At 40.5% G+C, this 128,525-nt stretch overlaps 2 protein-coding genes and 1 pseudogene across 13 annotated transcripts; 2 read left to right on the top strand and 1 right to left on the bottom strand.

The window, feature by feature from the left end:
- Nucleotides 1–291: 291 nt before the first annotated feature.
- On the bottom strand, nucleotides 292–38,546 carry ZC3H14 (zinc finger CCCH-type containing 14; the record flags this gene model as incomplete). Of its 10 annotated transcripts, none has more annotated exons than XM_082648057.1 (17): nucleotides 38,411–38,546; nucleotides 37,886–37,928; nucleotides 32,831–32,945; nucleotides 30,328–30,368; nucleotides 29,657–29,852; nucleotides 28,873–29,302; nucleotides 28,173–28,333; nucleotides 27,676–27,776; nucleotides 26,288–26,443; nucleotides 13,247–13,321; nucleotides 8,419–8,578; nucleotides 7,218–7,450; nucleotides 3,636–3,756; nucleotides 2,595–2,731; nucleotides 1,981–2,069; nucleotides 1,053–1,159; nucleotides 292–566 (listed from the first exon to the last, which is right to left on the bottom strand). In XM_082648057.1, exons 1-17 carry the CDS (start codon nucleotides 38,444–38,446, stop codon nucleotides 560–562), a joined length of 2,208 nt encoding a protein of 735 aa, XP_082504183.1. In that variant the 5' UTR covers nucleotides 38,447–38,546. The 10 variants fall into 10 exon arrangements, with proteins under 10 accessions (XP_082504183.1, XP_082504181.1, XP_082504186.1 ...); XM_082648055.1 differs by having other exon boundaries at nucleotides 1,981–2,072; XM_082648060.1 differs by lacking the exon at nucleotides 13,247–13,321.
- Nucleotides 38,547–48,626: 10,080 nt separating this feature from the next.
- Nucleotides 48,627–115,498, top strand: PTPN21 (protein tyrosine phosphatase non-receptor type 21). Of its 2 annotated transcripts, XR_014296291.1 has the most exons (19): nucleotides 48,627–48,914; nucleotides 73,523–73,692; nucleotides 77,131–77,228; nucleotides 78,480–78,547; nucleotides 79,346–79,416; nucleotides 81,440–81,527; nucleotides 81,917–82,005; nucleotides 83,746–83,833; nucleotides 84,584–84,663; nucleotides 90,278–90,338; nucleotides 92,842–92,926; nucleotides 97,130–98,553; nucleotides 103,752–103,889; nucleotides 104,758–104,979; nucleotides 107,686–107,814; nucleotides 108,004–108,238; nucleotides 108,683–108,843; nucleotides 109,060–109,307; nucleotides 110,115–115,498. XR_014296291.1 is itself a non-coding variant. In XM_082647324.1 (18 exons), the coding sequence occupies exons 1-18, from the start codon at nucleotides 48,735–48,737 to the stop codon at nucleotides 109,186–109,188; spliced, it is 3,516 nt and encodes a 1,171-aa protein (XP_082503450.1). In that variant the 5' UTR covers nucleotides 48,627–48,734; the 3' UTR covers nucleotides 109,189–115,498. The 2 variants fall into 2 exon arrangements, 1 of the variants encoding a protein (XP_082503450.1); XM_082647324.1 differs by having other exon boundaries at nucleotides 109,060–115,498.
- Nucleotides 55,780–56,276, top strand: LOC309817988 (HIG1 domain family member 1A, mitochondrial-like; annotated as a pseudogene). The gene has a single exon. The product of its transcript is annotated as an HIG1 domain family member 1A, mitochondrial-like (transcript).
- Nucleotides 115,499–128,525: the final 13,027 nt, after the last annotated feature.

Genomic DNA, 128,525 nt, shown 5'->3' on the forward strand with positions numbered 1-128,525 from the left:
GCAGTCAACCCAAGAAGCTTGTGTTGTTATCATGTTTGTTTTTCATACTAAATTCACTTTAAAAGTCAGGCTGAATAACTGTCTTAAGCCACCTCAACACTTTGGGCCACTCCTGTTTTCAGAGTCAAAGAAAACAGCAATCCAACTTTTGGAAGAAGGACAATGCCCTCATACATCTCTCTCTCTACACACATAGCAACGCTGTAGCCTGAAACTGGATTATCAGTACTAACAATGATATCACCAACACTGTAAACGCTGATACTTGAACACAGCAGTTTCACACACAAACATGCCTCAAATGTTTTAATAGAATTCATCTTCTCCTGAAACTATCTTTCCATAGTCAAAACAAAACAACAAAAAAAACACCCAATGTTAAAATCACTTAATAAACGTACAAACTTGAAAAATTAGACACTTCAGATAGGCAATAAACTTCATTATTATGAAAGCAATATATTCCAAGTTTCAAAGATTTGACAAATTCTGTAGAATGTCTTTCATCAGTAATGGAAACTTTCAAACTGCACAGTCTTCTGCCAAGTAGGACTGGGTGTCATTCACTGAATAAAAAAAACCAAAAATTTTTTCAATTAACTGCTTTAATTAACATCAGTTAAGAGAAGTTGTGTTTTTTCAGACAATGAATATTTGGTTCTAATACTAACATATGCATTTAAATTTACAGGCCACAGTAAAAATATTTTGAAATTTACTTTCAATGTTTTACAATTACTAATGTCTAAGAAAACTGATGTGAGATTTGTAAGCAGTATAACTCTTGAAGGCCTTAAGTTTATGTTCACATAGTATGTTCAGAAGTTAAAGAAAAATCTGATGTGGAGATGATCTAGGTAAACAAGCAACTGCTGAATGAAACAAAATTTGGTTTATGTAGTAGATTATTTTTCCAAAGGACCCTTAATTGAACAGCAGAGAAAAACCAAAGTGATTAAGTTTCCCCCAAATTTGTATGCTTATAAATTTAAGAAACTAGATACTAGAAAAGCATTTGAAATGACATTAGAAAAACTGATGTTAACCTTTACCTGGTTTGAGGTCGAATCCATTTCAAGGCATGTCGTGGTGGTACAGTAATGGTGGGATGATAAAATGTGCAGTCAGGTCTTGTACACTGAGTGTTAAACCTACAGTGCTAGGAGAGAGAATAGTTTCAACATCTGCAAAGCTAATACAAAAACACACAGCAATCGGAGATGACAGTAACCAGCCCACCATAAGGTTAATGGGGCAGCGGAGATGATCTGCAACTTCCGCTTTAATATACCACTGAAGCCCTGAAAAATGGACCCCCACCAAGACACAAAATCCTAATGAAAGAATAACAGCAAGTTAAGTTTCAAAAGGGACTTTAGTATGTAATACAAACTGCCTCTAATCAATGTACTAACCACCTTGCACATACTGCCCAACATCCCTTATATTTTACCCCCATCTGTGCCCAACTGCAGTTGGGGAAGTAAAGGCCTTTCGTACGGTTTCCAGACTGCTATGCCAAAGAGAAGATGATTCATGCTGAGCAACTAAACAGCTGGAGACACATCAACCAATCTTTAGTACCCGGACAATTAAAACCATGGTAGAAGTATGGATGGTATCATTAAATACTACTGGATTTCATCATCTCAGTTCTGGCATGGGGGCTGCGGGAGGGGGAACACACACAGGGGCAAAGAAGAATGGAAAGTGACCGGCGAAAGTGAGCTTCATTCTCCTAAGAGATTAGGCTACTGACATTAAATCGGTTCAGACAGCTTGGCCTAATGGGCCAGACGCGGGCTCAGGGACAACTAAGGAATAACTTAAAGATCTTAAAAACCATAACATGAACTCTAACAAAAATGTTAAACGTTGGGGGCTGAGGGAAGGAAGACAGTATAGTTTGCTAGTGACCTTACAAGCTCAGAATTGAGAAGTTACCACTAAATTCATTTTTGGGAAAATTAAAGTTCTTACTTTTGGATGATAGAAGGGACATTCCATTTTCTTACAAGCAGGGAAGTAACGGCAGAGCTGACTACTAGAAGGTGGTGCTGGTGTTGTAACTGCTGACAAAAATAAGGACAAAGGTGAAATTTATTTGGCAAAATAATTTTTAATGCAGTCTGCTGATATTTTTATGGGACCCACTTTTAAGTTAAAACACAAGATTTATATATTCATTAGTTAAAATAAAATACTTTAGGGTTTCCCTGGTGGCACAGTGGTTGGGAGTCTGCCTGCCGATGCAGGGGACACAGGTTCGTGCCCCAGTCCGGGAAGATCCCACGTGCCGCAGAGTGGCTGGGCCCATGAGCCATGGCCGCTGAGCCTGCGCGTCCGGAGCCTGTGCTCCGCAACGGGAGAGGCCACAGCAGTGAGAGGCCCGCGTACCACAAAAAAAAAAAAAAAAACAAAAAAAAACTTTAGAATACTATAGGATGGGTACACTTGTTCTTTAAAGATTAGTTAGAATAACTGATTATGGCACAATGATTTCTGAAACTATTCCTTGTTTTTCTTTTTAATTCAGTTTATAGTCACAAAATGTCATTTTTCACCCAAATGTAGTAGGGCACAAAGTCACCAACCTGGTTTTGGAGGCAGTACTGGAATTCTTCTACTCATATGAGTGAAGGGACACTCTGGTTTAGTACATTTTGCATCATATTTACAATTTGGATGAACAAACAAACATTTTTCAGCGAATTTACAATTGGGGAAGGCTCTATAAAACAAAAAGACATATTACTCACATTTAATCTCCTCAATGCATTACTAGTTTTTTGTAGAGAGAGTCCATTATACTCCTAATTTCATCACTACTTGCTTTGAGAAACACAGAAGTAACAGAAAAAAAAGGAAACTCCATTTCTAAATGATGCCAGATATCAAAACAGGACACAACTGTCTATTCCAAAGCCTGGGGTAATTGGTAATTCAACTCAAGCCAATCCACCGTGAAAGGTAGAAGGGTTTTTTGTGATAATAAGAAACACCACTTACTCTCTAATTAAGGTCTATGTAACACTGTATGGAGTAAACTCAATTTATGTGAGCACAACATATATGCAAGGCACCATACTATGAGGAAAAAAAAAAATGAGACATCCTATGGTCTCCCTCTATATGCACATCCATAAAATTCTCACATCAAAATTTCCTTAAAGTTAAAACATGATGAGATTCCACCTACAGGACCAAAGAAAAAAAAAAATTCATCTCTCAAAGCTCACTCCACAGAACCAGCCAGCTAGCAAGCAAAAATTATACTGAAGTCCAGAATATTTTCTCATTACCTATTAACTAATTTTTTCCCCAAAGTCTTAAAATCTGTGTGTGAACACAATGCAAACTGGGGCGGTTACCATATACCCATCTCCTTAAGTGTACAGAATCCTCAAGGAAACCCAGGAATTTCAGTATCTCAAGGTATGAGGCCCAAAGAAGCCTCCTCCTATCTCTGCCACCAAATACACACAGACACAAGCGAATGCTGTCCTGCGAGCGCCGGAGTAAGTATCACTGCTGCATTTAGTTGTAGAACTCAAACTTGTCCACAGAAAAGAACAAACAAAAGTCAGCTGTATCTAGAATTAACCTGAAAACAGAATTAGTGCGCCGCTACTCACTTGCAAGGCGACACAGGATGATGGTAAGCACACTCATCCCCATTTTTACAGGCAGGCCAGTACTTGCAGCGCTCCAAAAGCTTTTCTGGTTTCTGTGCCACACTCAGTTCAGTCATCTCAGCTACAAAGGGAAACAAATTAAAAGGATCTCATTAATTCTGATCAATTCAGGGACATGGCACCTTTAATAAATTTCCCTCAAAACCCAGTCTTACAATCTTATGTTCTTCTACGTGTATAAGTTACACAAAATAAATGAGTCCAATTAATTTGATTAACACGGATATTAGAATCCTATAAAAGATTACTAGGAAGTAGACTACGGTTTTCACTGTGAAGAGTAAAGTGGACAGTGATGCTGCAACTAGAGCCAAGTTCTCACCGAAAAATTCTCTCAAAATTATTTCAGCTGAATTAAGTATAAAACAGGAAAGAATGTCAAATAGGGAGCCAATAAAATGAAATGAGAACTGAGCACACCAGGTGATAAAAAATGTGAACTAATTCTCATATTCAGGTTAAGATGATAAGTGTCTCAATACAAGTGTTCCCACTCGCTGAGGTATGTGCAGTTTTCTAAGTCCAGGTGATAACTTCACATCAATGTATAAAGGGAAGAAAAGATTTTTGCTTAAAATGAGTCACAAATGTCATAACCTACAGGGACCTGGCAGATCACCTAACAGAGTGAGGCTGGCTGGGTGTAAGGTGATCAAATGGCAGAAAGCCTCTTGGAGGAAACAGAGGTTCGGAAGAGCAGCCCAAAGAGCTGTGTGTGACCACCCATGGCGCTCACTGCCGCTCCACTCAGGAGGCCATGTCCCAGATACAATGTCAACTACTATGACGTGGGAAAATGGAACTAGTGTTGCCAGACTGCCTCCCAATTCAGGAAGCCAAAGACCTTTTTATATGATATCTAAATTTTATTTTATTTTTTGGCCAGGCTGTGCGGCATTCAGTATCTTAGCTCCCCAACCAGGGATCGAACCCATGCCCCCTGCAGTGGAAGTGCAGACTCCTAACCACTGGACTGCCAAGAAATTCCCCTATGAGATCTAAATTTTAAATGCTAGCAACTAATTGAAACTTAAAACACAGAATAAACCAAATAAAATTACACCTGAAGGCCATAAGCTGCCAGCTTCTGGCCCAAGACACCCTAGCCAAAAAAACAAAGAATCAAGGGTGTTACATATTATGGTTCGTATTCATGTTCATCAGAGCAAACAGCACTTCAAGCACATCACCTAGTCCTCCTGCAGCTGCAATTTGGCTCTGTCACTTACTGGCTGAACTAGACACTTTGGGCATGTGTTATCCAACATCTCTGAACTTCTGTTTCCTCATCTATACCAAGAGAAAATAATGTCTTCCTTAAGAGTTTCATGATTTAATGGAAAGAAGAATGTAAAACAGGCAACCAATCAAAACCAAACAACGCAACAGCCAGTATCAGGAGTACTCATTGTTGTAGTGACCCAACCTCGGTCTTCATGAAGGAGAACAAGGCACACAAATCCCGTCCTGAAGCCCAGCTAGGAGCATAATCAGACAGCTATCAGGACTGTGCCTGACAAATTTTCCATGCTACTTTAAGAACAGTAAAATTTATTATTTAGCTCCAGGATATAAAAGTATCCAATATGATAGTCTGGAAGGAGGAGTTTTCTCCACTTTTAAATTTTTTGTGTGTAACTCCTGCAGAGAAAATATGTTTTACCATCCCCTCCTAAAGAACATACTTTAAACCCATATACATGAGAATGCAGACCATGTGAAAGAAGTTAAGAGAATACCCAAGAGCAGGTTGGCTGGAAAATGGAGTAAAGTTGCTAGATCTCATGAGCAATATTAAAGAAGTTAAACACTTTACAAGGAAACTTTATCTTTCTGATGAAAAAATTACATCATATATACACAAAGGTCACAATGCTGGTTTTCCCTAACATTTACTTCATAAGCTATTAAAACTCTTCCTATTTAAGTTTTAAGAGGCAAATTCACTTTTTATTGCAAGCTATAAAATCTGTGCTGCCATAGAAGGCCAGTGGGAGCGGCTTAAAACATATGCTGCTGTTGGTGGCCTCCTTGAAACACTCAACAGAAAGCCACCAAAAGCAATTACCAAGTTTCAACCTCCCTACTTGGAGGTGGAGAGCAAGAGAGACCAGAGCCTCTTTGTGGAGTTTTTCCAGCCTCACTTATGTCCTAACTACCATTACAAAGCTTCATCTTTGAGCAGCCATGAAAAATTGAGAGTCCCAGATCAAAGCAATGGTAAAGAAGGCTCACCACTCATCACAGTTGTCTCCATAACGGCCACAGCACTTGTGTAATCCAGGCAAGAATTTCTACTAACATGTTATTTAGATTGTCACCGCTATGACACGTATACCAATAAAGCCTAACGTGGACATCTACATTTAAACAAAATTAGACCCTAACACACCAAAAATTAAACTACCAAACTGAAAACCAAAGTACTAAAAACACCAGAATCTTCTCTTATTTTAGACAAATATATACAGGATCAAGAAATCTGGACTGCCTGATTACTATAGTTCTTACCACCTTGGTTAACATGTACAACTTTTCTTCCTTTCAAAGAAAGGTCAAATATTTCAACTCCCTCCACCAATCAAAACCATGACACTACACTACTGACTCACAGCAGAAAAAGCCCTCAGTTAAAGATAACAGCACCATCTCCTTTGCTCAGTCATGATCTCCCCCTGAAGGCTATTTTTAGCGACTGAAAAAGGTATTTGGTACATTTTCGTATCTCTACCAAAAGAGGATTACTTTGCAAAAATATCAAAACCCATTATTGTTTTTTCTTTGATACTCTTCATATTTAAGATTCAGTAACTGTCTCCCCTGCCAATGAAGGTGTCCCTAAAATTTTTACAAGCTATGAGGAGCATGATTATCATTCTCTAACATGAATGAAAATGCTCAGTGGCACTGCACCTGCCACTGGTGTCCAGTGAGAGAAGCACTGATAAGAAATGCCTAAAAGCATGCTGCTATCTGAACTGAGTTCACCTGATTTCCAGTAACTACTATGCCTCTATATCAATTATTTAAACATAAGGTCTTTTCTAAACTTCCAAGAAGTATTTTGACAGATTAGGTGAGAAACTCCTTTCAAGGGAATTTCACTGAGGTAGAAACAGCATCGAAATCCAAATTGACTTTTCTGTCAAGCTAATTACGAGAGACTACTGCTGGTTCAAGTGGAAAGTAACAAGTATAGTTTCTAAATGGGAAAAAAAGGTAAACAAGGCACCAAGAACGATGGTTCATCCTTTAACAAGTATATTGAAGAGGTATTTTTTGGCTTCCATGGCTGAACTCCATTTTAGCACTGGAATAACAGCCCACTTATGGAACACATAAGGGACAAACAGTCTCAAATTTAACTGGTCATTTTGTCTGAGAGAAGGAAAAAGGCCACTACTGAATTATAAATAAAAGCAAGGCCTACAACCAATATTCATTCAAGGTTGAGAAACATGTCAAAGACATCCTTCACAATGACAGCACCCTGAGAAGGGAAAGTCTGAGCTCCCAACACACCGTTTGTAAAGCTACCATCTGGGTCCTCAAGCTGCCTGCTCAGCAAGTGCAACTGCTGTGGGTGGAGGAGACCCGCGAGTCCCTCGTGTGAGGCTGCAGTGTGGTGTGCGGGTCTCATTCCTTCAAAGCTCATGTCCTCCTCTTGATCTGACATGTATCCTGGGGGGCTGGGGACACCATCCAGCGTCACTATAAACTTGGGACTTGCAGGTTTATCTGGTTGTACAAGATCTCTGCCAGACAGATAGAAAATACCATAGAATTAGGGAAACACGCACAAAAAGCCAAGCCTCCTAGAGTGCTCTTCAACAGAATTATCAGTCCCTTCCTTGGTTTGCGGTTTCTTCATTAACAAAAAAGACTTGGTAGGACTTACAGGTACAGCATCAGTGGATTCCTGCTAACACACAATGACTACGGCCAATCACTGCAGCATCAACACCACCGACCCTTCAGGCTGCTCTCAGGGCAATCTCCCCTCAACCCTGACCCCTGCCATCCGTTTGACCTTCATAGGGTCAAATGGAAATAAACGGAGAAACCAGCATCTATGCTCAGAACACAGAGCCAGCAGTTCTATATTTACACTGATTTTATTAACTCTATGTTTGTTTCTTTACAGAACATTCAGTCCATTATCTAAGGAAATAATCACCCCAACCCAATCTGCTAACTCTCTGGTTAGACTTCCTGATTTTGATCACCTGGCTTTTTAAATTTCATTTCCTGAATGTGCATAAAGAAAAGAATCTCTTCAGATTCTTTTTTTTTTTTTTTTTTTTGTGCGGGCCTCTCACCGTCGCGGTATCTCCCGCTGAGGAGCACAGGCTCCAGACGCACAGGCTCCGCGGCATGTGGGATCTTCCCGGCCCGGGGCATGAACCCACGTCCCCTGCATTGGCAGGCGGATTCCCAACCACTGCGACACCAGGGAAGCCCCTCTTAAGATTCTTAAGGATCTCTTAAGAAAAGAGCTAAATCATATACTGACTTATTTGCGGGATAATGGATTTCTGAATAAGAAAGATGAACTGGAGTTTTTGAAAACTGGATGTGCCTTATGATACATGGCCTAACTACAGAATCAATAAAGCACTCTACACTGGGGGCTAGGATGGGGAGGGGGGAAGCTGGGAACTAAAGGTTAACCTCCACTTCTAATCAACACAAATTAGCTACACAAGAAAAAGAAACCATCTACCGTGTCTGCATAAGGTGTCCTGAAAGTACCCGAAGGGTATCTGCAGTCTTCATCCCCGACTCTTGGTTTGGTGCCACTACTATTTCCTCAGACAGCTTTGGCTTCTTCAGAATAAATGATCTTGTGTCTGCATGGACCATGGATTCCATGTCATAGTAATCTGAGCCAAAAAAATTGGCCACAAATGTTTACTTTTGAATATACCTTGCATTCCCAACATCACACACGTGAGAAGAATGTCAATCTTTTATATATTTGTAATTATTTTCAAAGGAAAATTACAATGGTTCTACTCAGGAATAAGGCTGCAATTCTATGCCAAACATCTTTTCAAAGAAGTCAAGTTTTCCTTTCCTCATACAGCATATTATCAAGGCATTCTAATGAACACTTCCTGCCTACAGTATAGAAAGGTTCTTCCATGAGGCATCTAATGGGATATTATTAACAATAAAACTTACTTAAGTACAACAATATTTTCTAAAAACATAAAGAATAGAGACTCTTAATGCACCCTAGAATGATACCAAGGCTGTTTTAAAAAAAACAATCTTTCTAAAATCTGTTTTGTTCATTTTGCACACTTACAGAGCAGAACATACCCTGATGAAAAGAATACAACTGGCATAATTTCTGCCTGGTTGTAGATGGACTACTTTGAAAGGGAATTCTAAGATGAACTGACATTGTTAAAAATATAGCAAGGAAAACTGACCTTTAATGTAAGCAGCCACAGATCACATCATCTACGATATGATTTTTAAGCTAAACTACTTTATACAATACACCAAGCCCTGGAGCCCAGGATGCAGTTGGTTGACCTATCAACAGGCAATCAACAGAATGAAGTTAGTAAGTCACAATTCTCTTAAAATTACCAGGGAAATAACAGAAACCAAAATTCACAGGATATTTATTCACGTTCATTCACTGAACAAACTGAACATGTGAGAGCACTGTGCTAGGTACACAAAGAAAAAATAGAAAAATAGATGTATACATAATTTCAGAACAGCATGCCCCAAAAGGTGATCCAAAAGAGGTATGAACAAAGTGTTGGGAGAATACAAAGTAACCTACTCCGGCTGGGAAATCAAGGAAAAGTTTACAGAGAAAAAAAAAAAAGCTTACAGAGGATGAACATTTGAAGCAGGTATTAAAGGAATGATCAGGAATAAACTAAGAGGGAGAGAGAACTGGAGAATAGAGCATTTCAGGTAGAGTCACTGGAGAAAGGCAGGGGCTCTCCTAGGGACACGGTGAGAAACGTGGTGTGACTGGAGGGGTATGTGGAGGGCTGAGTAGGTAAGTGGCAAGAAGGCTGAGGCGTAAAGGATCTTGTATGTGCCAATGAGTTTGGAATCTGGTCTAGAAGAAGTAAGTAATCCAGAGAGTTTTCTAAGTAGGGAAGTGACATGAGCAAGTTGGTTTTTGGAAAAACACAGTGGCAGGAATGGACTGGAGTCCCAGATCTCAGCTATGAGGCTTCTTCCCAAGAGAGACGGAGAGACTCCAAAATACCAGATTCTCACCCCTTGTCCTCTCCTCACACACGTCAGAGGAAGAGGAGACACATTCCACACTCGAATTGGCACTAGACTTCACAGCAGATGCATTTTCAACTACTGTCCCAGGAAGGAGGCAAACCTGCTTTCCCCTGCAAGGGCAGGAGAAACAGTAAGACAAGTGTAGGAGGAGAGGCTTGTCCTTGAAGCAGGACAGGAGAAAGAACAGTTTTAAAAGAGAGCAAAGATAAATTTCAATTTTAGATTTCTTTAGTTTGAGGATTTTGTGGGACACTCAGGTGTTTAGAAAGAAGTTGAAAATTCAGATTCGAGACTATCAGGAGGGGGAGAGAAGTAAGAGAAGCGGAGTCGAAGCTGAAGGTGAAATGAGGACATTTAATAAACTGCACATAGTTGGCGCTGCCGTCTTCTCACTGAATCCTCACAGGGAGCCTGGGAAGCAGGTTTTCCTCCATGTTACAGACGACCACTTTGCAATTCCAAGCTCTCAGATGGTTTACTGAGCTCTCAGAGCTATAGCAACAGGAGGGCCGCAGTTCAGTCCACGGGCTGCTGCCCCTTCTCACCGCCCTGTTCTTTCTGAGGCACAGCAGTTCTACTAGTCTGCATCTTGGGAGAATACAGTAGAGATGGAAATAATGCTGAGGGCACGACAAAGGATAAAGTTAACATTTTAAGGGGCAGTAGCGGAGAAGGGGAGTTGAAGGAGAATGAAAAGGAATTAGTAGAAAAACAGAGAGAGAGTGAAGTCCTGGAAGCCAAAGGATCAAAGATGGAAGAAAACATTGGAACTCAAGTGCCACACACCACAGAGTTTAGAGAACTGTGCACAGAAAACAGAGCTATACACTCCACACGAGCCACTGGTCACCTCTGCAAGACTCACGAGAGCAGCCTGGGTCAAGTAGGGCAGACAGATGGGAGAGTTAGTGACATCTTCTGGGTAAAGACCACAGGCTGAACCCACGCATTGTTTCCTCCTGAAACTCTAATAAAATGTCAATTAAAGGGTTAATTTTTTTAAAAACTCACAGAGAAAATAATTGTAAAAGAAGAGATAACCATATTTTGAAAGTAGAAAACTAACTTAGTAGATCTCGAAAAGCAGAATCGTAAGCCAATAATAAAGCAATCTAATGTGGATCCCAAGATTCTTCAAAGGCTAAGAAAGTGGCAGCACAGGGGACCCTGGGAAGGGGTTGGGAGAAAACAGGGTACAACAGAAGTGGGTTCAAGTGTCCATTTCTCTTTTATTTATCTGTTTTCTTCTTTTCTGATCCTTACCACACCTATTCCCCTAACCTTTATATTAAAGATACTTGGAATAATTGGAGATGTGCTTTCCCATCGATCATTGCTAGATAAGCTTATGATGAAGCATCATGGTCTCTGACAGAAAGGTGCCACAACAAAATTAACTAAAGGTATATACTATTAGTTTCAAAAATCAGTTTGATTTCCTGGTAACCTTTGACCACTTCTCTCTTAGAGAAAAGTGGAGCTTTAGACTCCTGAAAAGGTAAAAACAGAGAGGGTTTCTGGACCAATGAATGCCAGCCATGTTGAAAGAAGTACGATTCTGAAAACGTGTGGGTTAAGTAAACATTACATAGTAGTTAATGTTGAGGTGCGTCCCTCAGCCCCCTGTCCCCACTTAGCTCCCAGAACCCTGACAGCCATTCCATTTCTTGAAAGATCTTTCTTTGGAGAAGCTTACCAACCTGATAGAAAAGACCCAAAGACACAGACATCATGGTGTCCCCAAAGTAAACAGGCAAGACAAATCACTCTCCACTGCAGGATCTACATTCAAAAGTCAAAACCCCCTACCTCATCCCCCAATTAATGAACCCAAAACACCAACCAGCTTTTTAAGTGCCCCACTCTTAAATGTAAGTCAACCAAGGATCCTCAGACATCTGAGAACCTGTCATGAAATACAGTGATCAAAGCAAACAACCTGGAGAAAACAAGACCAAGGAGGGAGGGGAGGAAAATGTCCAAAACTGCCTTTAATATCTTCAGAGAAATAAGAGAAAGTATTGCATACATGAAATAAAATCAGTAGGTTAAAAAATAAATTAAAGGAATATGCAGAAACAAAAGGGCTCTCAGAAATAAAAAATGTGATAGGAGGTAAGCAAAGGATATACTAACTCATAAGCCTTGTAGAACTGCTTGATGCTTCAAATTGTACATGCATCATGGATAAAAATAAAGGAAACAAAAAAAGTTTAAGAGTTGATGACGCAAATACAACATACACAGACCTTAGCTGCCAAAAATTTTGAAAATACTCTTATGTAGAAAGCAGGATGGAATGTGGGGAGATGAGAGGGCAACATCAAGGATGAAGAAAACCTCAACACCTTTATAGACAGAAGGGAGAAGCCAGAAGAGGGTAGAGCCCAAAGCTACAGAAGTGTGGCGACACCAGGATGTTCGTCAACTGAGTAGGATCTGGCATCTGGGTAAAAGGTAACCCTTAGAGACAGTAAGCACACCTTTCTAAGACAGAGGCCAGGACGGGTCAGGGAATATAGTTGCTGACTGTGGAATCCTGAACACGGGTGAAGAAAATTCAGTTAGGAGCCAACAGGGAGGGGTCAAGGGACCACAGCTTCCAACACTGGGCAGGTTTAGAGGAAACAGATGCAGGAGAAAACAGGATCTGAATTAACGATTCCAGGGATCCAATGGCTCCTTTCATTTATTCAGCAGACAGTTATTAGGCACTTACACGCATCTGGCAGGGGCCAGGCACTGAGAACACAAAGATAAATAAGGCACTCACCCCAGTCCTGAGGTAGCCCATGGTATTTCTGTCTGTGTGCTGGGGGTCAGGGAGACAGGTAAACAAGTTACGGTGGCTCTAAGAATGGTAAGCTCTAGGTATAGCCCTGGCCATGAGATTCTAAAGTGAAGCACAAGTGAGGAGATAATGTTGAACATGCCAGAGGACACTAAAGCAGCTCAGGGCAATGGCAAAATTTGGACGGAGAGTAGGGTAGGGACTCAAGTGGTCCCTAAAGCAGGGGCATGAGCAGCCAACAGTTTGCAGGGATCTGGGTGAAATGGCATCAAAGGAAGAAAGTTTCTGCATGAGGTGAAAAATACAAACACCACATAGCATGAAGAAAATGCAGATCTTATCTCCTGGCCCTAAAATATTTTCACAGATCTTAATATGGAATCTTAGGGCAGGATCTAAGACATACAAGATACATTAAATGAGGTGTAAGGAATGGAAATAACAACTGAAAAATGCTAGATTACAAAGAAAATTTAAGATTATTACCAACCTTGACTGATCTGCAGAGTTTCTGCCATTACTGGGTCAATTTGCAGTCGGGATAACAATTGCCTCTGTTGAGTTCCTAGAATACAAATTTTAAAACTTCACTAAGCTTAAAAAACAAACAATACCAGCACGTGTGCTTCCCAGAAATTAATACCAAAATAATCTTTCTGGGTTCTTAATTGAAAGTCTTTAAAATAGTTTAAAGCTTCAACAATACAATTTAATAATATTTATAGACCAAAGGTCTGTAAGACAAAAATCTGTACTCAGGTTAAATAAAAAATGGCAATGGTTCTCCCTGTCTGGAAGCTGGTTTCCTTGGATTGGAGATAAAGCCTGGTGCTAAAGAAAAAGGGGGTGCAAAAGCGAGGGGGAGGTGCTGCAAGGACCCTCAGCTTGCGTCCTGGGAGACAGGCAACAGCCAACTGCAAGATCAACATGAGAAGTGTTTCTCTCAATCACTTAGGCTCTCACCATTATAAGTCAATCCCCCACCCACAAAAGTGCAAAACAACACCCCAGAGTTATCTGATCAGAGTTCCCAAAAGACAAACTACAGGCTTGGATGGATACAAAAAGAATAATGAACAAGTAAGTAGACACTCAGAGCTCTACAGCCCAGGTCCTAAACCAGCAAAGCATGTAAACAATCACTTGGATCTCCTGTAAGAAAAGATGCTCAGCTAGAGTATGTATTATTTCTTAAACACGTTCATAATTTCCTCATAGTTACACTGCAAAATGAAATAAAACAGAGACACAGAATTGATTTTTCTATCTTCAGTTTGAGTGATGGGAGAATATCATAACTTCTCCAAACCTCCCCAGCCCAGTGCTCAGCAGATACTAGGTACTCACTTGCTGATTTAGAACAGAAGTGTTACAGTACGGTGTACGAGGGAATGTAATTGATAGGGTTCCAAATACTGAAATATCAGTAAGACGCACGCATGCTAATTCTTAGTAAATCTATTACTGTCAGTTTCACAAGGACAGTCTGCTCACTCAGTGCCGACATGTAAGTTGGCAACTGTTTGCCAACTATCATGTTTCATTAAAATTCAACTTCAGTAAAAATTTTAAAACCTACCAAAGTTTTATCAGCTATTTTCTTTTAAAACATATTATATTATATTACATTTTAGTGGTGTGCAAAAAGAAAGTTAATTCCTTTCAAAATTATCATGGTTAAAAACACAGTAAATCCTGAGGAGCTGACCTAAAATACAGATATCATTTGGTCAAATTGTATTCCTGTAGGACAGCTTGGGAAACTGATGTGTAATTAGGTTACAGGAATTCAAATACTAACAACAGGTCTCTTTAGCATAAACAGTGAACAATGGAAGAATTATACATTTCCAAGTAATTTCACAAGACAGACACATGAAAGAGGACCATTCTCTGACATTTTAAGTTTTGCTTCATCTCTCTATACTCATCTACCTTTTCAAACCATCATTTTAGAGAGATCCACTAAAATGGACGGAATTCTAAAGTCTAGGCTTCTAAGTTAAATCATGTAGAAGAGTCTGATTTTGTCATTAAAGGTCCATGAAAAATTCAAGTTCTCTGTGCCTTGCTGCCTCCATATGAAAACTACTACACGATGATATCACATACTAGGAATTTACCTTTCTCAAGGTTTCTAAGGAAGCCAATTATTTTTACATCAGTAGTTCCTGACTGTGATTCAAAATCTACTACCTCTTGAAGATATTCAAACTGTCTGCTGCATTCAGATGTTAACATTGAATATTCATTCATTTTAACCTCCAAAGATGAAATTTTTGCTTCATTCTGTGACACTCTAACATTTAAATCAAGAAGATTTGCTTCCACTGTCAAAATTGCTGCTTTCATCCCTTTAATTTCACTGATATCAGTTGATATTTTCCTTAAAAGTTGGGAAATATTGTCTAGCTCACTCAGTGAACAAGAGGAACTTGTTACAGAACCTAAGTCAATTGGCCCAGGTGAAAAGAAAACTGGTAAAGATGGTGATGGAAACCTTGAAGACATTTTCATAAAATTCTCTTTCCTTCTTAGTATTTGGTAATTTTTCTTTCACAGCCCATTAAACTTTCATCAAAAATAAAAGCAATCACTAAGGCTGTTACTTTAAGAAGTATTAAAAGTAACATTTTAAAACCTATAAATTAAAAGATAGAGCTGTACATTTCTGGAGTCAGAGCTCCAAAGTAAATCTGAAAATGCTAAACAAACCAGACCAATGTTCTCTTTGCCACAACTAAGAAGCCCTAATATGCAGGGCCCTGTATCCTGTGAGTCTTACTTATAGCTCCTCTCTAAACAATAAACCCTATTATTACACACAAAATAATTCTGGCTTCTGATTGGCTGGAAGCAGACATGTGACACACAAAGAATTTTCTATTATTTACCTCATATGAGGAGCACTGAAGATCTGAAGCATAAACTAAGCAATAAAACAGCATGACATACTTCATACCTGAATATGATGTGAACTTAATGTACTTTTGCCCCTTCATCAATTACCCATAATTTTCAAGCTTCAGATTATTTTTAAATTGTTTTATCTAGTATCGAGTTTCATTTCCCCTTGAAAATAGTAATAGGACAGTACTTGACACTTCCTTTCTAGGGAGAGGATAGGGAGGGTAATTGGACCCATGATCACAGACAAATCTCTTTAAAAATATATGTGGTGGGCTTCCCTGGTGGCGCAGTGGTTGAGAGTCCGCCTGACGATGCAGGGGACACGGGTCCGTGCCCCGGTCCGGGAGGAACCCACATGCCTCGGAGAGGCTGGGCCCGTGAGCCATCGCTGCTGAGCCTGTGCGTCCAGAACCTGTGCTCTGCAACGGGAGAGGCCCACAACAGTGAGAGGCCCGCGTACCTCAAAAAAAAAAAAAAAATATATATATATATATATATATATATATATATATACGTGGTGATGGGACTTCCCTGGCTGTCCAGTGGTTAAGATTTCACCTTCCAAAGCAGGGGGTGTGGGTTCGATCCCTGGTCAGGGAGCTAAGATCCCACACGCCTCATGGCCAAAAAACCAAAATATAAAACAGAAGCAGTATTGTAACAAATTCAATAAAGACTTTAAAAATGGTCCACATCAAAAAAATCTTAAAAAAATGTATATATATATGTGTGGTAATAATGGAATTCAACTGTACTGATATAAGATATGGTGGAAATTTAAAGATAGGGAAAATGAGGACTTGGCCTTGGTTTGATACTAGATCATTATTAGATATGTGATTTTCTCCCATTCTGTGGGTTGTCTTCTCTTTTTCTTGATAGTATCTTTTGAAATACAAAAGTTTTTAACTTTGATGAAGTGCAAGTTAACTATTTTTTTCTTTGGTTTCTTGTGATTCTGGTGCCATAAGAAACCACTGCCTAATCCAAGCTCATTTAGAGTTATACCTATTTTTTCCTAAGAGTTTTATAATTTTAGTTCTTACATTTTGAGTTAATTTTTATATATGGTGTAAGGTAAGGGTCCAACTTCATTCTTTTGCAGGTGGATATCCAGGTGTCCAGCAACATTTTTTGAAAAGACTGCTCTTTCCCCAATGAATTGTCTTTGCATCCTTACTGAAATTCAAATTGATCATAAGAATACTGGTTCATTTCTGGATTCTCAATTTGATTCCATTGGTCTGTATGTATACCCTTATGCCAGTGCCAGTCTTGATTACTGTAGCTCTGTAGTAAGTTTTGAACTTGGGAAATATAAGTCTGCCAATTTTATTATTTTTCAATAGTTATGGCTATTCCAAGTCCTTTTCATTTTTATGTGAATTTTAAAATCAGCTTGCCAACTTCTACAAAAAAGCCAGCAAAGATTTTAACAAAGATTGAGTTGAATTCAAGATCTATTTGGGGAGTATCACCATCTTAACAATATTAAAGTCTTCCAATCCAAGATCACAGATGTCTCTCCACAGCTTTAGTTTGAGAAAGGTTGTTTTTACTTTGGTTTACTCACCAAGCCAACAAATAAGCTGTGCAAAATATAAGGATGCAAGACGGTAAACACAACTCCCCACAGCCTCTCTAAAAGAATTTGTATAAAGAACTGTAGCCTTTGACTTCCCAGTTAAATAGATGTCATTCACAGTTAGAGAACAGAGAAAAAGTGCTGAAATTTATACAAGAATCTTTATTCGTTTCTCCATTACATCTGTAAATTAACCTAAACTCTTCAAAATCTTTACACAGAAAATAATTTTCAAATTTTACAAGGCTTTAGAGTTGCATGGAATTTTTTTAAGAGCACTAGCTAACAGAGGACATGTATAGTCAATATTAGGAAGAGTGGCAAATCCCCAGCCAAGCACCACCTGCAAATCAGCTGGGCAGCAAACACAACTTCAGTGAGCAAAGTAGAAAAGTGCTCTAACAGGGGATGGGTCACAAAGAAACAAAGTGCCTAAAAAGAGGCCATTTGAGGCTTCAAAGCCTGGGCCCTTCAAAGTTGGGCCCAGCCCAACTTTAGAATGCAAAATAAGCAAAGATCCTTCCATAGATTCCAACGTCAATATCCATCAACAGAGGAAGTTCACATATTCTTGGGGAACCAGAGCACAGAAAGGTGAAGGTCAGCTAGTGAGTGGCAGAGCCGGGTTTGCCGCAAGCGGTCTCTCTCCCTGAGCCCGTATTCATAATCACTAGGTTATTATACTTCTATGATACATTAAATGGAACAAAACATGTTACAAAAAAAATCATGTGGTGTAATTCCTTTATACAGACATACATATGTACATATAAATATACAGATAATTCTACTCTATACAGAAAGGATGGACATGTACATACATATAAAAAAAATGCCAGGACTACAGACATACACCAGTCTGTAAATGCAGTGCTTACCTCTGAGGAAGGCAGTGGGCTGAACGAAGGGGGAATTTTCCTTGTTTTCTCTGAATACAAAAACTCCTCTTTACTAAGAGTCTTTCACAGTGATTCCAGTCCAACATGATATATTAAGTATATGCATTTACAGCCTCTCCTTCTGGAGAGTCCGTAAAAATGAAGTAAAGAACTTAAAAATGGCACAAATCCTTAACATAAAGCAATGGATTCCAAATTGGGTCTCTAAGAGGATAATCCACTTTGTTCTAACATACATATCAATAAGAGCATTTGAGTGTGTATATGTAAACTAAATACATACATTTAGCGTACACACTGAAAAATAATTTTAGAATACAAAAAACTGTATGGTCAGAAATCTGGAGATCCCTGATTTAGAGATGGGGGTTAGGAAGGGATCATAGCAGATGAGATTTCAACCACCTCTGGAAAATAGAAAATACATGCACAAATACTGACCAAGCAAAAAAGCCATAAATGAGACACTGGGAGAACCACAAGTAAGATGCAAGCAGGAGTGACACATTCATTAAGGCAACAAATATTTACTAAGCTCCTACCACATGCCAGGCACTGTTCTGGGTGCTCGATAACAGCAATGAAACACACACACACACACACACACCACCACCACCACCCCCCCCCAGTCAGAGAACTTATATTGTGGTGGTTGAGGGGAAGGAGATGAGCCTCTTTTTGAGCCTCAAAAAGAAACAAATAAAACACATTTTATGTTGATGATATTTAAAGCTCCAAGTCTAGATAAAAGTATCCAAACTATGAAAATATAAAATATGTATTAGATGGCAATAAGTGCTATGGAGAAAAATTAAGTTTTAGAAAAGGGGGCTGGGGGACTTCCCTGGCACTCCAGTGGTTAAGACTCCGTGCTTCCACAGCAGGGGGCACACGTTCTATCCCCGGTCTGGGAACTAAAAGCTCACATGCCACATACCGCGGCCAAAAAAAAAAGAAAAAGGAAAATTGTGGTAGGAAGTGTGTGGCTCGGGGGGCTAGGGAAGGCCTCACAGAGATGAGCAAGCTATGTGGACATCTGGAAGAAAACATTGTGTATAGGCACAAACATTTAAAAGATAAAATTTTTTAATTTTTAAAAAAATATTCTTTTCTAAATAAACTCAGCAAATGATATGGGGAGAATCTAGGCAGCTAGTGGGAGTGCTTAAGGGCCCCCCAGGGAAATTCCTCTGCAATTTCAAGACCAATAAAGCAGCTCCTTATCTGCTTTATTTAAAACAAAACCTGCCCACAGTAAAGCTTACAGCCCATGCCACAACACTAGGTACCGTCTTCGTACTACCTTTTCTTATACTAGTAACCACGTGTCCAGACTTCTTAAAAAGAGCCTGCAAATGAAAGTGCAAAAACACCAAACAACCACTGATAGAAAACTATCCATTAGGGGACAAAAGAGAATTCTCTAAAAAAAAATCCAAAAAAACCTCTTATTATGTTCTTCAGACAAATTTGAAATGATCCTGTATTCACAAGATACTATGAAAAACAGAACAAGAGAGAGCTTGTGGAAATTTTAAAATATGCCTGTCTTAAAAAAGAAAAAATAGGGGGACTGAAGATAAAGTCAAGAAAATATTCCAGAGTAGAACAAGATCAAGTTAAAATTGAGGAGAGAAAAGGGAGAAAAATCAAGGCAGGAAATTTATCATCCAACTAACAGAATTTCCAGAAGAAGAGAACAATGAAAAGAACAATTTTTTAATAGAAATAATATAAGAGAATTTCCCAGACTGAAAGCATGGGTTTTCAAATTAAAAGGGTGCCCAGGGTATCCAGCCCGTAAGTAACTAACTAGTACCTAGACTTATCACAGCAGATTTCAGACATCAAGAACACATAAGACTAATAACCTATAATGGAAAAGAATCTGAAGAGTATATGTGTGTGTGTGTGTGTATAAATCAATCACTTTGCTGTATACCTGAAACACTGTATATCAACTATACTTCCATTAAAAAAAAAAAAACAAAGACAAAAAAACAAACCACCACAGAGAAAATCCTAAATATCCCCAGAGGAAAAGCCCTAGTATTAATAATGGAATAAGAATCAGATGGGCTACCAACTTCTCAGCATAAACATTAGAAGCCTCAAGATAATGAAGTCACGCCTTCAAAGTTTTTGAGGATCAGAATTCTGTACCTAGTCGAAGTATCAAATACTTCCGATTTCTAAGGGCTCAAAAAATTTACCTCCCATATAAGTTTCTTCATGATGTGGTGACAAAACAGAAGACTATACTGAGAAGATAAAGTGGGATCCAGGAAATGCAGAGCAAACTCGGGGGAGGAGTAAATCCTGGGATGACAGCCTTGAACCAGACCTAGAGAGCAACCAGTGGGATGATCAGAAGAGGACAGAGGCTCTAGGAGGAAGGTACCTAAGAAAAAAGGGAAACCCAAAGATTTAATAGTATAAAATGATAGACCTTCAGACTATAATACAGGTAGGCAATGCAAGAAGGGGGAAAAAAAGAAGAATCAAAGAAAAACAAAACACTGTACATAAGGGGAAAAATGTAAACAACTCTAGGGAACCCCTAAATGAAGAACTCTAGAAGATGATGTAAACTTGGCCCTGAGAAGCATTTTGAGTCTTAATGATTTAAACACTGCTTACTGGTTCTCTACTTTTACAGTCAATCTACAAAGCATGGCAACTGTAACTAGAAAAACAGAACAAAATGTAAATTAGATCTTCAGCAATATAAAAGTACGGGTGACAGAATTTAGAAAGTGGGGGGATGAGAAAAGATGTATAAGAATTAAAGGACATAAATATCCTTATCTTTCAGGAGTCAAAATATACTGATACAGTTAATCAGACAAGAAATAGGTGTATTACTTAAAATTATAAAAGTAATCCGTAGATGAACTAAAAATAGTGAATTTACTACATGGGCTTGGAGGCAAGGAAAAGTGAGAGTTAGATACTGATATACTGTAGCAAGAAATCAAAACATAACACCTATAGTTGGTGAATTAAGAAACAGCGGTATAAGCATATTATTACAGACATGGAGAAAATGAAAGAAAGTCATAAACAGAAGCATTTAAAAGTGGTGGCCTCCAGGAGAACCAGTGTGGAAAATAATGAAGCAAAGAATGTTACTTGTTATTCTAAATTGTTCTATACTATTTGATTATTTTCTAATCTATCAGCAGGTATTGCAATGATTTGTTTTGTTTTTCCAAATTTTCTATGGTGAGCATATATTTCATAATGTACCGTATTTTACTTTAAATATAAAATTTTATTTAACATATACCAAATAGGAAAAATAAAAGGAAATCCATGCCTAGACACATTGTAGTGAAACTGCAGAACATCAAAGACAGACAGAAGATCCTGAAAGCAGCCAGAAAAAGGACAGATCACCTACAAAGGAACAACAGACAATTAGAATAACAGAAGTCCACTCAACAACCATGGAAGCCAGAAGACAATGGCATAATATAAACAAGGTGATGAGAGCAAATAACTCTTGTTAACCTAGATTTGTGTATGCAGTAAAGCTAGCTACTGCACAAGAACAAGGAGAAATGAACACTCTTGTAGGTGAACAGACTCTTGGGGAAATTTACCACCAACAGACCTGTTCCAAAGAAACTTCCAAAGAATACACTTCAAAATACTTTAAAATACTGGAAAATGACAATCCCCAAATAACATTCAAGTGATATGAGAAAAAAAAAAACAATAAATATATAGGTAAATGTGAACAAACACTGCCTGGGTAAAACAGTAATGGTGCCCAATTTATCCATTAAAAAAAGGGCCAAAATGGAAACACTGGAAACATAATGTAAAGTCTGAGGGGGTAAAACTGGAGCTAAGGTATTCTAAAATCTATTTACTGTTTGGGGATGGGGTCAGAATATTAACTTCTGGAATATTAAATCTGTATGGTAAAATTTCAGTGGTAACCAATAAAAGAACAGAAACAGAGTTTAAAACAGTACAAAATAAAGGAGAGCTGGGCAACCAACAACAATTACAATAGTGATTAATGAATCTTTAAAAAAGACAAAAAAGATCAAAAAATGAAAGCAGGCAAATACAAACCAAAAAAAGGTGACAGAAACTAGTCCAACTCCATCAATAATTCTCATATATGTGAATGGTTTAAACTCATATAAAAGCAAGCTCAGACTGAATTTTAAAACAGTAATCTAGCTTTATGATAGTTAAGAGATACGTATGCCTAACAAGGTCAGAGAAGACTGAAAAATGCATGAAGCACGTATATATGAAGCAAATACTAACTAAATAGCTATATTAATATCAGACAAAACTGAGTTGAAGATAAAAGCATCATTTAGTACATAAAGGATTATAGATACAGATAAAAGGTTCAATTCATCAGGAAGATGTACCTTCCTGATTCAATTCATCGGGATAATTTTAAGTATATGTGCACCTAGTTTAATAGCCACAAAGTAACTGAAACAAAATCTACCAAAAGTACAGAGAAATGAAGACAAATTTGTCATCCTGACAGGCAATTTCAAAACCCTCTCAATCACTGATAAGTAGACCGAAAACTCAGCAAGGTCAAGATCTGAACAATATTAACTGGATAGCTTTGTCTACTAAATGCAAAATTCTCAATTCAACACTTAGAGTCCACTTTCTTCCAAAATGCACATGAAAGACGTACAAAACTGACTGCCTTAAATCTTAACTATTTTCATAAGAGTATGTATTACACAGATCACATTATCGGACCACAGTACAACTAAGTCCATAGTATATAATTAAAAAGGTTAACAGACAAAACCCAAAACTTCCATATACTATGAATTAAAAACACTTTTAAATAACTTACAGGTCGAAGAAGATCATAATGGGAATTAAAGATAATTCAAATGATAATGAAAAATGTATATATCAAAATTTGTGAGGGCTTCCCTGGTGGCGCAGTGGTTGAGAATCTGCCTGCCGATGCAGGGGGACACGGGTTCGTGCCCCAGTCTGGGAAGATCCCACATGCCGCGGAGCGGCTAGGCCCGTGGTCCATGGCTGCTGAGCCTGCGCGTCCGGAGCCTGTGCTCCACAATGGGAGAGGCCAACAGTGAGAGGCCCGCATACCACAAAAAAAAAAAAAAAAATTGTGACATGCAGCAAAAATGGCACGTCAAGAGAATTTCATAGCTTAAATGTTTACATTTGCAAAATAAAAAGGACAGGCTAAGATAAATTAGTAAGAAAAATATAGATGGGTATATTAAAAATAAGAGCAGAAATCAATGAAATAGACAACACACCAAAAGAGAATCAATAAAGCCAGAATTGTTGTCATGATAAACCTTTGAAAAGACTGACAAAATACACTTCTAGTGACAGATTAATCCAAGACAAAAAGAGAAAAAGCAAAATATTTTGAGGTGGCTAGCCCAGTAAAACTACAGAGGTCAGAGAGATGAGAGAACACTATCAACAACTCATGCCAATACATGTGCATAGATTTTTAAAAACCTGTCACAGGGCTTCCCTGGTGGCGCAGTGGTTAAGAATCCTCCTGCCAATGCAGGGGACACAGGCTCGAGCGCTGGTCAGGGAAGATCCCACATGCCGCGGAGCAACCATGCCTGTGTGCCACAACTGCTAAGCCTGTGCTCTAGAGCCCGCAAGCCACAACTACTGAGCCTGCATGCCACAACTACTGAAGCCCGCGCGCCTAGAGCCTGTGCTCTGCACCAAGAGAAGCCACCACAGTGAGAAGCCCGCACACCGCAATGAAGAGTAGACCCCGCTCGCCGCAACTAGAGAAAGCCCGCACGCAGCAACAAAGACCCAACTCAGCCAAGATAAATACATAAATAAATTAAAAAAAAAAAAAAAAACCCTGTCACAGACAAAGCTACAAAACCGTGAGTAAGCACACTAATTAATGACTTCGCAGTGTGTCACTTCACGCTTGCAAACAAATGGTACCGGTAAGAGTAGTAACAGTCCTCATCAGTAGAGATACTTGATACCTTTTCAGTTTTTTAAACTTTTACTTTAAAACAAAACGATGATATAGAAAGCCATACAAAAGTAAGAGTTTAATGAGTTCTTATAAGGCAAAACACCCTTATAACCACCATTCAGATCAAGAAAACAGACTATGTAAGCTACCCCACAAGCCCCACTTCATGTACTCCAATATAATCAGTCCTATTCAAAAGTAACCACCATACGCCTTTTATAGTAATATCTACAGTTTGTGATTTTATCACACAAGTGTATGAACCTAGACACTATAGATTAATCTTACCCCTTTTGTCTTTTAAGTCTTTTAATCTAGAATTCTCAGGCTGTTTGACCTATACAGTGCCCCAGAGAGGGTACTTTGCCTGTTGCACACTCATGGTGCAGCAATTAACATATTCCTCTGGCCTCTGTACTTCCTGCAAGCTGACTGCTGCATCAGAGGCTTGATCACTCAGGTTCAAATCCTCTGGCAAGACTAAGGTAGTGTTTTATTCTTTCATTGGGAGGCACAAAATGGCTGATTTTCACTTTAAAAACCATTTTAGTAGCCATTATCAGTGCCTAGATTCATTAATTCACTGTTAGTTGGGAAAAACCACTAGAATTCTATCATTTTGTTTTCACTTCTTAGCTAGAATAATTTTAAAAGATGCTTCCTTCATCTACTATATCACAAGGGGTAGCAAACATTTTCTATTTTAAATTCTGTGGGCTTTATGGTCTGTTGCAACTATTCAACTCTGTGGTTGTAGTATAAAAGCAGCCACAGACAATACATAAACAAATGGGCATCGTTTACTTCCAATAAAACTTCACTTACAAAAACAAGTACTAACTCCTATACTACTTTGATACCCAGTGGTACCATCCTTAAAGGAAAGACAGCATAAATGCTCAATTATTTTATTTCTCTGGTTTCCAAGACAATGAATTAGTATCTATTATCCTCCAAAAGGACCGACTGTTTACTTAAAAATGCCATCATGAAATCACAGATTCAAAACCGTTTGACAGACTTCAATTCACTGGAAATCCTTACTAAAGCTCAAATCCCAGTTTCCAACTACTCTTCACAAATTGGCCCAGTTAGTACCTACTGGCTACTTTAAGGGTTTTCCCATTTTCAGGTCCATGATTTATTGGAACTGCACATAATGCTGACACAGCAAATTGCACACCATAGTCAAAGACTTCTTTAAAAAAAGAGAGAACAGACAAATATAAGATGGAATCCTTAAGGCTTCACAAAACAATTTGAGATGAACCTGGAACAATTTAAAGGACACAGCTGAGGAGGAATGAAAAAATGTATTCCAGCACTGTAAAAGTATTAAGTCATGACGAGCATACAGTTTTGGTGGGGTTTTTTAATCAGATCTCAGTAGAAGAGGAAAAGAACTAGACTCTTTCCTGATGGGAACAGAAGAAACAGGTTGGAGAGCAGTGCAGAAGGGCTGGGCAGGCCCAGGGACCAGAAGCTGCCTAAAGGCCAAGCTGATGACATCAGTCCTAGATAATGCTGATGACATCAGTCCTAGATAATATAGGAAGAGAAGCTATAAATGCTCTCACAGAAGAGTCACATGATCAGAGTCACACTTCAGACAGGAGAGTCTGTGCAAGAGTTGGGGGTGGGAGGTTGAGAGAAAGGAAGCAGAAAGATCAGCTGGAAGTATGTCAGGCACAAGGGGATAAAGTAGTATCACTGGGACAATAAGGCAGTTCTGGCAGGTCAGAGACAGGATGCTCAGAGAGGGGAGATTTAAAGATTTCAAGTTCAAGAGAAGAGGGGTAGGATTAACAAAAAGAAGAAAAGGAAGAATGTAGGTATCTATGTATCTTTAAGTAGAAGCTTTCTAAAGACTGGCAATTATTAATGCTAGGTGACTGGGTTCATGGGAATTCATTGCACTATTCTCTCCACTTCTGAGAACACTAAAAATTTCCCTAATGATAAGATTTAAATTCTAAAAAGTGTAGGTACAGACTTTCCTCATGGTCCCTTATTCTATTTGGGGGCCTATTAATAAGCCCTTTTCTCATAGTATAACCAACATTTCATAAATACCCACTGGAAAATACTTAATGCCTCATGAAAAAAGTGTAATAGGCAATGAAATATCATTTAAATTATTACCTTGACTTTTGTCTATATTATCTCCTTTTGTTTCCTCTTCTTTAATGGGGGAACTCATTCTGGGGGCCCTGCTTTGCCCCTGGACCATTTCTGCTAGCAATTCTTCTTGAGAAGTTCGAGTTCTGGGGGCAACTGGAAGTGTCTGTTTCTGTGAGACTTTTATATAAAAAGCAAAAAAGATGGAAATCCAAATGAAGTAATATTTCAAAACTCAACAGTGAATATCACATTAAATATAAATGCCTCCTTGGGTTTAGAATATGAGGAGTTAGAAACAATTCATAGACACCTCATTTTTCCTTATAATATTCTATGACTCAGTTACCCATACTTATGTAAACAACATTTATACATTTTAAACTACATGCCATAAGTACACTGCAGCACACATGTATTCATTTTTAACCAAATGTAGTCTGGGTTCTGCCTCATGGTTCTATAACAATTTCAAACTGTAATCTAGATAACCTAGGTGAAGAAAGAATTTCAATGCTATCTCTCAAAAAACTTGGAAAACTCTCCAATGACAAAAGCAGGAAATTAAGGTCACAGTGATAAGTCTGAATTTCTCATCATTGTAAACACTCAATATTGCTGACAGACCAAAAAAGAAAATGTAAACAGATGAACTGTTATGTCAAGTGTTGGCCTTTGCCTGATAATCCTTACCCTATAAGCCAAAAGCTGTTTATGTTCAGGGTTAAATTAGGGATGAGGAGAAGCAAGGGGACAGGTGACGATCAGGCTCAAAAGTTGCTAGCTTACAGTTTATTTCACTTCAGAAAGCGGTCATATAAAAAGATGCAAAGGAGAATAGAAAAGCAGAACAATGCGAAAAGAACAGTCATCAAATCCATAGCAAAAATAAAATTTAAAAATTTAGAGTGGGTAATCATCACAGATTAACAGAAAATTTTACAGATTGGCTATAGCACATGGGGCACAGAGTAATGGGTTCTACTGAGAGGAAAGAAACCAACCTGTTCATATACTAGACAAATTTTTCTAATTTCAGGCTCTTAATATTTTCAAATTTTGCTCCCTTTTAAATAACATAAGTTCATATCTAATGTTGACTCTAATGCTATAAATATGAAAAGTCTCATATTTATCAAAACTCCCTTTAAGATTTCCGTTATATATTTCACATACATTAGAAAGAGGGAGTAAAAGACATTAGAGTTGCTCAGAGAACTAAGTTCCACTGACAGTCGGGAAAGCTTCTCAAACTGGTCAAATCTCCTTTTAATCATTCTCTGAACCTCACCTTGGTCCTGACATCTGGCAGGCATCTGTATTTTATCACAACTTGAGGAGCAATCATCTATAGCTTACTCAAGACTTACAGAAATCTCTTACTTAATGTCAACATAATACATTTAAATTACCTGCAGAGTAGTTAGTTGTTTTTGTTACGGATTCTTGAGCTTCAGATATAGCCTTCAAAATTAGATTCTTGTTAGCTTGTTTGGAAGGTGGAAGTGAAGGTCTAAAATAGTTAAGAAAGGTATACTGATTAAATTTTAGATTTGAGTTCTTTACATGCTAGCCATCCATTATACCTTTACTACAGCCTTCTCTTAGGTTTGGAACAGACTAGCTGTAGTTTTTAGGAAATGCCAACTGGATGAGAAACTTATAACCTTATAACTTTTTAAAATAATGAATTTGGATCAACCTTCCTCCCACCCATATTACAGTTTTTAATATTCTTTGCAATCTTCTCCAATTTTAGGCAACTTCTCTTTCATTAATAGAAGTGTTGCTCAAAAACCAATGGAAAAGTCTTACATGGTATTAAATTTATATTTTCATGATACCCTCTTCAAGGAACCCAGAAGACTCCACCAGGCGATGAAAAATTAATGTAGACATATTCGGGTACCTCCGTTCAGGTTTCGCTGGCACTGACACACTGCTGGAGATGCTTCCTGTACGGGACCCACAATCATCATCTTCCTCCTCCTCTTCTCCATCATGATTGAATTTTTTTACTTTAACAACTGAACTTACCACAGGCAACTTTCTCTTCCGAAAGTTTTCTTCCTGCAATCAGATAAATTTCCACTTACCTAGTCTCAGAAAATAAAATTCTACTACAGAACACTTGCTTCTTTTCAAGAAAACGCCAAGCACATTAAGAATTCATGGGCTATTTCCCTGGTTTCTTATAAAAATACAAGTAATATCTCCAATAGCCAACCTTTAGCTAAAACAAAAACCAGTGCTTTAATTCATTTATAAACAGCAGCATATAGCACTGTTGAGGAAACCAATAAAATGGAGTTACTCAATTGTTTACTGGCAGTTGCTGTGAAGGATCTAATACTGACCTAAAATCCTCGCAAAATGATAAGGTAAGGTTAAAGCTATCTCAACTGTTAGCATCCAGGAAAGTAAACAAGATGTAAAGTATCTGTAGCCAGTTGTGGAGAGGAAAATCTGACTGATGTATTATGTTGAGCAGCACAGAAATCAGTTTAAAACAAACTTGCAGTATGTGTTTAGTTATTCCATGTACAATTTAGCATTAAGAACTGACAATTTTCAGCCTAATGAGTCAGAATTTAAAAGTATATACAAACCTCAATGCTCATCTTTTCTGAGCTGTTTCTGAAGAAGGGACTATAAGTCTCTTCTAAGCTGTTAAGCACTTCTGGTTCACACAAACGTCCTGTTTCATATATCCGGCTAGTCTGAATATCGAGTTGCTTGGCAGCATGAATACTGTTTTGCTGCTGTTGAAACTGCAACCTGTTTAAATGAGCACCACTGTCTGCATTTCGACTTGCAGGTGGTCGATAAATTTCAATAGAAGGGCGAGAAGAACCATACGTAAGTGTCACTGTAGGTTTTTTCTGAGATAAGGGATTCTCCTGCACAAAATTGAGATCTTCATCAATGAGATCATCTGGTTCTGGCTTAATATCAATCACATCTTCAGAGGGTGCTGGCTCCCTCAAAGGTTTCACTGTTGACATTAGTCGGGTTGCAGCTCCATCATCATAAGTCTGTCTGTTAAAAAGGAAAACAAAACCAAAAAGGGTGTGTTACCAATTTAGAGCAGTATCTTCAACTCTTCAAAGGATATTTAGATACATCGTAATGAAAAAGTATGGATAATCCCTTTACGTAGTCCATTAAAAACTACTTTGAAATTGCATTCTTTTTTTTAAACTTTGACTTACTACATTTTATATAAAAGGTAATCATACTTTGGACTTATCCTTCATTATTTTATTCAAAAAAACTGCTCATGACCACCTCATTTCCAAAAATTTCTGAAAACAGCAATTTAAAGACATATTAACTAATGTAAATGTCACATACACACACCCACCTGCCCACAGGTCTACACAAGACTCTTACCTGACATTAGTAGCCTTCTGCTCCTGTGAACTTGTAGAAACCCTAGATTCTCTTTTTTCAGGTCTAGTGCTAGAAACTGCAAGAGGTGGCACTGCAGCTTCATGCCTTCTCTCATCTCCTCGACTGAAACTGCTCTTGTTTGAAGGTACATTACTATCAAAGATGTTGGTATCGGAAGACTTTAGACTAGAGGGGTCTAGAACGAAAAACACACAGTCCCTTGAAGCTATTTTTATTACTTTGAACCTTCCCCTTCTTCACCACCAATTTTAAAGCAATAAATATGTGTTCTTCCACAACATTTTTAATGGGTGAATATTATTCCATACATAGTGATATAATAATATATCTAATTTATTATTACTGGACTTTTAATTTTCAATTATAAAACACTGAAATATCCTTGAAGCTAAATCATTGCACACATCCATAATTATTTCCTTAGAATAAATTGCATACTTTCCCTTCCCTTGTTCAAATCACCTTCGAATTATATTAAGTTTATTGCTTTTAAATTCATAAAAATGTGGGCTTCCTCAAAAACTTCAAATGAACTACCATTTTCAAATTTATGGTTTTTTTCCCCAAAGCAGTATAAGTGACTTCAGAAAAACGATCATATGCTATAGCAAATTCCAAAAACACTCACACATCATCTTTATGAACCTTACCAGTTGTTACAGAACGAAGTTTATCTAATACACCATGAAGCCTAAAAGAAAAAAACCAAAAAAGTTAAAGCTTCTGTTAATCAAGAAACATTGGATTTCAACTGTCACTCTAAATTTGATGACATTTTAGATCTAGTCTTCAGATAAACACTGACAGATGGTACTGAATGGAATTTAATGGATAAATAGTATTAAAATTAAGTTTTACATTTTTTTAAAAAGGCTGTACATGAATATTGTAGAATAATCAAAAATCTTATTTTTTCATCACTATTTTCAACACCTAGCCTCTGCAAAAATAAGGGCAATGATTATCATCTGACCACACAGCGCTGATCCACAAAGAATATCATTCTGTTTCAAAAGAACTAAAGATTCAAGGTAGATAAAAGGAGATAAAATACCATAAACGTAAAGTAACATTATTAAAATTGTTTTAAGCACAGTTTAAATTTATTTTTTATCTACTTAGATGGTTTCTGGAAGAACTTTATCCTGAGAGGTGAAAAAACTTTAAAAATAATCTCAAAATATACTATATCACTTCATTATAACTACTGTTTTCAAAACTAATGCTGTAAACAAGCCACAACCTTAATTATAATATAACCTATTTTAGTAGTTATGTACAAGGCAAAACTGTCTTACAATCCTTCCAGGAGGCCAGGCATCCTAAAAACACCAGAAATATCTCATTATAATAATGTTTCACCCAGAACCCAGTCACATGCCACTATCCCCTAGGATACAGTTATTGCAGGGCTCCAAAGAATGAGAATAGTCTGTTTGTGGCGGGTGTAAATGAACACTTAAGAAAGCAAAGTGTCAAAACAGAGACACCATCACTTTTATCAGTACATGGTGAAGAATAAAATTTATGGCAAGATGAAAGAGTTGAATTAATGTGATTTTAAATTCAAATTCAGTTGGCAGTCTGCTTATTAAGAAATTTGTCTAAAGCACTCCCTCAAGTTATCTGAGAAAGGATCTACTAGGTCAATGTCCCATATTACGTTACTGGGACTCAAAGTGATCCAAATGTTGAACCAAAAGTCTAGTCATAAAAAACGTACATGAAACAAAACAAGTACCTGGACCGCTGAAGCATTTTAAAAAAAAAAAAAAAAGCAGTACTCTTGATAATGGTAATTTCCCCAGTCAAAAGCACCATGATCTCTCTTCTTTTGGTAAACTCTGGGGACAAACCATAATAAGTGGGTTAGGTCACCCACACTGTAGGAGTGTATGTACCAAAACATTTAAGGAACAACCACTGCACTCAATGTTCTTCAAAAATGTGTAATATAAACCCAGAGAATTCTGTGTGGAATTTCAAGAAAGCTTCACCGGAGTTATAAAGGATACAGTTTCCCATTGGGGCCAAAATGCCTGTAAGACAAACTTTGGTTTAAAGGCAAGTTAACCAGTTTCATATCCCTCCTTATTGCCTATCTGGTCTCCCAGTCTCTTGCCATTCAAATTAAGCAGGCCACTGCTCATGCAACTTTTGCTCCATCTATCAACTTGTGCTGCAACTGGTGGTTCCCAGTGAGGACCTTTATATGATCCTTCCTGCTCTGTTCTCAGCCACATCGTTACCCTCCCCCAGCTCTCACTCTACCTCAAACCTGGTACCAGAACCTGGCCTGCCTTCATAAATTAAATCTCATGCTTTTAGTCAGTATTCTCAACCAAAGGAATATGTGGTTTGAAAAAGGACACTGGAAATTAAAATACTGATTTATATTTGAACACAAAGTTGCCTATTTCAAAATTCCAGACTTCAAAAAGCTCCAAACTGGGCTTCCCTGGTGGCGCAGTGGTTGAGAGTCCGCCTGCTGATGCAGGGGACACGGGTTCGTGCCCCGGTCCGGGAAGATCCCACATGCCGCAGAGTGGCTGGGCCCGTGAGCCATGGCCGCTGAGCCTGCGCGTCCGGAGACTGTGTTCCGCGACGGGAGAGGCCACAACAGTGAGAGGCCCGCGTACCGCCAAAAAAAAAAAAAAAAAAAGCTCCAAACTAAAAAATTGATTTGAAATTTTGTCAAAAAACCTTGCCTCCTAAGTTAGCTGACTGAAGAAAGCAATTCAGGAAGTCAACCCAGTCCAAAAAACATTTATAACTGGTTTTGGTGGAGGGAAAGGAATGATAACATGCTGAAGTTTACAAAAGAAACGTATTAACTACAGTCAACACATACTAAGGACTTGTTATGGGCCAGGCACAGCTGTGAGCACATTACATGTATTAGCTATTTAATTTTCACAACCACCCTATAAAGGTGATTTACGATACCCATTTTGCAGATGGAGAAACCAAGGAAAGAGGCAGATCCAGGATTCAACCTTGGCAGTCTGGCTCCAGAGGCTGTGCTCTCAACACTCACAACCTGCCTCACAACACTGAATCTGACTCTCCTCTCAAGAACCTCTTTTCAGACAGAACACCTACTCTTGACTTGAGCCAAACTTTGGTCTGAGGGGTAAATATTCAGAAACATACCATACGGTGAATCGAATTGTGTTGTTCCCTAGAAACAGGGACAGGTCCTCTGTCATTTGGTCCTGACTTTTCTTGTTGGCCACCATCACCATAATGTAATCAGGAAGTTCTTCATCTATTTAAAAGGAAAAGTATATAAAAACTTTTTATGCTTTCCTTAATATTTTCTTCTACTTGAAGCTGATGTGCTTGAAAATATAGATGTAGTTCTAAGAATGTCAGCTCTAGTGGAATTATGCTGGACAAAAAGTATAGCTTTCTTTCTCTTTATTCCATAAGTATTTCAATTACTAGAAGAACAGGAACTAGGAATAACTAATAAATATTTACATAACTAGATATTCTGAATTACGGTATCAAACTTGAGAGTGCATTCATTTCCTTTAATCTTTTTTAATAATGCTCATTAACTTCAGAAAAGCTTCCAGAAAGCATACTGGACATTTCTCAAGAATAATACTGAGTTTTGTTCAGTTTTGTGCGTGTTTGTTTCAAAATGACACTCATTTCTCAAGGAACACCTTTATCCTTGGTAAAGGCAGATTTTAATTAGGGTAACAAACTTGCAGCAACATCAAATAAACTAAAACCACCCCAAAATTATACATCATTTAAAAAATTTAATCTTAAGATTAGTTAAATGATTTCTACTCAACTCACTGTTTCATTCTTATATCCTCCTAACAGTGAATTATGAGGGTGAGGTCTAGGACCAAAAACAAACAAAAAAACCCCAAAGCAAAAGCAAAAGCTATTTATCAGGAACTTTGATCCCTACCAAAAAAAATTCCTTTAGATTCTTTAATACCTTAAATATTCACAACATTTCTATGTAGGCAGAAAGGTTCATTTCAGAACTACTATCAGACATTTGTTTCAAGAAGAAATATCAAAAATCCAGTTCAAGAAAAGCACAAATACACTAAAGCCCTATCTACAAATGGAAACAGAGAAATCAGAATACTTGCTAGAAGCATGCAATTCAACGTGAGGAGATAAAAGAACAAGTAGCCAGTCATTTGTTATTTTCTTTGTAAAGTATCAAAAGGCTCCACTGCTTTCTGGCAACTTTAGTAAATAAGCCTCACAGCTTATTTACACAAAGTGTCCCTACCATGGGCTGCCATTGGTAACCCAGGAAAGGAAAACAAAGTTGGGGTGCTTTGGCAGTCTTGACAGTTTTTCTCCCTCATAATGTCAGTAATGAAAACAAATAGGCTGTGCTTTCTGACACTATATATTAGTTTGCATTTTATAAAATTTTATGTAAATGAGGTCAGCAGTTGCTCTGGTACAGGGTGGGGACAAGGACAGACGGTAGGGAAGGATACAAAAGAGCCCCAGGAAAACCCAAAAGGAAACTTTTGGAAGTGATGGATATGTTCATTAGCTTGATTATGGTGTATACATATCAAGACATAGCGAACTGTAAATAGGTGGAGTTTATAACAATTATATTTCAACAAGGCTGTTAGAAATTCTAACATCGTTCTCTCAGTAGACACAAAATGAGAAATAAGAATCTAATGAAAACTAACGTGTTTCTGGGACTTCCTTGGCAGTCCAGTGGTTAGGACTCGGTGCTTCAATCCCTGGTTGGGAACTAAGATCCCGCAAGCCTTGTGGCACGGCCAAAAAATAAATAAAATAAAGTGTTCATGATACATTCCTACAGAATTCTAATAGCATTCTCAAGTTCATCTGAAATCTATGTACTGAAAAACAGTAAAATGTTGACAGTTCCTGCAAGTTCATACTTCCTAAAATGTGAATTTAAGACTGCTCTGAATTATAACTGCCATCTCACGAAAGTACTCCATTTTAAACAAACACAAATGAAGCCGTATCAACTCTTAACAAACAGCTGCTCATCTTTATATCCCACTCAATGCCTTGAAAATAGATATTCAAATATTTACTAAAGAATTGTTTCCATAAAAAGGTTTCCAGTACTTCAGCACAAAGAAAGGGATTAGAAAGTCACCCTTTTCAGAAGGACAATGATGCCTATACATTCAAATAATTAGGTAGCTAACTGTAAACAAATAATGTATATTTCAAATAGTCTAATGGTGATCCCTGTTTACCCACTTAATCAACATTTATGAAAATATCTGGTGCTCTGCTAGGCCACTGAGACACAACCAATATGAAGTCTCTGCCCTCAAGAAACTTCCAGTCAAGAAGTAGAGACAAACAAGTTGAGAAGCTGTGCTAATATGTTAACAGCTGGGACAGATGAGTTCAAGAGGAGCATACGGGAGTGACTCCTATCCTTCTGTTCACTCACCAAGTTTCTATTATGAAGCAACCATAATAGAAACATCAACGACCCAGAAGACCTGAGTTCTTGGGTCTTAAATCTGCTGCTGACCAGCTGTATTTAGCCCTCCCAAGACTCCATTTCTTTATTTGTAAAAAAGTAAATTACCTGCCATCCCCACTCCAGCATTGTGTTCAGGTACAAATAGAACTCTATGAAAATATTTTGAAAACTATAAAATACATGATATCTTTACTACAATTACACTTCCCATTGGACTTCGTCAAGCTTGTAACCAGGTTTTTAATATTAATAGGCTCAAAATTCTTGGTTTGAGGTTTCTGATAAATGATAGGAATCATCAGATTGAATTTAGACCCAAGTAATATGTGTTTATGTTTTCATGTGCTAGAATTACTAAAGTTCTCACTGTAGGTTTTCTGTGGATTTCTTTTTGACCCAAAACAAGTTCTTGGCACAAAGCTGGCATCCATTAAATGTTGAATGAATAAAAGAATAAACAATCCTGGTTCAGCTTCATCTTTAACCTGTGAGCCTCAATTTTCTTATCTGTTAGTCTTACAACAATCCTGACAACAAATAATTAGTATGTGGCAAACTACCATCTGGTCTCAGGCCCCCCTTTACACTACTGAAAATTACTGATGATCCCAAACAGCTTTTATTCATGTGCGTATAGCTACTGATATTTACCATACTAGAAACTGCAACTCAGAATTTTTAGATTTCTTAATTCGTTTAAAATAATACACCTATGCCATAAACAATAAACCTGTTTTACGTTGTTCTAAAAAAAGAATGTGAAGAAAATCTGGTCTCACACAGGTATGCAACGGGAAAAGGGGTATTTTAGTACCCTTTTCAGATAATGTGGATATTCTCCTGTGATACTACACCAAAACTCAACGAGTGGTAGTTTCTTGAAGGTAAGCAACAATACTGAATCTAAAAACTGTATCAATGACCTTTTTGTACTCTGTTACATGAAAATCCATTGATCCATCCTGCACTTTTAATGGATCTTTCTTATCCCTGTACAGTTTAAAAATATTCATGCATTGGTCATTTGAAAAATTACTGGTTCACTGAGCTAAACAAACCACTGGCATACGGATACATTTCATTATACAGTATAGAAGAACCATTTGCTAATATCACCACACTGTCAAATTTATGGAGGAAGACAAATTTTCCAAAATTCTGATTTTCATTTGAAAGCTCAACTTTGTCATTGGCAACAAACTTTACTAGTTCTTTACCTTTGCTCACTTTCAGGAAAATGTCTGCCAAAAATCCAAATTATGTAACTAGCCCGTTAGTCTTTCTTAGAAGTTAAAAATGATGTTCCAAAGGGTAAAAGGGGGGAGGGGGATGGATAAATTAGGAGTATGTGATTAACAGATAAATTACCATAATAAAACAGATATGCAACAAGGACTTACTGTATAGCAAAAGGAACTGTATTCAATATTTTTTAATAGCTTATTAACGGAAAACAATCTGAAAAAAGTACATATATATGTAAAACTGAATCACTTTGCTGTACACTTAAAACTAACACAATATTGTAAATCAACTAAACTTTAAAAAATAGTTCCAAAAAAAACAAAAGAAAAAAAAATTCCATGGAAAAGGTGGCTAGGTCACTTCTCACCTCAATCACACAAATTCTTTGCCTTAAGACAACCCATCATGCTTCAGTATGGCAGAAGTACTATGAGCACTTCCTATTTCCTAACACCACATATTAAAAAGATGTAGTCAAGGCCAGGGTTTAAAAAAATATCTTACTTCATCACTTACATTCATAAATGAAACTGGCCTCTTTTTTTTTTCTTTGTAATTGCAAGTGGAAGGGTGGTGAAGAATACGATAATTTCTTGTAAAGTTTGGTGTGAGATACTGATTCGGGCTAAGGTACCAGCAGTTTTACTCACCACTTTTGCACAGTCCAAATGTCAGCACGGTGAAAATGGCAAATACCCTGTCAGTATTAATATGAAAATAGTTTTGACTTCAGAGACCCTTGGGGTCTCCCACACCTGGAGAACCACTATCATAAGTGGTAGCTATTATTTTTACAGGAGGCACCAGCTTTGGAGCCAAACAGACGCAGGTCTCAATCCATAAAACCTTGCTCAAGCCAAGCACCCAAAGCCTGTTCCCCTGCTTGTACAACTGGGGATATTACCACTTACCTTCCAGTGTTCTCCTGGGGATTATCGTGACCTAATGCATATACGACAATAATTAAGCACAGTGCCTGGCCCAGAGTAAACACTCAAGTTATAATTTATAAAAAAATAAAAAGAAAAAAGACACATTACCATCGGGAGGTAAGAAAAAAAGGGGCAGGAAAAATAAAGAGATCTGAAAATAAAACTCACTGAACCACGAGAGAGGTAAATGCCAGACAGCATCATGCACATGCAAAATAATAATTCTGAAAAATGAAGTTCAAGAGGAAAGGAAAGAAAATAGGAAAAACAACAGAAATCAGACAAATATTAAGGAAAATATGACAGAGCCTCAACAGAGGAAGCTAAACGATTTCAAAACACCCTATTAGAAGGGGATCTGGGAAAAAAAACAATGTTGCATATAAAGCTTTCAATGGAAAGATAGTACGGAAAAGAAGTAACCAGGGAGTATCAGATTCGAAGGTAAAAGGGCGTCTCTCCAAAGTCAAAGGCATGATAGGAAAAATGCATTCCTAAAATTAAATTCGCTGCAAATTCTAAAGTCTATTAGGCTAACAACAGAAGACTTACCAACGTAAGCTCCTAGTTCTTGCAATTTCCCCTTAATGGCACTCTGAGGGAAGAAAAAAACCATCGTGCGCGTGAGAAAGGCGGCCCTGGGAAAACAGACCGACTGCAGCGCAGAGGCAACTTCGCGAGCGCGCACACCTCCTGCCCCCCGGGCGCCCGAGTGGGGGTGGGGAGACGCCTCGGGCACCCCAGTCCCACCCCGGAACCCCTCCTCCGCGGCGCCCCCCGCGGCGCCCCCTCCAGCTCCCCGCGCGGCTCTCGCCGGGACCCCAACGCCTCCCTCAGATTCCCGGCGGCTCCTTCTTCAGCCGCGAGCCCGCTCTCTGAGGCCGCGGGTGCGCCCAGGCCCAAGGCGGCCTGGCCGAGGAGGCGCTGCTCGCCGACCCCGCGGCCAGTCAAAAGCGTCGGCGACGAGCAGGCCGCGGCGCCCAGGCCGGGCCCCACACCCCCCGTTACTCCTGACAACCGCGCGCCCGCCCGCCCGCCGAGGCCCGGCTTCCCGCCCCCGCCCGACGCGGGCCTCACCCGGATCTTGCGGCTGATCTCGGTGCCGATCTCCATGGCTCCGGGGCCGGCGGTGGGCTCAGCACCGCGAAGGGTTCCGCTTACTGGGAGCCGGAGTCCAGCTGCCAGCCCGCAGCCTCACCGCCTCCACCACCGCCGCTCCCGGCCGCGCGCTCTGCGTGACCCGCCCCCACCGGCTCGAGCCAAGTCGAGCGCGCCTGCGCCTAAGCCTGCGCCTGCGCGCACTCGGGCCCGGGGAGCCGGCACTCTGGCGACCTCTACTGGCCGGGAGGAGAGCCGCGGTAAAACCTTAGAATCAAAGTAAGCGTAGAGAGAGGACTCCCCTCTCCCCATATCTGCTAATTCCTGAAGTGGTATCATTAGTTATTAATTGCTGCATAACAAATTACCGCACACATTTACCATCTTGTGGTTTCCATGGGTCTGGAATCTGAACACAGCTTAGCTGGATTCTCCGCTCAGGGTCTCATAAAGCTGCAGTTGAGGTGTCAGGAAGGCTGTGTTCTAGTCTGGAGGCTTCACCGAGGAAGAAGCCACCTTCAAGCTCATTTAGGTTGTAAGCGGAATTAATCTCCTTGCAGCTTTATGAGTGAGGGCCTCAGCTTTCTCCCGGCTGTTGTCTGGAGGCCACCCTCAGGTCAGAGATGTTGCTCACACTTCCTTGCCGAGGGCTTCACCAACATGGCTGCTCACTACATCAAGCCCGGGAAGAGAGGATCCCAGCCCAGTCCTTCTTTTAAAGGCTTTCATTTGATTAAGCCAGGGCCTCCCAGGGCCTGACCCCCAAATCAACTGATTTAGGGTCTTAATTACAAAATTAGATTGCAAAATCCTTCAACCATGCATATTCATTAGCTGCAAGCAAATCACAGGTGCTGCCTGCACTCAAGGGGAGGGGATTACAAAGGGTGTAAACAACAGCGGCAGAAATCTTGAGGCCACCTAGGGTCTGTCGGCCACACGGTCCTTCATCTCATAGAATCCTTTTTTTCTTCGGAATTACTATAACGTCTATGTGGGAGCTACTAGTATGACACTATCCTTTCTGTAATGTTCATCTCATTTGCGTGCATGTGTGTGTGCACATGTGCGTTTGTTCTCTCTAACAAAATTATAAACTCCTTGTAGGTCTGTATTTCTCCAGAATTTCTTTTGGGACGCTAGACACATAGTAAGCACTTATTAAATATTTGAAGGATAAAATTAATTAATGACCTACATTACAAAAGCATTCCTCACGGATAAATCCAATGATCATGCACTCATTCAACATTGATGAGAGGCAGCAGAGCAGAGTGACTGAGAACAGGGACCCTGGAGCCAGACTGTCTGGGTTTGAATCCCAGCTCTGCTACCCTCTCTGAGACCTTAGGCAAGTTGCTTATCCCCTCTACCTTAGTTTCCTCATCTGTGACATAAGTATGATAGCAGTTTCTCCTTCATAGAGTTATTATGAGGATGAGGTAAGTTCATAGTTGGGAAGTATTTTGAACTGTGCTTGGCTCATTGCAGTACTGTGGTTGTTGATTAAAAATTAAATGCCTACCCTGAGTCAGATGCTCTGCTACGAGCCAGAGCACAAAGATGAGTGAGACTGAGTTCCTGCATTAACAACATTCACAATCCAAAAGACAGGCACCTTATTTCTATCTCTTTACCCACCATTTCAGAACTAAGAATGCAAACACATGTTTTGCCATTACTGCATACAAAATCCTTAGTCAATATTTAGATAATAGTGAAAGAACATTTTATGAAAAATAGAGAATGTTTTCATTAAAATGTATTCAGAATAGGTAAAACTTTTTTTTAAAATGTATTCAAGAAAGAGTCAACTTTCAAGACAATCCATTTAAAACTGCAGAAGGAGACTCGCAGGCTGCTTAAGAACTTGCATATTTAGATCTCAGGAGTGTGTCTGGATCACAGAGGGGATGACCCCACTAAACCGATGGTGTTCAGTGGTCTGACATTGTTACAGGTGCTTCCCTGTAAGATGCATCTTCATAAACCACATTGCATCCAGAGGAAGATGATCATAATGATGCCTGAAAGAAACCATTAAAGGGACTAGTGGTATTCAACTTGAAAAAGACTAAGCAGGACAATGAGAATTATTTTCCGGCGTGGAAGTTCTCTCCAGTTCAGGAGGAATGACATATTTTGCTCTAGGAGACAATGAGGACTAGATTTCAATGAATCCCAGTTGAGGGCTCTGGGCTGTTTTTCAAAGAGAGAAGATTACTAAAAAGAGCATTGGTTTTGAAGTCAAAGAGGTCGAGTACTAACCCCAATTGCATGGAGTCCGTTGTCTTCTAACACTGGCCCCCTAGCATCTCCAGCCTCCTCTCAGGGCAGCATTCCAACTGGGTGCTGCACATCATTTGCAAGTGTCGGGGGAGAGGAGGACAGAAGAGAGGTGTTTGGGGGTGTCCTTCAGCCTGGAATGCTTTTCTCTTTTTTTCTTTGAATGCCTAATGAACTTTTTATTTGTCCTTCCAGACACAGCCAGAAGCTGATCATAGTGATAAACTGAATATCACTCCACTTAGAATATCTACCCATTAAGTGTATTTGCCTACTAGAATTATATATTCACCTGTTCCTCACATGGTGAGTCTTTGAGCACAGGGCCATACATCTTATTTATCTTTCTCTTTGCAGCATTTGGCTTCCAAGAGATGAGGTTTGAATAGACAAGTTTTTTCATTAGTGAATATCTCATGGCATGTCTACCCTTGGATCAAAAGCCCTTAAGTGTTGGGAATTCCAGTCACAGCAATTGCTTTTGCTATGGAAGCTGACATACTTTTCTTCATTTTCTTGTCCATTGAACAAATATATTGCCAGCATCATCATGGTAATTTATATAGTGAGAGATAGTGGGTACTCACCAAGTATCAAAGCAGATTAATTTCTTAACCCCTAAGGAAGTATCAGTCAGTGTACCACCAAAACCACAATTTCTTTCCCTTTATTGAACATCTTTTCACTGTAGAAATGTTTAAATCTTTACTTTGTTTTAAAGAGAATTACCTTCACAGGAAGAAGAATGTATATCACTTCTGGGTAGCAAGAGGAGGTAAAAATACAGACAGATATGTAATTGCTTATTTATCTACACACTCTCTGTAGACGGGTGCATAGTATCATGGTAACACCAGTTACCCCCAGGAGGAGTGCAGGAAAGTAAGAAGGAGACTTTTCCTTGCACCGTTTTGTATCTTTTGGGGTTGAACCATATAAATTATCTCACTTCCTTCCATACAAACAGAAGCCAATAATAATTTCATGCCGAACACTTTGAAGTCTTTGTTCAAGTGGCTTGTCATGGGGCTGTTACTGTCAAATTAACATGGTTGCAGGAAAATAGAGCTTAAGGACTTGGTCAGCAAGTGGCACTTGTGGACCGTGAGGGAGGAAGTTCAGCTCAGTGTATAACATCGCTTGGGTTTTACAATCATTTTCTATTTTTAAAATTCTTTTATTTTCTTCCCGATTCAATTAACAAGTTTTTATTTAGTGCCTACCCTCTGCCCAGTAGTGTCCTAGGAATTCTAGGAGATATAAAAGAAGCCTACATGAAACAGTTTTTAACGTTCTTGCCAAGTGTGGGGATCACTGTGGAATGGGGTGGCTAGCAAGTTGTGCTGGAAGCAGAGCCTTGAATTGACGCTTGGAGAGCAACAGAAGGCTTAGACAAAGGGAAGGGGGGGGCGGAGGTGCTCTGGGCCAGGAGAAACGGTTTGATGGGGGCAGTAGGGGAGAAGAGAGGAATAAGGATGGTCATAAGAGGCTGAGGCCGATTTAGAAAGGCCCTAAAAGGTCAGGCAGAACAGCTTAGCCTTAGGGGTCCATTGGGAGTGATAAACCTCAAGGAGACGTAAGCCTAGTATTCACATGGAAAGAAGAGAGAGCACAAACCAGAGGCATGGAGACCGCCCTTGTTGCAGTAAGTCAGATGTAAAATGATGAGGGATGAAGGTTTGGATTAGAATGGGGGGGGGAGGGGGGCATTCAGGAACAGAGAGGAAAGAAAGCATTCATGAGATGTTTCAAAGGAGGAAGTGGCAGGCCTTGATGTTAGGCTGGAGATGGAGAAGACTCACACGTAATTTCAGTTTTTCTATATTGGGAAACCAGAGAGCCACTCATTTTCTCTTTTCTTCGCACACGAATTGACCCCCTCATGGTGTCCAGTTGAAATTCAATTATAAGCAGAATTGATTGATTTTCTTCCATATAGAAACACATGTAATCCTATTTGCCTTGAGCTCCATTACCCAAGCTGAGTCCTGCCTAGGGTTTGTTCTTCCATCGCACTCCTACTTCCAGGATGGCGCTTTCCACTTAGGCCTTGTTTGTCATGCGTATGTGCGGTGTGTAGGTTTATTACCCACCAGACTAGAAGTCCTTTGTGAGCAGGGACCATGAGTAAGTACTCACTAAGTGTCTGTTAACTGTTGAAGAAAATGAGATCTAAATGAAATGTAACATAAGAAAGCTTTCCAGAAACATATTTTTTAAAAAAATCATTTAAATAAAATTTACATAATAAAAATTTCTCTGCTCCAATCACTCAAACCATATGCCAGGGAAAGGCGAAACACCCTATTGTGATGGTGTTAGGGACACAATTTTATTCCTTGGCTTAAGTGTTGCCATGCAGTAATAAAAATAATAATGCAGTGTAATAATACCATGTAATAATAAAAATTGCTAATAGGGCTTAGAATGAAACATTTCACACAAGTTACTGGATAGTGATTATTATTATTATTATTTTCGGTATGTGGGCTTCTCACTGCTGCGGCCTCTCCCGCCGCGGAGCACAGGCCCTGGACGCACAGGCCCAACGGCCATGGCTCACGGGCCCAGCCGCTCCGCGCCATGCGTGATCCTCCCGGACCAGGGCACGAACCCGCGTCCCCTGCACCGGCAGGCGGACCCCCAACCACTGCGCCACCAGGGAAGCCCAGATAGTGATGATTATTATTATCATTTTACAGGAGATGAGCAGGCACAGAAAGGTTAAGAAACTCGCACACGGCGACCCAGCTAAGTAAGCGTTGGCGCTGAGATTTGAACCCAGACAATTTTGACTCTGGAGTTCCCCATCCTTAAGAGCTTTACTTTGTACTGCATTAAGCACACAGCTCTTTTGAAGACCTACAGGTTATTTGAGGCATAACCTTTTTCAGGGGAAGGGGACTTTGGCACCCTGTACTACCAATCAGTGTTTTTCCTTTTTTTATGGGCTATATCCTTAGACGTAAGCATGGGAGGAAGAAATTGAATGTTTGAACTGTTTTCAGAAATGTATAAGAGTAAACGAACAACTCCAGCAATAATAGAATTTTACAGAACACCTAAGAACAACACGGGAATAAAACCCTTTACATGGCACCGAAATAATATCCCCCTCCTCTCATTTTTATTAAAAGCCTTGCTTTATTTGGAAACTCTTAAAATAAGTGGTCATAGGATTAAAAAAAGCCGCGGCGCGCCCCCTCCCCTGCGGCCGGGCGCAGCTGTCCGCGCCTCCCCCGCCCGCATTCCAACTCTCTGAGGTCACGGGCAGCCACCGCCTCCCCGGATCCGCCCGCCCGGCCCAGGGGGAGGGACGCCCGGCCCCGGCCGCTCCGCTGCTCCGGCCGCGCGTCCTGTGCCCGTCCGCCCGCCTTCCTGCTGCCCCGGCCCCCGGCCGGTTTCTTTGTGCGGCGCTGCCGGCCGGCGTGTCCCTTCTCCGGGCCTCTCCCCTCGCCGCGGCCGCCGCGGGACCCTGCGCGGGGGAATGCTCTGCGGGCCGAGTTCGGGGAGACAGGAAGTGAGGCGTGCGAGCCCCATGAGCGCGCCGCGGCGCGGGCTGGCGTGCGGGCGCGGCTGCGGCGGCCGCGCGGCGGGGCCCTGGGAGGCGGGCCGCTGAACTGGGCGCGCGGCCCCGAGGATGCGGGAGCGGGAGCAGGTGAGGGCGCGGGGCCCGGGCCGGCGGGCGGCGGGGGGCGGGCGGGCGGGCGCGGGGCCGAGCGCTGGCGTGTGTCCGCGAGCCGGGACCCCGGAGCGCGTCGGCCGGCCCCGGAGTCCTGGAGGATGGGTCCCAGCTCCCAGACCTAAGGCAGGAGCGTAACAAAGAAAAAAGTCTTCTTTTCCAGGTTCTCTCTGATCTACTTGAGTAATTTCTAAAGGGGTCTTCAACTTGTATTCTGAACTCCTCGGCTGATTGTAGCGGCTTAATTCTGGATCAGAGTTTTAAACGTTTTAGGCATATTTGTGCCTCTTAGAATATTAAGTGCGAGATTTGCTAGGTAACTTTGGCGAGAAGGCGAGTAGGGAAGGACTGTTTCGTGGTGATGACTTGTTTTGGTTTTGGAGTAAAGATTGTTTACTCTGGAAAAAAGAATTCTTGGGTCTGCAAATTCCGACTTGTGATTTCTGCAAATCCTGATTAGATTGGCCGCTCTTGGCATGCCCGTCTTAATTTTCTTTTTTGCTGAGAAAGCCTTATAATAATATGCTCGCAAACACGTTCAAAACACTCCGTGTGCTCCAGGTGACAAGCGCTGTATGCCTAATGGTTGCTGACAGATTTTTTTTTTTTTTCCTTCGGTACGCGGGCCTCTCACTGTTGTGGCCTCTCCCATTGCGGAGCACACGCGCCGGACGCTCAGGCTCAGCGGCCATGGCTCACGGGCTCAGCCGCTCCGCGGCATGTGGGATTTTCCCGGACCAGGGCACGAACCCGTGTCCCCTGCATCGGCAGGCGGACTCTCAACCACTGCGCCACCAGGGAAGCCCCAGATTTTTTTTTTTTAAGTTTGGGATATGATAGATTTTTACTCTGAAAGTAGTTGTCTGCTGTTCCTAGCACATTTTATTCTCGAGTTCTACGCATAAATGTTTTGTTCAGGAGAAACATGCGTTTGATTTAATGCTATAGATCTATATATTATTCTAAAAATGTCATATACTCATTTAGTGATTGTTTTATTTGAAAGCATCATTAGCAGAATTACGTGTAGTGAGGACTTTAGCAACAAGGCGGGAAACTACAGGATTCAGAATTAAACTGTATTTGAGGAACTTCTGAAAGGTGATGTAAAAACATTAAAATGAATTCACAAATATCGCGGACTGCCTTTTGAAGCCTTGAACAGAATTTAATATATACCTGTTTTTTATTTCATAACAAAGTGATTTTGTAGAGAAACAAAATATCTCCTAGTATTTTCCTTCAAAAGCTAATTATGAATTTTCTGTTTACTTTAGTAGTTAGATACGTTAGAATTCCAGATCCAACTACCTTTCAAATTGTTTCATATTATTTTACACCCGAAATAGACATCCCCCCAAAGCATCTTAAATTTCTACTCCTCTATCCAAACATTCATAACTTTATGACATCATTTGGTAGCAAATACTGCACATAACTGAAAATTAAATGTGTCAATTGTTAATTTTGTAAATTATTAAGCAGAACATTATTTTTGCACGTCTTAATAAACAAAAAGCAAGCTATTCTTATGGATAGATCTTGGGGAAAAAATGCATCTGATACACACACACACCCTTCAGCTTTTTCAATTACATTATAACATCTACCAAAATAAAAAAGAGAAAACATTGGCTTTTCTTTATCCTTGATGCAGTAAAACATTTCACACTCAGGGACAACTGAAAGTTTTACTCTGTTTGCTTCATCAGAGCTTAAGTTAATGATTAAGTTATATAGTGTAGTACCTACTGCCTACAAGGCATAGTTTTATATAGTGTAGTATCTACTGCCTTCAAGGCAGTGAAGAGAATACCATATTTGAACACCCCCCAATGCAAATTTTCATCTTTCCTCTGTACTTAATCTGTCCTCTTTCCAGTTATCACAATTTCTATGTAAAATTTAAATTCACCATCTAATCACTTGAAAGGGTATTTAGTATATATATGTATATATAATCTTTTAAAATTTATACAGACACTCATAACTTATCAGGCAATTTTCTAGTTGAAAGCTTATTATTTAAAGTTCTCATTTCTTGATTTTTTTTTTCTTTCATTTTGCCTCAGCTATCTATTTGGTTTATACCCTGACATAGAAAAGAGCATTGAAAACTGCAGGTGGAGCCCATGTCTTTTCTTAATATCTATTTTCTATTCCCCCCTTTAGTATGGTGCTTTTACCTTACAAAGGTACACAACAAATGTTAACACAATTCTTTATGTAGTTCTAGTTTTCTTTTTTTCCTCTGGCCTTCTTCCTCTATTCCTGGTTTTTAACTTTTATTTTTCTTACTATCTGGAGATAACCAGAGCTCAAAACCAAAACAAAATCCAAAAAACAAACAGAAAATCGTGGTTGGGTCCTTATTAGAGATACAGCCATGTATGTAATTATAGCATGCTTGTAATCTCCTTAAGAGCAAAGACGGCTTATTAGGACTCGTCTTAGATTTCTCTAAAGGGCCACTACACTGCCTTGTACTCAGAGACGCAATACACTTTTGTGGAATGGAATTATAAAATGTTAAGTTTGGCAAAGCCTAGTGTAATAGCTAAACTATATACTCTAGCTCTGCCACCCCCCAGCCCTGAGTGCCCATCACCTCTGGGGCTGACACGCAGTAGAAAAAGCAGAAAAGAGCAGAGGACTGGGAATGAGGAATCTGGGATCGGTTCCCAACTCAGCCCGTCCTAGTGTGAGGCTGAGAAAGCCACTTCTCCCGAGGCCTGGGTTCTGTGTCCGCCAGATGAGAGGGTTGGGGGCTGCCCTTGCCCCTCCGGGCGGTTCCCGGCCCAAGTTCAGGGTAACCAGCCGCGGCCGAGCCTTGCCAAACGATTCATCCTCGGGGGAAGCCTCTGTTCAGAAGATAACGGAGAGTGGGAACCGTCCCGGGATTCTGGAACTATCTGGGATTTTGTCGACTCGTTTAGGGGAACAAAAATCCAGCCAATGTAAAAGTTCCAAGCTGCCGCTCAAGGCCAGTTTGCTTCAGCCCAGGAGGTACCACCAACGGGTGTTGTTTAGAAAGTTTTAAGTCGCGTATTTTGGCGTAGGTCCTGAAGCTCCAAATCGGGATTCAAATGGACCCCACCCAAACCTCCCCCTCGCCTCTGGGGCTCTAGCCGGGTCCTTTAAGTGTTCCCTCCGGCATCAGCGGGAGCCTGTACTCTCCTAGAGCATCCGTCCGGAAACGCGGTCGCAGGCGGAGGGTTCCGGAGCCTCTGCGGCTGTGGGTTGCTCGGGCAACGTCGCCTGCTTTTCCGTGGGGGGGGAGGACGAGGGAGGAGCCGGAGCTATCCCTAGTCTTCTTGGCCTCACGGGCTTGTTGAGCAGCGTCCTCCCCGCATTAACTTGGGAGGGCGTTTAAGGGCCTTGCCCCCCTCCTCTTCTGGGCTGCGGCCCCGCTTAGGTGAAGGCGCACCGCCTCTTTAGGCGTCCCCATCCGGAAAGGGGCCGGGGCCAGGGCCACGCTTTTCAGAACTTCCACGCGTCTGGTAGTAATCCGATAACAAGAATTTGTAGGGTCTTTTATAATTTGTTTATAAATAAATCGATTTTGTGACGTAAATATTTATAAACCAGAGAGTTCTACAAATGCTTGTTAAGTGTTCACCTCGTTTGAACCTCACAGCTGCCCTGTGTTACAGGGGATTATTCCATTCGGGTTCAGGGTTAATTTGCCTAATTGGGACTGAGACTTGAACGTAGCTCTTTTGGAGGGTTTTTGCAATTATCTCACTTAAGGACTAAAGAACCCTAACATTTGGAGTATCGGGGAGCCAAAAAGAGTTAACTATGAAAAAACAAAACTTATGTAAAATAGAAAGAGGACCAGTAATGCTAGCTACTAAATTTGGCGTTTTAGTAGTGTCAGCCATTATCTCATTTAATCCTGAAGTTAGCCACACGTTGTCACTACTATCTGTGGGATTGAGTGAGGGGTGGAATCTGACCCAGGGCGTAACACAGCTCTGATGATAAACTTCCCCACTGCCTCCCAGATCCTGCTAATGCCTTATTTTTCCAGAAGAGAGGGAAAGCTTAGATATAGCTTTATTAATTTTTATTTTTGAAAACAAAGCCCAGATTTGCTATTGCCTATGTAACCGGTGTTCCTCTTTCCCCAGCACTGGCGTGCGTGCTCCCATCACCTGGTCTTTGGAGACTCAGTTGCTTTTTAATGGCGGCAGCAGCTGCTGGGTGAGCAGCCGGAGACTGTACAGTACTCCTCCCTTCAGGACAGGATTGCTTTCTCTCGCCATTACCACCACTGGATTGGTGGCGGTGCTTTTCCCTTTTCACCCCTCCAACTCTTGAAGGGAGAAGAAGATGCCACTGCCATTTGGATTGAAACTAAAACGCACCCGGCGCTACACGGTATCCAGCAAGAGCTGCCTGGTTGCCCGGATCCAGCTGCTCAACAATGAGTTTGTAGAGTTCACGCTGTCCGTGGAGAGCACTGGCCAGGAGAGCCTAGAGGCTGTGGCCCAGAGACTGGAGCTTCGGGAGGTAAGCCCCGGAAAAGGCTGCAGGCTTCTCTGGGCGGGCTTTGTTCCTTACTTTCCAGCTACTATCGTGCGCGCTGTCTTCTCAAAGTATGAGCCTGTAAGCCCTTCTCCCCACCAGGAAGGAATAATACAGAGCAAAGAGGTCTTTCCTTGGGTGTGCCCCGTAAGAGAATTACCAATGCCTGAGTTTTGAAAATGTTTATATGTTCCCCCAAAATGTTATCCAGAATGAGATAGGAATGCATTTTGGAATCTGAGTGAAGAAGCCATCTTGGAAATGGATCCTTTCAGCCCCCCCCCCCCCGCAGCCATCCAGCTGGCACTCAGCCAAGTCATTCCCAAATTCCTGACCCACAGAATTGTGAGCAAAATAAAATGGTTGTTTGAAGCCACGTTAAAAAAAAAAAGGAATGCATTTTGGATTATCCAAGTAGTTCTGGTCTTCTGGTGTAATGCCACATGGGTTGTCCTGATCTAGTACAGTTTACTGACTTCATTCATTCATTCAACATTCATTGATTGTTTTGCACAGGCCAAGCCAAAATTCGAGAGACATATTGCCCCGGTTTGAATTCTGGTTTCTTCATCAATTAGTTGTTTAACATTACGTGAGTTATGTGACCTGTCTGAGCTCTGGTTCCTTCATCTGAACCATGGGATAACAGTGGTGCCTGTGGTTGTGATTTAATGTGCATGTAAAGCCATAGCTCTAATAACTATAGTCTGTTACAGTAATCATAGGGAAGTTTGCCCTGGAAAACCCCTAATCCAGTCTGTAGGAAGTTGTGAAGTCCTCAAGTATCCATACAGTGTCTTAAATTCAAAATGCTGTGTAAGGCCTGTGAAGAAAGGAGCTCTAATTAAACCCAGGTCCCTTCCAGTCTTTGGCTGCCTGGTTCTGGGGTAAGAGAAAGATGAAAAAACGGGTTATTTCACTTAAATGCCTATGTTGTAGCCTTGACTGGAAATCCTGGTAATGGTGTAGTTCATAAAAAGTCAGGAATAGATAAGCTGTGCCCCTGGTGAACATCCATTCATTTGCTCGGTCTTTATTAAAGACTTATTAAGTGCCAAGCTCATACGTACTAGGAGCTCACCCTACTGTTGATACCAGTAAGAAAGCAGGCGTGATGCATGCGATGATGGGGGAAGTAGAGGGTGCTATAGACAGCAGGGAGAGGCAGCAAAGGGGAAAGCTTCCCAGGGCGAGTGATGTCTGAGCTGGGACCTGAAGGTGGGGCAGGGTGGGCCTCTCAAGGGCTGGAAAAGACTATGCCAACAAAGGAACTGCACAAGGCCCAAGACACAGGCAGAGGAAAGGTTGTAGAGCAGGGGCCACCTAATGCGGGGTTCTTGTTAAAGGGTTTGGGCTTGTCCTGAAAGTAGTGGGGAAGTTAGTGAAGAGTTTTTAAATAGGCGTGTGGTGTGATTGTTTTTATGAAGCGTGAATCCTTTGGAGAATGACTAGAAAGGAATAGAGTTGCGGTTCAGATGGTAGTCACTTGGGTTTGGATGGGGCTGGAGAGAAGTGAGTGGCATCTGGAGATATTCAGGACCTACCTATCAAGTAATGGGGAGGCACTCGCCGGGGTCCAGGTGGATCCTAAGGTTACCAGTAAATGGTGGGGACTATATAGCTGAGGGAAGACACACAAAAGGAAGAGCAGGTTTGAGGGGAGCTGGGAGAGGCGTGTGGTGAGTTCAGTTTCAGACGTACTGAGTTTGAGGTGCCAACTGGGGACGTTGAGCAGGTAGAGTATGTGCAGGTCTGGAGTGCAGGTGAGAGATCCAGGCTGGAGGAAAGAGATTTGGAGATCCTCAGCCTAGGCCAGTTAACCTGGGAGAGGGTATGAGAGAAGAAGACAATTTAGCATACTCCTTGGAGTTGAACAGAGGGAGAGCCTTAGAAGGAAACTAAAATGGAGCGGCCCAAGGAGAAAGTAAACCAGGAGCGCCGACCTCAGTGACTGGTCCTGCCTACTTGCATCCATTCCATCTTTTTTGCTTCCTTCACGCATTTTTCCTTTTTTCCTATTTTGGTTTCTTTTTCCTGTAATTTCTTCCTCATGCACCAGGTCTGCGTACAACCACTAGAGTCAACTGCTTGAGGAACTGTGGTTAATTTATTTTTGTACCCAAAGTACTACACGTGGAATGGGCTTAATAAATACAGGTTGAACTGAACCCACAGGCATTGCTTTGCTTCTCTGTTAGTCAAGAAGCCCAGAGAAATTGCCATCCCTTGTTTGAGGTTATCAGACTCAGGAACAAGCAGCTTCATACAGCTATGGGTATATAATGAGACGGATTTTTTTTTTTTTTTTTTTTTTTTTTTTTTTGCGGTACGCGGGCCTCTCACTGTTGTGGTCTCTCCCATTGCGGAGCACAGGCTCCGGACGCGCAGGCTCAGCGGCCATGGCTCACGGGCCCAGCCGCTCAGCGGCATGTGGGATCCTCCCGGACCAGGGCACGAACCCGCGTCCCCTGCATCGGCAGGCGGACCCGCAACCACTGCGCCACCAGGGAAGCCGAGACTGATTTTTAACAGAAGGGAAGAGTGCTCTAAATGGGAACAGGTGTGGTCTCTAGAAAATCTCTTGCCCCTGGACAGGCCGTCCCACTATTTCCAACATTTAAGGACAGTCATGGTTAGAAAGTTTGTATAGCAAACTTTTCAAAGCTCCAGAAGCTCTGCTCTTTAGCATGTAAACAGATGGCTTAGGCCCAGGCCTAATCTTGCCCAATGACTGTTTAGAAATCATCTGAGTCAGGGCAACACCTGTTCTTAGTTTGTGTCCATACATCACTTAGGAGATTCATACCAAGAGAGAGTGGTATGTTATCTTGCAGTGTTCTCCCGTCAAGAAAACTCAGAATTATCATAGCATGTAGATTTGGCTGCTAAGCTTTGCTATTGCCCAAATTTAAGCTGGGGGGAAAAATCTTTACTTTCCTTGCTTCGTTGAATAACATTTCACTTCTATTATGACAATTATAAGGGCCATACGATAATCCCATTGTAATGCTGTACCTGGCAGCTTCAACTATATGGGTAACATTTTATTGCTTAAGCTGAATGTGTGGTTAAATGAGGCTTGTCAGTCTTCATTGTTTTTTGACTGTGTGAGGTATTTTATAATACATTAAGGAACTACAAACAGAAAGGTTAATATATTTGTATCCAATATAGTTAACTTAGATTGTCAACTTTTTTCAAAACCCACCGTATTTGCACTGTGGAAAGTGGCTTTTAAAAATGGGGGGAAAAATGATTGCTGCAGGAAAATACTGCTGGTCATTACAGCACCGTCCTCTCAGAGCTGTTGAAGTTCCTTGCATATCATTCATTGAGTTTCATAACACTTTTTCAAGAGAAGCTATGGGAGTCTTTACAGAATTTAAGGGGAATTAGAAAACTTTCTAATTTTGAAAGTATATGTTAGAGAGGGTTGATGGAGGTGGTGAGAGAGGAGTGTATCAGCTGGGCATAACTACTCCCATGGGCGGTGTGTCCTTGAAAGAATATCACAATCTAGAATGAGGTGGTCAGCCTTAAGAACCTGTTTCAGAGAGTAAGACCTGCGTTACCCCAGCTCCTTGAGAATTTGTAAAACCAGGTTGCAAGTTCAGTAATTTACGATGAGATTTGGAACTACCAGGGGCCCCAAGAATGTGTGCCCTCTGGCCAGGCCATGATCTCCCTTCAGGCAGGCCATGTGGAAGCTGGAGCAAACCAGAAATTGCTTGGTGAGCCTGGAATCAGAGAAGGGAAATTGCCCAGAAAACCTTCCATATCTTCATAAGGGGAGTAGTACTGCCTCACGGACCAGACAAGTTCCTCTGTGTATCATTTCTGGGCTGTGCTAGGGTGGGCACTGCCTCTACTGGCCTCTTGAGAAGGCCGTTTAATAGAGTGGTTAAGACATTTGCCAGTTGGATTAGAAACACCTGGGTTTGGATCCCAGCTGCCACTTACCAGTTGTGTGACATTGGGCACCTTACTTAATTCCCCAAGTCCAATGGTTTTTCATCTGTAAATTGGGGATGATAATAATGTCTATTTGACAGTGGTTGTGAGGATACAATCTTAAATGTAAAACATTTAATAGAGGACCTAGTATTTAGGAAACTCAGTAAGTGTTATTCTTCAGCACTGCTATTGTTATTTGTGACTCCCATTTCCACATTGTGGTGACTGACCTCTTCAAATTAACTCTTTTCTTGCTTTTGTAAATATCTTTGTTTCTTCCTTTTACTAAGAGATGAATACATGCTTGTTTTATAAGACGTTCTTATAGTACAAATAAGTACAGCAGCCACTGGTAATTGCACTTCTTACATTGCTAAACTTAAATTTCTAGTATACCATTGTAATTTAGCAGTCATATTTGAACCTCTATTTTCATGCCAGCTGAAATTAATTTGTACAATGTCACTGCCTCATTGCCCTCAAATAGAGCTTCAGTAAGTTTTTACTTCTCTGATAGGTTTTACTTCTCTGTTTCTTCCCTCTTGCCCTCAACCTAACCCCTAGGATTTAAACAAAAAAAAATTTTTTAATGAGATTTTGGATTAAGGCTTATATCTTTTCTTTAGGGTACGTCTTTTTCAAGAATTCTTTTAAAATCTTATATTACATTTGATAATCACATTTTAATCATGCTGTCATGGGTTTTAATTAGATTCATTGCAAAATATTATTTCTTATATATCTTAATCTTTATCTTAATGTCCTTATTCGGCTTAAATTTACATTTGGTTGGAGTTTTTATTTTAAGTTTTAAAATCTTCAGTTAGGAAACAGGGACATTTTAAAAATCCTCAAACCTTTTGGGAAATTCCCTGACCATCCAGTGGTTAGGACTGGGCGCTTTCACTGCGGTGACCTGGGTTCGATCCCTGGTCGGGGAACTAAGATCCTGTAAGCCATGTGGTGTGGCCAAAAAAAAAAAAAATATCCTGGAAACCTTTTGAAGGTAACTTTATCGTGCTTCTGCTATGATATGATAACACACACATTATGTGTTAGTTTTATAACTTAAATTTTAGAGGGCAGTTTTCTTTCAGCTATTTCTGAGTGTTTTGTGTAGAGGGGAAGGAGGGTCCTTGTTGTCTGCATGTATGGCCTACATACATAACTTTTTCAAATAACAGGTTTGAAATTGAGATGGATCCTAAGCCACCCCTAAGATTACCTCCAAAGCATTTTTTTTTTTTTTTTGCTATACGCGGGCCTCTCACTGTTGTGGCCTCTCACCGTTGTGGCCTCTCCCCTCGCGGAGCACAGGCTCCGGACTCGCAGGCTCAGCGGCCATGGCTCACGGGCCCAGCCGCTCCGTGGCATGTGGGATCTTCCCAGACCGGGGCATGAACCCGTGTCCCCTGCATCGGCAGGCAGACTCTCAACCCCTGCGCCACCATGGAAGCCCCCTCCAAGGCATTTTGATGAATAAGTTGAAAAGTCTAACAAAACTTAGAAGTTCTTACTTTGGCCTCTCATTTTAAAATTCTAATTATAGGCTTTGATATTTGGTTACTCTGTTGTGGTTTATCACAGATATTCAGAAAATGTTTTTAAAATTGTATTTGAAGTGCATCACACATATGTCAAGTTTTTATCCTTTGGAATGTAAACTCCATCAGAGCGGGACTGTGGTATCACCAGTGTCTGGAATAGTGCCTTGTACCTCATAGTACATGGTTGCTGAATCAGTGCCTACTTAGTTTAAAAATTAAGGTTCTTGTTTTGAATTTAGACTGATAAGCACAGACTGCAGTTCAGTTAAGTCAGCCTTTATTTGCTGTATGATTTTATTTCCTGGAGAGAATTGAACATTTACCAACTTTGAACAGAGGTAGAAAAGAACCTTTCTTCGTTAGATTTTCTTTTTCATTTTGGGCCTTCTTCTCAAATACCTAGAAAAAGGGTTTTAGAGACTCTCTGAGGTTAGATTGCTCTATCAGGGGAGTGTCAACTTCTCTGCTGAACTTTGAACAGGTTCTTATGTTTTCTGACAAATTTTTTGGCTAAGGGATTTGTTGGAATAGAGAGGAATCATGCACTTAATACAAACCATTACTCTCAAGCACAACTTTAGAAAGTGTTCTTGGCCCTCAGAGTGTTTTATTTTAAATCAGTGTCTTAGGTATTCCAAATATCCACTGACCTATCTTGACTGTTATCTGAGCAGACCTCAAGAATTTCATGCACATTTCCTTCTGTACTAGCTGTTTTCATTTGGACTCTAAAAATAGCTGAAATATGTGTACGGTAAGAGTATAATACCTGCAAACTTTTTAACCTTTGGGCTGAGTAGTTATTCATTCAGGTATGTATGTTATAAAACAGGTAAGATTGACGTATAGACAAGGATCAGTAAATAGTTGAGTTAGATCTATTGGACCATCTGAAGCAAATGTAAATCTTAGATTGGCCTCTCTACCTAGATAAAGAAAGCTTTCCAAAGTCCAAACCTGATTATAAATGAGCAAGGATTTTTCTTGATTTTAGATTTTCTGTTATTTGTCTTACTTGGTCTAGATAATTAATAACTAGTCATATATATAAGTAGAGGGACTATACACATAAACATGGAGATATTATGCATTTTAGAATAATGTATTATCACACAAGTTATTATAGAATTTGGATACCTGTTTACTTAAAGAAATGGAATATTCAACCTTCACTTAATTTCTAATAAATTTAAGGGGTAATAGTCTGAGATGTTTTTCTCCCAGTGCTGGATTTTTCACCTAAGAGACATTGGAGATGTCCTTGAATCTCTGTCACCAATGATCTATCATAATAGTGTGGTCTCGAGAAGCCGGTAGGAGCCTGCGACGTTGTGCCGTTGTCTGAAGATTCTTCAATCACTATGTCAAGTGACACAGATGTTTCTCTTTCTTCATATGGTGAAGATTAGGGATCTAAATTTACCCTAAAAGCTAGAGAGGCACCATTTGTCCGCATTGGAATGGCAGGTTTTGCAGCAATCGTTGCATATGGATTATATAAATTGAAGAACAGGGGCAATACTAAAATGTCTGTTCACCTGATCCACATGCGTGTGGCAGCCCAAGGCTTTGTTGTGGGAGCAGTGACTCTTGGTATGGGCTATTCCATGTATCAAGAAATCTGGGCAGAACCTAAACCTTAGAAGAGGAGATGCTGTCTTGGTCTTGGTGGTGCTTGCTTTAGTTAGACATCTCATATTGAGGTTATATGTTTATGTTGAAAATAAATTCTGTGGGTCGGACAATAACATGGTAATTTGAATATTGGCTTCCTTTCTTGCAGGCTTGATTTGCCTAGTGGCTAGTTCACTAGCTAGGTCATTCAGGGGAGTCAGATGAGCACAAAAACATGTCACTTTTAAATGCACTTGATAGTGGTACAATGTCCACCTTCTTAAACTCTTCTGATAAAATTAGTTGTAAAGAGGACAACATGCCAAACCTGTAAATGCTCCCAGTTGCTGCAGACTGTCATATGCTTTTGATGTAATGTAGGAGTCCTATTTACCCCAGTTAATTTAACTCTTTCTGACTGCCTTGTGGACTGAGTACTGTTTTTAAGGTCTGGTTGGCTCTTGAAGAACCCTTTCAGAACAGTGCACGGAATACAACCTTATAAACCTCCCAGCAACTATGTGTGTGTTTTTAAACCAAACCTAAAGAGCTGGTAACAGCTGCTTTGAAGTAGTATCTGTTTCAGAATCATAGTTGTAAACATGAGAGTAACTTAACTGTAGATCCCCGTTTAGCTGTTTTGTAATTGCAGAATTATAGTTTGCTGCTGTTATAGTAGAATAATTTTGAAATGGGATTTTGAAATAGAAGTGTGTATTTTAAGTGCTAATGCAAAGGTAAATGAAAAATACTTTTTAAATGTGTGCAGTCTGTTTATTTTCTCTGAAAGAATCATAAATGTTAAACTAAATAAATTGCCTGTAATGGAAGTGATTTATGAGCAAGTTGGTTTGGTCAGACATTATACCAACTTTGGTATACTACAGAATGCTTTGTTGTACTTGTGAAATTCTCTTGTCTAACCTGAATTTACATTCCATGGTGATAACATGGTAAATGTAGTGTTATTAAAGTAAGTGAACACACACACAAAAATAAATAAATAAATAATAGTGTGGTCTCATGACCATATGGAATTGAGATGCATTTGCTCATATGGGGAGGTTTGTGAGTTGTTACAAAATGGCAGACATGGGGAACTGACGGTGTTTTAGGGGCTCTAAGTTCTGTCCATTGTTCTTGGCGTATATGGTTCCAGATCTAATTCCTTATAATGCTAGACGCTCTAAGCTTTCTGCTGTCCTCCTCGCGGGTGGATGAACATTGTCATGCTGGAAGCTTGACCTGCCTTATCTCATTTAATCCTCACGATGAGTTGGGCATTGTTTTTCCATTTTAAAAGGAGGAAACAGAAGTTCTGAAAAATTGGGTGATTTGCTGTGCAAATCTGGGCAATCATACAGCAGAAGAGCCAGAATTTAAGTTTGTATCTGTCACTTCTGCTTGAACTTGAACTTTTAAAATTATAAATGACATGGACTCCTTTGAGACTGTGATCAAAATGCAGAATTTTGCATACAACTTCACGTGGGTCTTGGATACACCCCTCTTTCAGTCGTCTGTGAGCTCAGGCTGTGGGTACAGTGGGTACAGTTGACTGTGGGTACAGTCGTCTATGAGCTCAGGCTTTGTACTCATGCAAGAGGCAATCTTTCCCCTTCTCTCGGCTTAACAGGATCTTCCCTAATCTTTCTTTTCTCCAGAGTGAAGGTGGTGGTAGGATGGAAGATTTGTGAAAAATTCAAGACCTTCATATTTTTAAGAAAATAATTTGCCTCTGAAGTATCACTCCTCCCCCACTTCCCCTGCAAATGCCTGTTTTTTTTTTGTTTTGGTTTTTTTTGCTGTATGTGGGCCTCTCACTGTTGTGGCCTCTCCCGTTGCGGAGCACAGGCTCCGGACGCGCAGGCCCAGCGGCTGTGGCTCACGGGCCCAGCCGCTCCGCGGCACGTGGGATCTCCCCGGACCAGGGCACAAACCCGTGTCCCCCGCATCGGCAGGCGGACTCTCAACCACTGCGCCACCAGGGAAGCCCCAAATGCCTGTTTTGAATGGCCTTTATCTTTAGATCTCAAAAAAGGCCATGTGGGGTATTCATTTCCTCACTTGGACAATTAATGTTAAGGAAAAAAAATCTCCCTTCAAGGAGGAAAGGGAGGAGGTTGTGAATGGTCGTTCCTTTATTGTACCTCTGATGGTAGATCCAATCTGTCTTCCCTACCAAACAGCACCTTTGTGCCCACCTAGGCAGTAGGTATGCGACAGTTCTCCAGTGAATGAACGGATGACTCATATTTCCTTCACGCATTAACCAATTCCCCCGGCCAGTTGTTGAGCGCTGTACTTCATTTGTCTTGTCAGACACACACCCTACCTGAACATGGCATTTTCTTTTCTGTTAACAAAGCCTTTGCTCATATCACTGCCTTAACAATATGTTGGTTTAGCAAATATTTTCCTATTTGGTTCTCCAAGCAGTTTGTTCATAAATAAATGTCACTTGGATTTATCTTTTAATGAACTGACAGGATACCCAGAGGCAATTTACATTCTTAAGAATCAGCTTAAGGGACTTCCCTGCTAGTGAAGTGGATAACACTCTGCGCTCCCAATGCAGGGGGCCCGGGTTCTATCCCTGGTCAGGGAACTAGATCCCACATGCATGCTGCAACCATGCCATACTAAGGAGCCCACGTGACACAACTGAGGAGCCCGCCTGCCACAACTAAGACCCAGTGCAACCAAATAAATAATAAATTAAAGAAAAAAAAAAAAAGAATCAGCTTAAGATGTTAATTTCAAAAAAAAAAGAAAAAGATGTTAATTTCACTAGAAGAAACACGCATGTCACAAATCCTATATGAGAAGTAGCAGCATGTTATAGAAATAACTTCTATCAAGGGTTTGTGCCACCTTATGTAGATCATCCAAATGAAATCACTAACAGGTGTGCAGAGTTTTTATTTATAAATAGGACAGAGTGTGTTATTTTGAACAAGCTTTAACTGAGCAGGCTAAGAAAATACACAAGTAATTTCATGCTGGGTGGAAACAGCTCATTTCCTTGTGAATATAAAAACAACTTGTCTTTGCTCAGTCATGTTACAATTATTTAGACGGCTCAGACTTTGACTTGACAAATTAATTTCGATATCAAGTGGATTTTTAGCAGATTGAACTTTGTACCATCAAATTCAACTGCAGTTGGCAAAGCACGGGGTTTTGTAGGCAACAAGGTGGAGTTTTGGTGTTAATTGAATATGGGTTCAAATCCCTGTATACTACCTGTGTGGCCCAAGGAAACCAACTTCTCTGGATTTTGTTTCTTTCATATATGATACGGGATAGTAACAGTAGCTTTCTGTTGGGTACTGACAAGGTGCCTAGCACTGTACTAGATGCTTTACGTATATTTAATTTAATCCTGAGTTAATTGACTTCCTTCCTCCTTCCACCATCTCAGAGATGGAGTGGACCAAAGATGGGCAGTGTCCACACCAAGGGGAGGTCCTGGTGCAGGTCACTTGTTGTAGTATAGAGTTATTTTTCTTTAGTCATTTCCGTTTTCTTTTGCATCATGTAGATTTGTTCGTTGGTTGGAATAATTTACTGAGAAAGATGGATTGGAGAAAAATGACTCAAGGTGTTGTCATTAAGTCAGCCAATTAAGTTCACAGCTATACCACTGAGAATAAAGATATTCCTTATAATACCCTTTCTCTTCTTCCCAGAGTTTGGAATGAATCATCTAGAAAATAACCTTAATTCTCACCCATATTTTGCAAATGCATATTTGTTTGTACTTTTATGTCTGGCACGTATTTTGAAGTCAGGTTTATGTTTGAATGGTGACTTAAGGAAAAGAACACTTCTACATTCTATGTTGCAGTAGGATAACAGAAAGAAAAGTGAAGCATGTTTAATAATGAAGACTACATCTGAAACTACATCTTATTATTTGTTCAATATCTGTGACCCATTGCTAGAGTGCAGACTTCACTGTCCATTACAGTACCCCCTGGGCCTGGCTGGGGCAACTAGTAAGTGACAGCCCCCAGCTAGAGTTCAGGTCTTTCAGCTGCAGGTTTAACACTTTTCCCTCAACGACGCTCTACTTTTCCTTTGAGCCATTGCCATTTTTCTAAAGAAAAGCAATCCAATTGTTGTATTTTTTTTAAATAATTTATTTTAAAAGGAAAGAAAGAGAAAAATTGCCAAAGAGAAAGCCCCATTAGTGAAGGAAGCATTTAAGTGTAGAATTTTCTATACTACAGTAGATGTAATATGAAATTTTATACTGTTTAAGGGGACTTAAACTCTGATAATAAGAGTTAATATTACTTGAGCACTTATTGCATATGAAACATTGTTTTAAGTGCTTTTAATGTTTTCGCTTATTTTGATCCCCAACAATCCTATGAGTGAGGTACTCATATCCATCTTAATTTTACAGATGGTGAACAGAGACAAAGAGTTGTTAAGTAACTTGCTCATGGTTATGTGGCAGAGACCACAACGGGACTAGTTCTTCTGCCTTCTTTTTTTTTTTCGGTACGCGGGCCTCTCACCGTTGTGGCCTCTCACCGTTGTGGCCTCTCTCGCTGCGGAGCGCAGGCTCCGGACGCGCAGGCTCAGCGGTCATGGCTCATGGGCCCAGCCGCTCCGTGGCATGTGGGATCCTCCCGGACCGGGGGACGAACCCGTGTCCCCTGCATCGGCAGGCAGACTCTCAACCACTGCGCCACCAGGGAAGCCCCTTCTTCTGCCTTCTTGATCAGCATCTTTCCTCCCGGTATGTGACCTTGGGCCAGTGACAGGTGGCCTGCCACGAAGCGTGTGCCCTTAAGGACAGCCTGGCACAGTGCAGCCTCCCAAATCTGATGGAGATTGTTTAAAGTACTCTTGAGATTTGTTATCTTTTATTTTAATTACTACTACAATTTATTTTGTTTAAAATATGTTTTTGAAGCCACATCAGGCAAAGGAAGATAAGTCTGAGAAGGAACATGAATCATGATTAGGCCGCAAGACACGGCTGGGAATGTCTGAAGTGCTGAGGGCAGAGCTGTTTGATAGGAAGCCTTTTGCGAGCTTGTTTCCTGGCAGAGTTGGAAGTAGCAGTCTGATGAAATACACCCCAGGAGAGTTCCCTGCTGAGACATTTTCCAAAGCAAGATCTGGTTGCACTGCTGTTGGATGAACTTGGGAGCTTCTAGAGTCAGAATCTGCATCCAGACAAGAAAAAGTGGTAGAACCGGTGAGCCTGTTGAAGCACTTGCTGCCTTTATTGATAGAACTGGATCACTGTGATTTAGCTGCTGTGCACACAGATATTATTTCCACCCGTTACGGCAGTTCACACCACCCAAGTGTTTCCGTTCTACCATCTGTGAATTATGAGCATGGGGACAGGGCCACTATAAATTGTTATTCCACTTTTAATTCCTCTTCTGCAAGTCATGATTCTATCATTTAACCTTTGCATCTGGTTTTTTTTAATTGAGACTTTTATCATTATATACCTTGAATATAGGGTAATTGGATATAGAATAATAGAGAATAATTCCTATTACCCTTGATAGCACATACATATTAATGGTAGTTCATCCTCTTCTACTTTTAAGTGTAATGAAAATATCTTATGTATTTTTAAGTAGAACTTCTAATAAAATGTAACTGGTGTTATGGTACTTAAACAATTAAAAAATATCGAATGTATGTTTCTGAGTTATGTACCTCCAACCCCCCACCCCGTTCCTTGATCCTCAATGAGGAACATATAAAAGCAAATCCATTAAAGCCTTAAGTGTGGCCTTTATTAGATGGAACTTTATATTACTGATAGAAAAGGGAAGTAACTTCTGTATGTTAAAAAGGGAAACAGTTTTACTCTTGGAGTATTGGAAGAAGTATTTGCTATAAGTAGATAACCACCTCGTAAATATGTGGGATAGAAAGTTATTTCTTGTATGATTAAACCATGATTTGCAAATTTTGGTTGATGAAGGAAAAACAAATACAGCTTTTAGTAACAGAAGTCTATGAGTTTCTTCATGTGTATCTGTTTAGGATTTTAACCACGAAAGTAATTTCCCTGATTTTATCATCCTCAGCTTTTTCATGGTAATACTATTGAGAACAGTGGAGCTGCTATACATATATTTTTTTTAAGGCAATGGAAAATATGTTGGGTAATATTCTTTTAGGCAATAGATATTAAATGTGACTAGATTCTTTCTTGAAATGTATAAGGCCCATATTCATTTATAGTTTTTGGGGGGGGTATAATTTTTTTTTTTTTGGCCACACTCTGCAGCATGTGTGGCCTGGGATCTTAGTTCCCCGACCAGGGATTGAACCTGTGCCCCCTGCAGTGGAAGTACGGAGTCCTAACCACTGGAGCACCAGGGAATTCCCCATAACCATTTCTGTATAACATAAAACAGCTATAATTTTAACCTGAGAAAAGTGAATGTCAGAAAAATAAGCAGCTATTCCTAAATATACCCATTTCAGCCCTTCTTTTCATTTTTATATTGTGTGGTTCCAACTTCTAAAAATATTGCTCACACTACTAACTGTCTATGGTGAGACAAGATAGAAGGAATAACTACGACTTGAGTTCAAGAAAACATGAAAAATATTTTTTTCCTGTGACTTAATTGAAATATAAAAACTGGAATATGGGCCAAATTAGACTGAGGTTATCTGTTTTTTTTCACTGTCCTCTCAATAAAAAGAGAAGAGCTACTATTTATTCATTGCCCTAAAACATAGGCATTTGTGAATTAAGCTAATAAGCAAGCCCCAAAAGGCCCAAATTTAGGAGATTTGAACAAAAAGAAATCTAACTAATTCATTTCTTGGAATGGCATATAAGACATGATCCTGCAATATAACAAACTAGTTAACTAAAATGATTGAAGAATGGAAGGCTCTGTTTTACCCTCAGTTTCGTGTGTCCTAAACAAAGTGACCTCGTATGTGGTAGTACAAATAGAGAACATCAACCTTTGATGTTGAAAGTGTGTGCAGTAACATCTGTTATTTCTGTCATTTTTGTGTAGTAAAATGTTATATGTACTAAATTTTCCTGTTTAATTCTAGCTTACTCTGTAAAAACATGTTTGACATTTTAATTTTATAATTGAATATCTTTCTTCATAGCATTTATCAGTATCTAACTTCTCAGATAATTTTGCTTGTCTTTCTCCTCCTACTGGAATGTAAGTTACTTGAGGGCAGGAATTGTGTTCTTTTGTTCAGTGCTGTATCCCTACCACCCTGAACAGTGTTTGACTCACAGTAGGTATTCAATCAATATTCATTGAATGAAAAGATGAATCCTTCTAAGACTTTAGTCCATTTTTCTTAGAAAGTATATTTTTTGAAGAGTGATCTTATTGTGTTTCAGGATCATTGTTTCTTCAAAGCATCTTACTGTCCAGGATGGTAAGTAGAAAAGCTGTGAGCAGTCCTCTGTGTAAATAGTGATCCCAATTCACGTCCTGGACTTTCAAGAAATTGGCTTACCGCTTTACTTTTTTCCTGGAAGTTAAATGCTCCAATAACAACAACAAAATCTGGTCATTTAAGGACTTCAGTTACTTGGGCTTCAGTGTAATAAGTTTCAGTATAATTTCAAGACTAAGATGTACTTTTGATTGTCATCTTCTTGAATCCTCGTATGTGTAGAGTACAGTGATATTGTATATTGTAACCTTGACTCTCAAATAGGTAATGTATTATTTAACCAATGATAGAAGAAAATGGATTGAGATTAAACAGAAAAGAAAAAAAAAATACTGTGTGCTTTGAGGCATTGTGACCATCACAGTATCTGTCAAAAGGAAGAAGTGCAGTGCTTCATTATTTATGGCACACACCGTGTAGAGGTAAGCTCTAGACTTGAATTAGGTTAATACTTGTTAACTGCCCTTGTTAGATGATCTCTGCCAGGGATAGGCTTTATCTAGTGCTGTCTCCTCTCATCTCCCTCCTGATGAAAAGTCTTCTGACTTCTGCCTAGTCTAAGAAAAGCATCAGGATAAAATTATAGTTGCAATTTTATATGGGATTAACTTTTATCAAACTCAGTGCATCAGTGGCTTAAAAAACCCTTTGGCTAATTTGTATGTCCCTCTACTTTAAAAATAGTACAACTAAAAAGACTCTTAAAATAATTAGACAAGAAATGACTTGGATTTGGAAAGGGTTTACATTCTGACAGGATTTGGACCTGCTTATAATAGCTGGTGTCTCTTTAAATGACTGTGATTTGGGGTACTGCACCTTTTATCCAAGCTCTAAAATTTGTAAACTGTCTTTTCATCTGAACAGAAAGCTGAATTATCAAAATCACCTTGTTTTCAGAGTAAATGTTAGTTCTTTTAAAGTAAGTCAACTATGTTGTGTCTGGAAAGAAGCCAAGTTTTGTAAGTGTGCAACTTTTGTTTTTATGGAAAAATCATTGAATAACTTTATGAAAACTCCTGATATGTTTGTTCAGAACAAAATAGGAAAGGGTGACTATAAACATGACAGTGAGGAAGTTTCACAAAAATTATTAAGTGATAATTGAGGATTGATCTAGAGGATGCTAGAAGACTCAGATATTGAGAGGCTTCAATTGGAATGAGTTTCCCCACAGGTCAAGTCAGCTTGATTTGGTCACAGTGGGAGTAGAGAGAGCTGTGAGAAAGAGAAGCCAAGTGGAGGTAAAGTTTCTTATTGGGAAAGGTACTGGGTAGTTAGGAGTGGTGGGAGGCATGAACCAAAAACCATTAAAAAGAATTATTTAAGTATTTATTCATTTATTTTAAATATTTATTTTAATATTTATATTACATATAAATATTATTAGTGTTTATCTTAAAATTTTTAAAAAAATATTTGTTTATTTTTGCTGGGTCTTAGTTGCGGCACGCGGGATCTTCGTTGCGGCATGTGAACTCTTAGTTGCGGCATGCATGTGGGATCTAGTTCCCCCACCAGGGATCGAACCTGGGACCCCTGCATTGGGAGCGTGGAGTCTTACCCACTGGACCACCAGGGACGTCCCCCAAAAGCCAATTATTAAAGGCTGGTTTATGGGGAAAATTTTTTTTTTTTTTTTTTTTTTGCGGTACGCGGGCCTCTCACTGTTGTGGCCTCTCCCGTTACGGAGCACAGGCTCTGGACGCACAGGTCCAGTGGCCATGGCTCACGGGCCCAGCCCCTCCGCGGCACGTGGGATCTTCCAAGACCGGGGCACGAACCCGTGTCTCCTGCATCGGCAGGCGGACTCTCAACCACTGCGCCACCAGGGAAGCCCCGCTATGGGGAAATTTTTATTACAATTAAACCAAGCCCATAAACAATACAGGATGTGCGTAACCCCAAAAATTTGGACTCAAGGAAGAGAAAACATGATTCTGAGGAAACATCTAGATCAAGTAATGACTGGTAATAGTTGAAATTTAAGGCACACAGGGGAGCCTGTCTGTACCAAAGTTTTTGTATTTAAAAAATAAATAAATAAAAGGTCCTGGTAACTTTAAATAAAAGGAAGACATTAGTTTGACGATTATTTGGACATTTTTATTTTCATGGAAGAAGCATAACTGACTCAAGTTTTGTTCTGCTTTCTCAGACACACCTAAAGAGATCCTATCTGCTAAATTTAATGTACTCATAGCAAATGTTCTGAGTGCTTTTAAGTTTATCAGCACAATTAAAACTTGCAAAGGTACTTTACCACAACGTTTTGAGGAAGGCAGAGTCCGTGTCATTTTCCCTATGGATAAGCTGAGACTCAGTGAGGAAGTGACTTGCTCAAGAGCTGGTCAGTGGTGGAGCCAGGATTCAGAAGCCGAAAGCCTTTGGACCGTCAGTCTGTGCTCTTGGCACTACACCGTGCTAGTGGCAGCTATGGGAATTGCAGTAGCCCCCGGGAGGAAACATCAATAGAAATAACAGCAGTTCCCCAAACAGCAAAAAACTGAAATATCTTTCATGGCTTTGGAAAATATGGTTGAACTTACAAGTGAAGTAATGAAACCACAGTTGGCTCAAGTACTGTAAAGCTGTATATAAAATAAGTTATTTTTCTAACTATATTTGGGAAATGAAATAATTAACTTTGCCTTTTAACTAAGGAGAACTATTTGGTCCAGACTTTTTTTTTTTTCTTAATTTATTTATTTTATTTTTCGCTGCAATGGGTCTTCATTGCCGTGCGCGGGCTTTCTCCAGTTGCGGTGCGCAGGGGCTACTCTTTGTTGCGGTGTGTGGGCTTCTCATTGCGGTGGCTTCTCTTGCTGCGGAGCATGGGCTCCAGGTGCACAGGCTTCAGTAGTTGTGGCTAGCGGGTTGTAGAGCGCAGGCTCAGTAGTTGTGGTACACGGCATGCTCCGCGGCATGTGGGAACCTTCCAGACCAGGGCTCGAACCCGTGTCCCCTGCGTTGGCAGGTGGATTCTTAACCACTGCGCCACCATGGAAGCCTCCTTTTTTAATAAATTTATTTATTTTATTTTTCAAACTATTTATAATGCCAATTTTTAGAAAACTTTATAAACTTCTCTACCCCTCAGTGTCTACAAAAGGACACTGACTAATTTTTAGCAACAATGGTTGTTATTAAATACATGACTAATTAATGTTTAGAGTTATTTGTTCCTTTGAAAAATAACTCCAGGCTACTTTGCCTTTGTAATTCTTTCTAACTTCCTTTGAAAGGGTTTTTGTTTGTATGTGTTCTCTCTTGGTGAAACAGTGTTATCCATCACTTCCTGCTGCTGCCAACATGCTACTTAACCAGTCTTTCCCCTTTATTTGTCTTTTTTTTTTTTTTTTTGTCTGCACTGCAGGCTTATGGGATCTTAGTTCCTCAACCAGGGATCGAACCCAGGCCCAGGGCAGTGAAAATACACAGAATCCTAAACACTGGACTGCCAGGGGATTTCAGTAATTTATCATCTTTTAATCTGCTTTTAATTGGATAACCAGATTACTAAACTCATTACAAGTATGTGTAAAATAAAATAAAAAAAAGTTCTGTAAAAGAGGAAGGAGAAATTTCTTCTTTGTCAAGGGCATATACTTTTATTGCTTTGATTTTGACAAATTTTTCATTACTCAAACACATTCTTGCTTATTCTGTGTTTTTCATTTATGTTCACATAGTTGAGTTTGCCAGGTATTTGTCAAACTGTACAAAGTCTTGACCTAAGTATAGATATTAGAAAGTAGAAAATATAATTAACCCGTAGCTAGGTTCATCTATTTCTGGTTCATTTTTTTCCCCTTAGACTTTTTCAAATACACTGAATATGATGTATTTAAACATCTAAAAATAAAGTTTTAAAATTGTGTATTTGATTTTGAGTGGTTCTGATCCTCAAAAATATCTTCTTTGAGATGAAATTCACACAACAGAAAGTTAACCATTTCAAAGTAAACAATTCAATGGCATTTAGTACATTCACAATACTACCTCTGTCTAGTTCCAAAACAATTTTATTACCCTAAATGAAAATCCTCTACCTATTAAGCAGTTACTCCCCATTCCTCCCTACTTCCACACCTCACAACCACCAGTCTACTTTCTGTCTCTATGGATCATCTATTCTGGATATTTCCTTTAAATGGAGTTATACAACATGTGACCTTTTGTGACTGTCTTCTTTCACTTAGCGTAATGTTTCTGAAGTCCATCCATGTTGTAACATGTGTCTGCTTTTTTAAAAAATGATTGAATAATGTTCCACTGTATGTATATTCCATAATTATCTTTTCATCTACTGATGGACATTTGGCTTGTTTCCACCTTTTGGCTACTGCAAACAGTCCTGCTATAAACATGTGTTTACATGTATTTGTTTGAGTGCCTGTTTTTAGTTCTTTCAGGAAAATATATAGGAGTGGAATTGCTGTGTCACATGGTAATTATATGTTTAATTTTTTGAGGAGCTGCTAAATTGTTTTCCATAGCAGCTGAACCACTTTACATTCTTACCAGCAATATACAAGGGTTCCAATTTCTCCACTTCCTCAGCAACACTTATTTTCTGTTTTAAGTTATAGCCATCCTAATGGGTGTGGAATGGTATCTCATTGTGGTTCTGGGTTGGTTTTCACTACTGGTGATTGAGCATTTTTTCATGTGTTTCTTGGCCATTTGTTTGTGTTCTTTGGAGAAATATCGAAGTCCTTTGCCTGTTTTTAAAAATGAGTTGTTTGTCTTTTTGTTGTTGTGTGAGTTCTTTATATATTCTAGATTCTAGACCCTTATCAAATATATGATTTGGAAATATTTTCTCCCATTCTGAAGGTTGTCTTTTTGCTTTCTTGATTTGGTTCTTTGATGCACACAGTTTTAAATTTTGATGAAGTCAAATATGTTTTTCCCTTTGTTTCTCATGCTTTTGGCATCATATCTAAGAATCTGTTTCCAAATTCAGGGTCATGAAAGTTTACTTCTATGTTTTCTTCTCAAGAGTTTTATGGTTTAGTCCTTACATTTAGGTCATTGATCCAGCTTGAGTTAATTTTTGTATATGGTGTGAGGTCAGGGTCTAGCTTCATGCTTTTGATTGCGGATCTTTAATTGTCCCAGAACCATTTGTTGAAGAGACTGTTTTTTTCTCCGTTGAATAGTCTTGGTACTCTTGTTGAAAATCAGTTGACCATAGATACATGGATTTATTTCTGGACTCAGTTCTATGTCACTGATCTAAACGTCTCTCCTTATACTGGTATCTCACTGTTTTGATTATGGTAGCTTAGTAGTAAGTTTTAAAATTAGAAAGTGTGAGTCTCCCAACTTTGTTCTTTTTTGATATTGTTTTGCCAATTTGGGTCCCCTTGCAGTTCACATGAATCTGAGGATTGGCTTTTCCATTTCTGTGAAAAAGGCTCTTGGAAGTTTGATACGGATTGCATTTGAATCTGTAGGTCACTTTGGGTAGTGTTGCCATCTTAACAATATTAAGTGTTCCAGTCTGTGAACACAGAATATCTTTCCATTTAATTTCTTTCAGCAATGTTTTGTATTGTTCAGTATACACATTTTTTCACCTCCTTGGTTAAATTTATTTCTAGGTATTTTATTCTCTTGGATGCTATTATAAATGGAATTGTTTTCTTAATTTCCTTTTTGAATTTTCCGTTGCTGGTATATGGAATCCATACTGATTTCTGCATGTTGATCTTGAACCTTGCAACTTTGCTGAGTTTATTGGCTCTAGTAGTTTTGTTGTTGTTGTTGTTTTTTTGGTAAGGGCTCTTTTGGGATTTTTAAAAATATATAGGATCATGTCATCTGTGCATGGAGATGGTTTTACTTCTTACTTTTCCAGTTTGGACGCTTTTATTTCGTTTTCTTAGCTAATTGCTTTGGCTAGAATTTCCAGTACAGTGTTGACTAGTGGTGTTGAATATGGGCATACTTGCCTTGTTCCTGATCTTAGGGCAAAAGCTTTCAATCTTTTACCATTCAGTGTGATGTTAGCTGGGGATTTTCATAAATGCTTTCAAGAAGTTCTCTTGTATTCCTTGTTTGAGTATTTTGATCATGAAAGAGTGTTGGGTTTTGTCAAATGCTTTTTCTGTGTCAATTGAGATGGTTGTTTTTTTCCCTTCATGTCAGTAATATGTCACATTGATTGATTGTTTTATGTTGTACTCCTGGGTTGAGTCCCACTTGGTCATGATGTATAATCTTTTCAGTATGCTGTTGGATTCAGTTTGCTAGTATTTTGTTGAGGATTTTTGCACCTATTGTTATAAGGGATATTGGTTTATAGATTTCTTTTATGGTGGTGTCTTTTGTCTGGCTTTGGTATCAGGATAATGCTGGCCTATAGAATGAGGAAGGAAATGTTCTCTACGTGTCTTTGATTCCCTCTCCCCTTTTGTTTTCTTTATGGATAGGTTTAAATTTTTTTGTGGGGGGAGAGAATTAATTATCCGGCTTCTCAAGGTTGTCATCCAAGACAAATACCCCAAAGTGGACTTATACAGAAAATTCTATGCCTGACGAAATTTAATCACAACATTTTATTGCTCAACCTCTACGTACTCATCTCAGAAACAAACCATATTATATTATAAAATCTCTGGAATCAGATGTTGTTATTTCAGTATGTATGTGTAGAAATTCTAAGAAAGCATTGAGTCCAAGGGTTATAATATTATGAGATTTTAGTTACTCATATGTATATAAACATTTCTTGGAGCAATTTTAGAAATATGATACCTCCTTGAAAGTATTTACAAGATATAAACTTTATTTTGGCTAGCCTGAACTACCACTTAAGAGAGAACTTGAACACAGGGACAGGTACCAAAGCAAATACTTTACTACAACATAAAGTGGGTTAGTGTTTAAATGTCTAAAATCTTAGACTTTCCTATGACTAAAATAGCTAATCAATAAATAATTTGCCAAATCTGTATTCAGCTGTTTGCACAAAGTTCTTGATACTCCTTTATAAGGTATATAATTTGTAAATAAAAAAGCTAATTATGATGCAATTTTACAAATGTACTTCTTGATTTTCTATCCATATGTGGCATAATAAATGCATTGCTATAATAAACAAACTTAGCAGATTTTTAAGAGTTTATTTCTTCTAGAATGTGCTTATTTTTAGAATGCCAGCAGATTATTCAGATATTTTTGTATATCATGATCAGTTCACAAAAGGTGCAGCCACAAATTATGTAATAAACCTATAGTTTTATAATTCTATTTAAATTTTTGTGTTTGGAGGATTCAGGCCCAACTAGATTTAAAGGGAAGAGTAATGTTTACAAAGAGTATTTTTAAGACCTTTTAATTTTGATTAAAAGTGATATACCGTTATGACCAAAACAGTTTTAGATTCTAAAGAATATCCAGTCTTCTGTGTTTATGGCAAAAAATAAATATTTATTGAATTAAGTGCATAGCAGTGGTATGTTTTATAGACCAAACATGGTACATGCAGCCTAGTTCTAAAGTAGAACACAAAACATAAATACAATGAACAGAAATGTATTGTGTTGTAATCAATCCAAATAAATGTAATTAGAAAAGTTTTTTTTTGTCAGGGTCTTTAATCGATTTTGTTGGTGTTTAGCAGAGTGGGTGAAACTAAATAATCTTTTATAAATATAGTGGTTTTCTAGTGGCAAAATGCATTCATATGTGTTTCACATTTAGGTCTCATGATGGAGTTATGAGGGAGGTATTACCTTATTTTACACTTGAGAAAACCGAATTGTACTGATTGACCTTTCCACTTCACAGTGAGCAAGTATTGGAAATTAAACCCAGGACTTTGGACTTTTAGCAACATCTTTCTGTTACCAGATTTTTCTTTTCTGTAAGTTGCAGTTCAGAAGAAAGAAGGAATAGGAATAGTACCTGTTTTCCAAAAATGTGATACTATTCTTTTCCTACAGGTAACATATAATTTATTTTATAAACATAATCATAACTTCAGAAAATAACAACAGTAGGACTCAGACTTTGTGCTGTATTACAGTGTGTTTGGATTTTCAAAAATAATGATCTCCACACAGCTTTTCAAGGATAGGTTGTTCATATGACTATCTCCTACATAACACTGGAGGGGGGCGGTGTGCTGTAGTGCAGTGATTTTCAAACTTTAAAGGGTACGAGAATTACTTGAGAGTTTAATAGCTCTGTAGGGCTCACTGCTCTCCAGGTAATTCTGGTAGAGGTGGTCCAAGGACAGCACTTGGAGAAACACTGGTTTTAGAGTTTAACACACACAACAAGTATCTATTTGATAAGGTAATGGGGGTGATTTAATCTATGATATTGTTGTAGTTCTTGGAACAGAACCTGATCCAACATAGTAGATGTCCAAAATATTCCATTCGTATGTGATGACTTGGGTGGCAACTGAGAAGCGGAGAACATTCATTCTTTCATTCAAAATTTACTGAATTCCTGCACTATTCTAGCTGTTTGTGTATAAAGGGAAAATGGATACATTCCTCACTCTTGTTGAGTTTCTTTGATTAATAGACTCATTTTAAAGGTATGGTTCTTTCTTTGTAAAAACTTGTAAGATGAAATTATTAATATTGAGGACATGTTTTGTTTTGTTTTGTTTTTTGCGGTACACGGGCCTCTCACTGTTGTGGCCTCTCCCGTTGCGGAGCACAGGCTCCAGACGTGCAGGCCCAGCGGCCGTGGCTCACAGGTCCAGCCGCTCCGCGGCATGTGGGATCTTCCCAGACCGGGGCACGAACCTGTGTCCCCTGCATCGGCAGGCGGACTCTCAACCACTGCACCACCAGGGAAGCCCCCTGAGGACATGTTTGAATATTGAGGTCACTTTTTCTCTGTAAATTAAAAACTCATTTTTTTGAGGATTACAGGTTAAAGAAATGGCCTGAGTGTTAGTTCTTGTTTTATTGTTGCTCTAAAGCTATATTATCCAGTATAATGGCCACTAGATGTTTGCGGTTATTTAAGTCAGTTAAAATTAAGTACCATTGGGGATTTGGTGCCTCAGCTGCACTAGCCACATTTCAAGTCCCCAGTAGCCACATGTGTGTTATACTGGAGAGTGCAGATACAGAGCAGTCCCATCATCGTAGGAAGTTCTATTTGACAGTGTTACTCTAAGAATCTAGAACAAAGCAGTGATTTTTCCATTGCCTTGATCTGTAAATGGATTTTTGAGGTAAATATTAGCAGTGGCCTGAGGCTGTCATTTCAACCCTTAAGTGCATTAGCACTTTTTCAGATGGACAAGGCCCAGGGTTAGGATTGATTTACTAGAACAGTTTATTACACAGCAACTAAGATTTGAATGCTCATATCTGGGCATTTTTCTTAAACCTCCGAGTAAGACACTTAAGTTATTTTACTGCTTTAGGTATATAGCTTTTCTCATGGGGTGTGTGTGTGTGTGTGTGTGTGTGTGTGTGTGTGTGTGTGTATTTACCTCCACAGCATTACAGTTGCTTAAATTGGTATCTAGTGAACTTTGCGGGGGGCAAAGAAAAGTTGCAATTACATCTTTATTACTAGAATTTTTGGTATTTACATGAAGTAATTTATTCATAGATGCCAAATTTGAGCGTAGTGCCAAGTTGGATTAACACTAGTCAGAATTCAACTAGGTCAAACCCCAGTTATGCTTATTATAAAATATTAATTACGGTAATGTAGTATTTTGATAATTTAAAAACTAAACATTTTACGTTTTTTTGTTGAACTTATGTAAAATCCTGTAGCACCTGCTGCATTCTGATGTCTAGACATTTTTCTATGCAGGGTTCAAGAAACAGTCTGCAAGCGTAACCGACTTTTCGCCTCTATTTCCTGAATGAGTATCTAGATAGAGATAGGTCTTGCCTCCTTTTTTTTTTCTCCCCCCCTTCGGCTTTTGCTGTGGTCCCTTTCTGAGAAGAGAAGCAATAGGAGACGGTCACTTGGTCCCAGGTCATGGATTAGAGCAATTAAATCCTTTTGTACATTTCTGCTTCCTTCAGTGATTCTCCCTCTTTCCAGATCACTTACTTCAGCCTCTGGTACTACAACAAGCAAAACCAGCGCCGGTGGGTAGATTTGGAAAAACCTCTAAAGAAGCAGCTGGATAAATATGCATTGGAACCTACCGTCTATTTTGGAGTGGTGTTTTATGTGCCTTCAGTTTCACAGCTGCAGCAGGAGATTACCAGGTAAGAAATAATGTGCTGTTTGTTTCTAGGAAATCCAGTGAAATTAAAAAGGTGAAATTAAGGTTGGAGTCAGGAGATAAGGCTAAACTTTGCCCTCTTGCCCCTGCATTTTTAGCCTCAGTATTACGTGGAGGTGCTGGTATGTGGTGTGTCACAGTGCTTTACTGCATGTTGCATGAGTTATGGGTTCACGGGTATGAAGGAATGATTCAAAGGAAAAATGATGTTTTTACCCTGGCTGTGAACTCTTCTTGTAGTGATGTCACCTTTAATGTTTTTGTTGAGTTTTTTCTGACCTTTGTAACAATGAAATGAGAGAGGAGATTTAAAAAAAATTGTCACAAAATCTGCGTTTACTCCTCAAGGAAATGTGTAGAAGGGTCCTTCTAATTCTGACACCAGCAGCCATAGTATTCTGTACATAGGTGTGGGGCAAAGGGGAGGTGGGGGAGGTGTTTGAGATCAGAAAAGTTTGGCCAATAAGTGCGCTTAAAAGGGACAAAGGCAGCAAGGGTAGAATGTATTAAGGAGTGGGATAGAGGAACTAAATGTTCTTTTTTTTCTTGGCAATAACAAAAGAAAAAACAAGGGATCAAATTTGGATTCTTTTTTTTAATTGAAGTACAGTTGATTTACAATGTTGTGTTAATTACTGCTGTACAGCAAAGTGATTCAGTTATATATACATATATATATATATGTGTATATATACACATTGTTTTTTTAATATTCTTTTCCGTTATGGTGTATCATAGGATATTGAATATAGTTTTCTGTGCTATACAGTAGGACCTTGTTGTTTATACCAAATATGGATTCTTGAGCCTGCCTTTCACATTCTTCAAAATCCACCATTACCTTATCTTTTTAACCCCATTTAACATTACTTTCGAGCCAAGCTGGACTACTTCTAGTGTGCTGAACATGCTGCATGCCTTTTCACCTTTGTGTCCAAGACCTTTCTTTCATAAATATGTACTGGAATCCTGTTCATCTGATTTTAGTTCAAAAGGCACCTCCTCCATAAAGCTTCTGTGGTCCCTCAGGGTGGAATGAGTCTTGCCTCCTCCAGACTATTCTAGAATTTGCTTGTACTTACGATGGCAGTTGTCACAGCCTTTCACTACAGTTATGTTTGTACGTGTCTTTTCCTTAGATTTTAAACCCATGTTTTCTTTAACTTTGCCTTTCGCATAATATCTAACACAATGCCTTGCAGATAGTAAGAACCTGGTACTGCCCTGTGTTTGTGGAATATTCTTTTTAAGTACTGAGTTCAGAGTTAATTTTTGGAAGAAGGTGGATAACCAAAGAAGCTAGAAACAGGTTGTAGGGATAAGCATGAACTGGCTATAAAACAGATCTGAGACATAAATATTGAAGAGAGAAGTAGAAGCCAGGAGGAATAAACAGTGACTGACCACTTTGGCTCATTTATTTAAACATTTATTGAAGATATAATATGGTATGTGAGAATTATATTGGTTACTGTGGGAGATGAATATATAAATGGATATACTTTACTCTTACTCTGGAGGAGTTGCTCACAATCTGGTAGAACTGACAGTCTATGTAAATGAACAATTATAGTATATTATGATAATACATGCTTTAATTAAAGCACTGGATTCCTAGGGGTGGGATGTGGGGAACATGAACAGGGTGTAAAGAAGTTGACTTTTCACTTGACTTTACAAGGAATTTTCTAGTTAGCGGGAGTAGCTTGTGCAAAGTAGGGGGATAGTAAAAGCAACTGATGTTTTCAGGAAATTTCAGACATTACTTCGAGGGGAGAACGGAGACTTGAAAAAAGGAATGTCCTAGTCATAAAGTCATAGATCAACAGGGGCAGACATTTTTGAATTTTAATGGATGGGAATGATGAAATGTGCATTTTACAAAGCACCCATCATGGAGGGTAGATTATAGGTGACAAGACTATAGGCAGGAGACCAGTTAGGAATGTATATGCCATAATCTAGGCATTAGTCTAGAGGGTGGACCTGCTTTCCAGTGATTTGATTTAAGGAAAGAACCAAGAATATTTAGAGTGGAATATGTGGACAGCATATTCAATAGATAGACTTCTTTAGGTGTTTGAAAGGAGCTGCCTGGGAGAATGTTTCAAGGTTTCTTCTTTGACAAGATCTCAGAGCTACCAGCATTCTATTTGCTGATTGAGGGAAGTCTGTGGGTTCTACTAGCAGGTGGAAGGGGATAAGTGGGATCTAAATCCTTGTTTAAAAGGATGGTGTTCTGGTCAAGCTTTTTGGTAACAAAGAATGGAAACCTCAAAGGTAGCTAAAATAGGATGATGTAAGGACATATGAAATGATTAAAAGGGTGGGCTCTCAGGGGAATTCAAATGTGAACTGTAACTGGGTTGAACCTCACAGATGTCAAACCTGGAAGAGATTCTGGATTCAAGATGGTTCTATAGACCGTATTGGCAGAGAGTTGCTGGATCTTCGTTCAGCACCGTATCCCCAGCATCTAGAACAATGCTTGATGCATAGTAGGCCCTAGTAATTACCTAAGTGAAAAAATAAGAGGAAAGCAGAATAAATCTTCACTATAGAGCTTATGGAAATGGAGAAGTGATACAGATGAAATACCGCTGGCTGGCTGGAAGTAGATGATTGCTGATAATAGTATCAGTTGTTTATTAAGTACCAGCTATGTTCTAGTATTATGCCGAGAGCTTTACATATATTCCTTGATATGTTCAGCCTTGTGAAGGGGTGACAGTGCCCTCATTTTACTAGAGATAACTTAAACCCACAGATTATGACTTGCCCAAGTTCATGCAAAATGCTAAATCAGAGATCTGGAATTTAACCTAGGTCTGCTTGACTAAAGCTTGTGCTGGTAACTAATACCCTATATATTGACAACATAAACAGAAGTAAACCCACATCCCAAGAATATTAAGAAAGCATTTTAGAAACTATTCTTTTTGGTATTTCATCAAAGAATATTTTAATATAAGGCTGGTCTGAAATGTCCGGAACCATTTTTTTTCTGGCTTTACTCTCCAGGGCTAGGAAAGTCTTACATCACCAAGTTACGAGTCAGTTTCTAAAGTAAAAATTGGCCATTGATTCTCTATGTCTCCAACGAAAAAGGACAAAACTTAGAGACTTTTACAGGGTATAAGACAGATGACCAGCTGTCTTCTCGATGGTTGTAGCTTTCAAATAACTACAATTAAGGATAAGTGACTCAATAAATTGATTATATTGTGTGTGTGTGTGTGTGTGTGTGTGTGTGTGTGGGTATAGATATGGTCAAGGATGTTCCTGTCGTTCTTTGAAATCGTCTGAGCTTAAGGTTTTGGCTAGTTTATGCTCCTCTACCAAATTATGATAAAATGCATTGTGTCTCAAGTGGAGGTAATACTGATATTGACTTTTAAAAATTGACCTTTTTTTTTAATAGGTATCAGTATTATCTGCAGCTGAAGAAGGATATCTTGGAAGGAAACATTCCTTGTACATTAGAACAAGCAATTCAGCTAGCAGGCTTGGCTGTTCAAGGTAAATAATGGCACTTGATCATATAATAAATCTATCAGATTAAAATGTATGTTAAACAGAAACAGCAAGGGATTCTTAAAGTAACTGACTTTATAGAAAATAACTACTATAAAGTAGTTTTTTATATTAGTGGAATATTCTGTTATCTAAGGGGCTTCCTTGTGGGGAAAAAAATGAGTTTGGATTACTTCAGTGAAATACGAGACTTCTGGAAGGTTAAGCATGTTACGTCAACAGAGCGCACAGACCAAAAATAGAGAGGAAATACACACATATGGACACACATGTATAGCATTTAATAAGCTGTGTATTCCTTTAGTTCAGGAACTTGATCTGCTGCTAGCTAATATTTTCAGAAGAAAGATCAATGTGGTTGATGAGGTTACGTTCGCTTATACTCTAAGTGTACGTCATTTGTTTGGTTTCTCAGTTGTCCTAGGTTATAGAACATCGTCAATCATAATAGATAGTTCTGCATTTCACAAGTATTTTTGAATTAACTGTCATTTTTCACATGTCTAATCTATATGTATTTACATGTATGTAATATACTTTGGAAAGACTTCTGATGGGGCATTATTTCAAATGATAACTGGCATTTACTCTTGGGAATTGAAATTTAATCAGAAGAATCATTAATAAAGTTCCATCAGATATTAGCAGGCATGGAGACATATGTCATTTCTAGACAAATAAATGCCTGATACACATGGAGCCACATTCCTGTTCAAGGTACTTTGAAGCTTCCTAAGTGTCGTCTTTGGCTTTAAGAGTTAGTTTTTCCCAAGCTTTTTGCTGAACTATCAATGTTTTGAACAATTAAAAGTTTCTAAACAAATACATCTTGCTGTAACATATTCAGATGATCTAGTTCCTTTCCCTAGAGATAATCACTACCATGAATGGTTTGGTTTCTTCCTGACATTTTTCTGTGCATAAGTAAGCATACAGGATTACAAAGTAGGTTTTGTTTGTTTTTTAATGACAAAAAAAGAGATGGTTTATATATAGTCTGTAACTTGGCTTTTTTCACTTTATTAAAAGGCATTTTTTCCAAGTCAAGACACATGAATCTACCTAATTAATGTTTTTAAAAAGGTATTTTTAAAGTATACACTTTATAAGCTATAAGGCAAATTTGACTTCTAAATCATAAGCACACCATCTTTATACTGCATATTGAATTTAGTTCTGCATGTTTTGCTTCCAGTTAAGCATAACTGACATGTGAATATTTGTCATTTTATATAGCTGATTTTGGTGACTTTGATCAGTATGAATCCCAGGACTTTCTTCAGAAATTTGCCTTGCTTCCTGTGGTAAGAATTCTTTTGACATTGGGCCTTTTTAAAAACAATTTATTTCCATACCCTTAATATTCCCTGAAATGAAGTCCATATAGTAGACTTACTAGGCGGGAATAGAGTTTAAAAAATCAATTTCCTCTTATAAACAGCTCAAGTGTAAATGCTTTGCCTGTTGTCTTCTGGTCCTTGTAAACCCACAGAAACAGAAGGGTCTGTGGTCATTGGACTGCAGCCAGAGAAATTCATTTTGTGTTTGGCTGTGAGTCTAAAGAGAGGGACAGATTTCCAACTTCTGTGGAACCACATAGAGGTTTTGCTTTTAACTGAAGGCTCAAAACCTGACAGAGTTATGTTGAAATGGATTTGGTTTCTCATCAGCAAATTAAAGAGTAGATGACAAAAAGATATACTGCCTTCTACAGTTTAAAGTCACTACTGATGGAACTGACAGGGAAACTGTGTGTCGGAACAACTACGGGAGGTGGTACGCTCTTCCGAGTGTCTACACAACCAGCCAGGGAATGCACAAGGTGTTATGTGCTGGGCTTGGAACTGGCTGATGATGTTACCAAACTGAAATAACTCATCTGAAACTTTCTCTGGGATGAATTGAGAAGGCAGGGCAAGTGTTTTGGCTCCTGAGCAGAAGCCACGTAATTCCTTAGAAAGATCATGATTATGTCCTTAAGCAAAGCTCGCACACATTAACACTAGCCCTAGTTTTGCCTGCTGGTGGCAAGAGTCAGTAACGTTCCTTCTAAGAAATTTGGTTGATTTGTTTACATACTTACTGCAGTATGTTTTTTCCAGGAGTGGTTACAAGATGAAAAAGTATTGGAAGAAGCAACCCAAAAAGTGGCCTTACTGCATCAGAAATACAGGTAACGCTGAGAAGTGGAAATAGGTTAGAGCTAATGCCTGTTTGAATTTGAACCATGCATCGACACCATTAAATTTGGAACTTTACTACTGCTGCTGCTACTACTGCTAGTTACCAGGAGCCAACCTTTGCAGAGCTCTCACAGCGTGCCAAGTGTTCTTATGAGCACTTACCCGTATTAACTCATTTATTATTCATTTTTTATCATTGATGAAACTGAGGAGGTGGAAAGCTGCAGTCACTGAAGGATGACAGTTCTTCATCCCATGTCTTAAAGGTTTTGGTGGTGACTCGGTCCTGTGTAGGTTAATGCAAGATTAGGGAGACGTGTTTTCTTTTGTGATGTGGCAGATGTGATGTTTTCTTTTGTGTCCGCCCCCTTAGTCCCCCACCTTACACCTTTGGAAGCTGTGTTTCTGTCCTCTGGGGGAGCTCTGCTGAGAGCTGTGGTTCTTATTGCCCTGACCCCTGCTTCTGGGCAGAAAGTGACTTTCTTTGAGAGTGAATCTGTATGTGTTGTCCAAAAACCCTGTCCTAGAGAATGCTAGGTTTTATTCTAAACCAAATACCACGCAGTTCCAAGTACTTTATATATCATTAAATTCTTATAACCATTCTTTAAGGTAAATGTTACTATCTCCTTACAGATTGGGAAAATCAAGCTCACAAAGACTAAATAACTTGCCCAAAGTTACATGTGGTAGAGGTGGGATCTGAACCCAGGTCTGTCTAAGTATAACCTATTATTCATCCCCTCCCATTAAAAATAACCTTTTGCCTTTAATCTGTCCCCACTCAAATCCATACAGTCACTCACAAAAGATTAATCTTCCTAAAATATCACTTTTGACTTGTCTCCCCTCTTCTCCTCAAATGTTCATGAATCTCTTCTTGCTTTCCCCCAGCCTAAGTTCATTACCCCTGGGATTAAAGGCTTCCCACAAGTTGGTTAAATCCTGCCATTCCAGCTTTACCTTCTGCTGTCCAAATGAACCTTTTTTTTTTCAGCATAATTAACCCCTCAGGCACACATCACTCTATCTTTTGTTATTTTCACTCATTCATTTGTGCATCTCCTGAAAAGATAGTTTAGTGCTGTTATTCCGTATGAGGCAGAGTGCTCAATGCTGTGGCACAAAGATAAATAGAACGATGATCTGCCATCAAAGAATGTATTCCCTGCTTTGGCATCTTAAGGGATAGGCAGGACAGCCCATGGTAATAGTAATAGTGATACTGCTAATGGGTACGGGGGAGAGGTGTGCACAGAATATGGTGGTTCTACCCAGAGCAAGGGCATTTGACTTAGACTCAGGGCAGTCACAGAAGGTGACAAAGAAGGAGTGACATGTAGGCTGAGTCTTGAAGGGTATTAGGGACTGACCAGGTACACAAGTGGGTGACAGGTATACCAGGAAGCGGGATTAGCATGTACAAAGGCCCGGAGGCATGAGGGAATGTGGTATATTCAAAGAAATGCTGCATTTGGGATGGTCGCAGTGTGGGGTGCCTTGTGGCTGTGGGAGAGCAGCAGAAGATGAGGCTGGAGAGGCACATGTCCATGCAGTTGAGTGCCTTCCTACCTACACACCCATTCTTGTAATTCTGTCACCGGAGCTAAGAAGGATTTCCATCTTCTAACCCTTACTTGCAGCACTTACCGTTTGCAATTTAGCACACAGGGCTTAGTATTGCCTGATACTTTGGTGGTTTAGAAAGAATTCTAGCTTTCACTGAAGATTATTTTAGGTGGTGGTTTTATTTCCTGCCTTTCCCCTTACCTGCCTAAAGTACAAGGGGTAGGATCTTACATAACTAACCCTCAGCATTCAGCACAGTGCTTTTGCATGCAGTTGGTTTTCAGTAAATACTGATGCATTGATATAACTAATCACAGATGCTTAGAAACTTGAAATGTTTCTACTGTTTTATGACAAATTGATATGTAGTTTTTTTACAAAAGCTTTTCGTAAAACATTTTTTTAGTTTTGTGAACAATCTGACTAACTTCTTGTGGGTTGCAGAGGGCTGACAGCTCCTGATGCTGAAATGCTATACATGCAGGAGATAGAGAGAATGGACGGCTATGGAGAAGAGAGCTACCCTGCCAAGGTAAGCGTGGCACGAAGACTGGGCTTGCCAAAGGCATCTTAGTAGTTCTGCCAGAAGAGCGGGGAAGCCTAGGGTTGCCCTGCTGTGCAAAGGCCAAAGAAACGTAAAAGCTGAGGTCCTTGTGACCAAAATTTTGTAGTAAAACACATTCCTGTTTTGTGCTTTGTTCTTGGAAGTGCTCTTGAAATAGAGTTCCTTAAGGAGCCCAACTCTGTTTTCATATGTATTTACAAGATGGTAGGTACATTTATACCTTGCAGACTTTTTGCCTTCAGCATAGGTCTTCTGAACATTTCCTATCTGGGACACAAGCGTAGGGAAGTAGGTGTGGTCATTGTGGTTCTTATGCATCTGCTGCCCGAGTTTCCTTTTCCGCTTTCTCCTCTTAGGATAGCCAAGGCAGCGACATATCCATCGGAGCGTGTCTCGAAGGTATCTTTGTGAAACATAAGAATGGAAGGCCTCCTGTGATATTTAGGTATTTTTCTTACATCTTTCTGTGCACTTTCTGTGGCTCCTGTTGGTGATATTTTTTAGTACCTGTGCTAGTTATATCACTCACAAGTAAATCTCTCCCAAGGCCTCACTAGAACATGGAAATATGCCCTCCCTAGAATAAAACAGCATCTGACTGCGATGGTTCTTTTTATAAGATACTTTCTTCAAACCAAATTGTAGAAAATAGTGCTTGTAACGATGGCCTGCTTATGAAATGCTTAAGAATGTGTGACCCTTTTCTTACCATATGAAGGTCCTTCTTTGTCTTGGTGTGAATTTTTCATTTGAGCTCTGGTTTCCAGGGCTATTTCTTGTGGAAACTCTAGGCCTTTCTCTGATTCTAGTTTGTACCAAAATTCCTAAAATACCAACATCTAAAGAAATTTCAATTACTTCTTATAATGTTGATTTTTCTTTTCTTGATTATAAAAAAGTGATACTATCCATTTGTGGAAATCTTGGAATGTATCTAGTAAGAAGGACAGAAAGGATATATAGCAATGTGCTAACAGTGGCTGGCTCTGAACAATGAGATTTCAGGTGATTTAAATTTCCTTTTCAGTATCCTTTGACCCTTCATTTCCTTTGCTTTACTGTCTTTTGGGCCCTGAATCCTCCATGGTGATTAGGACCACAGAGCGTGTACCCGGCTTGGGGCGTAGATCCCCACTCCCAGGCTGTACTGCACTGGGTCAGGTGGCTCCCATTTGGCGATTGCTCTCATGTCCCCAAGCTGCTCATCGTCTTCCAGACATGCTGAGCTGCAGGGTAGGGGGTAGAAATGGATCTGGCCTGCACCGGAAGGGCAGGGCCCTGACATTGGGAGACATCCCACTGGCTTCCTTTATCTCACTGGATAGGAAATTCTAAAATTGCCTTCTTTAATATGATGCTAATAATCTTTAGGTTTAACGGTTAAGCACCAAATTACTACAAATGAATTTTATTTTAAATTTAAATAAATCTAATATAATGGAGAAGGATAAAGAGGCATAGATTTTGTTCTTCCAGACCTATTTTTACCTTGTATAAAATTATACAGTTACGTAATAAAATGGAATATTAATATATAAAATCTGAACATGGTAAAATAGAGTTAGAAAGTTCCAAATTGGAGTTTGAATCCTGGTGAACACACCCAGAATAGTTCACTCTTTGGATTGGAACTTTATCTTCACCCTGCACCACCAGCTTTTCAGAGCAGCTCTCCTCTAGTTTTGTGCCTTATTTTGCCCTGTATACCTGCAGAACTTAACAGTATTTGTCTGCTTCTGTGTTCTCTATCAGCCCTACCCTCCATCTGTGCCCCTTTGAGGGAAGCACTGTCCCTTACTGATCTTAGTATCCTAGGACCTAACACAATTTCTGGTGTTATCATAGTGGGTATCCTTTAAAATGTTTGTTGAATGAGTGAAGGAGGCATTGGCAACCAGCTGAGAGTGGGATATTTGATCAAATTAGTGCAGCCAATGAGGATAAATAGATTTTACATTTTTAAATACTCTGCCTTCATTTTAGTATACATGCTTTTACTTCTTGCCACTAGCTGTTGTCACTTCAATTAGAAAATGCACGCGAGCTGATTAAAACCACTGTTTTCTTTCTAAAATGATAAACAGATAGTAGCTTATATATTAAGCTCAAAAAGGAAAAACTCATATATTCTCTTAGTAAAAAACCTGAGCACTCACATTGCCATTTGCTGTTTGTTGTTCTTTAGGTGGCATGATATTGCTAACATGTCCCACAATAAGTCCTTTTTTGCATTAGAGCTGTCAAATAAAGAGGAGACCATCCAGTTTCAGACTGTGAGTAAACATTAGGAATCTGTATGTAATGTTTTTCCTAAAATTAACACTTCTGTGTGTATGTGCGTTTGGCGGGGGGTAGGATTAAAATTATATAGTATTTCATAGTTTTATAAAACATAAAATTTTATAATACTTTATAACATTTTGTATAGTAGTACTTAGCAAAAATTAGTTGCTCAGTAAATACTGTTGAATGAATGAATGAGTCTTTGGATAAATACTATCTGATTATGATCTCTAAATTAAATTTAAGGGACTATTAAGTATAGGAGAGAGTAAACACTGGTATCTTAACTTCCACTGATAAGGGAACAGCTCTTTAGAAATACCATTTCACAGTTACTTTTACTCTCTTGACAAAAGCAATAAGTCACTGAGTCATTTTGTTTAAAAATGTCTTTGAGTATCTAGTCGTCAGTAATAAAAACGTTTTATTTAAAAATGTCTTCGAGTATCTAGTTGTCAGTAGTAGAAGTGGACATTTTCATAATTTTAAAATTTCTAAGTCATTTTGAAACTGTTTAATGTAAGAATCACACCGTTGAGCAGCTTTTTGTTTGTCTTCATAATCTGAGTCCTAATTACAACATTCATATGAGGGGTGCAATTTTAGAAAATGAGAGAATCCCAATGTGTGGAAAGTGACTTTGAAATAATATGTCACCCAGTTCTGTCTTGTTCTCAGATAAGCTCTGTATCAGGTTGTAGATGTGCTTTTGTTTACTTTGTGCATATTTTGTTTGCTAGGAAGACATGGAAACAGCAAAATATGTGTGGAGACTCTGTGTTGCGCGACACAAGTTTTACAGATTGAATCAGTGCAGCCTGTAAGTATACCCTGCTCACAGAAACTGGGGGAGGTGATAAGCTTAGAAGTTTTCATCTCGAACTATAGTATATCGTCTAGAAAGGCAAATTTAAAAAAGGAAAAGATAACATTTTTATAATAATCTCTTTACTTTTGGATGTCAAAATTTTATTTCTCAGTTTTAGCTTTGGACCAACCTCTAATAACTACAGATATGCCTGTAAGATTTCTTTCAGCTAGTAACTAGAATTATTCTAATTCATGAAAGCTAAAATGGAATTTTTTTTTTAAATCAACATTTTGAGTAAAAAAAGGTTATTCAGCTTTTCAAGCCTTTTGAAGAATTTATACCCCTTGTTCCTAAATGTACGTTTTCCTTAGCCCACATGGGTTTCCCCCTTCTGCTGGATCATTCCCATCAGGAAACAAACATGCTGTAATATTTTACCTCTTAAAATTTTTCCTTCGTTCCACATGCCCTCTAGCCACGGTGCCGTATCTCTCTTCTCTTCTACAGCTGATTTCTTCAAAAGAGTTGTATAATCTTGCTCTCTCGCCTTCCTTCCACCCCATTTCCCCTAAGCTGCCACGGCACTGATGCCGCTTGTCAGAGTGACAGTGACTTTCACCCAGTGGTCATTTCAGGAGTTCTTTCACTTGACTCCTGGGCAGCACCGAAGCTCTGCTCATCCCTTCCCCCCTGCACCCTGCTCTTCCTTGGCTGCCAGGACCCCACGCTCTCCTGCTTTTTCTCTTTCTAAGCCTATTTCTTCTCAGTCGGCTTTGCTGGTTTAATCCTCGGACCTCTTCTCATCTACACTTGTTCTCTAGGGGATTTGGCTTGACCCAGGCTTCAAAGCAGCATTGATATACTAAAGTGCACCCGACTTCATTTCTAGTCCTGTCTTCCCCCTGAGCACTTGACTTGCACACCCTACTGACATCTCTACTTGGATGCCTAACAGGCTTCTCCAATTTGATATGCCTAAAACCAAACTCTTGACGTGCTCCTCTTCCTGCCCCAGAGTCTGCTTCTTCCTACTGTCCCCCATTTCGACAGATGGCGGCACACCATAGTCACTCAGGCCCCAAACCTAGAAGTCCTACTTAATTCCTGTTGCCCTTTCATCCCACATCCAATTCGTCAGTACGCTCTGCAAATTCTGCCTTCAAAACATATCTAAATCTGACCATTTGTACAACTCTTTCAGCTGATGACTTAGTGCTGGCTGCCATAGTTCTCATCTGGAATACTGCTGAAGCCGCCGTTTGTTTTTTTTTTTTTTTTTTGGCTGCATTGGGTCTTTGTTGCTGCACACGGGCTTTCTCTAGTTGGCGGAGAGCGGGGGCTACTCTTCGTTGTGGTGCATGGCTTCTTATTGTGGTGGCTTCTCTTGTTGCAGAGCACGGGCTCTAGGCACGCAGCCTTCAGTAGTTATGGCATGCGAGCTCAGCAGTTGTGGCTCACGAGCTTAGTTGCTCCGCAGCGTGTGGGATCTTCCCGGACCAGGGCTCGAACCCGTGTCCCCTGCATTGGCAGGTGGATTCTTAATCACTGCACCACCAGGGAAGTCCAGTAACTTTAATTTTTATGGTCATTTCTTTTAAGGCTCTTAATCCAGACTGTGCTTAGTCACATTTAAAGTGATAATGATTCTGAAGTATTGATAGACTCGTTCTCATGGTCCAGATGGGTATTTAACGAAACCGCAGCAGGCCTGGAACTGGGCAGTGAATTCTGGACATCAGGTTCAGGCTGGGGTGACCAGTGGCTCAGGAGATGGACTCTGCTTGCGTAGAAAGGAGGCCTTTGCTCCTGAGTGTCCCCTTCCCCGCTCCTCAGTCCCGATACATTGTCTAATGGTGTTTGGGGTGGCCTCATGTGAGTCCTCAAACCTTGACCTAGATGACTCTATTTTAGAATTTATAGAATGGCGTGCTCCATCTTCAGTCTTGCTCTCTCTCTCCACTTTCAAAGTACATTAGGTAACAATCATCTTTTTTATGTCACTCAAGCCTTAAAAATGTTAGATAACAATCTCTTTGCTTTTTAATTTATAAAATGGGGATAATGGGGCTTTTACTTAACATTTCTTTAGGGTTGGAATAGGAATTAAATGAGGTAATGTCAATCTCTTAGGTGAAATGACTTCTCTCGCCCTCTTCCCACCCGAAGCCCCAGAACTGGTCATGCTATAATCGACCTCCTGAATTTATATGAGAAGAGCCTGGAAGGGAAGAGGACTCTTGAGAGGGGTCTTGGTATGGGAGGCTTTTCTCTCTCCTCTCTGGGGGGAGCGGGGGAAGGGGAGGTTGGTATCCCCCAACCTGCAAAGCCAAGTGGTAGACGTTTCCACAGACTTTCTCTAGAGGGGGAAGTTGGATTTCTGTCACCAGTGGGCTGCTTGCTGAGCCTTGTCAGAGGGTTGGTCTGTGTTCCCTGCAGTTTACGTGTAAACTGAATATGGGTGAATACGGCAGCTGGTCTCTGTTCTGGAGACTTCTGTGATCAGGAGATTGACTGGGGTAGGCCCTCCTGGAAGGGGATGGGGTTGCCCCACTTCTTCGAGGCCTACTGCAGGGCTTGAAGAGACTGCGAGAGGCTGGGCAGAAGAGAGTGACCCCTATCCTGTTAAAGGAAGGTCATTAGATCAACATTTCCTAGGTATTTCTACCATCCAACATATTTTTTGTTCATCCAAAGCGCACTCCTCTGCACTAGCTAGAAATATATAAGAAAGGAAGCTCACAAAGCGAAAGTCGGATGACTCTTAGCAATTCACAGCCTTTACAGCTCAACTGGAAATGCTTAGCCATGAGCATCAACTTCAGTCCTCACTCGCTATTTCATTCATTTATTCAGCAAACGTTTGGCACCTTCCTTGTGTGCCAGGCACCAGTGGTACCATGGTGTGTCGTCTGCCTCCATGGAGCCTACGAATCTGTTGAGGTTGGGAGGGGGTGAGACAGATAGTCAGCTGTTAGGGGCCTGTGCTCAGGAGTCCGACAGACCTGCCTGGTTCAAGTGCCAGTTCTGCTTATTTGCCACATGGCCAGGAGCAGTTTCCTTAATCTAAGGATCAGTTTCCTCATCTGTAAAATCAGGATAACTGGCCTCGTTTATGGGGTTGGTGTTAGGATCCCATGAGGTAATCAGGTATAGCCTTCAGCACTGTTTTCAGTAAGTAATACCATTTGTTTTACTTGGGCTAGCAGCCGTTTCTTATTTTGTCATCTCCAGTACACGCATTCCAGTGGTTTTCTTTTTTTTTTTTTTCTAAGTTTTTCAGCTGCCTCAGTGTTAGCAGCACCCATCAGCATAGTAACTGCCCCAAAACACAACCAACAGTTACACCATTTTCTCCTGCGTACTAAGTTTAGGATAGCTGATCTCAGAGCAAACTGCCTTTATAAGAATGTTGGCAGGAAGAAGGAGGAGGTTAGACTATCAGAACTGATGGTGTGGCTGCCTGCATCATACTTTGGCAGGCGGAAGACGTACTAGTTTGTGTTCAGCAGAAGTGGCCTCTCCAGGGGGCAGTGTCGCCTCCATCCTGGGTGCCGCCAGCAAGGTGCCAAAATAGATCCCGAGTGTGGGAGTTGCCACCTGTGCTGCTAAGCTGTGCACCCTTGGATTTTGGGTTTAACACGCTTAAGTTTATTCTCGTTTCTGCTGGGCAGTCCTGGACATGGTGTTGGAGGTTTCTATCAGCAACCTTTCTCCCCATCTGTGAATTTTGAATTTATAGTACTTTAAAAGTTTGGTCAGTTTACTGAGTCTCTGGACTAAATATAAACTTCAAAGGACCCAGTTGGCCTAAACAATGGAGAGTAAAGGGAAAGAAAATTTCAAGGCTACAAAATGCAGTGTCTTCAGATTCTGGACACGAATTTTAAGAATATATTAATGTGCATTTAAGGAGTGCTTAAGAAAAAAAGGCCCAGACACACCCTCCTGACTTGTTCCACTAAGGAGGCCTCCTCCTTTACTAATATATAATGCTTTACCAATTGATGCAGGTATTTTTGCAGTCTAATGGAATTAACATCCATTTTATTATTGTGAAGTAATAATTACTGGCAGAATGGGGAACATCCTTTGGGAAAGAGACATCTTTTTTTTTTGAGACATCTATTCTTCATCAACAATCTTAATACCTTCCAGCGATAATAAAAGGATATTATTAAAGAAAGCATTTAATCAAAAAAAGTCAACTCTTGAAAGCAACTGTAGCTACTTGATAAGCTCCTAATAATCAGTAAAATATCTTTAATCTCAAAAATCTTGTAAAAGTTAGCTAATGTTTAGGGTTTGAATATAGGAAATCAGTTGTTAGAGTGCTAAGAATAATGTTAATTTATGAGACATGAGGCTTGAGATTATGGTAAATTTACTGATTAAATGGAGCTAGTGTTTACTTTGTGGATTTTCCAGTAATTAGTCCTTAGAACACTATAACCAAGGGTCACAAATTTTTTTTTTGGCGGTACACAGGCCTCTCACTGTTGTGGCCTCTCCTGTTGCGGAACACAGGCTCCGGACGCGCAGGCTCAGCAGCCATGGCTCACGGGCCCAGCCGCTCCGCGGCATGTGGGATCTTCCCGGACCAGGGCACAAACCCGTGTCCCCTGCATCGGCAGGCGGACTCTCAACCACTGCGCCACCAGGGAAGCCCACAAAATATTTCTGTAACTAGTAATTATGTGTCACATGCTCATGAGCTAGGAACAAATGGTCAAAGTTTTTTCAAAAAGTGCTTTGACAAAATTACATCATCAACACAGCCAAGAATCCTATGTGTTTAGGTTCCTAGCTCTTATTTGCAATATAACTGACCACACATAAGAACAACAATAAAAAAATGTCTACCTCTGTGTTAAAAAGATTGAATTACCAAAGGACTTTTCTGTTTGTTTGTGAGCTATGTTTATTCAAAGATGGAGCTTGCTGTGAATATCTTAAAATCTCAGATTATCTGATAAATATTAGTCGGCACTCCTGTATATTCTCATTCCTTTTTAAAAAGTACACTTAAAACCAGAGAGAAGTTTCTTGCTAAGAAAAGTGAATGGATTTATCACAGGCCCACCAAACGAATTTTCCTACTGTTTCTCTTTCCCTATCTTTGTTCCTTAGAGGAAATATAGATTCTTAAGTTTCCAAAGTTATAACCTTATCTCTTCATGGAGGTGGTCAGTGCTGAGCCAGGCCTACAGGAGAGATGCATTTGCACTGAATCTTGCTTCCCTTGGGATGAGTTTGCGGCCCTCTGGCATGGCCTGTTTTCCCCTCTGCTTCTGATCACTCCAGACGTTCCACCCACATGGACCAGGGAAAGTTACTGCTGCCCATCCCTCTGGTAGTCCAGGTGACTGATGCCCCATGAGGCTCAAACCCTGGAGTGTGGTCAGAGGGATCTGGGCATCAGGAAAGGGCCGAGGCCCCAGGTAAGGACAGAAAATCTCCTTTCTTTTCTCTAATTTATGATTGGATTAGTTTGTCTTTTGCTTTAGAAGATTTATTGTTTTAACTTCTTATTAACTTATTTTGGTAGAATTAGGAAGGTTATGTATATATGAGTGTGTATATATATATATATATGCTCTTCTCAAAGACATGTCTTATTTTACAGGCAAACTCAGACCGTCATAGTGAACCCAATTAGGAGGAGGTCTTCTTCAAGGATGTCTCTGGTAAGAAAGAAGGAAAAATACAATTGGTCTTTTTCTTTTAGTGATGTCATCTTCCTTAATAAAATATGCTTTTAGCACTGTTAATTTTTAGTTTGAACCACAAAAGTGTGCTGATATTTGACCAAAGAAATGGTGATTTTCCATAGCTTAAGCCTAATATTTATATAATATATATAATATTTATTATATTATACATATTTAAATATTAGGTCCAAACTCATATTAAAAATTTTGTGAAAATGACTCTAGTTCCCAAAGCAATCTACAGATTCAATGCAATCCCTATCAAATTACCACTGGCATTTTTCACAGAACTAGAACAAAAAATTTCACAATTTATATGGAAACACAAAAGACCCCGAATAGCCAAAGCAATCTTGAGAATGAAAAATGGAGCTGGAGGAATCAGGCTCCCTGACTTCAGACTATACTACAAAGCTACAGTAATCAAGACAGTATGGTACTGGCACAAAAACAGAAATATAGATCAATGGAACAGGATAGAAAGCCCAGAGATAAACCCACGCACATATGGTCACCTTATCTTTGACAAAGGAGGCAAGAATATACAGTGGAGAAAAGACAGCCTCTTCAATAAGTGGTGCTGGGAAAACTGGACAGGTACATGTAAAGGTATGAGATTAGAACACTCCCTAACACCATACACAAAAATAAGCTCAAAATGGATTTAAAGATCTAAATGTAAGGCCAGAAACTATCAAACTCTTAGAGGAAAACATAGGCAGAACACTTTATGACATAAATCACAGCAAGATCCTTTTTGACCCACCTCCTAGAGAAATGGAAATAAAAACAAAAATAAACAAATGTGACTTAATGAAACTTAAAAGCTTTTGCACAGCAAAGGAAACCATAAACAAGACCAAAAGACAACCCTCAGAATGGGGGGAAATATTTGCAAATGAAGCAACTGACAAAGGATTAATCTCCAAAATTTACAAGCAGCTTATGCAGCTCAATAACAAAAAAACAAACAACCCAATCCAAAAATGGGCAGAAGACCTAAATAGAAATTTCCTCAAAGAAGATATACAGATTGGCAACAAACACATGAAAGAATGCTCAACATCATTAATCATTAGAGAAATGCAAATCAAAACTACAATGAGATATCATCTCACACCAGTCAGAATGGCCATTATCAAAGAATCTAGAAACAATAAATGCTGGAGAGGGTGTGGAGAAAAGGGAACACTCTTGCACTGCTGGTGGGAATGTAAATTGGTACAGCCACTATGGAGAACAGTATGGAGGTTCCTTAAAAAACTACAAATAGAACTATCATACTACCCAGCAATCCCACTACTGGGCATATACCCTGAGAAAACCATAATTCAAAGAGTCATGTACCAAAATGTTCATTGCACCTCTATTTACAATAGCCAGGAGATGGAAGCAACCCAAGTGTCCATCATCAGATGAATGGATAAAGAAGATGTGGCACATATATACAATGGAATATTACTCAGCCATAAAAAGAAACGAAATTGAGTTATTTGTAGTGAGGTGGATGGACCTAGAGTCTGTCATACAGAGTGAAGTAAGTCAGAAAGAAAAACAGATACCGTATGCTAACACATATATAGGGAATCTAAGGAAAAAAAAAAAGGTCATGAATAACCTAGGGGTAAGACAGGAATAAAGACACAGACCTACCAGAGAATGGACTTGAGGATATGGGGAGGGGGAAGGGTAAGCTGTGACAAAGTGAGAGAGAGGCATGGACATATATACACTACCAAACATAAAATAGATAGCTAGTGGGAAGCAGCCACATAGCACAGGGAGATCAGCTCTGTGCTTTGTGATCACCTAGAGGGGTGGGATAGGGAGGGTGGGAGGGAGAGAGACACAAGAGGGAAGATATATGGGAACATATGTATATATATAACTGATCCACTTTGTTATAAAGCAGAAACTAACACACCACTGTAAAGCAATTATACGCCAATAAAGATGTTAAAAAAATTTTTTGACTCTTAGCCAAGAGTAATCAGTAGATATTTAAAATACTAGATGATTTTGCCTAATAAGATTAAATATACTACATATAAGCTTCTTATGTTCAATTGTTTATATAAGAATTCAGGAAATTTTTGTCTATTCCTTCTTGCTCTTAACTTTTTGGATACAGCTTGTTTTCTTGTGCTGTCTGATGTCTGATATCAGCGCATAGGGCTTAGCATTGCCATTCTGGCACTGAAAATGAAACACTGAAATGAAACACTGAAAATGAAACACTGAAATGAAACACTGAAAATGAAACACTGAAATGAAACACTGAAAATGAATCACTGAAATGAAACACTGAAAATGATAGATATGGTGAGAGCTATAGGGTCTTCATATTTATTTTTCATATATAATACGTTTGGCTGCTTTAGAAGTTTTTAATGGAGAGAAAGGAACCAGCAGAAAATTACTGTACACATATTACATAGGCAATGTGTTTTAATGCTGTTTCCAATTTTCCATTTCTTAGCCTAAACCCCAGCCCTATGTGATGCCTCCCCCACCCCAGCTGCATTATAATGGACATTATACAGAACCGTACACTTCTTCCCAAGGTAAAGTACACTCTTTCTGAAATGCCTTACAAAATTATTATGAGTAAATTAATGAGGACTTGGAGATCTTGAAGCCAGGATAGTTTTTGGCTGAGGTTACATCCAAAGTTGTTGTCATGATTATAGCCAACCTGGATTCATAGAAGAAGCTGCCATTATAAAGTCAGTTTTTTGGAAATGGGTGGAAAATATTCAATATCAAATTTTGATGCTCAAGTTTGGCCCACAGGCGCTCCTTCAAGGTGGTTCCCGTGTCCTGTTAACACACCCCAGTAGCCTTTGAGTGCTTCCTTGCTTTCCAGCTCTGGGATGTCCCAAGCTCATTTTGTTTTTTCCTGCCTGAGACCTTCCCACTGTAAAGTATTAAACATTTTATTTTTATGTATTTGCGTTCCTCTTTCACATGATGGGTAAAGGGAGCTGTATTTAAACAGCGCCTCCGAAGCTGAATCTCCAGCATTCGTTTTACAGACTCTGCCTACAGGGCTCTGCTATAAAGGCTGAGGAGATTTACGCAGAGAAGTAATTCCGTATCTCAAGAAGCTTGGATTCTAATAGTGGAGGATGAGACAAGTACACAAATAACTTAAATACAAAGAGAACATGATTGTTGTGATGAGAGAGAGCGAGCAATTGCTCATCATGTTGGAGAGACTGAGAAAGGCTTTTTGGACCTCAAAAGATGGGTAGATTTCCCTATGTAGAGAGAGGCAGGTTCCTGTTGGGATTGCTGCTCCTGGTTTTGTGAAGGGGGTGTGGATAGTGAATGCATTGGCACAAACAAGGAAGAGGGTGGCTGGACTCAGTCCCACAGGGAACCGGTAGAACATGGTGTGTGAAGGGACTGGAAGGTGGGTGGTGACGCATTGCTGGTGCCAGGCCTTGTGTGTAAGATGAGACTTTCTGTGCAGTGCGACGGGTGGGTGGGAGGGGATGGATTGGGCTCTGGGTTACCAGAGTGTCCCCCTCAGGATGTTTTCACCTTCTTCACGGTCTTCTCCTCCTTGCACACTGCCCTCCTTTGGTTTTGTGACCCCAGCTCCCACCCACTTCCAGGAAAAGGCTCTTCTCTCTGCACTGTTAGTGTTTCCTTGCTGTTCATCCCTTTTCCTCCATCTGTAAGCATCCTACTATTTTTCCTCTCTTCTCTCTTCAAACTGCAGTTTGAATTATTTTTTTCTTTCATTTTTCACCCCACTTCTGAGAGTAACACGTGTGTGCTCCTTCTGCCTCCTGGTTACCCCTTTACTTCTCCTACCTTTGCTACTCTGTTCAAGCTGCCCTCTCACAGGTCCCCAGAGCCCCGCACATTCTCCTTCCCATCCGATTCCAGCAGTCTAGGCTATTGACAGACCTCTCTTCCCTGCGCTGGGTTCTCCCTCCTCCTGTACCATCGGTGTTCACTGCTCCCAGAGTCTGCCCAGTGCCTCTTCTCCCCCCCGCGGGCTTCTGCAGCAGCCTCGTTTCATCCATGGTTCGGGTTTCAGCGAGGATGACTGTCTGTGTTTCCCACCCCGTCATCACTGCTATGCTCCAGCCCCACATTTCATCTGTCTGACAACTGTTGGGGCAGTGAAAGGAGCTACTGCATGTGAGCCCTCAGCGGGCTACCCGGCTGAGTGGGAAGCACTCAGTGAATATTATCCACCATTACAGCTTGCTGAAGACTGACATCCTGCATTTGAGCCCATCACTCTAGTCCACAAGTCCCTTTGCCCAAGTTCCTTACTTCTTTACGACGAAGTCACCCTCCTGGTTACTTGGATTCCAAACTGCATGTAATTTTTCTTTTCTCTTTTTGCCTTCAATACCACGACAGTTGCAAACCCTATTGCCTCTGATGAACTCCATGTAACACCTCTTCCATGTCCCCTTCGCCCTGTCCCTCTGCTGCTAATCCAGTTCTTTTTTTTTTTTTTAAACGTCTCATTAGTTCTTGCATCATAGCTGCTGATATCTTCAGTCTTCAATCCCCACTCTCCCTGGTTCACCTGACACTCAGCAGCCAGGCTCATCTTATCCCATCTCCCTGACGATCGTTCCTTTGTCTAGTGTTCAACGTTCTCTGTGATGTTTCTTCATGCTACTCTTCCTGTCTTATTCCCCACTGTTCTCTACCGTCTCCGGCTACCTGGTACTCCAGCCAGACCGAGCACGCCCTCTGTACCTCGTCTCCCAGCTTTGCCCGCACTGCTCTGTCACCCACAAGGGTCCTTATCCCATGCACCCTCCTGCCCACATGCTTCCACCCAGTCAGGATGGGCTAGGCTGCCGTGTGGGAAGCAATTCTAAACTCTTAGTGGCTTACACAGGAAAGCTTACTTCTTTCTCAGGTTACCCGTGTCCATTGTGCACTGGCAGGAGGGCTCTGCTCCACGTCAGCCTGCCCCAGGGACTCGGGCTGGGGTCCCTTTCCATCTGGAATGTTGGGCACGGTGGCAAGAAGGGAGCCTGGAGATTGCTGGGTGGGATCCGAGTGATCCGCGCGCACTCAGAGGTAGAGAGCCCGGCTACTGATGAAACCCCACCCTCATACTCCAAGGCCCCTTGAGGGCTGTATCCCCTGGGGGGCTGTTCTTGGTCTTCTCCCTGTCCCATCAGCCTGGCCCAAGCTGGAAGCGATCCTCCTCTCCTCCGGACTCCTGTAACGCTTATCTCCTTTCATTGTCACGCTTCTTCCTTGGATTCTGGTGATTTGGGTACACACCTTTGCCTTTATATTTATCTGGATTCCAGTCATTTTCCCCCCGTTAGTTCTTAGCGTAGTCTTTTACACATACAGACTCGTAAATGAATGGTTCATGGAGTACCCAGAGGAGCCTGGAGATGGGGAGGCCAGGCCGGCGGGTATTGTGTGAGTCTGGACGGGCTTGAACGAGGCTGAGCTGTGACAGCATTGAGTAGAGGGGACTCGTAGACGCACATTGCAGAGTGTTCCAGATACGGGAAATGGACAGGAACAAGGAAGCATTGCGTGTCCACAGGAAGAAACAGTGGTGCGTTTGAGGCCCATCCCTTTGTGGCTGTATGTGCCACACACGAGGCTGTGGCATGTTCACTTTGATAATCGTTTGGCACTTAAACTGCCAAGAGGCTTTTGAATCGAAAAAAGAATGCTTTTCGATGGCAACTGTTCTCTGATGGTTAGAAATCACCCTCGTTAGTTTTCCAGGTGAACTACAGGTTGGACTGAAGAAACATGCCTCCTACCAGCCCCGACCAGGTGCACACACAGCCAAGCTAGATCCTGCTAGCTGGGACCCCAGTCTTACTGCAGCATGGGGGCTGGAGCAGGGGGCAGGAGTGGCTGTCTTAGCAAGGGTCTTCTTGGCGTCTGGCCCCTAGTGAGGTATACAGCTACTGGTGACACTGTTGGACCTGAAGAGGCTCAGATCCTGCCCAACTATTGCCCTTTTGTGTCTTCACTGTGGAAGAATCTATACAGCCCGCCTAGAGTTTCATTTAAGGAACTGTTTACAGACAGTTGGTGCTTGAACTAGCTCAGCATCATCAAGGCCACATCTCCAGTGAGGGGAGAAAGCAGAGTCAGAGACCCAAAGCCCTGAACAGTATCTCTGCCTGCAGTCCCCCAGACTTCCAGAAAGCCTGCTTTGTGTCTCTAGTAAAACACGTTTTTGACTTTCAGAAAAAGAGTGTTTTGTGGCACAGTTGTACTCTCAATATTGGACTTAGATTTGGCTGCTCTTTATTGGGTGTCACATCCTGAATACCACCCTTAGAGTAGGCAGGGCCATCCCCATTCTCTAGATGAGGAGGCGAGGCTCCCAGAAACCCCCTGTCCAGGGTCACTCAGAGCTGTGGCTAGAGCCAGGTCACTTCAGGGTGGAGTTTCATGAGGTACGCTGAGAATGTCATCAACGTTCGGGGCCTGTCTCAGTATTTGTCTAGAGTAATTGCCACTTTTGTACATTCAGAAAATCTCATTTTAAAATATACATTTTTTTTTTTTTTTGCGGTACGCGGGCCTCTCACTGTTGTGGCCTCTCCTGTTGCGGAGCACAGCCTCCGGACGCGCAGGCTCAGCAGCCATGGCTCACAGGCCCAGCCGCTCCGTGGCATGTGGGATCTTCCCGGACCGGGGCACGAACCTGTGTCCCCTGCCTCGGCAGGCGGTCTCTCAACCACTGCGCCACCAGGGAAGCCCTAAAATATACATTTTAAATGTTTTGTTTTTCCCCCCAGATAACCTGTTTGTGACCAACCAGAATGGATACTACTGTCACTCTCAGACAAGTTTGGATCGAGCCCAGATTGACCTGAGTGGTCGCCTCCGCAACGGCAGTGTCTACAGTGCACACAGCACCAGCTCCTTAAATAACCCCCAGCCCTACTTGCAGCCCTCACCCATGTCCTCGAACCCAAGCATCACCGGGAGTGACATCATGAGGCCTGACTACGTCCCGTCGCACCGGCACAGCGCCCTGATCCCCCCGTCCTACCGCCCCACCCCCGACTATGAGACGGTGATGAAGCAGCTCCACAGAGGCCTGGCGCCCGCCGAGAGGCAGAGCCACTCGCTGAGAAACCTCAACATCGGCAGCTCGTACGCGTACAGCAGGCCCGATGCGCTGGTCTACAGCCAGCCCGAGATCCGGGAGCATGCGCACTTCAGCTCCCCCCCGTCGGCCCACTACCCGTTCAACCTGAATTACAGTTTCCACAGCCAGGCCCCTTACCCATACCCCGCAGAGAGGCGGCCGGTGGTGGGTGCCGTCAGCGTGCCCGAGCTGACCAACGTGCAGCTCCAGGCCCGGGACTACCCAGCCCCCAACATCATGAGGACGCAGGTGTACCGCCCGCCGCCCCCCTACCCGTACCCCAGGCCCGCCAACAGCACCCCTGACCTGTCCCGCCACCTCTACATCAGCAGCAGCAACCCCGATCTCATCACCCGGCGGGTCCATCACTCTGTCCAGACGTTCCAGGAGGACAGCTTGCCGGTGGCGCATTCCCTGCAGGAGGTCAGCGAGCCCCTGACCTCAGCCCGGCACGCCCATCTCCAGAAGAGGAACAGCATTGAGATCGCCGGGCTGACCCACGGCTTTGAGGGCCTGCGGCTCAAGGAGAGGACCATGTCGGCGTCAGCGGCGGACGTGGCTCCGCGGGCCGTCTCCGCGGGCTCCCAGCCAAACGTCGTCACTGAAAGGACAAAGCGAGAAGAGGACGATGAGCAGCAGAGCAGATACGGTCACAAAAAGTCCCTTTCAGACGCCACCATGCTGATACACAGCAGCGAGGAGGAGGAGGAGGACTTGGAGGAGGGGCGCGGGGCGCAGGCGCGGGCGCCCCGGGGCAGCTACTCCCAGCAAGCCCCACGGAGCGGCCCCCACACGCCCGGCCCCCCGGCCGCCGGCCCCACGCACAGCCTTGAGCCCAAGGCCCACGTCACTGAGGCCGAGAGAAAGGGGAGGGCCGGCAGCCCAGTTCCCACGCCCGGGGAAGGCCCGCGGCCCAGGAGGGACGGGCTGCTGACGCCCTCCATGTCCGAGTCCGACCTCACCACGTCCGGGAGGTACCGCGCCAGGAGGGACTCTCTGAAGAAGAGGCCGGTGTCAGATCTCCTCTCCGGAAAGAAGAATGTCGTAGAAGGGCTTCCGCCGTTAGGGGTGAGCCGTTCAGTGTGCGGGGGTGGGTGGGGGGGTCACCGGGGGGGGGGTCACCCAACCCAGCACGGTGCCCTGTGCACCTGACTTTTCTCAATGCCTTCTGCCCTCTATCCATCTTTTCTTTCACTCATTACTTATGATGTTTTTCAGCTTTTTTCCTTTTAAGTTGTTTCAACTCCCCCCCCCCACAGCCAACACATATTTTGCCCAGTTTTTGTCTTATTTTGTAATACTTTGAGTTTGAGTATCTATGGAAATAATGGGGAGGGATTAGAATTTTCGTGGTTTTGCTGGAGGTAATAACTTAGGTGAAGTGAAAGGTAAATGTAGGAGGCTCTGTGGAATGGAAGAGAAAGAATGAATGGGAAGTTTTAGTAATGCAGTGTGATGGAAAAGGGAGTAAAGGTTTCACGACTTTAGCCAGGATTGCTTTGTCAGCCACCCGTAAAAATACCCCGCTGTGGTGCAGGGTCTAGGGCTGCTCTTGTTCAGTTTGCTTGTTTGGGGTCTGAGGGAAGCATTCCCCGAAGTGTCCCTAATGTATTCCTTATGTCGCAGTCCGTGTGGGTACAGCTTGAACTGCTGGGCTGTGACCTCTGAGGGCTGGAGGGTGATTCTGGAGCTGGAAGGTGGCACTTTGTCAAGATAAAAAACCCAAGAGCTCCAGGTCTCTTTATTTATTCTTTATATCTTTATTGGAGTATAATTGCTTAACAATGTTGTGTTAGTTTCTGCTGTACAACAAAGTGAATCAGCTGTAAGTATACATATTCCCCATATCCCCTCCCTCTTGAACCTCCCTCCCACCCTCCCTATCCCACCCCTCTAGGTGGTCACAAAGCACTGACTGATCTCCCTGTGCCATGCGGCTGCTTCCCACTAGAAATCCATGTTACATTTGGTAGTGTATATATGTCCATGCCACTCTCTCACTTCGTCCCAGCTTCCCCTTCCCCCTCCCCCACCCCATGTCCTCAAGTCTGTTCTCTACGTATGTGTCTTTATTCCTGCCCTGCCACTAGGTTCATCAGTACCATTTTTTTAGTTTCCATATATGTGTGTTAGCATATGGCATTTGTTTTTCTCTTTCTGACTTACTTCACTCTGTATGACAGACTCCAGGTCCATCCATCTCATTACAAATAATTCAATTTTGTTCCTTTTTATGGCTGAGTAATATTCCATTGTATATATGTGCCACATCTTCTTTATCCATTCATCTGTCGATGGACATTTAGGTCGCTTCCATGTCCTGGCAGTTGTAAATAGTGCTGCAGTAAACATTGTGGTACATGACTCTTTTTGAATTATGGTTTTCTCAGGGTATGTGCCCAGTAGTGGGATTGCTGGGTCATATGGTAGTTCTATTTGTAGTTTTTTAAGGAACCTCCATACTGTTCTCCATAGTGGCTGCACCAATTTACATTCCTACCTCCAGGTCTCTTTAAAAGAGAGACTGAGTGAACTGAGAACCCAAGGAAGGTCCCTTGTAGAAAATGCAGCTCCTTAATATTCAGGATGATAAATAACCGTGGTTTAAGCACTTTTTATCTACTTGAGGCAAAATATAAAAGAGCATAACATCATCTCTAGCTGCCATTCCCAGAGCATTTACCATGTGCTGAGCAGGCCATCTGCTTTACCATGTCCAGTTTACAACAGGCCTATTGTTTCTACAGATGAGAAAATAGACTCTGAGATATTAAGTAACTTTCCCAAGGTCACACAGCTAATGAGTGACCGAACTGAAATTTTAAACCCGTATTTATCTCCGCAACTGGTTCTCCTATCTTCTACATTGTTCTGCATCGAAGTAGTGTATTTTATTAAGTAATAATTCCTTGTCTAAGCTTTGCTATTCTCTGTCTTTCCACTGAAACCTTTTAACTCTGAGTTCCTCAGCTTTGCCCAGGCATGTGTGGCATTGTCATGTCAGCGTGTCCACTCTGAGTCATCTGGCTTCCTTGCTCAGGCTCCTCCTTGCCCAGGGCTCCATTCCCTGTGCCCTGCGCTCCTGCCAAGTGAAAGTGATTAATTAGCCTATGCATTCTGTCTCCCAGTTGCTCCCAGTGTCCTGGCAGCTAGGGACTCCTCTCCCCATTTTTGCTGGTGGGCATATTCAGACCTGAGGGCGCGTCACAAATGTGGTTCTGCCCTAGTGTATTATTAGATCTTCTAAGATGCTACAGACATCTTCATAAGCAGGAGGAAAGTTCACACAATATTATAGTGGTTATGAAATAGATCAGTATACACAGACTCAAACTACTTACAGTAGTGCCGTGAATTTAAACGTGTTTTCTTTTAATGGGTTGGAATTGTAAATTTATTTTAAATTTTTCTTGGGAGTACATTCTTACTCATCTGTCTGACAGTAAAGGCCAGTGTCTCAGGTCGGCTGAAGCGGAGGGCATGGGCTCACAATCAGTGATTCAGGGCAGGACAGGGTGTGGACGTGTCTCCCGAAGTAACTGCCTGAGTCCTGAGCCAGCTGGACGGGGCCCTCTCATAGTTGACACTCTTCACTGATTACATCATGAACATAGTTTTTTATGTGTGACCTGAGTCTTTCCCTGAATGATACTTGTTTTGAGTAGAGTCCAGTGTTCAAGGCTATTGTCCCTGTAGTTTTGAATGGCCCAGCAAATTCTGCTAAATCTGAGGACTTCTATCGGTGTGGTTCTCTAAAAATACAAAATTTCCCCCCATTGACTTCTAGACCTATAGTATTAGTGAGATTATGTGATTGGATTATCCTTTTTCACCCCTTCTTTTCGCATAAGGGATCTCCCTACTTAAGGAATGTGAATGGCAGCTGTGGCTCAGGAAAGGTACAGGACCTAAGAGTGGAAAACTTGGGTCTGAGTCTAGAACCTGCCATTCATTAGTTCTCTGCCCAGTGGGCCGGGCCCTTCACACACCAGAGCCTCAGCTTCTCCATCCGTAACACAGGACGGTCACCCCTCCTCTGTCTGCTGTGGCATTGTGTTAGGTCCCACATAGGGTTAGGCATGAAAAGTGCTTTCTAAATTCTATGATGCAGCATAACTGATTTTAATGCACGGTTTTTATTGTGTTGACCCTATTTGCCATGTATAAAGAGGCAGCTGTGTGACACTGGGCAACTTAATCTCTCTGACTCCCATTTTCTCATTTGTAACCAAGATGACCCCAGAGAGTTGTTGGGGGAAAATGCTCAGTCAAGTTTAACTTATTACTGTGAGGTGGCATCATACATTTAACTTACTGGCTTCCCAAGAGCTGAAGAGTCGAACCCCCTGCTAATCCTCTGACCCCCTTCATAGTAACTCAGGGTGGCCATTATTTTAATTGTTACAGCAAGCGAATATACTAATAAGAATTATGGTTCTAGAGGTTTAGTATTAAAAACAGTGAAATAAATTGCAGAGAAGCAGGAACATTTTAGAATTCTCCACCCGTCTCCACCTATGGCGACTTGATTGCTATCTGGAAAAGGTAGACTGGTTTGAGTGCTTGTGCATCTGTATAAGGAGTTTTTGTTTCACCCTTAGTCTTATGTACATTTAAAACCATGCTCTTGTACTCTGAGGGCTAAGTAAGGGGTATTTGAAGTGAGTTTTGACTATAAGACCCTTTCTTCAAATACTGGCTTTGGGGCTTCCCTGGTGGTGCAGTGGTTAGGAATCTGCCTGCCAATGCAGGGGACACGGGTTCAAGCCCTGGTCCGGGAAAATCCCACATGCTGTGGAGCAACTAAGCCCATGCGTCACAACTACTGCACTCTAGAGCCTGCAAGCCACAGCTGCTGAAGCCTGCGCACCTAGAGCCCGTGCTCCGCGACAAGGGAAGCCACCACAATGAGAGGCCGGCGCACCGCAACGAAGAGTAGCCCCCGCTCACTGCAACTAGAAAAAGCCCATGCGCAGCAATGAAGACCCAGCACAGCCAAAAATAAATAAAATAAAATAAAATAAATTTTTTAAAAAATACTGTCTTTAGAACTGACCTTACCAATCATCCAGCACACGTGTGCTGGGGCCTTTTGAGTCATTTTCAGGCCAAGCAGTGCTGGAGCCACCTCTGCTGGCTGGTGGGAGCTGAGTGTTAAATTTTCAGGCTCTTGTGAGGCCTCTGATTTTCCACTGGCAGATTGAAATTAGCTGTGATGGGAGTATTTGTACCGTGGAACCTGGCAAACTTCACACATCAGAACTGTTCCCAGTCTCCTGCCACAAAGTCCGTTGTTAAACATTTACCTGCTTTCTGCACACCACTGTTTTCTGCACACATGAGAATCATGACATTTTAGCCTAAGCAGGAACCTTTTAGTCTGTGTAGCCTCCCTCTCTCCAAGGCTGACAGAGCTGCAGTAAAGTTGATTTTATTTATGAGACGGAAGAGAACTGCTGATTTCATTTATGAGATAGAACTGAGAAAACCCTTTCTGTCAAATTAGGGCTACAGTCGTGATAATTACGATGGCTTCCAAGGAGGTGTAGACTATTGAAGACTTGGCATTCTTGGGCTCGTTTGCCTCGGAGAGCAAAATCATTGGCTTTAATAATAACTTTAGGAAACACCAGTTTTCAGGAGACAGAATTCCGTCTGTGCCCTCTCTTGTACCCTCTCTTGGTATAATAATGTTCTCCTCATTTAAAAATGTGGTGGTTCTAACTGCATTTACCAGAGGTGTGGTGAGCTAACGCAGGTCACACAAGTCTGCAACAGAATGTAGAATACAATAGAGCCACCAGAGAAGACATTGAAAAAGAAAGAATTGTTATTTTTTTTAAATGTATAAAAGCTTATTGCAATGAGGTGACTGCATTTAAAACCCTCTTTGTGGATTGCAGCTGGTTTTTGTGTGTGTCACGGTTTGATATTCAGGAGTCCTGTCTGCTTGGAGCCTCACCTTTCATTACAACAGAGCCCTGAAACCAGTTGCATTTCAAAACCTTATATCTGGAAGACTTATCAGGGCTTTGGCCTTAAAAGGAATGTCTTCCTCCTAATCTTTGTGAAACAAACGTGTGTGTGTGTGTGTGTGTGTGTGTGTGTGTGTGTGTGTGTGTGTGTGTGTGTGGAGTGTAAGCTCTCCTGTGGTTGTTGGTTTAGGAGAACCCACCCTCTGTTAACTGTCTTCAGTCCATTGAAATCTCTTTTCAAAGGGATTGTATTTGTGTATATTTGATATATACATATAAATATTTTTGTAGGGAATGAAAAAGAGCCGAGTAGATGCAAAAAAAATTGGTCCTCTCAAACTGGCTGCCCTAAATGGACTCTCCCTGTCTCGACTGCCTCTGCCTGATGAAGGAAAAGAGGTGCCTGCCAGAGCCACGAATGATGAGAGGGTACGTACCGGACCACGGGTCTGCACGCCTGCCCTGGAACAGCTGATACAGTGTTGCAGAACTGCCTTCTTGAGATTTTACTGAATTTTCTAACACATTTGATAATTATAAATGAGTGTTAGGAATTTTGTCATCTGGCCTTCAAAACTGGGACAAATTTATAGCTAATGTCTTAATGGATAATTTCAGGCTAAATGTTGATTTTTGTCTGTTCGTTTCTGAATACTGTTCTTTACCTTCTTCTGGCCATGAAGTTAGAGGAAATGTGCAAATGTGTACACATAGGAAGGAAAGCAGATATCGACTGCTTTCATTACATCGAAAACTTAACAGTGAACGGTTACTGAATTTTTCAAAACTTTGTGACTGAGATGTATTTGCTATGAGGTTCTATTATATCAAAATTAGACAGGCATGAATTATGCTAAGCAAAAATTAATTTGCTTACAACTGGATCCTGGAGATAGTTTCCAATAATGTTTTCTGTTTTTTATATATATCATAAAATTGCAGCATTTGTTCATAGAGGTTGGAATTGATTATCCTACTTCAGGATTTACTGTTCTCCAGGAGAATTTTCCATTCTTAGGGAGTCACATAATTGGCTGTAGATTTAGAGAAGATGAATTCAACGAATTGTTTTAGGCCAAGTTTACACAGAACTTTGCATCATGTTTCTCACCAATAAGATTATTTCATTTGTTCTTTTGTTGTTATGACTTGTTAAATTTAACTTTGGTTTCATCTAGAATTTTCAATATTGGATAATACTGGACTTGAAAAAGAAAATGAGATTTCAAGTATACGGTCAAAATGCAGCTGTGGCATGGGACTGTATTCATATTATTCCTCACTTTCTATTTTTCAGTGTAAAATTCTGGAACAGCGGTTAGAACAAGGAATGGTATTCACAGAATATGAAAGAATTCTTAAAAAGCGGCTCGTTGATGGGGAGTGCTCAACAGCACGACTCCCTGAAAATGCAGAAAGAAATCGGTTCCAAGATGTTCTTCCCTATGACGACGCCAGAGTGGAACTGGTCCCAACCAAAGAAAACAATACCGGTTACATCAACGCGTCACATATTAAGGTGAGGGGAATGTTTAGAGTGATACACAGGATGTGAAGTTTCCAGTTAAATTAGGAGAATGGTAAGAATTGTATTCATGTCTGTTTTCTAAAAACATCCTAGTTTTGAATCGTTGGGACAAACTGTACTGTAAGTTGGGAAATCCATACACCAAAGCTGGACACACAGTGTTTGCTCCCTCCACGTGTTGGATCCCTCTGCGCCCAGCATTGTTACCGGGACTCTGGGACCACTCATTTGTCTGACTTGAGAACTTTGTGCTTCTAAATCTGAAGACCTCTTTATAGCTCATAAATTCTCTCAAGAGCAACTGAATTGCTAGTTTTCCCTTATCACATACCTACACGCATTTTTATGTAAAAGAAGTGTCTGGTGTTTACCAAAGCTTTTCCTTATGGTGGTACCATCTGCACTCTTTGCATACTCTCTTAGTCATTTTTTTTTAAGATTGTTACAAGTTTAAGTACTTCCGTGCCTCCAGCCTTTCTAGCATTCTCCCAGTTTTAAATTTATTAATTTATTTATTTTTATTTTTTAGGCCACGTCGGGTCTTAGTTGCGGCACGAGAGATCTTCGTTGAGGCATGCGGGATCTTTTGTTGTGGTGCGCCAGCTCTTCATTGTGGCGCATGGGCTTCTCTCTAGTTGTGGCGTGCAGGTTTTCTCTTCTCTAGTTGTGGTGCATAAGCTCCAGGGCGTGTGGGCTCTGTAGTTGTGGCGCGTGGGCTTAGTTGCCCTGCAGCATATGGGATGTTAGTTCCCCGACCAGGGATCAAGCCCGCGTCCCCTGCATTGGAAGGCGGATTCTTTACCACTGGACAACCAGGGAAGTCCCTCTTAATCATTTATTTTCTTTTGTAGCCATTAAATATTTTATAAGAACAATTTCTTAAAATTAATTAGTTTATTTTTGGCTGTGTTAGGTCCTCGTTGCTGCGCACAGGCTTTTCTCTAGTTGCGGCGAGCGGGAGCTACTCTTCGTTGTGGTGCGCGGGCTTCTCATTGCGGTGGCTTCTCGTTGCAGAGCAAAGGCTCTAGGCGTGCGGGCTACAGTAGTTGTGGCACGTGGGCTCTAGAGCACAGGCTCAGTAGTTGTGGCGCATGGGTTTAGTTGCTCCACAGCATATGGGATCTTCCTGGACCAGGGATCAAACCCATGTCCCCTGCATTGGCAGGCGGATTCTTAACCACTGTGCCACCAGGGAGGTCCCTCTTTTAATCATTTTTAAACATTATTTTGTTCTTAAGCAGTGCTGCTTTTTCCCTGTAAACAGTATAATGCCGTTTAACTGGGGTAACGTTACACCCATTAAAATGGAAAAAGTGATGATTCACAACAGGAAGGTGAGAAAAGCCAGATGCTCTGTCTTCTCCATGCTGGCTGGAGAGTCAGTTCGTTGTTTCGGGAAGAAGAAATTTCCTTATAGTGAGTGAATGAGTAAGTGTCTATGGGCAGGTGTTATCTTCCTTCTTTCCCACATTTTATTTAGTTTGCAAGTGATGTTTGATGAGAGCCGTTTCACACTTAAGACTTTGTAGAGGCCCAGCAGTCTGCCTGTGAAAGCCAGTACCCTTGATGGTCTTTGGGAACTTGTGCACAAGCTTTTTAAACATGGGCATAAGTTATTTAAAAACTGAGCATCTCTTTGGAATAGCTGAGCCAGTCTCCCATGACTGGGTGGATGAGGGTTGAATAACATTGTGGTTCTGTGGTGGTATTTCAGAATCTTCAGAGACAGCCCGAAGAACAGTGGAAGGAGTCTGACTTCAGAATTCGTGGATCGACCACTTAGCAGTGTGGGACCTCATTGTACTTATCTCTGAATAAGGAAGTGCTGACCTCCCCCATTTTGCTCCCCATCAGATCCTTCCTCCCTGGTTCTTGTGCGCTGTGGTGCCTGGTGCCACCCACCACGGGCCCAGTGGGAGGATGGGGGTGTGACTCAGCTGCAGCCTTAAATGGGGGCATGAGTGGAAAGGGTGCGTGGCCCAGGGTTTACACTCGGGGCACTCGGAAAGCGGTTATGGTCGTCACTCAGCAGTGGGGGAGCCGAGATTTAACCCAGATTTCCTGACTACAAATCCTGTAATTATTATATTAGACTGTTTTCAAGGAGGTTAAATCCTAAGTGGAAATTTAGTATGGAGGGTGATCCTGACTCAGAAGTTCAGAGGTGAACTCCTTAGGCAGGAAGACTTTTTTCCCCTAGAAATTTGATGTTTAACTTAGGTTTTGACTCAATTGCTAGTACTTGATCCAATGTGTGTAGTACTTCACGAGGGAAAATTGTGTTTGAGATTTGGGATATGATGACGTTGATATTATTTTTATGAGAAGAACCTAACAGCAGCAATAACAATAATTTATTAAGAACCTATCATGTGCAGGGCACCATACATATTGGCTCGCTTAATCCTGACAACATGAGGGTAGGGAATATTTTTGTTGTATAGATGAAAATTGAAATTTGGAGAGCTTAAGGAAATTGCCCTAGGTCACATAGATATTATGTGAATTCATAGCGCATACGTTTATAAAGATATCAGTAATGGAAATGGCACTAATAAGGAAAAAGAATAAGATAAAAGTCTTTCTTTATTCTGCTGAATATTTCAGTTTGCTTTTTTCATGTTACCATGAACAAATGTATATACATGTATTATACACATACATATTAATTTCTTTTAAAACCTTTTCTAATTTCAGGTCTCTGTCAGTGGAATTGAATGGGATTATATTGCCACTCAGGGACCATTACAAAATACCTGTCAGGACTTTTGGCAGATGGTGTGGGAACAGGGAATTGCAATTATAGCAATGGTGACAGCAGAAGAGGTAAGTACTCATTTCTCTTAATTGATTTTCTCAGCCTCAGAAAAACAGTTTATGTTGATCATGTGTAATCTTGACTTTTAGAAAAAAGGGCAGGGTAAGGTTGCAGTTCTGAGTTTCAGACATGCTCTCTGTGAGGGGCATCCTTTGCTGGCTCTTGTATTGTGTTTTAACTGCACTTGTCTCTAACAGGAGGGTGGAAGGGAGAAGAGCTTTAGGTATTGGCCACGCCTTGGTTCCAGGCACAACACTGTCACCTATGGAAGGTTTAAGATCACCACCCGGTTCCGCACAGACTCTGGCTGCTATGCCACCACGGGCTTGAAGATGAAGCACCTTCTCACGGGGCAGGAGAGGACGGTGTGGCATCTCCAGTACACAGACTGGCCTGAGCATGGCTGTCCAGAGGACCTCAAGGGATTTTTATGTAAGTGTCTTCATTCCCAGCACAGCCTTTGCCAGAGCTGTTAAATCCACCACAGAGAGGAAGACTTAAGTTCCTGAAACATTTCCTGTATTTCCTTTATGTTGTCCCATGTAAGCTGTGGGCTTGTTTTAAAATAAAAATTTCAAGTGTTTAGGGGAGGCTTAACAGAAGAGGTTTTAAAGTGTAATTTGGTAATGAGTAGAATGCCATTACTGACTCCTAGAGAGTTTCTCCTCCTTTTCATTTTGTAGATGAGAAAACGGAAGCCCAGGAGGAGTCAGGGACTTGCCCAAGATCACACTGTCAGTTAATAGTTGGGGTTGGTTAATTGGCACCTGGTGCTCTGTATCTGGAGTTTTCTCAGTCAGTGGAGATGATCTGAAAATTGTCAATTTGATAGGCCTTAATCCCTTTGTATTTTTCTGTTTCATTGATATTTCACAGCATACCTTGAAGAGATCCAGTCTGTTCGACGCCATACAAATAGTACAAGTGAACCAAAAAGCCCCAACCCTCCGTTACTGGTCCACTGCAGCGCTGGCGTGGGACGGACTGGCGTCGTTATTTTGTCAGAGATCATGATTGCCTGTCTGGAACACAACGAGGTGCTTATTTCCCCTGCTGATGAGGGAAGAGGTGGGCTGGGCACAAGGCCAGGGAGGAGAGGGACCTAGTGACCTGACAGCTCTTTCTGAACAAACGTCCTCGGGGATTCTCTATTGAAGATGCTAATGCTCTGATTGAAGCCACATTTCTGCTAGGACGCTCGCTCCCCCCCCTCAGGGTGTGCATTACCCTCATCACTGCTTCTCTCAATCTAGGTGCTGGACATCCCACGGGTGCTGGACATGCTGAGGCAACAGAGAATGATGATGGTGCAGACCCTCTGCCAGTACACTTTCGTATACCGAGTTCTCATTCAGTTCCTGAAAAGCTCAAGGCTCATATAAGCTCCCACAACTTCCTACGGGGACCCGATCATGTGAAGCGTTTACAGCGGAAAAAAAAAGTGCTTGCCGAACTCATGCTCTCTCCTCCACTCGGTGCACGCGGAATGCTACATCAGGACGTAAGTGACGGGATGCATGGTGGCACATGGAAGGAAGTATGCAGAGCACAAGGCTGAAGAGGGGGTTTAACCTGGGAAAGATGCCGAAGAGGAAGGACTTGGTTCTGAGGGCGTTGCCCTGCTCTGATCTGTCCGATTTGCAGTACTTGCACACATTTGGAGATTGTATTTTCTAGATAATTCTCTATTTCGCTGAAGCTACGCTGGGCAATTCTGGCAATCACTAAGGCGTATAGGTTTCTATCTTAAACTAGTTTTTGATAATGGAATTTTATTTTATGACTAAAATATTTGGGGTTTTCTTATTAAGAAACTGAACTTTCCATGGGGATGATCCACAGATGTGAGTAGTTCCTATATAACTTTGTATTTAAAACTATGTTATTATCTTTTGTTATTTTAAAAAAATCTTGGGTACTTAACAATGTAGTTACCAAACCCCAAGCTACAAGAAGAATCTAAAAGTGTTATTTTGAAACATAGAAAACATTTTTATATTCAGAAAATTTTTTATCCTAAAAATTCTATATATTTGTACCTTCTGTATTTTCTAAACAAGAGTTCAGCTCATTAAGGTACTGAGATGAGTCAGTTAATGTACGTTAAAGTTGGGAATGAAGGCACATTATTTAAAATGTATGAAAATAATCAGATTCACTATTTTTTTCAGTATTATTCATAAACCCAAATGAGTTTGATTTTATTGGTTGAAAATGAAGTGAAAAACAGTTGCATAAGATGGTTTTAAGCACTTTTTGTTGTTGAAAACAATAAATCTGAGTTTTTAATATATGTGTTGCTTTATAGGTGAAACAGTAACCACGGACATATTGAAAGTGTTTTGGAAGAGATCAGGAATGAGTATGTAGGATGACTAGGACAAGAGTAAGTGCAGTGTACATGCAAGATGGTAAATGCAAGCTGCCTTTGTCTTTACAGAAAATGCAGTGTTATATACTCAGACTGAGATGCTGGCATGGAGAGTGGGGGGCTTGGGAAGAGTCTGGGGGCTGACCTCCCGAGGAAGGTATCCCCAGGAAATTCAGGGCCCATCACTGGCAGTGACTCGCTCTGTTTCCTTGAAGTTCTTCCACCTGCACCTCTCTTCTTTTTTTTGACAAATCAGGTTTATGTGATGATTAAAAGAAGCCTTGGGGCTTCCCTGGTGGTGCAGTGGTTGAGAGTCCTCCTGCCGATGCAGGGGACACAGGTTCGTGCCCCGGTCTGGGAAGATCCCACATGCCGCGGAGCGGCTGGGCCTGTGAGCCATGGCCGCTGAGCCTGCGCATCCGGAGCCTGTGCTCCGCAGCGGGAGAGGCCGCAACAGTGAGAGGCCCGCGTACCGGAAAAAAAAAGAAGCCTTGAAGAGGCTTTATTTTCTTTTTGTTGAAAGAAGGGAAGTGTTAGTAATAGTCTTACCTCATCTCCCAAAACCACGGCCCAGACTTGCGGGGCCCCCAGAGATGACTGTGGTGTTCAAGATGTACCGGAACTTTGGCTCCTTAATCCTTTAACTTCACACCTGAGGTCAACTTTAGCTCTGCTCCCCCCAGTCCCATGTAGGCCCATCCCAGGGGGCAGGACCAGGCCAGGCTGGCATGGGATAGTTCTGATTCCCGTGTTAACTCCTAAAGCAGTTTAACTCATTATTGTCACCGCTAAGTGTGTGTCATTAGCTGTAAATCAGGATTTCCTTTATACAGTGTGTGTATCTGCCGAACTCTGACCCAGAAACCAACCACCTGAGAGGAAAATTCAGACGGTATTGATGAAAATGAATATTGAAAGTGGGCATGTTTCTCACTTGGGAACAAAGAATTGATCTTAAATCTAGAATTGTTTAAAGAACAATAGACCCAAGTGCAAATATTCAGGAAGAGCTCCTCAGGAGAATGGAATAAGAGTTTTTTATTGTAATATTTCCCATCTCCACACCATGTAGAGTACTTCTGATGCTTTTTTTCTTCTATGGTACGTTTTTTAAAAAATGCTTTTCTGTCAGGTTTAAACATTTTGAAGTGTCCCATTGACAAGAACATACTGTAAAACAAAATCTAAAGAGTAATATATGGTATGTTTGTGTTCCTGTTGTAATAATTTGATTATAAGAAAATTACTTATGAGGGCTAAATTACACTGTGTAAATGTCACTCTTAAAACTTGCATGTTTGTCATAGCTTTAAGACCCATGTAATTTTTTTGTGTCCCTTTTGAATTTTTAAACTTTTAATTAACAGTTAGTGAATATGAAAGTATTTCTGAATAAAAATAAATCTACATTACTAGACTTTGAAGTAATGTGATTTTCAAGAGCAAACTGTAGAACAATGAGGTTTCCATAGGCTCAACTATGTCTGAGTTGAGGATGTTCTGTCTGCCAGACTTACACAGTGCTTCAGTATTTTAGTGTCTTTTAGTTCGTTGATATTCTTAATTTCATATCAACATTACCCAAATATACATTTTCACAAAAAGTAGGTTATAAACCAGTGTTTTCCACTGATCATTGTTGGCATCTCTGGCATCAGTTTTCCTGATTAGTGGACTCTTTTGATAAAATACTCTAGTTGGTAGTTTTGAACACAGGAAGTATTCATTTTAGAGTATGATTTGAAATGTTAATTGCAATCATTATTACATATATTCTTCTGGAACATCTACTGTGAAATATTCAGAAAACCCTAGAATTTAGCCTTTAAAACATTTTGGCAGGATTAAAACAGAAGCTGTGCTTCCTTAGAAATTCCCAGAAAGATAATGGGTTAAATGGGTTGATAAGTTAATGTTCACAACATTAAGAAAATATAAATGCCCATATTATACATAATATGAAACTTTACATGTATTAAAATATAAAGAATTACTGTTTATTGTAAATCATTTAAAAAATCAGACATTTTAAAGGAATTCTTTTAGATGTAAATTTAGGGAATTTGCTTTCCATCAAGATTTCATGTGGAATAAGCTAAACCATCTGTTTCCAGTTTAAAGTTTATTAAAATAATCTAAATTGGAGGGGGCTCTTTTTTTGAACTGAGGGATAGACATTTCAAAAATAGAGGAATAGATACTTTAGGAATTTGCCTGGGAAAACAATTCTCGAAAGAACATGAATTTTTCAAATTCCTGAGATAAGGGCTCCATTTACCCTAAGTAGCTATAATTACTTATACAAAATGAGGAAAAATCAGGAAGTCTGGTTGTTTAAGGTTTGCATGTGTTAGGGGTGGGTGGATAGAGGATTTCAGAACACATTTGAAGGGGTCCTTGGGTTGTTAAAGTGGCATAGTTTTCTATATAGTTCAGGTAGTTCCCAAATAAGAATTAATGCTCTAAAAGGTCAGATATATGTTAAATTATTGAGAGTATTGTTTACAAGGGGAAATGTTGCTATAAGTCAGTATCAACTTTCTTGGTTTGCCCTCCCAAAGCTTATTTAAACCACAGGGGCTCTGAAAGGTAGACAGTGGTGGTCACCTCCCCGTCGTCCGTACTCTAAGAAAAATACACAGCAGCTTTCCTCCCTACTGCACCCTGCTGGTGAGAGCACAAAGCATTCTCTCTGGGTCTGCTGGGCAGTGGGGACAGGGCCTCAGCAAGCAACTGGAGTCAGATTGATCCAGTGTTCCATGAGAGAATTCCACATAACGTTAACGCCCCATCATTTGCCTCAGAAACTTGAGTGGCACATGAAGAGTAAGGAACAGCATGGGATATATGATGAAGATGAGCAGGGATGCTGCCTCTGAGACTGCCTGTGAGGCGGGGCGGGGTGAAGGAGGATGAATTGGCAATGCCTCCCCGTACCTTTCCTGTTTCCGTTTACGTATCTACCTTTGGATTGTCACTGGCCTGAAATGGGAAGTAGAAGATGGATCGAGAAGGAAGTATAAGGTCTGCAGCACCCAGCTGAGGAAGCAGCAGTTCCAAGGCAAATATTCCCATGTAAAGAGTATCTCTAGGTCACATGGATATGATTAGGGCCTGGCTGCACATCATATTTCCAAAAATGTTTAAATGAAACTACTTAGTTTTAAAAAACTAGAGTAAATCTGAACTTTGTCCAATATGTTGCTGGGTTAAGAAAGGTAGTAACCATATACTTATTTTAAATTACCCTTTAATATTATAAATAAGTATAAATGAGTGATAAGAAAGGAGTAATTGTTTGAACTACCTGTAGAACTAACAGTTTGGCTAACACACTGTTCCAAATTTTTGAAAATTACTTATTAGGTAGATATTTTGATCATTATTCCTTCCATTAAATATGACTGTGGTGTGTCATATAAAAGGACCATTTAAAATCTCGAAGATGCTTTGGCTTTGAATCTATAATATAGTGTACCCATACTGGCTATAGCAGTACATGATTCCAGTGTAATAAATCTGCAATTTTAAACTGAACTGGTAGGGGGTTTTTAAACTGTGTATGAAGACCAGTACTTAATTTTGGTTGTCACTACCGACATTTTAAGTGCTCCTGTGTAGTTTAAATTCACGCTCTAAAAGCTTGGTGAAGAAAAGCTGTACAGTATTCACTCTTAGGAACAGGTCTGTGCTACCAAAGAAATTCAGAAGCTTGGATTATCTGGGTTATCCGGAACATGAACCTGTCGATCCTCATTTTTGGGGGTAAGTTGATGAGACTAGTACAGATTTAATGGTAACTGGCTTTTCACTTCCACCTGCTCATTTATCAGCTGAGGAAAACTGAACAAGTAAATGGGAAATACAAGTTCAGTTACTCATTTTTCATAAGAGTGCAAGTATCGCAGGTCAGACTGCTATCATAAATGGTGAGACTGTCCAAACATTTTTTTCCAGAAATTTATTAGAAATCACATGAAAGTAATGGACCATTGAATGAGACAAATCTTTTGTTACTTACTTTATAGTAATATTTATTGAAATGTAATTTAATCTTAGAGTTAAGTGTCCTAAAAGGATCTAATGGTTTTGTAGTTTTACTGGAATAATACCACACTGGTTCAGTCTAACAAATAACCTGATAAAAAGTAAATATTCTCCAGAGGTGACAAACTTACTTCCAGACAGATTTAATAAAAACAAGATTAAAAGTAATACAAAATCTTAAGCCCACAAAACAAAAAGGTGAAATAAAAAAACAGAAGGAAAAAATGCTATAATTTGTGACACCTTTTAGATTAGTAGTGCTCTAGTGGGTTTTATTTGCATAGTTTGGTTTTGTGACCCAATAGAGGAGTTGAAGTAGTTATTGTACAGGGATGATTCTTAATGTTTTTGAAGATTTTCTGTTAGTATCAGTTTAGACTCTCCATATTAGATTTTTTTTCATTTCTATATTAAAAGTAAGCAGCTTAATTTCTTGTTGTAGAATTGAGCTATTACACAATTATCAGTGTATTCAGTTTCTAAACAACACATTGAAAATGAGAAAGATAAAAATATTTTTAGAAATATTAAGCCTTAAGAAAACTTGGTTGCACAGTAAACCTTACTCAAAAGATTGGCATTGGGCCATTAGAATATATTTTTGCTTTTTACTGTATTCTCAAGTAATTTTTTATATTAAAATATAAAACACTTAGTTTTTATCATGCAAATGTTAAATATTTTCCTATAAAAACACCTTAATGTTTCACTCTTTTGTGCTTAAAAGAGGGAGATATTTTGAATTCTAATGATGCTATTTAGTTCAGATGAAGAATTACACTGCAACAGAACATAAATTTGTTGTATATTTCTTTGTTAAAAACTGAAGCAATCCAAGCCCTACCCTATGCTAGCAAAGCATAGTTTAAAAATGAATATCTAGATAACAAGTCTATTTAAATAAAAATTCCAACAGTAAATATGACTTAATAGTCCTAAGAAACTTAAAAATTTGGAGAAAATGTTTATGAAATACATTTCCTCAGAAAGTTGCCCTATAATTCATACAATGCACTGGGAATTCTACCTTTTTGAAATCAGGTTGTATACATAGTTATCTAGTATTTTCTAGTTTAAAAAGCAATTTTATGTGCTACTGTCTGATGATCAATAATGTAAAAATGTATAATCAGAAGAGCTTAAATCTTCTAAACTGTCATTGGTTTATAAAAGTGTGTACATTTAATGGGCAAAAAAGTTTGAATGAATGTAATATATGTGAAATGAATATATTATAGTCTATTTTTGCCATAAAAATAAATATTGAAGCAAGATATGATTTGTGTGTGAATAGTTCAATTAAAGCTTTTTTTGTTTGTTTGTTTTGTTTTATAATTTTAGATCTGATCGCAAAGAGGCATATAATTAGTCCCATTTCCCCAGTGGGTTATTTTAAATTATGTTCCAGACAATAGATGTTTCTTTTAGTAGTTGTCAGTCTGTCGTCACACATCTCCACCATCATCAATCACTTACGAGTTAGAATGCATCTTATCAAAACAGCCAACTTCATTAATCAGGACATTTGTGGAACAATTAATATATTTGAAGAAAAAATATTTATGTACTTCCCAGCAGGTTGGCAGAGCTCCTCACACTATCATCCCTGTAGTGAAACTTACTGTTATTGGTTGAATGTCCACTTCATTTATTAGTGGGGTTGTTTCTGGACCAGCAACATTGGAAACTTGTTAGAATGCAGATTCTTGAAGTACATCCCAGGTCTGAAAATTCTGAATCAGAAGCTATGGGCATGGGACCCAGAAATCTGCCTTAACAAGGTCTCCAGATGATTCTGATATATATTAAAGTGGGAGAACTACTGCTTTAGTTATTAAAAAGCCGTAGATGTTCAATATAGACCACAACTTGGGATTCATTACATAGCCAGGCTACAATTAATAGGCACTAAGGTTTATTTAGGCAAGTTTTATTAGGTTAATGATATTTACAATTGTGGTAGACTGGTGGGCCCCCAAAGATGTCCATGTTCTATTCCCCTGAAGTTGTGAATGTTATCTTACATGGCAAAAGGGACTCTGCAGATGTGATTAAATCAGGGTTCTTGAGATGAGATTGTCCTGGATTATCCATGTGGGCCCAAAGTAACCACAGGGTCTTTCTTTCTACAAGGGAGGCAGGAGGGTCACATTGAGCAGAGATGTGATGATGGAAGCAGAGGTGAGAGAGATTTAAGGATGCTAAATGGCTGGGCTTGATGATGGAGGAAGGGGCCACAAGTGAAGAAATGCAGGCAGCCTCTAAAAACTGGAAAAGGAACATTCTCCCCTAGAGCCTCCAAGAATGCAGCCCTGGCAACATCTTGATTTCGTGACTTCTGGCTTCCAGAACTGTAAGTTGGTAAATATGGGGGTTTTATTTCAAGCCACTACGTTTGTGAAACTTGTTAGAGCAGCAATAGAAAACTAATAAAAGAGTTTAAACTTCCTTGCAGGTAAAATGAAGGTCAACTCACCTTTTTAAAATATTTTTTTAATTTTAGTGTTTTAAATTGAGGTATACTTGACTTACAATATTGTATGTTTCAGGTGTACAACACAGTGATTCACAATTCTTAAAGGTTATACACCATTTGTAGTTATTAGAAAATACTGGCTATATTCTCTGTGCTGTACAATATATCCTTATTGCTTATCTATTTAATTTTTTTACTTATTTTTATCTTTATTTATTTAATTTTTTTTTTTGCAGTACGTGGGCCTCTCACTGTTGTGGCCCCTCCCGCTGCAGAGCACAGGCTCTGGATGTGCAGGCTCAGCGGCCATGGCCCATGGAACCAGCCGCTCCGTGGCATGTGGGATCCTCCTGGGCCGGGGCACGAACCCGTGTCCCTTGCATCGGCAGGCGGACTCCCAACCACTGTGCCACCAGAGAAGCCCCTTTTATTTATTTTTAAAATTATTTATTTATTTATTTGGCTGCATTGGGTCTTCATTGCTGCATGTGGGTTTTCTCTAGTTGTGGTGAGCAGGAGCTATTCTTCATTGTGGTGCACGGGCTTCTCACTGCGGTGGCTTCTCCTGTTGTGGAGCGTGGGCTCTAGGTGCGCAGGCTTCAGTAGTTGTGGCTCGCGGGCTCTAGAGCACAGGCTCAGTAGTTGTGGCACAGAAGCTTAGTTGCTCCATGACGTGTGAGATCTTCCCAGACCAGGGCTCGAACCTGTGTCCCCTGCATTGGCAGGCAGATTCTTAACCACTGCACCACCAGGGAAGTCCCCACTTACCTATTTTATACCTAGTAGTTTGTACCTCTTAATCCCCTGTACCTCTTTTGCCCCTCCCCTTTCCCTCTCCCCACTGGTAACCACTAGTTTGTTCTCTATGTCTGTTTCTGTTTCTTTTTTGTTATATTCACTAGTTTGTTGTAATTTTTGATTCCACATATAAGTGATATTATACAGTATTGGTCTTTCTCTGATTTATTTCACTAAGCACAAAACCCTCCAAGTCCATCCATGTTGTTGCAGATGGGAAAATTTCATTCTTTTTATGGCTGAGTAGTATTCCATTGTGTATATATACCACATCTTCTTTATCCATTCATCTGTCGATGGACACTTAGGTTTCTTCCATAACTTGGCTATTGTAAGTAATGCTGCTATGAACATTGGAGTGCCTGTATTTTTGCAAACTAGTGTTTCATTTTCTTCCAGCATATAGCCAGCACTGGAATTGCTGGGTCATATGGTAGTTCTGTTTTAAATTTTTGAGGACCCTCCATACTGTTTTCCACAGTGGCTGCACCAATTTACATTCCCACCAACAGTGTAGGAGGGTTTCCTTTTCTCCACATTCTCACCAGCATTTCTTATTTGTGGTCTTTTTGATGATAGCCATTCTGACAGATGTGAGGTGGTATCTCATTGTGGTTTTGATTTGCATTTCTCAGATGATAAACAATGTTGAGCATCTTTTCATGTGCCTGTTGGCCATCTGAATGTCTTCTTTGGAGAAATGTCTATTCAGGTCTTCTGCCCATTTTTTAGTCAGGTTGTTTGGTTTTTTGATGTTGAGTTATATGAGCTATTTATATATTTTGGATATTAACCCCCTTATCAGTCATGTCTTTGGCAAATATTTTCTCCTATTCAGTAGGTTGACTTTTTGTTTTCTTGGTGGTTTCCTTTGCTGTGCAAAAGCTTTTAAGTTTAATTAGGTGCTATTTGTTTCTTTTTGCTCTTGTTTCCTTTGCCTTAGGAGTTAGATCCAAAAAAATATTGCTACGATTTGTGCCAAAGAATATTGTGCCTATGTTCTCTTCTAGGGGTTTTATCGTTCAGGGTCTTAAATTTATGTCTTTAATCCATTTTGAATTTATTTTTGTATATAGTATTATAAAATGTTCTAATTTCATTCTTTCACATGTAGCTGTCCAGTTTTTCCAGCACCGTTTATTGAAGAGACTGTCTTTTTTCCAATATATATTGTTGCCATCTTTGTCTTAGATTAATTGACTATAAGTGTGTGGGTTTATTTCTGGGCACTCCATTCTGTTCCATTGATCTATGTATCTGTTTTGTGCCAGTACCATACAGTTTATGTTAAAAAGATTTTTTTTGAAGTATAGTTGCTCTACAATATTACATGAGTTATGGTTGTACTATATAGTGATTAACAATTTTTAAAGGTTATGCTGTTTATAGTTATTATAACATATTGGCTGTATTTCCTGTGTTGTACAATATATCCTTGTAGCTTATTTTATACCTAAGTACCATACTGTTTTGATTACTGCAGCTTTGTAGTGTAGTCTGAAGTCAGGGAGCATGATTCCTCCAGCTCTGTTCTTCTTTCTAAGGATATTTTTGGGCTGTTTATGGTCTTTTATGTTTCCATACAAATTTTAAAATTATTTGTTCTAGTTCTGTGGAAAATACCATTGGTATTTTGATAGGCATTGCATTGAATCTGTAGATTGCCTTGAGTAGCATGGTCGTTTTAACAATATTAATTCTTCCAATCCATGAACACAGTATATCTTTCCATCTGTTTGTGTTGTCTTCAATTTCTTTCATCAGTGTCTTATAGTTTTTGGAGTATGGGTCTTTTGCTTCTTTATGTAGGTTTATTCCTAGCTAGGCATTTTATTCTTTTTGATGTGGTTGCAACTGTGATTTCCATAATTTCTCTTTCTAATAGTTCATTGTTAGTGTATAGAAATGAAGCAGATTTCTGTATATTAGTTTTGTATCTTACCACTTTAATGAGTTCATTGATGAGCTCTAGTAGGTTTTTGGTGGTGTCTTTAGGGTTTTCTATGCGTAGTATCATGTCCTTTGCAAACAGTAACAATTTTACTTCTTCCTTTCCAATTTGGATTCCTTTCTTTCTTTTTTTTTTTTTTCATCTGATTCCTGTAGCTAGAACTTCCAATACTATGTTGAATAAAAGTGGCCAAAGTGGGCATCCTTGTCTTGTTCCTGGTCTTAGAGGAAATGCTTTCAGCTTTTCACCATTCAGCATGATGCCAGGTGTGTGCTTATCATATATGGCCTTTATTATGTTGCAGTATGTTCCTTCTATACCCGTTGGGTATGATGTTAGCTGTGGCCTTGTCATATATGGTCTTTATTAGGTTGAGGTATGTTGTTCCCTTTATACTCTGTTGAGTTGTTTTTTTTTTAAATCATAAATAGATGTTGAATTTGACAAAAACTTTTTCTGCATCTATCAAGATGATCATATGATTTTTTAAAAATAAATTTATTTATTTATTTTTTGGCTGTGTTGGGTCTTCGTTGCTGCGTGTGGGTTTTCTCTAGTTGTGGTGAGTGGGGGCTACTCTTCGTTGTGGTGCATGGGCTTCTCATTGCGGTGTTGTTGCAGAGCATGGGCTCTAGGCGCACAGGTTTCAGTAGTTGTGGCACGCAGGCTCCATATTTGGGGCTCGCAGGCTCTAGAGTGCAGGTTCAGTAGTTGTGGCGCCCAGGCTTAGTTGCTCTGTGGCATGTGGGATCTTACCGGACCAGGGCTTGAACCCATGTCTCCTGCATTAGCAGGTGGATTCTTAACCACTCTGTCACCAGGGAAGCCCGATGATCATACGATTTTTATTCTTCAGTATGTTAATGTGGTGTATCACATTGATAGATTTGTGGATATTGAACCAGCATACATCCATGAGATAAATCCCACTTGATCATGGTGTATGATCATTTTAACATGATGTTGGGTTCAGTTTGCCAGTATTTTGTTGAGGATTTTTGCATCTATGTTCATCAGTGATATTGGCCTGTAATTTTTTTGTGTGTGTCTGTTATCTTTGTCCTTTTTGGTATCAGGGTAATGCTGGCCTCATAGAATGAATTCAGAAGCATTCCTTCTTCTGCAATTTTTTGGGAATAGTTTGAGAAAGATAGGTGTTAGCTTTTCTCTAAGTGTTTGGTAGAGTTCACTTGTGAATCCGTCTGGTCCTGGACTTTTGTTTGTTGAGAGTTATTTTCATTACTGATTCAATTTCATTACTGGTAATTGGTCTGTTCAAATTTTCTATTTGTTCCTGGTTCAGCCTTGGGAGATTGTATATTTCTAGGAATTTGTTCATTTCTTCTAGGTTATGCATTTTATTGGCATATAGTTGTTTGTAGTAACCTCTTATGGTCTTTGTAATTCTCTGGTGTCAGTCGTAACTTCTTTTTCATTTCTAATTTTATTGATTGGGCTCTCCTTTTTTTCCCTTGAGCTTTGTTAAAGGTTTATTGATTTTGTTTTTCTTTTCAAAGAACCAGCTCTTCATTTCATTGATGTTCTCTATTGTTTTTTTTTAGTCTCTCTTTCATTTATTTCTGCTCTGATCTTTATGATTTCTTTCCTTCTACTAACTTTGGATTTTGTTTGCTTTTCTTTTTCTTTTACACTGAAGGACTTACTCCTTCAGTGTAAGGTTAGGTTGTTTATTTGATATTTTTGTTTCCTGAAGTAAGTTTGTATTGCTCTAAACTTTCTTCTTTGAACTGCTTTTGCTGTGTCACATAGATTTTGGATCATTGTGTTTTCATTTGTCTTCAGGTATTTTTTGATTTCCTCAGTGATCTGTTGGTTGTTTAGTAGCATATTGTTTAGCCACCATGTGTTTGTATTTTTGCAATTTTTTTTTGTAGTTGATTTCCTGTCTCATAGCATCATGGTTGGAAAAATGCTTGATATGATTTCTATTTTCTTAAATTTACTGAGGCTTGCTTTGTGGCCTAGCATATGATCTAGCCTGGAGAATGTTTCATGTGCATTTGAAAAGAATGTGTATTCTGCTTTTAAAAAATATATTTATTTATTTAGGCTGTATTGGGTCTTAGTTGTGGCACATGGGACCTTTCATTGTGGCGCGTGGTCTCTTCATTGCAGTGCATGGGCTTCTCTCTAGTTTTGGTGCACGGGCTCTAGAGTGCGTAGGCTCAGTAGCTGCAGCGTGTGGGCTTAGTTGTCCTGCAGCATGTGGGATCTTAGTTCTTCAACCAGGGATCGAACTCATGTCCCTTGCATTGGAAGGTGGATTCTTAACCACTGGACCACCAGGGAAGTCCCCTGTATTCTGCTGCTTTTGGATGGGATGTTCTATATATATTATGTCCGTCTGGTTTAATGTGTTAAGGCCAGTGTTTTCCTATTGATTTTCAATGTAAGTGAAAATTGATGTAAGTGGATTGTTAAAGTTCCCTACTAGTATTGTGTTACTGTCCATTTCTTCCTTTATGTTTGTTAATACTTGCTTTATGTATGTAGGTGCTCCTATGTTGGGTGCATATATATTTACAATTGTTATATCTTCTTGTATTGATCCTTTGATTGTTATGGAATGTCTTTGTCTCTTCTAACAGTCTTTGTTTTAAAGTCTATTTTGTCTGATATAAGTATTGCTACCTGGTTTTCTTTTGATTTCCATTTGCATGGAATACCTTTTTCCACCCCCTTACTTTCAGTCTGTGTGTGTCTTTAGATTTGAAGTAAGTCTCTGCAGGAAGCATATGTATGGGTCTTGTTTTTGTATCCATCCAGGCACTCTATGTCTTTTGATTGGAGCATTTAGTCCATTGACAGTTAAAGGAATTATCGATACATATGTTTTTATTGCCATCTTGTTAATTGTTTTGGGGTTGTTTTTGTGTTTCTTTTTTGTTCATTTCTTCTTTTGTTCTCTTCTCTTGTGATTTGAATATTTCTAGTGTTGTGTTTGGATTATTTCCTCTTTTTTGGGTGTATATCTATTATAAATTTTTGGTTTGTGGTTACCATGAGGTTTATATGTATCAATCTATGTATACATATGATTGTTTTAAGTTGCTGATCTCAATTTCTTTTTTTTTAACATCTTTATTGGAGTATAATTGCTTTACAATGGTGTGTTAGTTTCTGCTTTATAACAAAGTGAATCAGCTATACATATACATATATCCCCCTATCTCTTCCCTCTTGCGTCTCCCTCCCTGCCACCCTCCCTATCCCACCCCTCTAGGTGGTCACAAAGCACCGAGCTGATCTCCCTGTGCTATGTGGCTGCTTCCCACTAGCTATCTATCTGCCTTACGTTTGGTAGTGTATATATGTCCATGCCTCTCTCTCGCTTTGTCACAGCTTACCCTTTCCCCTCCCCGTGCTCAATTTCAAATGCATTTTAACAACACTGCATTTGTATGCTCCTTCCCACATGTTACCGTTTTTGATATAATACTTTACATTTAATTGTTTTGTGTATCCCCAGTGGCTTGTGACTATAGATGATTTTACTACTTTTGTTGTTTAACCTTCCTACTAGCTTTGTGTGTAGATGATTTACTACCTTTACTGTATGTTTGCCTTTACCAATGAGTTTTTTGCTTCCATAATTTTCATGTTTCTCGTTGTGGCCTTTTCGTTTTTGCTTAGAGAAATCCCTTTAATATTTCTTGTAAAGCTGGTTTGATCATGCTGATTTCATTTAGCTTTTGCTTGTCTGTAAAACTTTTGATCTCTCCATCAAATCTGAACAAGAGCCTTGCCAGGTAGGATATTCTTGGTTGTAAGTTTTTCCCTTTCATCACTTTAAATATACACTGCCACTCCCTTCTGGCCTGCATAGTTTCTTCTGAAAAGTCAACTGATAGCCTTATGGGAGTTCCCTTGTGTGTACTGAATAACTTGCTGCTTTTCCCCTGATGCTTTTAATATTCTCTCTTTACCTTTAATTTTTGCTGCTGTAATTACAATTTGCCTTGGTGTGTTTCTTTTTGGTTAATACTGTTTGGGACTCTGTGGTTCCTGGAGTTGAATGTATGTTTCCTTTCCCAGGTTAGGGACGTTTTCAGCTATTATGTCTTCAGATGTGTTCTATGCCCCTTTCTCTCTTCTCCTTCTGGGACCCCTATAATGAGAATTTTAGTGCATGTGATGTTGTCCCAGAGGTCTCTTATTAAACTGTTCTCATTTCATTTCATTCTTTCTTCTGTCAGCATCAGTTATTTCCACTACTCTGTCTTCCAATTCACTGATCCAGTCCTCCATACCATATTTGGTCTACTGTTGATTCCTTCAAGTGTATTTTTCATTTCAGTTACTGTATTTTTCATTTATGTTTGGTTGTTCTTTATATTTTCTAATTCTTTTTAAAAAACTTCTAACTTCTCTGTGCATCCATTCTTCTTCCAAGTTCTTTGATCATCCTTATGAACATTACCCTGAATTCTTTCTCAGGTAGATTGCCTATCTCTACTTCACTTAATTCTTCTGGGGTTTTATCTTTTCCTTCATTTGTTAATGTTCCTCTGTTGCGTCATTTTGCCTAACTTGCTCTTTTTATATTTGTGTATCTGGTAGGTTGGTTATGTTTCCCGACTTTGGACAGGTGGCCTTTTGTTGCAGATGTCCTATGCCTCCTAGTAGTGCATGCCCCTCTCATCACCAGATCTATATACTCTACAGGTGCCCCCATGCGGGTCATTCTGTTGTGGCAGACTGACTACTGTGGGCATTCTGATAGGCTTGGTTGGACCCTTGTCTGGTTGGTTGCCAGGCCCTGCTTTGAGCAGAGGCTTCCAGCTACTGGGTGGCAGGCTGAGTCACGAGGTAGCTGGCTGCAGAACCTTAGGGGACCCCAGGGCTAGTGTTGGCTCACTGGTGGGCAGAAGACGGGTCCAGGAAACTCCAGGGCAGTTGCCCACCCACTGGTAGGTGAAGCCTGGTCCTGGGACTAGTACCAGTCTACTGGCAAGCAGGGTCATGTTCTGAGGTTTGGCTGCAGGCCCAGGGGTCCCAGGGCTGGTGGCTGACCACTGGTGGGTGGGCCCGTTTCTTGACACAGCTGGCTACGGTGTCTCGAGTGTCCCAAAGCTTGTTTTGGGCTACTAGTGGGCAGGGCCAGGTCTCAGCTGGTCCCAGGGCAGGTGCTGGCCTCCTGGTAGGTGGGCTGGGTCCAGAGGCTGTGGGGCTATAACTGTCCTGTGACTGGTGGGTGAGGCTGGTCCTGAGGCTAGAGCAGGATCAGTGGTGGGTGGGGTCAGGGATTCTGGTGCTGTTTCCTGCCCACTGGTGGATGGAGCTTGGTCCTGTGGTCTCTAGCTGTGGGTCCCTGGGGGTTCCAGGTCTACTGCCTTTACACTGGTGTGTGTGGCCAGGTCCTGGGCCCACCGGTGGGCAGGACTGGGTTCAGGGGCAGCTGTGGGCTCAGGGGATCTTAAGGCAGCCTATCTGCTGGTAGGTGGGGCTGTGTCCCTGCCCAGCTAGTTGTTTGGCCTGAAGTGCCTACAGGCTGGCGGGCAGGGGCAGGTTTGTGTCCTGAGGCTAATAAGCTAGAGGGAGGATGACAAAACGGTGCTGGCTGGCACCAGTGTCCAGGTGGTAGAAAAAGCTCCCCACAATGGCTGCTTTCAGTGTCTGTCCCCAGGGTGAGCTGCAGTTGCCTCCTGCCTCTCCAGGAGACTCTCCCGAGCAGCAGGTGTGTCTGACCCAGGGTCCGTTCAAATTACTGCTTCTTCCCTGGGTCCTGGAGCATGTGAGATTTTGTGTGTGTCTCTATTTAGGACTCTAGGACTAAATTAGAGACTTTAGGACTCCTGCAAGTAAGCCCTGCTGGCCTTCAAAGCCAAACGTTCTGGGGGTTCATCTTCCTGGTGCAGGATCCTGGGCTGGGGAGCCTGATGTGGGGTCCAGACCCCTTGCTCCTTGGGGAGAACCTCTGCAATTATAAGTATTCTCCCATTTGTGGGTTGCGCACCTGGGGATATGGGACTTGACTCCACCCCTCCTACCCATCTTGTGATTCTTTCTACTCTTTAGTTGTAGTAGATCTTTTCTTGTAGGTTCTGGTATTTTTCATGGTTGTTCTGTAAATAGCTGTAATTTTGGTGTGCCCATGAGAGAAGGTGAGCTCAGGGTCTTTCTACTCTGCCATCTTGGCCCATCTCAACCCCACCGGTTTTAACATCTTGGAAGGTATGGAACACTCGCACCCAGCACTGCTAGGCATTTTTGCCTCAAAACCTGAACGTTGGTACAAGACACTTCTCAAGGCAACAAGGTTGGCTTCGGAGCAAAACTTTTCTTATCCCAATTCAAAAGCATCTTCTTCCTGGCCTTGGAATTCAACATACAGATTTGCTTTTTGGGGCTATGCCATTACCGGCTGCATCTGCTGCTTTTAAAAGTTCTGGGAAAAGTATCATGCTAGGTGGCATATTCTATCACCAAAATGTGAATCAATTTAGCAGACTGCTTTCCAGAACTATACTAGCACGTGAAGGGTGAAGAGGAATTTCCACTTCTAGGTGTAATTTATTTCACTTATAATTTCTAAAGACCCTAAGAATTAAGCTAAGACTAACTTTGGCGTATTAAAACTAAGAGAAATCTTTGGATCATCTAATCCAAACTTTTTTAAACAAAGGCCCAGGATAAAGTAATTCATTGGCAACCACACAGCTAATTAATCCACTTGGCAAATTGTCATCTTGCCCCATAAAATCTATTCTGATCTTTTCTAACTGGCTTCATGGGGAAAAATGTAACTTTTTAAGGCTTCTCAGGAAGAGGCTAATTTATATTTTAAACCATTTTAAAAGTGAGAAAATGAGGAAATTTTCATGTAATTTAGCAATTTGCTACATTGCTCCTTCTTTATGGGAAATTGGCACTCTGAGTATAAAGAGAGGAGAAAATATCTGTCCTGTTTTCCCTATAACCTTGTCTGGAGCTAAACATCCCCTCAAGGTCAAACTATCTCCCTCCATGAACAAATGCATTCATGCTTTGGGGATCCAAAGAGAAAACAGGTCCTTTCTTTTGAGAAGCCCATAGTCTAGACAGAGACCAGGTGCGTTCGTAAACAATATTATAATTCGTATGGTAGGTACGAAAGATCTCACCCAGAGCAGGGGGTACATTTGTTGCAACTATCACTCAAGGTTTCAGTGTTACATTCAATCTGGGCTGTCAAAGGCTCCCAAGGGCAGTAGAGGGGAGATGATATTTGGAGCAGATAGCAAGTGCAAAGGCATAGAGAGAGAGGACAAACCTCTGTATGTTTAGGGAACAAATAATTAGATGTGACAGACACTTAGGATGCTTGGGAGAACATGGCAAGAGATGAATTGGGAGGAAAACATGACTTTATGAAAAATTCAAAGGGGTCTGTACGTTTTCTTGTTAGCAAGAGGAAACTCTCAAAGATTTGTTTTGTTTTTTAAAGAAGGGAGTGACATGGTCTGTTTTAAAATAATAACAGCCTGTGAGTCTTTAATTCTTATACAACCTATTTAAGTCCTTACAGCCCTGCGATGAAGGCTCTATAATTAGGTACTCCCATCCAACAAATGAAAAGCAGAAGGAAGCTCAGTAACCAGCTTAAAGTCGCAGCTCATAAGGATCAAACCTGAGCAGTTTGGCTCAAAAGGCTCACTCATCATGATGCTACTAGTCAGATGGGCTGTGGGAGAAGTAGAGGGAAAGATATAAATTAACGTCTGCTTCGGGTCTAAGCCAGTGTTTCCCAAACTTACCATTCACTTCCTACCTTTACACAACTTTTACCATCTGAGAACCACTTTTAATGTGTTTTTAAACCAACTCATCTCTTTAAACTTAAATTTTACAGGAAAACCTGAGGATAACAACAGGATACCCTAACAGGTATAAAAGTTAGGATGGCTCATGGCCCCAGAAACAAAAAGCTGTACCCAGAGTTGGATGGTAGAGAAGACGGGACATGTCAAAGCAGGGCAGGCAACAGTAGTCTGAAGCGGGGCCCAAAGGGTGGACGAGCAGCAAGAAGGTAGTTACTGAGAAGGCCTTGAACAGGATGGCAGCTTCAGCACAGGGAGGAAAATCTGAACCAGGGCAGTGAATCTGAGGTACTTACATGGATAGCGGCGTGGGGGGTTTGTGGCAGAGTGAGGCTGAGACTAAAGAAAGTAGCCCCGGGGCCTGAAAGGAGGAGTCCAAGAAGCAAGCAGAGGGGTGAAGTATGACTGATGGGGAGACCCAGGCTGGGAGGCAAGAATACTGCTGGGATATTTTAGCCGGTGAAAGAGGACTGCAGGGTGGGGAAAGGAGGGGTTGTTTAGGGCGTAAGGTAAGAATTCCAGAGGTGAGAGCAGAGGGTAGGTGGAGCCGAGGAAGGACTGCAGCAGCGTGACTTGGGGCACAAGATATTGGGGCAGAATTGGCTTGGGCACCCAGCCCCACCATGTTATATTAGCTTCAGCTATTCACAGAACAGAGCATCATGATTTTCAGTGTTTGAGAGAAAATCGATGGAAAAAGTTGGCAGTACTTGACATGTACTTGCATATTATATTTTGCAGGTAGTCCCTAAGCCTGGATCCTGAACACAGCTTCCCACACATGAGACGAACCTGTCACCCATCTACCACCAGAAATCAGCTCTAAATCTCCAGTGGTAGGCACCACCTTCTGGGAAACACTTGTGTGGGCAAAGCATGATAAAAGCCTGAGGAACGCAATACTTGGAGGAAATTGCCAAGTTTCTAGAAGAACACTTGGGTTATCATCATTATTCTGTTTCATCTTTTTACCCCCCATGGTGCCTAGGCATGAAACTTCGTATATAACAGGCACTCAAATATTTAGTTACAATATCGTGAGTGGTTGAAAAGACATAAGTAAAGATGAGTCTTCTGAGGCACACTGGAATAGTAAGGACCCCATTCATGAACTACAAGGGCAAGGGGAGGGTATCAGACTAGTTCTGGTAGAACGTTTTCCGTCACAAGAAGGGATGATTTTTCAGATAGCTGACAGGCCATCCTAGCTCACTGATAACTAGAAAGGCCTTGACACTTTAGATAATGCAGGAGAG

This window comes from Grampus griseus (assembly GCF_964374135.1).
Source record: "Grampus griseus genome assembly, chromosome: 2".
NCBI lineage: Eukaryota > Metazoa > Chordata > Mammalia > Artiodactyla > Delphinidae > Grampus > Grampus griseus.

What these genes read in the sequence shown, in the direction of transcription:
- PTPN21 (XM_082647324.1), top strand. Translation starts at nt 48,735, where the DNA reads ATGCCACTGCCATTTGGATTGAAACTAAAACGCACCCGGCGCTACACG. An exon ending in AGACCATCCAGTTTCAGACT is followed by an intron (nt 83,834 to 84,583) that starts GTGAGTAAACAT and finishes TTTGTTTGCTAG; the next exon opens with GAAGACATGGAAACAGCAAA. An exon ending in CAATGGTGACAGCAGAAGAG is followed by an intron (nt 107,815 to 108,003) that starts GTAAGTACTCAT and finishes TGTCTCTAACAG; the next exon opens with GAGGGTGGAAGGGAGAAGAG.